This window comes from Haliotis cracherodii, unplaced genomic scaffold, assembly GCF_022045235.1.
Source record: "Haliotis cracherodii isolate W230 unplaced genomic scaffold, xgHalCrac1.p SCAF_16, whole genome shotgun sequence".
NCBI lineage: Eukaryota > Metazoa > Mollusca > Gastropoda > Lepetellida > Haliotidae > Haliotis > Haliotis cracherodii.
In genome coordinates, this window is record NW_027266271.1 from 8,049,367 (window position 1) to 8,155,933 (window position 106,567).

General features: G+C 39.9%; 1 protein-coding gene and 2 pseudogenes across 1 annotated transcript; all 3 read right to left on the reverse strand.

Moving 5' to 3' along the window:
• Positions 1-15,859: 15,859 nt before the first annotated feature.
• LOC139464146 (uncharacterized protein DKFZp434B061-like) lies at positions 15,860-18,171 on the reverse strand (annotated as a pseudogene).
• LOC139463784 (uncharacterized protein DKFZp434B061-like) lies at positions 17,798-19,328 on the reverse strand (annotated as a pseudogene).
• A 3,534-nt stretch (positions 19,329-22,862) lies between these two features.
• LOC139463783 (uncharacterized) lies at positions 22,863-106,334 on the reverse strand. Its single transcript, XM_071245092.1, has 30 exons — positions 106,273-106,334; positions 105,842-105,892; positions 102,254-102,298; positions 93,806-93,935; positions 92,920-93,044; positions 89,929-90,102; positions 80,755-80,940; positions 78,372-78,629; positions 74,719-74,937; positions 71,546-71,737; positions 68,759-69,253; positions 64,419-64,580; positions 63,466-63,627; positions 62,093-62,297; positions 59,707-59,891; positions 53,564-53,731; positions 51,799-52,029; positions 49,505-49,675; positions 47,648-47,827; positions 44,331-44,609; positions 41,556-41,711; positions 39,146-39,337; positions 37,759-37,914; positions 35,759-35,998; positions 33,312-33,471; positions 29,588-29,703; positions 27,537-27,678; positions 25,782-25,885; positions 24,781-24,909; positions 22,863-23,302 (listed from the first exon to the last, which is right to left on the reverse strand). The coding sequence occupies exons 1-30, from the start codon at positions 106,322-106,324 to the stop codon at positions 22,863-22,865; spliced, it is 5,505 nt and encodes a 1,834-aa protein (XP_071101193.1). The 5' UTR covers positions 106,325-106,334.
• Between the last annotated feature and the right edge of the window lie 233 nt (positions 106,335-106,567).

A 106,567-nucleotide genomic window follows, 5' to 3' on the forward strand; every position in this document is an offset into this window, starting at 1 on the left:
GTCACACACATTAGCCAACATAGACATTTGTCTGTGATTTTCTTATTGCTTAATATAGAATATGTGTTGTAACCATGCAGAAAAAAATACACTTTTTAAGAACATATCCATGTAAAGCCTTGCACTGTTACTGGAGGTAACCGACTGCACCTTTCTAGAGGAGCATAAACAAAATGTTTTGCACAGGCTTAAGTTAGTTCCAAGTTAGACTGATTATACCGGTATCTTATAAATGGTTAAGTAACACACGGCACGATTTCTGAAATAATGATGTAAATAATCTGATCTCATGTTGACTGGTGATGTTTCTGCAGTAGCTGATACCACATTACACTTTAAAAAAGGGTGTTGGTTTGGAAAGTTTTTGTGAATTAACTGGTATGAAGGTAAATATTAAAAAGACAAAGTTTCTAGTGTTTCTAACAGTGGACCACTGCAACACAATGAGAATTGGAATCTCCATTGTCAGAAGCTTTAGGTGGTGTCATTTCATAGATATTAAGGTTTAGTATTTACACCCAGACTATTTGGACTAAATCATGATCCTGCCTTGCATCACAAGCACATAGAGCCCTTATGACAGTATACGGATATCAAAAGAGAGCAGGTGATATTAATTGTACTGATCTTTCATAGTTTTTGATGCAGTGGTTACTCCAATATTGTGCTATGGTCAGACATTTGGGGAACAATATATTGTATAACAGCTAAAAATATTCAGATAAAAATGTGCAAATATTTTCTGAATGTTAGTGAAACTACATACAGTATTATGGTACTGGTAGAGCTCCAATTGTCAGAGGGGTACACAAAGTACGTGGTCTAGACTACCAGTTGTCGGATATTCATTTTGTGGAAGCCTCGGTGACTGAGTGGGTTAGAACGCTGATTTTGTGTGCTGGCGATTAGGTGCCTCACTCTGGCAGTGTGGGATGGATATTTTTATCATCATCATCATCATCATCATCATCATCATCATCATGATTTCGGAGCATGTGAACACTCCCAAACATTGCAGCCTTCTGCATTACCCAGGTTGTCAGAAGAGCTGTATTCCTGGTAGCAAACCCGGATACTCTCCCAATGTCAGTCAACAGACTAAGGCACCGAGAACAACAAACCTAAGGCACCGAGAACATTATTATTATTATTATTATTATTATTATTATTATTGTTGTTGTTGTTGTTGTTGTTGTTGTTGTTGTTGTTATTATTATTATTAATATTATTATTATTGTGATGATGATGTACAGACTAAAATAAGAAATGCAGCAAAGAGGGTTTGGGTGATCCTGGCACAGTCAGACTGGTTAGGCTCATCATCAGTTCAGGGCCCTTGCCCCTTCTACACGCAGCCCAGACAATGAATGGGACTTGGGAGGTACCAAACCTAAGGCACCGAGAACAACAAACCTAAGGCACCGAGAACATTATTATTGTTGTTGTTGTTGTTGTTGTTATTATTATTATTTAGCGAAAGCTGCAACTAAAGTATGGGGTATTATTTAACCAAGTCATCGGTAGAAATGGGAGGAAATGTGTGTGCAGCTGATTGCCATCTCCGGCTTTGTTTACAAGACAAATACACACGGTAATATTAATATCTGCACAGAAACCTATGTCCAGGAGAACAGGAAATAGAACTGAAATGGTAAATCATCATATCTAGTGATATTTTTCGCAAATTTCACACCTTTATCCGCCAAGTTTGTTAGCTTCTGTTCGTTGCCCTTAAGCTGAAAGATGTACTTTTGTACCGCGCTTAATACTCACAATATCTGTGTAATCTCAGGATGTGGGGATTAACGAAGGGAATTAACTCTCGACATTCAAGCATCGCGTAAGGTTGTTTACAAGACTAAGCAAGGTTTTAGGTCAGAGTAACTCCGATGTCAGGAGAAAAAAAGAAGTATCAATTACACCTATAGGCACGGTAGTGATAATGACAATCGACTGTTGATGCATGTACCTCTGTATGAGGTTTCTGATTGAACATATTATTAGAGGACGATTATTGTTATTTGATAAGTTCTGACTGACCAATCAGAATCGCGTAATCTCCATATTTCCATATCCATAATTCTAAAACACATTATAAACAGTACCTGTTGCTGCGGCTACCTTGACATGGAACTGAAGGGTCTGCTTCTGTTTAAGCAAGTACATGCAAACACCTTTTTAGTTGTCACAGAGAAGTTCAGCATAAGATGTCGTTAACATTTTACCATGACAATTATCAACTGCACTCTTAAATCATTTGATAATACAATATCATGCATCCATTCTACTCACCACATAACATTACAAGGAGACATTGTAAGTACATTCTGGGGATGTTCTTTTCTGAAATATAAAGGAAGTTTGTAAAGGTAACAGAACATTGACCTGTATCTAAAATCAGTACTACTGGCTAGAGACTAGTTATATCTTCCACACGTCGCAATTGGCTTTTCGTTTGCCCGTCTTCATTCCACTAGTTTGGAAATAGAAGAAATGCACCTGATAAGCACCTTGGTAGAAATACTCACAGAAAAGACACACAGTCATGCACATTTAGACATATCTCTCTCTCTCTCTCTCTCTCTCTCTCTCTCTCTCTCTCTCTCTCTGAATATATATGTATTATTATATATATAATACACACATAAATCTAGTTTTCTACAACATGTCACAATCATTATTAACAACATGGGTTCCTGACAACACTTGCAAATACTGGAACTATAAACTGCTTAAATGCCACCGATGTGTTACACCCGAACCAGAAAAACTCTACACAAGGAGCGTTCACCTGTCCCAGTTGTTGCTGTTCGAGTTGTGTATCTGGAATGGTAGAGGTTCATAATATCATATGGCGACCAGTATCAAATTTCGTTTCCAATAATTGCATGCCGGACAAACTGGCTGTGGTTAGACTGATTAGATGATATGTCCAATTAACACTGATGATAACATGAAGCATTATATTTCACATGCTACAAGAACTTGTTTGAAGTTATGGGTATTAATATCATGTTGTTTGTATTTGATTCTTTTCCTCGGAAATAGTGTGAATGAAAGTTTTAAAAAAAACTTTCTACAATCGTAAGAAACCCCTGCTAACCGCTATTAATAAACCCACACTTGAAACGTGATAAATAGATAATCTGAGGCCATTTAGGGGGAAATGATAATTTGTGTGTCATACATGTACATATCAGCGAATACAAACATCTGTTAATGAATACCTTATTTATTGATCATTATACCCCCGACCTTAAACGGCAGGGGTATATAGTTATACCAAGGAATTCCGTCCGTCCATCCGAGGACATTTTGTGTGTGACCTATAACTTGAAAACTACTTCATAGATTATTTTCACTTTTGATGAAAACTTGATACCTATAGGAGAGGTGCCGTGCAACGTTTGATTACAATATTTGGATTTTCTAAAATAAATACAGCTTTTTTTCATTTTCTTTTAAAATATGACGTTTTTGAAGTTGTGAATATTTTTTTACATCCATATTTGTTCGACGTATAACTTCATGGTTTCTTTTAAATTGTCACCCAAGAAGATCCGGTTTAGAATAGATCTTCAGCAACCCATGCTTGCAGTGAAAGGCGACAATGCTTGTCGTAAGAGGCGACTAACGGGATCGGGCGGTCAGGCTCAGTGCTTGATTAATGCATGTCATCGTATCCCAAATGTGTGGAACGATGCTCACTCACTGGATTGTCTGGTCCAGACACGATTATTTGCAGACCGCCGTCAGATAGCTGAAATATTGCTGAGTGCGGCGTTAAACAACAGGTTTATATACACGCATACATGCATACATGCTTTTCAATTGGGGGTACAGTTTCTACAGCGATAGGAGAGAAGCAGTGCAAAGGTTGATTGCGATAATTGGATTTTGTGAGAAAATATTGCTTTTTCCAGGATTTGAACTTAGAAATATGTTAGGAGTCGAAGTTGGGGGTATGAGTGAACCCTACTCACTTTTTTCTTGTTTAGGATTAGTTTTTGTATCAACGCAGAAAACACACACTGGCTACGTAAAGTGTGATACTGTTAAAAGATACAACCGGCTAAATCCTTCCTTTTTAGAATATGAGAATCACAAACAAAAAAGTTTAGAACATGCTTAATATAGCTCTATGTTAGACTGAGTATGTATACAAAAGAAGTAAGTAGGGGATAGTTTGTTTTGAGGAGAAACTTAAGGAAAATACACTAGCTTGCAATGAAAGCGAGTGATTTATGTGGCAAGAACATTTCCGAAGAAATCACGCTCCCAAACACAACAACGTGAGTGAGTAAGTGTGAGTGAGTTAATATTTAACGTCAGTATTTCAGATTCAAATGACGAAAATACTATGTTTAAAAGTCTGGCATGCATAGAAATACTTTGAATGACGTGGGACTTACATACCCCCTTAGGGGGACAATAATTGTACGCTTCTGCAACCCCCCTCGAGGGTACAGACACTAACAATCTAAGTTATTAATTAGCACTACCAATATATAAAATAACACATCATGTACATCAAAATTTATGAATTAATTTTATTTCCTTTAAAAAGCACAATATTAAATAGAATTTACATGACTAAATAGGTCCTTGACTGTTTTTACACTATAATATTTATCCCTTGTGATGGTAAAATCAATACAGTCAAGCAGAACATGAAATGTAGAGTATATGTTTACAACTATTACGACAGACATGGGTTGCTGTAGGTATCTTTAATGGTGACAAAGTTTTGATAAGTCACTTGCTTGGTATTGTGCGATTTTCGTTTACACTATTTTGAATTGCAACACAAAGTAAATATTTCAACTGAGCATTGCTTTTTTTATTTTGTGTATATTTTATAGTCAAAATGTTTCACATCCCAGTTTCACTAAGGCACTTTATTAAAAGTATTCAGTTGTTTTACAAATTGACTGAAAAATTTGTCCATTTATGTTTTTATGATAACGAATTCCAAACATTTTAATACTTTATTTTCATCATCCAGTGACTGAAAATGATAGGATTAAAAGAAAACGAAATTCTAAGTACATTTTTATAGTTTTGGATTCTAATCCTAGCATAATTAGTCTATTGTGATGTTTTAAGCCCTTTTGAACCTCTTAATAATTGTTAGTCAATCTGTTCAATAAATGGACAGATGTTTCAGTCAATTTGTAAATTACTGAAATATTTAGACATTGTATAAATTCCCTGAGTGAATCACATTTTACACATTGACTGTAACATATACACGCCTATAAACGAAAAGGCTTGTGAAAACAAAGTCTGTCTAGCATCGAAGAACTTCCCAATGAAAACGTAGGGGAACAAGAATTATTCTATTCAAAGCAACAGCAAATGACTGAAAACAATATGCAAATATCAAAATTACAACTACCAAAGTTATATGTATAAATGTAGGCAGCTACCTTGTTCGAGGAATGTATCCTTGAATATCCACATAAATGAACAATATCCCATACGTCTGCAGCTGTACGCTTAAACTTATTCGATGTCAGGTGTCTCTGTAACAATCAAATATTTTAAATTATATACAGCGTTTCTGGATATTATATCCCGTGTTCGTCTCAAAGGTCAGCTGAGAGAGCCCACGTGACAACTATTTGCATAATGTCCATAGTTCTTTAAAAAACATAGAGTTAGATAACAATGACCAATCAATCAACGTATTATCAGCTAATCCTTTGAACAAAGTATGTTGTTTTTACATTGGCACTTCACGCCCAGAAATAGGTGTATTCCGTCTGCTTAAGTAAACATACACATGCAAACACTTCCTTTTGACAAATCCATTGTGCAAGATAACATTGATGTATCAATCAACGTATTTTCTGTTGATCCTTTGATGGTGAGGAATGATCAGTTGAATTACAAAAAAAGTATATCAACTTATCAGTCCTCTTGCTGGGCTGCCAGTGCATATTACATAACATAGAGTTCACTTCAAACCAGGATTAAGATTAAATAATTAGCCCAGACACAAACAATGCCAAATGGGAACCTTTACCAGGTAATCTGAGTGGTGCTACCGCTAATTATACCTGCAATAAATTCGTTATCTGAGCTTCAAGTAAACTTAAAACAGAAAACAAACCCACAAAAGAACCAAACAATAACAATCTAGAAATTAATCAACCCTACACAATGGAGGAGCTTCTCTACGTAATCCAAAACAGGAAAAAGGGCACAGCCCCAGGATTAGACCTAACTTCTTACCAAATAATTAAAAAACTCCCCCTAAAACTACTCCAGGCACTACTCAAACTATACAATCTCATCTACCTAAACGGACAGGTTCCTACTCCCTGGAAACAGGCCCTAGTCATACCAATCCCTAAACCTAATAAACCAGCTAATCAAGCTAACTCATATAGACCAATATCCCTAACTTCAAACTTATGTAAAGTAATGGAATCAATGGCTAAAAATAGATTACAACATTACTTAACCCAAAATAACATCATAAACCCAGATCAAAGCGGTTTCACTCCTGGCCGCTCAACCCTAGATAACCTCGCCCGACTAGAACAGAGATATTAAGACAGGACAACTAAATAAACAATATACCACAGGCATCTTCTTAGATTTCTCTAAAGCTTTCGACATGGTATGCCACGATGGGCTAATACAAAAACTTAAAAAAATAGGACTTAAAGGTCAGATAATAAACTACATCCAGGACTTCCTAAACAATCGTAAAATAACCGTGGGTATAGACCAAACTCTATCGGACCAATGTCCCCTAGAAGATGGTACTCCACAGGGCAGTATCCTCAGCCCCACCCTCTTCAATATAATAATAAACGATCTATTCGAGGGCCTATCCCCTAAAGTAAACACATCAAAATTCGCAGATGATGGAGCCATCTGGATCCGCACTAAAAGCATGACCATGGTCCAAAATGTACTCCAAAAATCTCTTAATAAAATACAACAATGGGCTGACAAATGGGGCTTCTCCCTTAACTCAGAAAAAACAACAGGAATAGTATTCAAACATAAAAAACATGAAACCCGCCTCCCCAATCCTCCAGCTAAACAATCAAACAATCAAATTTCAAAAACAAACCGAATTCTTAGGACATATTTTCGATGAACATCTCACCTGGGATGCTCACATCCAAAACCTAACAACTAAATGCAGTAAAGACCTAAACACGCTAACTGGCTCTAAGTGGGGAGCATCCAAAGATACCCTCCTCTCTCTCTACATATCACTAATTAGATCAAAACTAGACTACGGCTGCGCCATATACAACACCCTAAACAACTCTCTATCTAAAAAACTTAACTCAATACAATATCAGGCTCTCAAACTAATTACACGCACCCAACAAGGCACCTCCTACACCTCACTTCAGGCCTTAACAGGGGAAATGCCACAAAGTCTACGCAGGGAACAGCTAAGCTTAAATTTCTGGGCCGCGTCCCAATCAAACCCTCTCATCCAAAACTTAATAAACCAAAACATCAGCCCCAAAAACCAAGCTCTAGCTCGTAAACACCCCTTACTTACCCCAATATCCCAAAGAATAACAAACTACCTAAATGAACACCAAATTAAAAATCTTAAACAAAACTGCAAACAATCAAATATCTTCACTCCTAAACTTAAAATACCCAAAATAGACACAACACTAGCTAGCCAAATAAATAAACAAACCGACCCAAACATAGCTAAAACTACCACACTAGCATACATACACGAAAATTGGCCAAATTGGTGTCACATTTACACGGACGGATCCTCAGATCCGACCTCCAAACACACAGGTTTCGGAGTCCATACCACACAACCAACTAAAACCACACAATCCTTCCGACTCCCAAACAACCAGTCAATATTCACGGCAGAACTAATGGGCATGGCCTCAGCCCTCCATAATCAAGAATCCAAAAAACACACAAAAAATCCTAATACCTACCGACTCCCTAAGTGGACTGCAAGCCCTCCAAAACAAAAATACCAAAAACCGACCTAAATTAATAAATCAGATACTTAAAATCTCCAACGATCTAACTAAGGCAGGCAAACAAATAACCTTCTTGTGGATACCCGCCCACGTAGGAATATACGGTAATGAAAACGCTGATAAAGCAGCTAAACTATCCCTCAAAATCCCAGAAATAAGCTTAAACTTACCCATCTCAAAATCAGAAATTAAAAGTGTAAACAAGCAAAAAATCACACAAAAATGGCATAACCTATATCTAAACTCAAATAGCCAAATCAAAAAAGTGCTCAGCAAACCACTAACCAAACCAAAAATTCTCCATCCATCCAAAAAAATCGACAGAGTAATCACTAAACTCCAAACAGGACACACCAACCTAAATAACCACCTAAAAAATTTAAAAAAACACACTACCGGTAACTGCCCACACCAGAAACCCCAGAACACGCACTCATCCACTGCACACACTACCTAACACATCGAACCGCATTACAAACCACCCTCAATCTAAACAAGGCTCTAACTCTAGAAGCAATACTTAACCCACAAAATAAACTAGAAAACTTCAAGGCCTTAGGCTTATTCTTAATAAAAACGGAACTAATGAAACGCATCTAAAAACACAATAACCTACCAAATCAAAATCACATAAACAAACAAACATCCACCATACCCAGCTCCCTTAGTTCTCCTCCCCAATCCCATCGGCATCTATTCCAAATCTCAAAATTCCTAAATTCTATATAAGCAACCCCTAAAACCCCCCTCTTGGGTTGCACAGACCACTTTCGCCCCTTTCGGAAACACAGTAAATGGTCTGTCCGGGCCCGTGTGCGAAATACGCATCAGTCGGAAAGCGCACGTTAAATGTCCAAAGTAAGTAAGTAAGTAAGTCAAGTGAATGACAGCAAAAACACAGGTGTAGGCTTTCCAGGAAACATGGATGACAACAAGAGATAGCAATTGTATTATCCGCGCAATCCAAAATCCGAAAATGTTTTCACTACCGGGATACTTTATATTATTATTAGTTTACTATAATCATCCGGGGTATTTCCTAATAACGACATCCGAAGAGCTTCCGCCGTTCTTTTTGTCTCTTTCCTTAAGCTAAAGAAATGAATTAACATACGTCCATATCTTCATAGATCACGGGTAACCAATCAGTGTTCAAAAATGCGTAAAATAGATATTGCCTTAAAATTTATTTAGCTGTCCTTACAGACGGTAGCCCAGTCTCTTGTCACGCTCAGTTGAAAGAACGACCTAGATCCAGTTGACTCCAAATCTGACTATTCTCACGCCAGCCTCTATATTCTTCAACCTGTTATTTCTGGTGTCCCCCGCCGTGGTATTGCTGGAATATTGCTATAAGAGGCGTAAAATCAAACTCACTCACTCACTCTTTGTTCTGTTATATTTCTTAAGCGGCAATATTTTTTCCGAGGTCGGCTGGATCCAAGCTGAAGTCATCGATGAGTGGAATATACAGACTCGATTACTAAATTTTGTATATATTTTGAAAAAAATGTTGGGTGACATGATTAGAATGAATGATAAATTTCGAGTGGCGTCCTTTGACGAAGTAGCGAAGCGCATACACACTCGGGTCTGAAATGTGTTATTCATGAGATAATTTTGATATAACCCGATTTGAATGATAAATACAGCCGGATACGATGAAATGTATCAACCAAGTCAATGAGCCTGACACCCGTTCCCGTTAGTCACCTCTTTGGACAAGCATTACCTCTTACAACAAGCATGGGTTGCTGAAGACATATTCTTACCCGGACCTTCACGGGGCGTCTTCAAAGGACACCTGTAGGACACCTGTCCGTACTTAACAACTATTGTGGCCAGTCGATCCCCATCTTAAAGAATTTTTAACAAGTATATTGAATCAGTGTACTATTTCACTGTAGAATCACTTGGGACACATACAAAACAATCATGGTATAAAGTGTTATACAGTAACTCACCTTACGACGTATATTTACCTATTTACCTATTTACCTTTCACATGCGCATTGCCAAAGTTTAGAGAACGATAAGGTCGAGGGAAATGCTTGCATGGAAATTATAAACACACCTTTGTATGAACGATATATTGATTTGCTATACTTTGTGGCAGTTGTGCACAGAAACTAATCATTCGAAGATGGGTAATTATCGATACACATTGCACGTGTACAGGAAATCATGGAAGCTCAAAGATTACCCATACTGTAAGGATTCAGGTGACCTTACACATGTATATACATATATATTAGACGTCTATTTTCTTTCTACAAGCCTATTTCTCGTACGAAAATGGTCGGTAAAATCCCATGGCTGTTATTCCTCCAGGGTAAGAGACAGTTTCATCATATTTCCCCTTATATGTTTTAAGCATTGCTACTGGGAAATATCAGTTTTGCATTACGCTATTTGGCTTTTTTAAATGTACCATTGCCTTGGCTGTCATATCATCATTGTCGCGTTTAGTTAAATCTGATACTGGCCTCACTGACATCAGTGGTATATTATGGGAAAAGGCTGAACAAAGCAAAAGGTGTTTATGTTTTTAAAGCTCTCTCTCTCTCTCTCTCTCTCTCTCTCTCTCTCTCTCTCTCTCTCTCTCTCTCTCTCTCTCTCTCTCTCTCTCTCTCTCTGTGAACCAAGGCTTATATAGCAAAGGTCACCTGACATTTAGTAAGTCATAAATATAAACAACAGTAATTCATCAGTGACAAACTTGCACATCTCGTTCAGGGTGGTAGACGGTCGATGTACAATATCATGGGGATTAACAACTGGGATTGGCTTTTTATAACTAACGGCAATTAAGTATTTCAAGGCATATAGATGCCATGGCTCCAGGGTAATTAGCCTTATGAACTAAATGTTCATTCAGACAATGGTTGTCGTAAATCAGTAGCTAGGGCACAAGTCCTGTTCGGCTCGGAGTCAGTATACTGTGTCTCAGTTGGGTATTCATGTTAAACTGCGGCATGGTATCTCAGTGAGCTAACACTATAAAATCGGCACTAGTCCGGACTAGTGCAAGCAGTCAAACACACGTGCAGACACGCCGCTATATGAGTGCAATAATCTTGGACGCGACGTTAAACCCCATTTCACCTCACCTAACCTGGTCATTGGTTTTCTTGATCCAGATTTAGCAGGTTATTCGCAGGCTGATGTGATATACTTGGAATAGTGCTGAGTGCAGCATTATTCTATATTCACTCGCTCATTCGCTGAAATGTATGTCCCAGGAAGGGTAGAAGAAAGGACAACTGCAGGTAAATGTGAGAGGATAATAAGTATGATAAATATATGCAAAACATCCAAAATCTGAAGCAGCTCGATCACCATGTTTTCCTGCTCCAAAACTTTCAAACCAGAAATGTATATTATGAATCATTTTGACTTTACCAAATCTGACGACAGTTGACATCACCAATGTCTGTAGTTGTCTTTCTTCACTAAAACATTCACTAAGTTCTGATTGGTTAAGGAGTGGGCAATTATGCTCACAGTCGGGATACAAATTTCATGTAGCCCGTTGACATATCAATTAGAACACATCTTAGGTAACCTGCTTATCTCGCATATGTATCGATGTAATGAACCGATGTTTATCTGATGCATTGGGTAAGGGGAAGTAACTCGGCTAGTTGGAACCCTCATTAACGGCTTTTTATTACAAGTAATACAAGAACACAGTTATATAGAATACACTTTATTATTTAGTATCATTCTTCCGGGCGATCCCTGGCGTTACCCGGACGCTCCTGGACGCTTCCGGAAGTTTCCGCACGCTCCCGGACATTATTTAGGAGGACCGACCACATTCTAATGAATGCATCCCCATTTACAATGGACAGAGTAACAATTTCATCATCTTATATGATAGGCTGCTTACATGTGTGCCACTACTAACTACAGATACAACAAATTTCATTACATTTGGTCAAAAGATGGCCACAGTATGGTCTTTAATTGGGGTTGATATGGCTGCCATGGCATAGTTGGTTTCAGCTTCAATTGTCCATTGGTTTCTGATGAGATGACCCCATGCTGCTGCTGCTGTCGACGGACACTGGACAAGCAAGTCAGGACATCAGCTCACTTGACTTTTAGTGAAGCATGCCAAGCTTCAGTTTCATTAGTGCAGTAGTATTTTAGGTTTTGGCGATGTTTAGAGGGAAAAATTCCATTTCACACAATTGTTGTCAAACCATGGTCAAAACTTAAACTATTGCAAAAAAGAGTAATTTGTTGACTTCTACTGACTACACACATACCAAACGTCATTACATTTTGAGGTAAAATTACTGCATAATCGCCATAAAAGAGTTTGAAAAATGACATGCATGCAGTACAATGTTTTAGTATATTGAGAAGACCATTTTGACAGACAAAGGACAAGCAGGCCACGACATAAGCTCATTTGACCTTTTAGTCAGGTGAGCTCCACATCATGCCATAAAAAAGGAACATATGTTTTGAATCAAACTCAAGAAATACCAATTTTCATAACATTTTGAAATGGTACAGCAATGCCCATAAATATGGTTGCTGTGGTGGTCTTGGACACTTTTTCATTGGTTCACTGGTTTCTAAAGAGATTTGTTTTATGATAGACAATGCATGACAGGCAGGAGACAAACAGGATATGACGTGACTCAACTTTCAGTCAGGGGTGCTAAAACCGGGTATGTGAAGGTCTAAGGTCTTAGCTAATACAAAAATAAAAATTAGCTCACTCATATGAATTTCAGTCAGGTGAGCTAAATATCTATAGATTTTTTTTGGTATTTTGACAGTTACTTAATTTTCTCATTCATCCCTTTGCTATGTGATTATTAAGAAATGGTGAATCATGTTCATGCCATTAGTACTACATTCATTTTTTTATTTTCCCCATCGATATAACATAACATAACACATTGTTGGGTTGGATTGCTGCCTATGACAGACTAATCTTAAACCACAGACACTGCAGACACTGCAGCAACTTGCTTGCACTGAGTGAGTTGACCTTCCTCAGTGTGTAACTTCTCATTTCATTCATATCTATAAACAAAATCACAAAGTAATACAATCTAATTATACTTGTGAAGATCCAAGTTAGATATGGTCTTTAGCATTAATGCTTGTCGTAAAAGGCGACTATGTTGTCGTAAGAGACGGGATCGGATGGTCAGAGGAGGGTGAAATGGGGTTTAACGTCGCGTCCAAGATTATTGCACTTATATAGCGACGTGCATGCACGTGTGTGCGCGTGTGCGGCTGCTTGTACTATTACGGACTGATGCCGATTTATAGTGCTAGCTCACTGAGATACCATGCCGCAGTTTAACATGAATACCCCACACAGACACAGTATACTGACTCTGAGCCGACCAGTCCTTGTTTTAGCCCCTAAATGCCGAGCGCCAGACAGGATAGCAACAAGTACCATCTTTTAACGTGTTTTGATATGACGCGGTCGGGGATCAAACCCCGGACCTCTACCATTAGACCACGGAGGCGGTCTCGGATGGTCAGACTCAGTGACCTCTTTTGTGCATGGCATCGTATCCAAATGACGTAGTTCGATGCTCATGATATGAATCACTGGACTATCTGGTCCAGACTTGATTATCTATTATTTATTTATGACTGCAGTCATATAGATGGACTATTGCTGAGTGCAGTTTTCAACAACAAACAAACATTTGTATCAAGACATGAATTGTGATAATAAAGTACACAAACAGCATAATGGCACCAGAGATGGCTCGTTATATCTTTTCAGTTTAAATTTTTAACGCAGTACCTCTACTGGGTGTACTGGGTTTACCTCTACTGGTTATATAGGGTTTATCTCTACTGGGTGTACCTCTACTGTATGTACTTGGTGTACCTCTACAGGGTGTACTGTGTGTATCTCTACTGGGTGTATCACTGCTGTGTATACCCCCACTGAGTATACTGGGTGTATCTCTACTGGGTGTACTGGGTGTACCTCTGCTGGGTGTACCTCTACTGTGAATACTGCGTGTACCTCTACAGGGTGTACTGGTTGTATCTCTGTTGTGTGTATCTCTATTGGGTGTACGTCTCCTGGGTGTACCTCTACTGTGAGTACTTTTACTGAATGTAACTCTACAGGATGTATCTCTGCTTGGTGTACATGGTGTACCACTGCTGGGTGTACTGGGTGTATCTCTACTTGGTGTACCTCTACTGGATGTAATGAATGTACCCCTATTGGGTGTAATCACTGCTGGGTGTCACTCTAATGTGTCTACCTCTACTGGGTGCATATCTACTGGATGTACCTCTTGGTGTATCTCTACTAGGTTTATCTATACTAGGTGTACGAGGTGTATCTCTACTGTGTTTATCTCTGCTGGGTGTACCTCTTCCTCTACTGGGTGCACTGGGTATATCACTACTGGTTGTACCTCTACTGACTGCACCACTAGTGGGTGTATTGGATGTACCTCTACTGGGTGTATCTCTACTGGGTGCACCGCTACTGGGTGTACCACTAATGGGTGTACTGGGTGTACCGCTAGTAGGTGTACCTCTTCTGGGTGTACCTCTACTGGGTGTATTACTGCTGTGAATACCTCTGATTGGTGTGGGGCAGTCAGATAGCCTAGTGGTAAAGCGTTCGGTCGTCACGCCGAAGACCCGGGTTCGATTCTCGACATGGGTACAATGTGCGAAGCCCATTTCTGGTGTTCCCCGGGGTGATATTGCTGGAATATTGCTAAAAACGGCGGAAATCCATACTCACTCACTCGCTTAACATTACAATCAATCTCATTAAAATCAGATCTTAGTTCTCTCTACCGCTAAACAAAGATCTGAGGACATTCCATTTTGGGTCACGTCAGACCGACCTTTCGCGAACTTTGACCGACCAATGGAATGACTGACAGGAAGTCGACATTAGACAACCAGAAAGCAGCTTTCTCATGCTTTATGGCACTAATGTCTTATTGGCAACTACGCTTCGAAACATATTTTGACAAATTCCCGATTAAAAAAATGAAACCTGAACAAAATAACATTCTGGGATGGCTAATAGAAGGTCTAACTTGTGTGGATTCAGTCGTAAAGCCCGTAACTTTCGTTCGGAATACCCCGTGTTAAAGTTTTCGAGGCTGCATGATTAGGAATCACATTCCGACTTTCATGATCTGGTAAGTGACGCTCTGATTGGTCGGATGAAAGGTCGTTCTGACCCCTGACCCCTGATGGGATGTCATCAGATCTTTGTTAAGCGGAAGCGAGAACTAAGAGCGGATTTTAATGAGATAACAATACATGTGAGGATCAATTGTAATGATCTGAACATCATGTGTCAGTTTCATCATGTCATGTCACCGCATGCAACAGAATTCGCGACTATGTGTAATATGATTCTCTTAAGTTCACAGATATATACTGGCATATGGTCTCTGCTTGAGGTACTTTACCTGCACCCTTCCACCTCTTCTTTGATCACATTCATATACTGGCATATAGTTCCTGCCTTGAAGTAATTTCTCCAGCACCCCTTCCACCTCTCCTTAGACCACAGTCATATACTGGCTTATGGTCTCTCTCTGGATACACTTTCACCTGCACGCTTTCCACCTCTCCTTAGATCACAGTCATATACTGGCATATTGTCTTTGCTGGATGTAATGTCACCTGTACCCTTTCAAACTCTCATATAAGAGAAATATTGCTGAGTGCGGTGTTCAACAAGAAACAAACAAACATAGTACTTAGTATTAAATAAACAGCAATATGGTATCAGGGGCTAGTTTTATCCTTTCTGCTTAAATTTTAATGCAGTATCAGCAATAAACTTATAAACAGTCTGTACTGCAAAAACATGAATGAAGACAACAGAGACCCAAAGAACTTTTATTGTACATGGAGCTAAATTATTAACAAAAACTAGGGATTTCACAGTGCACAGACAAAGAAACAACACATCATGTTTCTTATGTTTCTTATCCAATCAACCTAAATATCAATTTCTATGAAGCCAAATAAGTTTATAATTCTTATATTTGTAAACTTTTCTAATATTGCTAATCCTGTTGGTTTATCACTGGATTGGTTTATCACTGCAGGGTGTACCTCTGCCGTGTGTACCTCTACCGGGTGCACCTCTACTGGGTGCAACTCTACTGGCTGCACCTCTACTGGCTGCACCTCCACTGGGTGTACCTCTACTGGATGCTCCTCTACTGGGTGCTCCTCTACTGGCCGCACCTCTACTGGATGCTCCTCTACTGAGTGTACTGGGTGCACTCCACTGGGTGCACCTCTACTTGGTGCACCTCCACTTGGTGCACTTATACTTGGTGTACTGGGTGCATCTCGACTTGGTGTACCTCTACTAGGTGTACTGCGTGCACCTCTACTGGCTGCACCTCTACTGGCTGCACCTCTACTGGGTGCACCTCCACTGGGTGCACCTCTACTTGGTGCACCTCCACTGTGTGCACCTCTACTGGGTGCATCTCGACTTGGTGTACCTCTACTAGGTGTACTGCGTGCACATCTACTGGATGTAGTGGGTGTATCTCTACTGTGTGTACTGGGTGCACCTCTATTTGGTGCACCTCCACTGGATGCACCTCTACTTGGTGCACTTATACTGGGTGTACTGGGTGCATCTCGACTGGATGTACCTCTACTATGAGTAGTGCGTGCACCTCTACTGGATGTAGTGCGTGTATCTCTACTGTGTGAACAGGGTGAACTGGGTGCTCCTCTACTGGGTGTATATCTGCTGTGTGCTCCTCTACTGGGTGTACTGGCTGCATCTCTACTGGCTGCATCTCTACTGGCTGCACCTCTACTTGGTGCACATCTACTGGCTGCACCTCTACTGGCCGCACATCTACTGGCTGCACCTCTACTGGTAGGACCTCTACTGGGAGCACCTCTACTGGGAGCACCTCTACTGGGGTCACCTCTACTGGCTGCACCTCTACTTGGTGCACTTCCACTGGGTGCAACTCTACTTGGTGCACCTCCACTGGGTGCACCTCTACTTGGTGCAACTCTTCTTGGTGCTCCTCCACTGGGTGCACCTCTACTGGGTGCACCTCTACTTGGTGCACATCCACTCGCTGCACCTCTTCTTGGTGCACCTATACTGGATGTACTGGGTGTATCTCTACTGTGGGTACAGGGTGTACTGGGTGTACTGGGTGCTCCTCTAGTGGTTGTATTTCTACTGGGTGCTCCTCTACTGGGTGCAACTCTACTGGGTGTACTTGGTGTACCACTACTGTGTGTACCTACTCTCTGTTTACCTCTGCTGGCTGTACCTCTACTGCACCTGTACTTGGTGTACCGGATGTACCTCAACAGGAAGTAGCTCCGCCGGGTGTACTGGGTGTACCTCTGCTTGGTGTACTGGGTTTATTTCTGCTGGGTGTATTAGGTGTACCTCTACTGGATGTACCTCTACTGGGTGTATCTCTACTGGGTTTACCTCTCCTCGGTATACTGGGTATACCACTACTGGGTGTACCTCTACTGGGTGCACCTCTACTGGGTGCACCTCTATGGGTGGACTGGGTGCTCCTCTACTAGGTGCAACTCTACTAGGTGTACCTCGACTGGGTGCACCTCTACTCGGTGTACCTCTACTGGGTGCACCTCTACTAGGTGCAACTCTACTAAGTGTACCTCTACTGGGTGCACCTCTACTCGGTGTACCTCTACTGGGTGCACCTCTACTAGGTGCAACTCTACTAGGTGTATCTCTACTGGGTGCACCTCTACTCGGTGTACCTCTACTCGGTGCACCTCTATGAGTGGACTGGGTGCACCTCTATGGGTGGACTGAGTCCACCTCTACTTGGTGGACTGGGTGCACCTCTACTGGCTGCACCCCCACTGGATGTACCTCTACTGGCTGCACCTCTACTGGGTGCACTTTTACTGGGTGTATCTCTACTGGGTGCACCTCTACTGGGTGTACAGGGTGTACCGCTACTGAGTATACCTCTACCTCTACCGTGTTTACCTCTGCTTGGTGTACCTCTCCTGGGTGTAGATGGTGTACCTCTACTGGGTGTACAGGGTGTACCACTACTGGGTATATCTCTACCTCTACTGTGTTACCTCTGCTTGGTTTACCTCTACTTGGTGTACCTCTACTGGGTGTACTGGAGGTACATCTACTGGGTATAGCCATACTAGGTGTACCTCGTCATGTGTAAAACATGTGGTATAGATGTGTAAACATACCATGCATTATTAATAATTAACATTTACAAGTTCAGTCTTGGGGAATTGGCAGGACGCTTCTGGTTGTTTAGATGACATAACAATCCATGTGAGGATCAATTGTTATGGTTTGAACATCATGTGTGTAGTCTACAGATAGGATCAGCATGACCCTCTCATCATGTCATGTCATCGAGAACTTTTATTGTACATGGAGCTAAATTATTAACCATAACAAAGGAGTGCACAGACAAAGAAACAACACATACAGCGCATAACATATATGTTTATAACCTAATACACCTAAATATCAATTTCTATCTTCCCTTGTACTGTGAAGCAAGATTCTCATATACTAGTTTGTTACCTTTTGCAATAATGTCTAATCTTGTTGGTTTATCACTGGGTGTATCACTTACGGTGCACCTCTATTGGGTGTATCACTACTGGTGTACCTCTACTGGATGTACTTGGTACGGGGTGAACCTCTACTGTGTGCACCTCTACTGGGTGTATCTCTACTGGATGTACAGGATGTACTTTGTGCGCCGCTAATGAGTGTACTGGGTGCACCTCTACAGGGTGTACTGGGCGTACCTCTACTGGGTGTACTGGGTGAACCTCTACTGTGTGTACCTCTACTGGGTGTATCTCTACTGGGTGTATCTCTACTGGATGTACAGGATGTACTTTGTGCGCCGCTAATGAGTGTACTGGGTGTACCTCTACAGGGTGTTCTGGGTGTACCTCTACAGGGTGTACTGGGTGTACCTCTACTGGGTGTATCTCTACTGGATGTACTTGGTACTGGGTGAACCTCTACTGTGTGCACCTCTACTGGGTGTACCTTTCCTCGGTATACTGGGTATACCACTACTGGGTGTACTGGGCGCACCACTACTGGGTGTACCTCTAGTGGGTGTACTAGGCGTACCACTACTGGGTATACTGGGCGTACCACTACTGGTTATATCTCTACCTCTACTGTGTTTACCTCTGCTTGGTGTACCTCTACTGGGTGTAACTCCACTGGGAGTACCTCTACTGGGTGTAACTCTACTGGTTGTACCTCTACATGTGTAAACATAACAAGCATTATTAATTATTAACATTTACAAGTTCAGTCTTTGGTACTTTGCAGGATGCTGGTTGTTTAGGTGACATAACAATACAAACAATACATGTGAGGATCAATTGTCATGGTTTGAACATCATGTGTAGTCTACAGATAGGATCAGCATGATCCTCTCATCATGTCATGTCATCGTATGCAACAAAATACCCGACAATGTGTAACATGACTTTTACCCTTCCACCTCTCCTTAGATCACAGACAGATACTGGCATATGGTCTCTGTTGGATATACTGTCACCTGCACCCCCTCCACCTACCCTTTGATCAGAGTCATATACTGGTATAGAGTCTCTGCTGGATGTAACGTCATCTGCACCCTTTCACCTCTCCTTAGATCACAGACATATGTTGCCATATGGTCTCTGTCTTGATGTACTGTCACCTGCACCCCTTCCACCTCTCCTTAGATCACAGACATATACTGGCATATGGTCTCTGTTGGATATACTGTCACCTGCACCCCTTCCACCTCTCCTTAGATCACAGACATATACCGGCATATGGTCTCTGTTAGATATACTGTCACCTGCACCCCTTCCACCTCTCCTCAGATCACAGTCATATACTGGTATATAGTCTCTGCTGAATGTACTTTCACCTGCATCCCTTCCACCTTTCCTAAGATCACAGTCATATACTGGTATATAGTCTCTGCTGAATGTACTTTCACCTGCATCCCTTCCACCTCTCCTTAGATCACAGTCATATACTGGCATATAGTCTCTGCTGAATGTACTTTCACCAGCACCCCTTCCACCTCTCCTCAGATCACAGTCATATACTGGTATATAGTCTCTGCTGAATGTACTTTCACCTGCATCCCTTCCACCTCTCCTTAGATCACAGTCATATACTGGTATATAGTCTCTGCTGAATGTACTTTCACCTGCATCCCTTCCACCTCTCCTTAGATCACAGTCATATACTGGCATAAGGTCTCTGCTGAATGTACTTTCACCTGCATCCCTTCCACCTCTCCTTAGATCACAGTCATATACTGGTATATAGTCTCTGTTAGATATACTGTCACCTGCACCCCTTCCTCCTCTCCTTAGATCACAGTCATATACTGGCATATGGCCTCTGCTGAATGTACTTTCACCTGCATCCCTTCCACCTCTCCTTAGATCACAGTCATATACTGGCATATGGTCTCTGCTGAATGTACTTTCACCTGCATCCCTTCCACCTCTCCTTAGATCACAGTCATATACTGGTATATAGTCCCTGCCCTGAAGTAACTTCACCTGCATCCCTTCCACCTCTCCTTAGATCACAGTCGTATACTGGCATATAGTCTCTGCTGGATGTAACGTCATCTGCACCCTTTCACCTCTCCTTAGATCGCAGACATATACTGGCATATAGTCTCTGTTAGATATACTGTCACCTGCATCCCTTCCACCTCTCCTTAGATCACAGACATATATTGCCATATGGTCTCTGTCTTGATCGATGTACTGTCCCCTGCACCCCTTCCTCTTTTTCTCTTAGATCACAGACTTTAATTGCCAGACAGTCTGTGTCTGAATGTAACGTCATCTACACCTCTTCCACCTCTCCTTTAACCACAGACATATACCGGCATATGGTCTCTGTCTCGATGTACTGCCACCTGCACCCCTCCCATCTCTCCTCAGATCACAGACATATAATCCTGGATATACTGTCACCTGCACCCCCTCCACCTCTCCTTAGATCACAGTCATATACTGGTATATAGTCCCTGCCCTGAAGTAACTTCACCTACACCCCTTCCACCTCTCCCTCTCACGGCTGAATCACCAGCACAAGGCAAAACATTCTCCAAATGAAATGTAAATCAACACACCATGCACTTACAAAGCCATTGTCCTAAATCTGTCAGATGACAGGATTAGAATCAAAAGAAGTTTGCTTGTTGAAGTTTTATGCAACAGCAGGATTCCAGTAATATCTCAGTTGAGTGCTGCATATAGAATATTCTGACATGCAGCAAAAATTGGAAGCATTATGTTTAGAAACAATTAGATTTGTGAAATTGTTGAAATTTGAATGAGAATTAAACATGCCAAGCTCAGAGTGTTCTTTATCTCTTATCAGGGTTTGTCCTTTCTTTTTTTTGTTCTCAATTATCCCTCACAAATTCATTTAAAGGTACAAATAGCATTCAATATAATACAATTTCAATGATGTCTCCATGGGTGTTGATTGATACCCATCAAACATTGATTTTATAGGCTAAATGGAACAAAACTAGAAGACATTGTGGTTTACCCAAGCAAGTCACAAAGTTGACAATGACACAGCAGTAGACATTACAGAGAGCATGTGGAGGCTTTGAAAATATTGATTGTTAAATCCAATACACTGGTATTCCTTGTATACACAAGTATATCCATGTTGGGATGACTATATATAAATATCCATTTAAGGGTTGGTAATAAAAACTTATATATGCTCTTGGTGTAAATGCTTTGTCAGGGAAAATGTAGAAAAACAAACCTGATCTATATTGGACATATTCATTGTAACAAGAAATTCTTCATCAACTTGGATTGAATCGTTTAACCCCATATATATATTATTTATCACCACCTCTCAATTTGTCAACATTCATCTACTGCTCATTAATGTGTACATGCTAGTCAAAATGGACCAGCTCCAAAACAGGTTTTTACATGAACTTCCATTGTTGAAATGAGATGTATGCGGCCCCTTATTAAATGACCTCACAAATAGCCAGCTGTATTCTAAAGTTGTCCAATTCAGTCCTACGCCTCTAGCTACCCTACTAAGAAGTTATAAGCACATTAAGTTTTATGATGTCATTTTGGGATTTGGGAAAAACATAACCAATGCAATGCTTTTCAAAAAGAAGGTTCTTTGCTTCTAGCAACTTTAATAACCAGTAAAGTTTTATGGTGCCAGTTTGCTAACATTCATTTATAATTTGTAATTGAAATGTCGAGTTCTTTCTTGTTACTTTGAGTTTTTTCTTGTTGCTTTGATTATTTACTCGTTATTTCAATTATTTTCTCGAAATTTTTTTTTTTCTCTTTACCGTGAATATATTCTCGTTATTCCAAGTTTATCTAAAAACTCAAAATTTCAAGTTTCTTCTTATAACTTTTATTATTTTCTCATTATTTCAATTATGTCTCGAAATTTCAAGTTTTTAAAAAAAAATAATAATAATAATTGAAATAACAAGAAATTTTGAAAAAAATATATGCTACCAAAATCGCATCACCAGGCTTTTGGAAATAACAAATTGGTTTACGATATTACTTCAAATTCGGGGAGACCTTGTGATGATGTCAGGTTAAAATAGCAACTTATGCTGGTCATAAACATAATCTATATCTCACAAGATCAACAGGACACACAACAGACAACCAATCCATGGTGGGCTACAAACTTATGTTTCACATTTAGTTTCACTGCAAACATGTGGTGCAATTCTACTTACCTCTGGGTCATTTTGATTAGAAAAGTATGGCATTTTGATTGGATTTTCAGTCCATTAAAACATTGCCACAAACCTAGAATTGCCATTCGGCAGTAGAATTGATGCCACTCCGAAACATAACAAAATTCACACTGAATGGCCATGAGTCTTTGGCTACTAGGATCTGCTGCTCTCCAACTTTTGTTCCACTTCCCACCCTCAGGGTCTTGTCAGCCCATTGCAGCCAGACATGTTTAAAAGTAGTACAGTCAAGTATACTGATCTCCCTGTGAGCCAGGGTGACAGGAGGTCTGTTTGTCCAGATTTTCTTGATGGACATTTCTGTGACGTTTCCTCTTTTGAGACCAATGTCAATGCGGTACAATCGTTTGTTTGTCTCAGCCAGTGCCAGGACTGCAGAATGACATGACTTCACCTTCAGCCGCAATGTCATGCTTGGCGGCACAGAGAAGTCTGATGGTGATGGCTTCATCCAAGATTTGGCGTCAGATGTTTCAAGTCTCGTAGAAAAGTCTGAAAAGTGAAAGCATGTACTGACCAAACTCTGAACAGAAAGATGAAGTAGTGAACATTCAATGTAAATTCAGGCAATGGTTAACTGAGTAAATATATTGTCAAAACACTCTTAAATATCTGGAACAATCATTTCCCCAAATAATTACAAGATGGTAATCTAAAGAGAATAAAATCATCAATGGGATTTATTGAGTATTAGTGTTTAGTACAAACATAATGACCTTGAACCAAAAAAATACTGCCATGGCAGTGTAGCTCACCTGCATATATAGTCAACAGTTTCAAAGGTCAGCACAGATAAACACTTGAAAAGGTTTCTGTCTACAATAACTACTGAGGACAAAAGTATCAAAAACTGTTATTGTAGAACGGTGTCATATATAACGGTTAAATTTACTTCACCAAAGACTTCTTGGATTTTTTAAAAGTTGGTTTACAACTTTTTGGCCCTGCTGGATGTAACCTTAAGTTTGTTGAAAAAGAAAAATACTCTCAAATTTATATTTTGTTCATTGTGAAAAGATGTGGTCGATAGGCATAAAAAAAGAAATACGAATTGTCACTTCAGTGGCGATCCCATTGTGCCCCCTTCCGGAATTACCTGGGGACATCCTAGTGGCGGCAGGGTAGACTAGTGGTAAAGTGTTTGCTCGTCATGTGGAATGCCCGGATTTGATTCCACACATGGGTTTCAGCATGCAAGGCGTGTAGGGCATTAAATTTCATGAATATAAGTGGTTCAGATTCGGGAGTGTCAGCCCTGCATGCTGATAAGTGTCTGCGCTGACGACCTGTTGGTTTGTTGAGGACTGTTTGATCTATAGAAAATCCATCACATTGAAGAACTGAGATTAGGGCAGACCTGTATCCTTTGGTGGTACTGCGATGGAACTTGCTATCCAGGGTGCCATGGTACAAATCGATCTTAGTGCTAAGGTGATCGTAACTCCCATACATTAGTGTAGGCTTATGACCGTCATAGCGATAAGATTGTTTTGTACAACGGCACCCAGGTGAAGATAAAGCAGGAAATGCACGAACATGGGAATAGTTATAGGTACCGTCCCAACTCTTAGTCATCTTTGCCATTTACAGAGTAGTTCCAGTAGTTTGTCCATAACTAGCGGAAACAGTCTGGGAAACCATGGCCGAGCTTGCCACACCAGTGCCAAGAGGATGATCACGCAGACTGTGTCCTCTGTCTTCATTACGACTTTGTCTAAGAGAGACCATGGTTGGAAGGCATTTGTAAACATCCCCGTCCAGTCAAAGGATAATGTTCCCACTTGGAGAACAAGTCCAGGTGAGTTGTGTCCCATACCGATGTTGTCCGACTATTTCCAGGCGAAGAAACCATTCCGTAGCCACTATCTTCCCTTTATATGATAAGCTGCCTGCCAAGATTGCCTTTGATGATTATCATGCCAGCAGCAGTTTTCAAACTGCCTGGTTTATGAGATCGTATATTAACTTACCTTGTCTGCAGGTCCTGTTGTCCTTTTGAAGTGTGGAGTCTGATACACAAAAGCAAATTCGTTTTGTTTGATTGAGGGGGTAACACCCTTGACCACAGTCATTTCTCTTCGCGCTGCATATATTAACAACTGTAAAGAAAAAGTATTAAGCATAAAGGTGAGTCAATTGTTAAGGTAAAAAAAACCCTCTGATGTGCTGAGGTTAACTTTCATACTGGTTTGGGCCAGAGCAGCCTGGGGTGTTGGTTTAACTGTGGTATAGGTGAAAGTTCTCAAGGTGACATCTTCAAACATGGCAGTTTAAGAGTTTTCTTTCCAAAGTCCTTGTCCTGGGGGCCAGGGGGTTGACATTTACGTTTACATTTGCTTGGCCACCATAATCAATTGTCAATAAAATGTGGGTGGACATAATAAAAATATTTGCCTGCACAACAGACAAAAGAAAACATTTAGTGTCAATGGGGACTGGTTATGGAAAACCGAACAATTAACAATGTCAGAATATTCATACAATTATTCTTGGCTGGTATGATGCTGTACACCTTTTATGTATGTATCATGATGAAAGCTGTGACGTCATCAAAGCTGGCGATGAGGGAGAGTGCAAACGCTAGTTTTTCCCAGATATATCAAACAACAGTTACCATCGTTAACAATTCCAAGCTGAATCACATGAAGTATTACATACCTGACCTTTTATATTTGCATATTTTTTTTTTAAATGACCCCCATGGAAACAGTATTTATCTGCTGGCTTTATCCTGCTGAGAAACCTACCCTTTTCATGAGTAACCAAATCTCTGCTGGTGTCCTCATGTCGATGACACTCAGTGTGTGCAACACCGAAGAGACAAAACTATCTTGGGAGGAAGAATAATACAAACAGTTTGTTATATCTGAATAGTTCATGCAAACACCAAGCTCCTTTGTTCAAGAAGGTTATCATGCGTACGTTGATGCAATCTATCAAAGTTTATGGTGTCAATACAAACAACACTCACGGCTTGGATCATCCGTTGTGTTGACCAGTCGCACCCTTGTGACAGAGAATGGCAGCACATATACAGCTGCCCTTGCACTCAGGTCAGAATTTACTCGCATCAGCCTGAAAACAATGGAAGTCAGTGTCATATAAATAACTATCCTTATAATGAGGTATTTTACAATTGTATCATTACCCGACCCAACAAATACAAATGTTAGGTTGATAAAAACATATACCAGTAGTTCTAACATGTGTAGTAAGGCCTAACAGGCTTGCCAGTCATTTTGTGACAACAATAGTGGCAAGACAGAGTTATATTGTAACAACAATAGCATTCCGATACAGCATAAAGTAAAAACAATAGCAGCCTGACAGTCATATAGTAACAACAATACTGGCCTGACAGTCATGTATACTCTTTCAAAAAAGTAGAGGATCATAACATATAGATGTTATACCAAGTATTAGAACCAAGATAAGTGTTGACGACAAACTATGCAAGAACGTTTGACTGTAAAACTTACACCAACACACATCCGATAGTGTGCCTGTGCGTAAGGTGTCATTCCTGACTTTGACTCTTTCAAGAAAGATCAAATAATCTCTATTGACCATTATTTCTGTCCATCTTATTGATGCTGCTTATCATACAGTTGTGAATTACTTGGTTTCAGTCATTGTTTGTGTTTGAACCAGCGATGCAGTGTCTATCAGCAGACCATGGAACAGGTACCAAAAAACGCAAAACATGGACCATCGACCCTGTTCAGGACGTTCCAGGTCATTGACAAGAGTACCGGATCTAATGATCCCAAACCAGACTCTATGAAATCGAACTGAAACAGCGAATCATGTTGCTGTAAACTTGGATCAGGCTACTGGAGAATTACAGGTCAGATGATTTGAACTCATCTGCATGCAACACCTCTCCAACTGTTGAGCCGCCCGTTACAAATCGCCACATTGCCAACAGATGTCAATGGTGCACATAATATAAAAACTGGGGTTATCGTCGCTGGTCATGTGTTATGTTTCCAGATGAGTCCTGAATCACGTTGCCCCTCCTTGATACTTGTGGTCGTTTTCTGGTAAAGTCGAAATGAAGGTCAAGCCAATGTCAACCTGAGACCTCATGACACTTTTGGTGTTGGATCGGTTATGATGTTGCAGTTTTACGCACTACTGATCCAAAAACGTCAACTTTGAAATTTCCCATCTTCCCCCTATCGTCCTTCAACGATACTTCCTATCGTGTAATGTGTTCCCACTTCGTTCATTATCATACAGCTATTACTAGAAAATTACTAATATCTCTCACAATACTGGAAATTTTAAGTAAATTTCAAGTATTACCTACTAGTAACAACAATACTGGCCTGACACAGTCATATATTAACATCAATACTGGCCTGACAAGGTCATATATTAACATCAATACTTGCCTGACACAGTCATATACTAAAAACAATACTGGCCAGATACAGTCATATATTAACAACAATACTGACCTGACACGGTCATATATTAACAACAATACTGGCCTGACACTGTCATATATTAACATCAATACTGGCCTGACACAGTCATATATATTAACAACAATACTAGCCTGACACAGTCATATATCAACAACAATACTGGCCTGACACAGTCATATTGTAACAAAGATAGCATCCTGACAAAGGACTGATGAATATGTATCGTCATTCAACAGTACTCATCCACTCAATTACTCACTATGATGCATTATGTCACACACAAATATACATACACTGAATTGCTGTCAACATAGAAATAATATTTGTCTGTGTAGCCAAATCTAGATGTGAAGTTGGTAGCCAAAGTCTGGGAAGTCGAACCATTGATGTATGCTGTCCTCAGTCTATTATAGCTTTGCCACATTATTCTGTTGTCTGAAGAACAAATAAGATCAATGGGAGATACAAAATACTCTCAATGAAACGAAAACAATAGGGGTAGAAATACCGTTTGTTACTACATGTAAAAAGGAAAATCCTTAAAAATGCATTCACAATGTAAAACAGATATCGTCTCAATCTTATCTTACCCTTAGTACCTTATACACTTTTTTTTTACTTCAATTGCTAATTCCAACGAGATATTAGCAGTACATTTACTATCATTAACACATGTTTAAGCAACAGCCTTCGTTTATCAATTAATGGATACCATGATCAATGGGGAGGGGGGGGGGGGGGGGGGGGGGAGTTTTCACCACAAAAGCGAAGTACAGTAGAACATGGATATAACGAACTACAAGGGACCTGAGAAATCAGTTCGTTATATACGTTGTTCGTTATAAACGTTTTCGCTGGGAAATGTCCGCCACCCTGTTTAAAACAAAACACAATACACATGCACGTTTATACACGTTTCCTCCCGCATCTACCGGTGATTCAGTTTAAAAGTACCTAATGATACAACTTCAAAAAAAATAATGCAATGGTCGGAAGAAATTGTATCTGAAATTATTATTTTATCAGAATAATATATTCCAATATCACCGAAATGAATGTAAACATTATTGAATGACATTTGTTTGTTTTACAGAATAGATTAGTCCAATCACATGGACAGGTAAGATCAACTTAATGCAAGTTTAACTAGGTTGACTCGTCACCAGCAATTGTATTGATTCGCCGCGATTGTGTTGATTCGCGTCTGATTGCCTACAGCCAATTGTCAGTGACGCTTGACACAGTGAGATTTCTCAGTTCGCTATACACGTCAAAAATTTGTGGTAGATGGTCTTGTCGGTGATCAAATATCAGTTCGCTATATCTGTTAGTTCAATGAAGAGAGTTCGTTACGTACGTAAACTTTATATGTCAATAAAACAGTTAACAATTAAACAGTTCGTTGTATCCATTTGTTCGCTCTAACCGTGTTCGTTATATCCGTGTTCTGTGGCTACTGTATGTCGCTTCACAGGAAGTTTTCAAATTAGTTTAATTCTAAGGTTTCACGCAAGTAATATTTTCATGCAGTCTGTCACTAATTGGCTAGATTTGTCAATACACATGCCTCTGAAATTTTGCTCAGATGAAAAATTAGTAGCTTTGGGTATTTCATAATTGATACTGAACACGTCTCCATGCCCCGACCTTTGGTGACATTGTAGATTAAACAACTCACATACTCATGTGTTAGAAGGTCTACATTTCCTGATATAATGCAAAATGACATTAAACAAAGGAAGTTATATGATAATATGTTTTCTTTAACTGATATTCCGTACATATGGTATCATGCATATCAACTTTCGAGAGATATGACAATCAGTATTTGGGAGAAAAGGTATAGATAATCGATGTGAAAAAATGTGAGAATATCCGGGAAATACCAAACTTAACCTCCTGTTCGTGACATGGACTTGTTCAACATTATACAACAAATGTTATATTTTGGATAACACTTTCTCATTAAAGTACAGATTCTCGTACTTTTGGGGTTGAGTTCCGTCAAGGATTCGAATCCACATTGGCATTGTGTGTCAATTGTTCAACATTGCCTAGGTCAATCTGTATTCTTGGAGTCATCATTATTTAAATACTGGTGAATATTTTTAAAGCTTGTACATTTTATTAATATCCTTAAAGAGGCTGCAGATAATATTGATATCTCATATAAGAAATACACTACTCTTGGTTGTTGTTTATCATACAAAAAAAACCTGCAGGGAGAATAAACCATCTACGGACCCACATGATTTATTCTCTCTGCAGTGTTGTTTGATAAACAATGAACACAGGTCATTTATTTCTTCAATATGCATGATGCAGATCCTTTATAGAAATATACCTTGCTTGTGAAGGGTAGGGTTCCATACAGCATGAGTGTCGTTCACAACAGCGGAGGCCATTTCACTTCCATACTGCAGGGACATTATCCTGTCATTCTCCACCCAGTACAGACCACTAGAAAATAACAAATGCCAGTTAGTTCTAAAACTGCATAAACTATGTCACAGTCATAAATACATAGGAATACATCAACTTGTGATCACGTGAGATTGCACCAGTTTGCAGGGATTGCAACTTTTGCTTTTGATATATCAGTTCATAGTGAAATCACATGGAAACGTTACTATGCTGTACTAGGGCTGGCAAAAAGTTCTAAGACTAACAAACAAAACCAACGATTGTGAAAGTGTTTTTAATCTTATTTTTCAACATAATCTCCCTGTTTTTCAATACACTTCTCATATTGATAGTGAAGCTTTCAAATTCCAGTCAGGACGCAGTTTTCTGAAGCCACCCTGAAATACCCATACACGGCAGCTTGCTTTGAGGTCATCGTTGTCATCATAGCGCTTTCTACAAGGCGTTCTTTCCGTTTAGGAAACAGATGGAAATCAATTCGTGTAAGGTTTGGCGAGTAGGGGAGGGAGGGAGCATTGCGCATTGTCGCACAGCAGCCTTTGCACGTCGAGAGAGGTGAGAAGAGGCATTGTCATGAAGTGGTAGAACTCCAACAGTCAGCATTCCTCAACGCTTTGCTTTGATAGCATTTCTCAGGCGATCGCAGAATACAGTGGCCATAACATTCTTCACTGATCTTGAAGACTTGAATTGCTTTGGAGCCAGAGAAGTGGAATGGAGCCGTTCTATGTATTGATGTTTTAACTGGGGATCATAGTGGTAGACCCATGTTTCATCACCCGTTACTTATCTCTTCTTGGAATTTGACGAAATCCTCATCAAGTAGCTCTTAAATTTATTTATTTCTTTTTTTCCTTAAGATCAGAATTTAGAAACTTTGGCACCCAACGAGCAGATATCTTATTCATCTGTAAATGTTCATGAATAATAGTTTCAATGGACCCATGGCTTAGACCTGTGTCTTTCTCAAGTTCAGCAATGGTAACACGTCTATAGGACAGTATAAGTTTTTTCTATCTCCTTGACTGAATCTTCATTGATGGAAGTTGAGGGGCGTCCAGATCTAGGGTCATCACCAATGCTTGTTCTCCCAGCCTTAAACATAGCTGCACAATGTGTAATAATGGAATAGCTATGGCACTTATCCCCATACACTTGTGGTCATGTCTTGGGGACAACATTTCTCTAATTAAAGTGAAAAACTTGATGACTGCTCGGTACATTTTCTTTTCCATTTCTGTGTCCATTTGGATCCCTATCATGTTTAACTGGCTGTTACTAATGTACAAACGTTGACAACAGACTAAATACACTTGCATGAACTACTCAAACAATGTACTACATTGACTAGTTCACTTTGTTATGGCCCATATTTGAACGTTAGTAAGGCTTAGAATTAGCCCTCGTATGCTGTCACAGATGTGGAATGTTTTATCTGAATTTCTGCACAATCATTTCCTGACACTAGCCAAAAGGCTACTTCACCACATGGTCGGAATATAACTAGAAAAAATAATGCAAAAGCAGAACAAACCCTTCACTGCCATTTCCTCAAGGCCTTAGAAATTAGAACAAACCATCATGCAGTTCCAGTTTGACCTTTGGTTTTGTTCTGAGTAAACACATAACTTGAAATCTGAAAGTCCCATGCCAATCGCTATTGATGTGGACACTGTTTTTCAGGACTAGTTCGCATTAAGTGACCTCAACCTTTTGTGTCAACTAATTAGCTGTCAGGGAAATTGGGGGTCAGAACGGAGGTATATGTTGGAGGTATACAGAGGTACCTGATCTGTATGTAGTAGAACAGTGGTATCCCTAGCAGAATAAGGTGAAGGACACCCAACCACAAACCAATCTATATAAGCCATGATATTCATTGCATGCTTGTTAAAGCCATCTATCCTTCTGATCTTCATCATTAGAATAGACACATAGAGGTCTGGAGCTCGTAACAACTTGTAAAATTCCTCATCGATGGTACGTGGTTAAGTTGTCCACTTCAGCGGAGGTACATGTGGAGGCAACTTCTCGTCACAACGCAACTTGGCCAATCCCCCCTTATCCTGCGCCATAAGTGCTGAACCATAGCTGAGCCAAGGATGTGAAAGATGTTTATGAAAGGAAGATGCCAGCCCATGGTAACCAGCGTTCTAACAATGGAAATGCAACCTTATCTTGCACGGTAGGCTGCAGGCGTGGTATTAGATGATAGAGCTTCTCGATTAGATCTTTAAATGAGTGACCTGGCTCGTAATCCACCACTGGAGGTGAAGGCCATGAGTCAACCACCGCCAATTCAGAAGTATTGTCACTATCTGGTCGATCTGGATTGGAGACAATGAAGTTGCTTGCCATTTCCGCATCCTAGTTGTGAAACGGTAGACTGATCTGATCTGACCGCTACCATCTGTTGTCTGTTAGATAATGAATGCTCTGTACAGTATGTGCAATTAACAGGGCATAGCCGTCTGGTATCCTCGCCATTCTGGGTCACGGGGTGAATGGAAGATGGATCCGAATCCGACATTAACTCCACGTCGGCCACTTTGACTTCCTCCGTGCGGCTGGGTGAACTGTTCCATCGGACGTTATATTGCCCATGGTGGTGGAGGGAGGGTAGGCTCGATCCGTTTGTCTGTCTGACATGGTCTGCATTGATATTTCGTGGTTCTTTTGTCGATCATCGCCTGAATAGTGTGTTGTTGTTGGTTGATAGGCTGTGTCAACAGGCTCATGGCCCCCATCTGGGATGGACTCTACAGGAGTCTTGGGAGTGTAGACGGACAAGGGAGGGGTCTCACTCACTGGCCTCTTAGCAACCTTCCCCCGTTTGGACCTCTTCAAGGATTCCATGAGTTTAAGGAAGACCTCTGACGGAAGAGGGAAACACTGCTGACAACAATCTTCATCCATACAGACTGTAGTATGACATGTCCAGCAAGATGAGTTGGGTCACCCAACGTCATCAATTGACCACATACCCATGTATGGGTAGAGGACACCATCTTGTCTCTCAAACACGATCACTACCACAACCATTTCTGAGAAACAGATGTACTACAACTATACTGATATAATAAAAGGTTAGCTTATAACTACTACATAATGTGAAATTAATTTAGATTTGGGGCATACTAAGCGTACATAATATGTGTTGTCTTTAGCACACATGAAAAAGAAGTGAGATTTCTGCCTTGAGCATGTGATGTAGAAGGGTCCAGCGCCTTCTCTATGTACAATAGCCAAGTGGATGAAGATGGTACAGATGATTTAGATCATTTCTGGAGTCATTTTCATAGCCAGTTTTGTGACCTGAGGGTGTGGGTAAGCCATGGACTTAAATGCTGGCAACATAGACATCTAATGCTGTGACATTTACTCTAGGGTCTGACATAGTAAGATAGAAGACTCAAGGAACAAACACCACTTCACAAGACAAGTAACTGTAAACACAGGAGTTACCAAGGAAACGTGTGTATAACAAGGTTGGTAACATTCTTGTGCAAACTGACATGTGGCAGTGCTACACAACACAATATTATCTGGTCTTTGATCAAGACATACTTACCGGAATTTTCCATAGGGAAATGATGCAACATAAGTTATGAGGAGTTTGAAGTTGATAAAGAAATGAAACTCACAAGTCTTGGTTCACTTGAAGTCCTCGTGGTTTGGTCAGGTTAGATAGCAGGACCAGTTCAGCACCAGATATGGTGTGAAGGGTAGATAGTATACCCGACGAAGTTGTGTAGAACAAGAGGTCAGATGCAATGTCTATGTCTAGGCCTGTCAGCACGATCCCTGGTGGACATACATGTAGAACAGGGTTATTGACATTGATGCTTTACTTGGACACAACATCGTACACAGCTTCCAGAACGGGCTCCAAATAACAACACCTTTCAACTACAAGTACTATTTTCAAAGATGCGACCAATTAGGCATAACATGAATAAATGTACCAATATGTTCCTGTTCCTGTTCATGTTCATGTTATAGATAGAGCCAGTGCCAGTACCTTATTGAAAGAACTTTGCCTCACGACAGTATGTTTTATCTCCCCAAAAAGTACTGGCACAAGTTCTCTGTCATAGAGCAAAGGCAAATACCCGAGCTCCATGAGTGAGTGAGTTTTTAACATTATTCCAGTTATATCACGGCGTGTCAGGTTAATGTGGGGGGTAAGCACGAAGTGATGCAGGTCTCAGACGTTTACCACTTCGGTGAAACCCACGAGCACAGGTATGGTGCTGACAAACCTACAAACATAATCGGGGCGAACCGGGATTCGAACCTACAATCATAGGTTTCCTGTGTGCCCAAGGGACGCAACTCTGCACAGGCAATCGCGGCCACTTAGACGCCTGGGCCACAATTCATAATTCCTATAAACCGCACTGTTTGTGCACTTAAGTGTTTGTTTTTTAAGGTCTGTCATGCTGAAATGTACAAATTCCTCGCCTCTGTGAACTGTATACTTTACAGTTCTTTGTCAGCATATAAAGGTAGTCCACCTGACCAAAAGAACCCATTGAACAAAAGTGTTCACCTGTGAATAGTGAATAGTTCTGGTATCTGACCACTTTTGCTCGTCGGATACGTGAACTATTCACTTGTTTCCTAAAATTGGTATTACACAGGAGCTCATTTAATATTTCATTCCTTTATGCAAACTCAGAACTCGCCATCAATTTATTCTCTTTTATGAAGGTTTAAATGATGTGACAGCTAAATACTTGTTCTAACTTAGTCACTTGGCTCTTTACAACCATTTAGTTTAAGAAACAATGACATTGCCTGTTGACTTAATCTTAACATTTCTTCCCATAATTGAACAAATAAACGTGCTCCTCTTTGAAAAAGCAACTATTACATGATGATGTAAGACCCACACCACTGTTATAAAACTTCCAAAATAATCAACCTTTGCCTCTGACTTAACAGACCTCAACTCAAAGACATCTCACGTCTGACCCATTTTGCTGTTTTGGTCATATAAACTTATAAAGATGAATATCGCTTTATTCTTAATGTCCACAGTACATTGTATGTCAATATTTGTATGTCCTCAAATATCCATATATCTTGCCACAAATTAAACAGTATTTTGTAAATATCAACCCTGTTACGCACGAAGCAACACCATTATTTAATAACTTCTCTTTAAGAGAACAAAACCTTTAAATATATATATTACTGTCAAATTGTGTAATTTCTTACGATGAGACACATGCCTATAGGCATTAATTTGGTTTATTCACCATCCATTATCTCATATATTAGGCTGTACTTGGTTATTTTTAATACCATATTATGCATAATTGAGTGAGTTGTGTTTAACGCCGCTTTTAACATTAGTCCAGTTATATCACGGCTTGTCAGCTTCATGTGGGAGGACATACATTTCACTGATTATTACGTCCTTAGAAACCACAAAAACAACATTTAGGCACAATTATTTTGATTTAGGACTTAACATCGCTCCTTGAAATCCTTCCATGTCATATTTTGTGCATGATTTAATGTGATAGTGTGATCAAATCTGAGCATGGTTTAATCCTTCATTGTCATTTGATTAGGATGTTTCAAGGATAACAAGCACCTTTCTCCATGCAAGTTTTTTCATATTGCTTAAAAATGCAACATGGCTCTCTTGAATTATTTATTTGTAAACATATAAGTAGAATATTTTGACAGTGTGTAAACAATTTCACAATTAACGTTTTAGGGTGGGTGCGGGTGTGTCTCTAAACTTGTGGAATTAAGTTATTCATCCTACATTGAGCTTTTGAGATACTCCCTATTGTTACATTCCAGAATGGGGGGACCATATAAGACGATAAGAACAAAAGGTTACTGGCAACAAGAAAGCAAGGCTGTTACTCTTGTTTTACAGTTGTCTTCTTGTGCAAAGAAGCTTGAAAACTATACCGGTAACTAGACAACAGTAAGCTACCAGAGAACTAGTGACCCCTCATTAAAGAACCATTTAAAAAGACAACTAGAAACAAGGTATATAACAACTTTTGAAAAGACAACAAGAAAACAACTAGAAATTGATTTTTCTCAGAAACCATTGTTAATATACCTTCGGGGAATTTGAAGAGCAATTCCTGTCCAACGCCATCCATCTTGACTCTCCCGATTGTGGTTGGGGTCTGTGTGGCGAAGTAAACGAAATGATCCCTCTGATTGTACACGAGAAGATCAACAGTTCCAAAGTACCTCTCCACACTTACTGTACCTATTGTCATGCTGTGAAGGTTAAGGATTCCAAACTCGGAGTCACCCACACCAAATAGCAGTTTTAACTCAGAAGTGTTTGTGTCTGAAATGGAGATAAATATAAATATGACATGCTTGATTTAGGTAGGTCATTCAGTGGCAATAAACAGCTTATTGAGAATTGGAATTGAAATAAAATTATCAAGTGTCAAAAAAGATGTTCTATGAAGTTGCAGGGAGATTTGTGTAAGTATTACTAAAACCTCTTCTTTACTTATGTTGCCGACCCGCGAAGATCCAGGTTAGAATAGGTCTTCAGCAACCCATGCTTGTCGTAAGAGACGACCAATGGGATCGGGTGGTCAGACTAGCTGACTTGTTCATGCATGTCATCGTATCCCAATAGCGTGGGTCGATGCTTATGATATCACTCACTGGATTGTCTGGTCCAGATTTGATTACTTACAGATCGCTGTCATATAGCTGGAATATTGCTGAGTGCAGCATGAACAAACATACTTATGCTGCCTTACTGCGCTGTTGAAAAAAATCCAGTAAGAAAGAATTAACCAGCCAGATTACACTTCAGTGAATAAAAGTGGCCAAACCTTTTCCATAATCATAAGGAAACTCTGTTAAAAGCCGAGTCCATTGTACGATTCCGACCATAGGGTAAGCATGTGCTTATGAATCACTTTCAAACTGTGATTATACCAGGTGTTCATGAAAAGGTGAGTGTATCCTGCCCCTCCGGTGACATCCATCAAAAACACATGCAAAAGCAAGTCAATTATGGTAGTACATTGCATCGGACATCTTTGGCATTGAGGCGTCAAAATTGGAAATGTCCTCAACATGTTTCCATAAAACTGTTTGAAAGTTCTACTGAGGCCTTGAATCTTGTAACCCTGATCAAGCAAGTTTTCTAGCAAGAGTCATATGATACTCTTTTTACATCTTCGAAGAAAGAACATGCTCAGTTGTACCTAAAATGTGAGTAGTGAGCTACTGAGTACATTTCTACGCTGCTTTAACAAATAGTTTTGTAATATCACGGCGGAGGACACCAGAAATAGGCTTCACACATTGTACCCATGTCATGAATGAAACACGGGGCTTCGGCATGACAAGCGATGGTTCTAACCACTAGGCTACCACACCTTCTCTAAAATGTTAGTAAAGAAAGGGGGTTAATCATAGATCTTTCAAAAACATTCAATTCTGTCAATAGAGAATAGCTCTGGTATTTATTTCAAATAGCGATATCACAACTAAGATGAATGAAGGATTGAAATCTGTATATCAAAATGTCAACGCTTGTTGTGCATATCCAAAATGGTAAATAATGATGACTTTGAATGTCCCCTAGCTTGTTTTCTTCGTCGTTGTTTCTACCTTTCATTAATTAATTCGTCAATGAAATTACTTAAACATGTTCTCAAATGGCAGATCAGATTCATGCACGTGAATCACTTGCATACATGTCATACTATCAAACATTCCCCCATTCGCTACTGCACCCTGAATGTTGTAATTAAAACAAACGCGAAATCATAATGATAGCTACATGTACATCGGTAACACTTTTCACAAGTGTTGAATTGTTAAAAATTGGTTTCTTTTGGTACAGGCAGACATTTGATCTGTGTAAAAATGATTACATAATTTTGAAGTAATTTAAAGACAATTGAGAAAAAAGTGTCCCAAAAGTAAGGTTGATCGACTGTATGTCAGGTTGATCTGGGCAAAGTCAACAAAGCGATCTAAATATAATGACTCCGATACCCTTGCATAAACTTATGATGGTCATGGCGCTAAGACGCTTTGTGGAAGGAGGCCCTGTACCATAATGCTATGTTTCACCTGTGCACTGCTTGACATCAGGACTTCCCTTGAGCTCCGTAGTCTTGAATCCAGGACATGAGTGGCAAAATGACATTCCTGGTTTGTCCTGGTAGAACCCATGTTCACACGCCTTGCATTGTTGAGTGTCAAACATCTTTCCAGGAGGGCACTTGACTAAATACAAATATGGGTATGAAGTAGTTTGTTGTACATTAAAATTGATATATTTGAACCATCATTTAAACAACGATGATAACATGTGCAACAAAACAAAATTCTACCATGAATTTTGAAAACACTCAAAGTTAATTGACCAAACAGATGTTTCAAATCAAAATATCCCTCCATACAGCTGAATTGATGGTTGCATCATGACAGAATCTAATGTTTATACATACAGTCAAGTCATGTTAATCTGACATGGTTGGTTGCATATGATTATGTTGGATTATTAAGTATAAGAAATTAAGAAGTATCAACCTTTGTGATCGAAAATCGGACAACTACATGTTCCTGTTAGTTATTTCATTGGTCGGTCAAACTTTGAGAAAGGTCGTTTTGACGTAATCTGTAATGGGATGTTCATAGCAGTAGCGAGAACTTGTATCTGATTTCAATTGTAATATGCAGCTACCAGCTGACTCATCTCGTATCACAACACGGGCTGTGTACTCGCGGGCAGATGACCACGGAGTATGCTGATCACTGTTGAATTAACGAGACTGATTACTGAGTGATTTTGGTAATTCCTTGCAAATTAGGTGTGTTGAAGTTGGAGTGCAAGACTGAGGGGTTAACAAGTCCAAATAGCACTGAGTTAATCAGTTCCCGATATTAGTGTCGGATAAAGCCGATTGTCGGATTAACGTGTGTCTGATTAACAAGACGTGACTGATTTACTTCTTTCTCAATCAGTGTTGGTAGGCTAAATAATGACATGTACTCTAACAACTAAGTCACACAAAAAACTGATGTAGATACTAAAATATTCAAAGAGTGTGTGGCAATACATTAGGGGCAGAAACCATGATAGGAATTGACTGAGAGAGAGTAATATCATTTCCTTGGAGGGGGGAAGCTTGAAAACTATTGCTTTTTCTATGTTGATCTGACTATAATGGATATAGTGATGACATAACAGCTTTGTTCAACTTAAAACTAAACCTTGCAAGATCCTCTCCTTTTCTTCAGGGGAGTCCACTTGTTTACAAAGTAGCTGTGCTTAATCCTTTCAATGCCTGTCATATATGCGAATAAAAATCACTAAAGCAAAACACAATGTTTGAGAACAAACAGTAACACACCAGGTTTTTTTTAAAAAAGGCAAGATCATTATTTCCTTATTTTGCAACCTACATGAAACATTGGACGCAAACCATGCCACTTCAGTCCTGGCACTACTTACTACAGAACACGCCGCCTTGGACGGCACCAGTGGGGCATGTCATGATCTGTACAGCTGACATGAAGGTGGGTTGTAAGGGGTTTTGCTGGTCCAGTTTCATGTTGAAGTCTGTGTAGTTCTCACTCCTCACCTCCCAGTTCGTGTCATCCAGGAAGTGCCAAGTTCTCAGGATGTTGCCAAACTGACCTGGAACTGAAATATTTATTAAATAGAATTAAATTTTTCAGTTATCCTCTTAATTTTATAAACTAAATACACCCGTATGATAACAAATGCCCCGGCAATGGGACTCCAACAACTTGCCATCAACACCTAACTACATAACAGTGCATCTCTTGTTGCGATGAAATTTATCTCCTTCGATCCTATGATCTATATAGCTCTAAATCTGTATAAATGAACCACATGTGACAGTTTGTGAAACGGAGCAGCAAATATTTCGGAATTCATGACCTCTTCATGCTCTCATGTTGAGAAGGAAATATCATATTAAAACTTGTGGTCTGATGATATAACTCCAAATTGCGAACAGTTCATATTAATCTTTATCAAAACGTAATTAAATGGCAAATTTTAATCACTGAACAGATCAGACCGTTTCTCCCAATGCGTGACTCAATGTCAGCAGCATTCCTGAGTGAACCGGGAAACCTGATGCTACTCGGGTGCATCCAAACACAGGTCTTCGAACAGATGGAATTGAAAGCTTTGCCGAGATGAATAGATGGTAGACAGATTGGATGCTAATAGATTGATTGATTGATGGACGATAGACAGGCATGATAGATGGATGGATGATAGTCATATTGGATGATTACAGATTGATGGATGGATGATAGTCAGATTGAATAATTACAGATTGATGGATGGATGATAGTCAGATGCGACAATTACAGATTGATGGATGGATGGATGATAGTCAGAATGGATGATTACAGATTGATGGATGGATGGATGGATGGATGGATGATAGTCAGATTGGGTCATAGCAGATTGGTGGATGGATAGATGATAGTCAGATTGGATAATTACAGATTGATGGATGGATGTATGATAGTCAGATTCAACAATTACAGATTGATGGATGGATGGATGATAGTCAGATTGAATAATTACAGATTGATGGATGGATGGATGGATGATAGTCAGATTGGATGATTACAGATTGATGGATGGATGGATGATAGTCATATTGGATGATTACAGATTGATGGATGGATGGATGATAGTCATATTGGATGATTACAGATGGATGGATGGATGATAGTCAGATTGGATGATTACAGATTGATGGATGGATGGATGATAGTCAGATTGGATGATTACAGATTGATGGATGGATGGATGATAGTCAGATTGGATGATTACAGATTGATGGATGGATGGATGATAGTCATATTGGATGATTACAGATTGATGGATGGATGATAGTCAGATTGAATAATTACAGTTTGATGGATGGATGATAGTCAGATGCGACAATTACAGATTGATGGATGGATCGATGATAGTCAGATTGGATGATTACAGATTGATGGATGGATGGATGATAGTCAGAATGGATGATTACAGATTGATGGATGGATGGATGGATGATAGTCAGATTGGGTTATAGCAGATTGGTGGATGGATAGATGATAGTCAGAATGGATGATTACAGATTGATGGATGGATGGATGGATGGATGGATGATAGTCAGATTGGGTCATAGCAGATTGGTGGATGGATAGATGATAGTCAGATTGGATAATTACAGATTGATGGATGGATGTATGATAGTCAGATTCAACAATTACAGATTGATGGAAGGATGGATTATAGTCAGATTGAATAATTACAGATTGATTGATGGATGGATGATAGTCAGATTGGATAATTACAGATTGATGAATGGATAGATGACAGTCAGATTGAATGATTACAGATTGATGGATAGATGGATGATAGTCAGATTGAATAATTACATATTGATGGATGGATGGATGATTGTCAGATTGGATAATTACAGATAGATGGATGGATGATAGTCAGATTGATGGAGGATAGATGGTTGGATGATAGACGGGCTGGATGCCAAGAGATGGACGGATGATATCTACAAAGAAGACTGCATGAAACACACAGCATCATAGGTTTAATGGTTCCTGAAAGTAGATCCCAGATGACCATGTAGCATGAGAACAGACTACAAGGCAACGCCATAAGCTCACTTGATTGTTAGTCAGGTGAGCTAAGATAATGATGAAGACTTACCCTAAAATGACACATATCAATATAATATGATGTATCTTGTCTGTAAAATGAAAACAAGATCCACTTGTAAATTTAGTTCTCTCGCTTGCACAATTCATACTATTTACTGTGTGGTGTTTTTTGTGTGATATTACTGAGCATGTCTAGAATAACGCACCTTCAAATGCCAAAGATGGATGATCATATGGATTCACTATTAGTGAGTCGTTGACAACAGACAATTCCAGTGCTCTATGTTCAATCATTGTTGGTTCATCACTTGTGTGGGTGAAAACGTTCCATGTTGCAAACAGCGGTTCCAAGTAAGTCATCACTGCAAAGGAAAACAAAATATACAAGATGGTACAGAGAGTACAGTTTCTGGTTATTCCTTATTGATATCCATATATTCTTTGCAGAGACAATAGGGACTAACTGATAATAATACTGACAACTTTGAAAATGCGAACAGTTTTTTCAGGATGTTTTTTTTTACATATGTAACAAATATTAATAAACAAGTGGACATTGTAAATGCAACAGAAGGACATGTGTTGGGCCATGTTGTCTGAGGTCTGTTCCCGTTTGGTGTTTCTAAAAGTGGGCAAGATCACGAAAACACATCTTCACTCAATACAATTGCCAGAGTCAACTGTTCTTCAAAGTAAAAATGCACGTGCAATCCCTGAAGTCGGAAGAATAAAAGGCATGGGCATCAAGAGGACAGCAGCGATTTGGAACGATGTCACGACTGAGTTTACAAAAAGAGAGTGTCCTCTTGTGCTGCTCACGGCAGGATCTTCACAGACAGCAGATGCTGATGAGGAAGTAAATACAATATCCAGAATGTGAAACGTGGCCTCTATTCATTGTTGCCTAGTCAAGGGAGGAAAAACAATTGAAGGCATTGATGTAAATGTTAAATAGTTCCTCAAGTTAGATCTTTTGCAATTCTGATATAATGTTTAAGGAGAAAGCTGGAAGCTAATCTCATGGAAGGGAATTGTCTTGCAAATATTCTACTCAATATACTGGTGAATCCGTCGAATTCGGTGTCACTATCGTCGCCGGCCTGAATGGCCCATGCAGCTTTGTCAGCTGTATCGTAATAATAATTTGTGAGATAGTCTCAAGCCAGGACGTCGTCCTGATCCTCTTTTGCATCGCCATGGATACAAACTCCTCGTACAGCACTTCATCCTCTGAACCGTCCATTGCGTTTGAGATTCCACATTTTAAGAATGACCTACTTTCGTTCACCCTCTTTGCAACTTCTGTGAGTGGAGCTCTTCACATGGCAGCTGTCTTGGTGAACGTATGTTCTCTGTAAAGTTTCCACTCTGACCACTGCTCTCGGACGTTGGTATTGAAAGGCTTGTTTAAACGCACATCAAGTGGCTGAAGCAAATAGGTACAGCCGCCTGGGATCACTGCCTGTGGATCTTCTTCCCTGTTAGTGAATTCTTGACAGTCAGGCATAAGTCAGGCATAAGTGCGCACAACCGCTACGCACAACTTGAAAAGTGTTTGTGTAAACAACATGACAATACCAATCAGCCCCATAATTATCAGTGCTCGTTTCCTTGTGTACCGCTTGTGTTACTTTCTTAACAAGAGGAAGCAATCACAGTCTTCACCATTTGTGACGTCACAGGAAACAGCTGCTCTCAATAACTAATGTCTTTTTGCAAATGGTGAACGGAATAACTCGCCATTTTAGTTGCATATTTGCCACGTTAATAAGGTAGATACTTGTTAACATTCAATTGATAAACTTCGCAAAAAGTTTGTAATAGCTATTTGCGATTTCATGTGTGGATGTTGTTACATGCAAAGGTCGTTGCGTTTACAAAGAAAACTTATTTGAAAACTTAGTTCGGCTATTTAGTAACATAAATAAAATTATTGGTGTATAATATGTATTTTCCCTTACATAAGCCAAACCCTTTGTATAGAATTATTTCTGGTCCTCATTATACAGCTTATCTATGGTCATATACAGAAAAAAACTTTTTGAAAGTTGGCAATTGTTCCCAATCCTTGAATGTGCTTTAACTTGGCCCTGGGCAAGGAACATCCACTGGCATGTCTCGAAGGAACATAACTCCAGGTCCCGACTGTTGACTGGTGGTACCCTTCACTTCTGACTTGCTCGTGAAAATGATCCCACAAATGATGGATGGGGCCAGGAGAACATGCAGGCCATGACAAACAATAATGTTCATGTTGTTGAGGAAGTCCCGTGTCAGGCTTGCAGTATGGGATCTAGCTTGATGATGCTGGAATGCTTCACCCCCAAACCTGTGTGCAGTAATGTTGCCTTGAATGATAAATAACCTTGTCTTCAAGTCTCCATAGATTCCTCCCCAGACCATGACACCACTACCTACAAATGGTGGAACTTCCTGGATACAGTTTGAGGCTAGGCATTCACTTGATGTCTGTAAACACGCTGTTGACCATCAGCTTGAACAAAGCAAACCCTGCTCTCAGAAGAAAACAGGAGTCTTGAGCCTCCAAACGCTAAACATGCCTGGCCCAAACACGAATATAATGTTCTATTTATTACCGAAGAAGATGTCTACATACATAGACGTATTTTAGTGTTTACCTATAAGGACAGCAGGTGGCAACAGCAGCGGAACCACAATTTATCGAATGACGTCAACAATCTTCAACAGTGACGCCATTTCTAGTGTGACGTCATTCCGACCTTACGTCGCAATAAGAATGGAATGAGGTCAACAATGACGTCTGGATGACGGAAACAATACACTGTTGTCTCGAGACATGATATGACCCTAGGACACATATGATTTTTATGAACCCCGATATGTTTGCCCTCGTAGGTAATATATATATTATCCTTGTTTCTAACTCATTTTAGCCAAATGCACAAAATCCTTAAAGAAATGCATGCAATGATGATAATGTTGACAATATAATGTCCTACCTTTCTTGTTCTTCTGAATCTTTGATACATTTATTTGTCCTTGTGGTACATCTCTTCTGACAATGAGAGAACCGTAGTGTTGACCGTCAACTTTATTGCAGTTTGTAATACTCTCATGGCATACAGAAGACCCAATTTGAATGGAACAATGATTACTTCTGACACAATTGAAACTGCTTCCCACAGAGCGCAACTTGGAGCTGATGAGGCCAGGTGTTATGACAGAGTTGCCAAATACCACTGTGTAGTTGATGCCAGCTGAGAGTGGAGTCACCGGGTCTGTGAAGTAAAACATAAAATTAGTGCACAGTACTTTAGCTCACCTGGTTATATATGACAGTTTTAAATAGCCACTTAAAAGTTCAATATTTTCGATATAAAGTGAAAACATTACGCAAGTTGTTAAATTTAAAAGGAACGAATGAGTACAATGCATGAATATATGGCTGGAATAATATGGATTGAATTTTGCTCAACGTACTTTCCAGAAAAGCACTACCTTCTCCACAATTACCAGAAGTGTCAGATACCATTGTGTAACACCAAATATATCAACTAGAATGGTGTCTACATGCAAAAACAGAAGCAACCTCATCCCCCATCACCCCCTAAATGCCCCCAAACTTTCCAACCAGAAACATATATCATGTACCATCAATCAGTGTTTACAATGAAATGGTGCTGTTACAGATTATTAATATCAATCTCCTGCATAACATTCATCATGAGAAGACTTTTGCAAAATATGAATACAATTCTGAACATATTTTTCAAATCATCGAACCCTGAAATTGTCACATGTATTGGCTCATTACAATATTTCTAATAATTACTTATTCAAAGATATTGCAAATGATTTTAGGGTAACTTTTACTATTAATATATTCTACTCTTGCCAATGGCAATTAGAAGCTACTGCTGGGAGACTGAATAGCACAATAACTAAAAGCCGGGAATAGCCTATTAAATGTCAATATGTTACACGGCAATGAATACGTTGTACCCAAAAAGATCTTCTGTTTGTTATTTCTATTCCCATCATTGGAAAAAAGTTCTTTAAGAAACTATCATGTTGTTATGTGTACAGGATCACATCTTGAATGGAGGGGGCACAACGTTAGGATGAACTGCGCACACATGTTCTGCACGTGCATAGAGACTACTACACACATTCTCGTTAGATACCATTTTTATGAAACGAGTGGACTTTATTGGGGATCTGTCCGAACGAAAGCGAGGTCAAATACCATAGAAAGTTTGCGAGTTTCTTAAAAATGGAATCTAACGAGAATGAGTGTGGTATTTTTATTATTACCCACGTTAGATATATTTAATATACATAACAATTTTCGTTCGCTGACAGACCAAACTGAAACCGGTTGCAAAATCTGGTTGCGCATGAATATCGATATATGCCTAAATATGGGCATTGTTGACATTGTTGTGTTTTCAAACATAACAGCACCGACGCTCAATATCCTTTTTGAAAAATTTCTTCAATTTATGGTAATTCAAGCGCATTGTTGTTAGTACATAGGACACTTATAAGAAAATGTTAAAAATGACACATTCGCGCGCGCTTTGAATATCGGACCAACGGTCGCTCGCTCGCTAAATATATATCCTGTCCGTATTCCTTGAGTGTTCACCAAAGACATTCATGTTAATTGTACTACCCTATACTGAAGATGTGAAAATCAACAAACGCAAGTCTGCTAGCATGTCAGTGACAGCTTCGAACGAAGGGCGTCACGCCGAAGACCCGGGTTCGAATCCCGACATGGGTGTCCCCCGTCGTGATATTGCTGGAATATTGCTAAAAGCGGCGTAAAACCATACTCACTCACTCACTCGAACGAAGGGCAGGGTCACCACCGTAATAAGAAAAAACAACCCAGATCTACTCACAGCTTTTTAAGCTGGACATAGGTAATGTTATTGAACACATTTGGAATGTTTTGTGTCATATAATCAGAAGTCAGGCAGACTTCTACGGAGTTTTCGAACGATTTGTAACGGACATTATCACTCATGAACAAACACCTTCGGAAGCAATAGACATCGAATGGCGGCACTGATGGCACAACCGGGGCATCGAACGTAAGTCCAGATATGTGTCCAGATAGTTTAAACTGACTTAATTTCACCACGCTTAACCTTTTACGATTGAAATTAAAAGTCGCGAAAGTGGTCGGGTGCCTCAAGCTCATTGGGACCCTTGATCCATTGGTAGACATTGCATATTGGTATGGCTCGATTATATAATGTATGCAGTTGCTCTATGCATAACTAATATAGAATGCAAATCGAATTTAATGCGTGTGACGATATTGTTTGGTTTAATAAAGTGTGTGTAATTGTCTCTCGCTTTCGTGAGACTCCTTTAGTTCTGCCTTGTAGTTGAGGAAGCGAATGACATCTCGCGATTTTTTTATGAATGAAAAAAATAGTTCCGGTTTGACAGAGGTCATGGTTATCCAATCAAGACGAATAAAACGAGGTCAACACTGTACGACACACGTGTGACGAACGGATTTAGTACCACCTGTATCTTCACCACGTGGATAATAATATATAGTATACAACATTCTATCTACAAAATGTTTTCCTGGTATCTAAAATGGACCATCACTGAAATTATGTACAGGTATATAGAATCTAATGGTTGGATGTGATTTGCATTCGGATGTGATTCGGTTGTGGCATAGGTAACACGTGTTGATCCAAACCCACAGGCTTCCAGCCCTCGGTCACGATCCTTTGTTGACATATGTCGAATGTTTGGCATACCTTGAATGTCTTGTCCTCCACTTGACTGGATGCCCGGGTGACTGGACAGTGGGTCAGGATACGAACTAACCTGATCGACTGGGTTTGGTTTGGGGTGGAGAAATCATCATGGGTGGGAGAGGGGCACACTGGGTGGACCTGGAATCCTTTATCTATTATTTGGTATCGATAATCCTGAAATCGCCTCACTAGTGCCAAGGATGTATTCAAATATGAGTTAAAGTTCTATTGAAACTGCGTCCAATTCTCTATTTTTTACAAGTTTGAACAGAATCCACACTTCCAAAAGGGTGGGCCTTGAAATGCCATACATGTGTAGAAGACGCCACCTCGGAACATATTTTGGAATATTTGTTATTTATTACTTTTTGTGTTGAAAATAGGAAACACAGGAAGGAGTGAAGACTTGGGAAGGGAGATACATGTACTATCAGAAGACAGGGAAGAAGACTTCATATTATAGGAATATACCTCAATACCATATTATGCAACGTAAACAACACTTGAACAAAGCAAAACAAACCTACCCGTGCATGAGACAGTTTGCCTTGTTGGTGTCCATATACCGTGGCCACATGTGTAGACAAAAGGCTTCTCGGGAAACACCAAGCCGTGCTTGCATTTGACTTGACATGTTATCGACGTCTTCTGTATTTCACAAGTTTTAATTATACCTTTCCCAACTACTAGATCATCCGTGTTGCAATCTGGAAAAAGAATTCAAGTTATATCCATATACCACATATAATTATCTCAGTTTACAGAGTGTATAGCATGTCACAATTAGTTGCATTAGATATACAATCGGACCCTAGTATCCCGAACCAAGCAGGACCGTGTTGTAACAGAGATATGAGGACATTCAACATAGCGAGGCATGGACAGTTAATAGATTCATAACTATTTGAACAGTGTGATTTTGGGTAGAGGGCTCAGCTTACAATCTCAAGGGCAGCCACCATAATACACGAAGATACATGTAGAAATTGCTCAGTGATAAGCAATAAAAGTGTTTTAATATGCCTGGCAAGATGGCAACATGTAAAATTGGAATACCAGGCGAATGTTTTAAGACCATTCATGCAAGCCTCTAAGCTTCATGGGCCTTGTGCAGATGTTGAAAATTGAAAATTACAACCACTAAGCATAACGGATTCGTTGGCAGATCAACATTCCTACTTAAACTTCCAGGTATGCTTCGTGTAAGTTGTAGCAAACAATCTTGTGCTAGAGTTGTTCAATGAGATGTTCAAAGCCATCTTCTATGTCATTTCGTGACTTTGAGCATGCTGAGGCCGGGGGTAATTTTGTTACTGTAATCTTGTAACAGGTGTAGTTCTCGTGGATTGGGAATGCTGATTCATACAATGTATTCATTTGCGATACATGCTACAGGCATGAACGAATTTGCACTCCCTGCAGCAGTTACCATTGTTGAATCTCCTACAGATGCCGTCTGCCGTAAAGGCTTCCTTGGACGCTGAACATATGTATTAGCATGGTAGTTTAGAGTGGTATTGTCCATATGGCAGAGCATTTTTGCAGTGGATGAATTAGATTTAGGAACCTGGAATCAACAAATGTCTTATAGGGGAGTTTTCTAAAAAACTTTTCTAGTATTGTCATTCTATTTTTTTCTAAAGATTCCTAATTTTTGCAATCGGTAGCATATATAACAGAAAAGAATATTGTTGAAATAACTCAAATTATTGAACTTTTCATTGTCAACACACCCCATCTCAAACACGTGTTGCTTGTGTGCCATGTACAGCCCTCAATAATGATCATCCTCAGAAAGTATATTGAGCTGACTGACTAATAATGTCTGATCATGTTTACAAAATGATAAATAAAGCATGAATGTTAGGTAGCACCGCATTTATGGTGAATTTCTTTAAAGTACAGCAAGACAACACACCTAGGCCATTTCACTGTATGAACTCTTCAGCAGAACTTTCAAAGTAGGTGGAAGTTTTAGTTGAACATTCATAATCTTTAACCATGAGCACATGAAGACAAAGGCGAACTTGAAGGCATTTGATGTCTATCACATTTAATTCATACTTTTCTTAGTGTTCGATAATATTTCCATTGTTGCTATTTTGCTCTTCATCACAAAAATAGTTAAAGACTAACACAGTGTCAATGCTGTCGTTGTGTATCACAATAAGTATCCATTCCCAAATCAATTCCTTGATATATCTGGTATTACTGGCACACAGGTTGTTTACATAGATATGTTATTAGTTCAGGTCAGCACAGAAAAAATACACATCATTCTCAATCATTTTTTCAACTTTCTATATAAGGTTGGCAGATCAGTAAATAAAGAAATATAATAAAGTCTGTCCTTTTGTGTATAGTCAGAAGAATAACCACTTTACCTGGGCATGTCTGTCTCTGACAAACTATTGTCTGTTGTTTGTCACCAGGACACTTCTTGCCATTTCTATCTGGGGGTGGATTAGTGCAGAAACGATGTCTTCTCCTTGTTCCATTTCCACAGCTTACCGAGCAAGCACTCCATTCCATCCACTTACTCCACCCTCCATCAGCTATAACATTGTACAAAAGTGGACATCTTCATTGTTAGCTGCTGTTTATAGTTTACATAAGATGTGCATGTATTGTATAAAAGAACTGAACGTCTACAGTCATTGTCTTCATATATCATCACTCCTAGTGCATGTAAATGCAACACCAAATACTGAAAATCTGGAAAGTTTTGCAAGCAGGAAGGTACTGTTTCACGACACAGCATGTAGTTAAAGGGAATTACCACTCCAACTTTGCAAGTACTGAAATATGGATCAGCATTTTCATTGCAGATTCAAATTTTGCTTAATATGGACTATAATATCGACTAGTTCAACTTGTGTTCAGCACTGTTCTCGTTGCTCTCCGTGAAGTGACATCTAGCAGAGGATCAAAGAATGAGAAGCTGTATATATAGTAACAAAGGATATACAGATACAGCCAAACTGACATGTGTTTTTGTTGATGATGAACGTATAGGACTTGAAAGGGTGACGCTATTGGATAACGTCATAGTATGCACAATAAAAAACTACAAAGTATCCCTTTGATACCAAGCTTGGTCAATAAAAAATTGAAATTTGAGATACATTATCACTACACAACATGACGAATTCCCATTTATTTCCCAGAAATATAGATTACCAAGTGTATTTTCTCACAAACTATGTCAGAAATAACAATCAGCCGTTTCCAAAAAAAATGTTTTCCAATTTAACGGTGATACGGTTAAAAAATAAATAATGATACAAGTTCAAAGAATTTTGAAGCGATGAATAGATGAATTGTATCTTAACTATTATTTTATCAGAAATTATATATTCCAATATTACGTTATTTTAGTTGCACCTTTTACTTTATATAATAATAACCAAAAGCGTAGCATTTAGGAACAACTGAGTGCTATTGCCGGACATATATAATTGGACAATTTGATGAGTCACCGTTGAGGCCTCCCATGTTCTTGCTACAGCATATGAATGAAAGCAAAATGCAAACATCATAATTACAACTGACAAAAGTTACAACTATAATTTCAAATGGTTACCTTGGTCAAGTAATATATCTGTCAATATCCACATAAAGAAGCAATATCCTATACATCTAACAAAAACACGATACAAAAAACTTGTTTGATGTCACGTGTCCTTTTAACACTCTAATATTTTAAAATATTTAGTGTTTCAGGATATTATTACCCGTTTCCGCCTCACAACTGATGATATAAGTTTGTTTCAGGTGTTTCACAGAGATGTTACGTCTTATTGGTCACCAGAGAGCACACGTAACAATGAGCAATCACTTACACTTACTTTTGACAAATCCACTATGCAAGATTAAAGTAATTAATCAATCGACGTATTATCGGTTAATCCTTTGATCAATGTTTTCTGCAACTCATCTAACAACTCTCTTATTGCGCTGTCATGTGCATATTACATAACATGTGACCTGGGTTAATCACCCAATCTAAGATTAAATAATAACCCCAGATAGGAGAAATGCCATATGCGAACCACTGATTGATATATGTCCTTGATACCCTCAGAAGCAGGGGTTAACCTTATTGAGTTATTTTTTAGTCTTTGTCAGGTAATCTGTGAAGTTCGAGCACTAATTATACTTGTGATAAAGCATCAAGTGAATGATGACAAATACAGTGGTGTGAGGTTTATGCAATGAAACATAAGACGGGGGTAGTAATTGTATTATATGCAATTTCCATGAAAAATGAGGGTCGTTGCTGTTTTGTGTAGATAAACTGAACTTCATTGCAGCAAAAAAAATGTGTACATGTATTTGCCGTATACCAAACTACATAGTTGTGCATACACATGTACTCGCGCAGACGAATTTGCATGGTCAAAGGTTGTATAAAGCATAATTCAATCAAATGTGAGGATTCAAGGGGATTCCCCTCTCTGTCAAGGGGGGTCCTCCCTCGCTGGTCCAAAGCCCATTTGGTTGGAACACTGGTGCTAATTGGCATCTGGTGATTACACAGGATAATTGAAACTGTGCAGGCTAGAAAACTGAGGGTTTGAATGTTGTTTCTCTTCCAGGTCACTGTCATCCGCACACAATAATTTCATGGTGCAAAACTTTCCACATTCACAGTATATTCTCATCACGGATCACGTACCTATTTCCATCTCGCAGAGTTCTCCTCTATAGCCTGGACCACAGTCACATTGATATCCCCGTCCTGATATCAGGCATGTGGCATTATTTCTACAAATATTGTCTTTACACAAATCTGGGGGCACGTCACATTTTTCCCCAGTGTAACCTCCTCTGCAAACACATTTGAAACTTTTGCGGGTTGGAATGCAGATATTGTCTCCACATGGATCAGAAGCACAAACATCAGGCTCTGTTGAAAAAGAATATTTGTTCAGTTAATGTAAAACAGAGTTTCAGAGGTACAGAGGCTCACCTTTATTTGGAAAGATATAACTGAGAGGTTAGAATATGCTTTTGTTTGTTTGTTGTTAGCTGTAAAAATAGAACAGAAACATACACCTTGTTGTGTTGAAAATAACCAATTTTGTCTAGGGTTATTTTACATTTTTTTAAGTTATCTGAAATTATGGGGGTATAAAGACAATGTAGAAGCATATGAAAACAATTATTACTCACAGCAATGAATTGAGGCATAACAAGTATCCCATGTACACACAGAATATCACAAAAAAATGTCTCCAAATTGTATTTCTAAATTCTATTCTTAAAGTATTTTGCTCTTGTCGAGTCAATTGGTTAAGGAAACAACCTACATGGATACTGTCTTGTAGTCTAACATGAACATCTATAATATTTTTCATCAATGCCATAGCCTGTCCATGTGACCTAGTGTCTCTTACTGTGTATTTTAGTTGTTTGAATTTTCGGAATTAATTATGATACAAAATAATACTGAACCAAACTTGCTGTCATCAATGATATTCAAATATTTCTCATATACTGATACATTCTCATATATCTATAACATTTCAATATGCAAAAAAGGAATCCTTGTGGTGGATTGAGACAGGTCACTCCCATTGAAAATATTTTTTCCAAATGTTTTTTTTTTTTATAAAATGTGTATAAAAAATGACTGCTCAAAATGCAACTTTCTATTAAGGGCTCCTAAATTATATACTGATTCATTTTAATATCAAGATTTAGTCAAAACAGTGATTTGGTTCCAATGTTTCTACACTTAGACACAAAATGCAAAACAATTGGACTGTATACCATCTGGATACAAGTATATATACTGATAGTAAAAATGAGGGAACAATGAAAAATATAGGTGTCTTCGTGTGCATTGTTTCCAACTCATATTTGGTAGACGAGGGTGGGAACCCATGATAGCTTTTCATTTTACTGTGCCTAAAACTAAGTGTTCCCTTAATCATTACCATCAGTATATATAGTAAACTGTGTGAAATGTCAACAAAGGCTGCCACATAACTTCACTTCATTTTGTTCAACTGTTTCCAAAAGATAAACTTTCACTTTTACCTCAAAGTGATGGCAAACATCCAAAATTTACATTTATAAAACTTATAACAGTTTGTACAAATATATCATAAGAAGGAAATTGCAGTTCATCAGTTTCCGAGAAGATGTTTACACAGCGCAAAATGCATTCTGGAATAATTTGAAGGCTATGCAAATCAATATTTAAACTGTCACAAACATACCACAAACTATAAATGAGTTGGTTTTGAACCTCTCGAAAAAGATTTGTGGGAGAAACATGGCAAGTTTGAGCTTAATTGTGACGTTGAGACCAGATGACAGACAACAAGCAGGCCTGGGCGTAGGACCTTCTGTCATCTGTGCTTAAATGGCTCAAATAGTTCAATTGGACAATTCTAGCAGTTGAACTAAAGACAACTGTATATGTGGATACTCACTGAGACAGGTGCTTGGAACAACTTTATACACTCTGTTAAGAGCATGCATGTTGATCTGTTCAGAAGAAAAGATGGTGTCATTGCGACGAGAGTCGCAGGAAGTAGTGAGACTCCTGATGACATCAGCCTTATCCCGAGGCCAGAAATTGAGATCTCGCACATACATGTCTAAAAAGGAAGCATCGATAAATAATATACTGCTAATTGTTGTCCATTATACTTGATAGTTAATCCCACTTTTTCTATGAGGATAACAAAATCCAGCAACATAAGGCAATGTCTTTTTTAAATATTGATCTGCTCACCCTTATAATGAATAGTATCCAATCCCACCCCTAAAAAATACATTCTGTCAAAAGCAAATTAAAGTACTCACCTATAATTTTTTAGCAGATGAGTCAATATTCATCACGTGACTGATCAATACTGATCATTGTGATAAGTCCATATTCGAGGTCAGTGTCAGTCACGTGATTTCGTGGTCTACAGTGAAATGTATTGTTATACCTCTGTTAAGAATTTTGCAGTTCCTTTGGTTAATCCATACCACCTGACGAAACAATACATTTCAATAAAGACCCTAAAATGTAACTGACACTGGCCTCGAATATTGACTCGCGGGCTGAATTCCACGGCTCCTTGTTTTCGCATATTGGCCTCATCAAGAGTAATTATTTGTATATTGTTTCGTCATGTGGATTAACCAATGGAATTGCAAGATTCTGAATAGAGGTATAACAATCTTACATGTTTACCTGGCTTAGAGGGCCAGAATTTTATTCTTATCATGACTGCTATGACAAACTTTGTAACTACAGAAGTATATGTGCATCAATGTCAAAGGTTGAACAAAAACAACAAAACCATTTTAAATTTACTAGAAATCTCTGCTAAAAGCAGATTTCATTATTTGATTCCAACATGTTTATAAATCACTATCAAATTGTGATGGTACCAGTTGTTCGTGAAAACGTGCCCAAACCCGTGCCTTCCACCACAAACACATGCACAAGCAAGTCAATTGTTTATCTTTAAAGCGGGAACTTATGCTACAAGTCTAAACAGCGAATTGCATCTGACATCATTTTTGTCACTGATGTATAAAATTTGGAAATGTCAAGATTTTGAAAGCTGTTGTAACCTTTATCAAACAACTTCTGAGCAAGAGTTGAATGATATTACTTTTTGAAATCTTGGTAGAAAGGGCATGCTTGAGCTGTAGAATGCACACACCTGAGGCTGGAACTGATGGATTATTGCTCTATATAAAGGGAAAACAATCTGATTCTTTACACATTGATCCATCAGTGGAAGGGAATAGCCTGTTTGACCTTTTATTAAATATATATCTGATCATTGATATACCTGAAGCTTAGCTTAAACTTCTTGGCCGAATGGCCTTGGTCTCAGCAGATTCAAATGGATTAAGAAACAGATCAGCAAGAAGATGTCAGTGAGGATGCCTACTTTATGCCTAAGTGTCTTACCCAAAATTTGACATACATTTAGATGTAATCGCATGAGGAAGTCCAGCATTTCACATATTGTATTCTCAGTAAACTTCAGATGACATTTGCTTTTATGACTAACAAAATTGCCCTGAACCTCCGAAGATAGCTGTGTCACTATATCTGTGGTCACCTGGCGCAGCAACAACTGCACAATGGATCAAAGATGAAGTTTGTCATTTGGGATAGTGTTATACAAAGTTAAAAAATCAAATGTTTTGACAGAATTGAACTTGGTTCTTGTCTGAGACTGCAAAATTTCAAGCAAATCCTTTGCGTTTTGGATAATTGACATGGTTTAATTTAACTTGTCTCAAATACTGTTTGTGAACATAAAGAAAACCCCTCCTTTATGTTATGGTCATGGTTAGTCATGTCAAATATCACAAGATAATTAAATTATAAATTTGACATCTGTTGTGGGACACACCACATACTTTATGCACAGTTTTCATTATGATAGAAATTTAATAACATCATAGATGTAAACACAACGCAACAAACGCAAGTCGAGTTTGCAGTATACATAGAGAATCGCACCCTCGTGTCTTTTGAAATCAAATATACTCTTCAAAAACAGAAATTTGACACTGACTTTCAAAATGTAATATAATGCGATTGTTTCAAAATAGGACACAGGAACCATAATTGAAACACTGCTTGGAGATCAATGTACACAATGTTCAAAACATTAATCGTGTCACCTTGACAGACACACGTACACGATACAGTTAATGTCACAGGGGTACAGAAAATGTCAGTATCGGTTGTGCCCACCACGTGCATCAATCACCACTTGACACCGACGACCCATAGATGCAAACAAGTTGTCAATAACACGCTGTTGGATGTGCTGCCATTCATGCTGAAGTGCATCAAGAAGCGCCGGAAGTGTTTGGGGTGGTGGATTTCTTCTGCGAACGCGTCGATCCAACTCGTCCCACAGATGCTCAATCGGGGACAAATCTGGTGACCGGACTGGCCGAGGTAATGTCTGGATGTTGTTGTGCTGTAAGAAGTCCTGACAAACACGTGCAATATGCGATCGAGCGTTGTCCTGCTGGAACTGTCCGCCATGAACGTTGCCGTGAGGAAGAACGCAAGGCTGTAGGATCAAGTCTCTGTAACGCACACCTGTCAATGCACCTGCCACATGCACAAGAGGCGTCCTACCACCGGCCCATACCATGACACTCCAGCCGCCAAATCTGACAACCTGCTGCACACAGTTGGGGGCGTAATATTCACCCCGACGTCTGTAGACACGTGCGCGCCCATTAGCACGTGTGAGTAGGAAACGGGACTCGTCAGTAAACAGTACATTTCTCCACCTTGCACGTGCCCATCTAACCCTATGTTGGCACCAAAGCAGACGATCCGCCAGATGACGTGGGGGCAATACATAAGGTCGAACAGGTCTTCATGCAAAAAGTCCAGCCTCCCTCAGTCTGTTGCATACCGTTTGATCTGATATTCTGCTTACCCTAGGGATCTGTATGGTTGTAGACGTGGCTGTGGTAGTGCGGTCTCGGAGGTGTCACAGCCGGATGTATCGATCTTGTGCTTGGGTTGTCACCCTTGGTCTTTTTGGTGTTGTTGTATCGGGTCCACCGTGCGGAGATTGTCTGTCTGGATACGCCAAAGTGCCTGGCCACTTTTCTTGCTGAGTTGCTCCAGCTTGTAATCTCCCAATGGCGTTGTTTCCGTTGAGCTGCATTCAGTCTTGGCATTCTGTCACCGCCTCTATGGCCGTTATAAGGACTGTATGAAAAGCCGTTGATATGGATTTTTATACCCATTCAGCACGTTTCTGCACGTTTTTTACAGGCGGTTGCGTTTGGATGACGCTGTAAAATTGATCCCCAAACGCTACGTTTATGTGCTTCCATGTGTTTTCGCGAATTATAGACACATCATCTTTCTGTTTGACTTATTTGGTTCTCATTTAATGTAATTATTTAAGATATTTGGCAGAAAGTGGTTTTACATCTATGTCAAGTTTCTTTTTTGAAGAGTATATATCAACACGAGTTGATAAAAGTGGAAAAATTCCGAGGCTTGCCGAGGATTTTTGCCACTTTTACCAACGACTGTTGATATATTTGATATCAAAAGACACGAGGGTGAGATTTTATTTATCATCCAACATCATTCTTTCAACTTTTTCAATTAGTAGACAATAATTAGCAGTGTACTTCAGTGTAAAAAGTACTGCTAACAGCTTCAATAGCAAAGCATTGTGATGTAATTTCATTGCAGCGATATCTACAGTGTAGATTTCGCTTGATCTAATCCTAGCGATATCTCCTGTGGGAGCCAGTTTTGGATGATAAATGTTATTTGTTTTCAACAGTAAAGACAAGAAATACTAATAGGTTTTGACAAACATTTGACTGAAGACAGTTTAATGGATTAAAAGGCAGATGACATAATTGTTGTTTTTTTCAAATGTTAAGGGCTTACACAGTTTCGGGTCAATACCCAAAATGTCAGTCAATACCTGGTGTGACCACCATTAGCATTGATCACTGCCACACATCTCCTGTACATTGAGTGGATCAGACGATTTGTGAAGGCCCTAGGGATCCTCCTGCACACATCCAGAGCAGCTGTGCGTAGTTCATCGGCAGCTGTAGGGACTGGGCGCACATTGTGCAGACGCCTTTGAACCTCGTCCCACACGTGTTCGATGGGGATTCAGATCAGGGCTGAGGGCTGGCCACGGTAAAACACGGATGTTTTGTTGTTGCAGAAAGGCCATGGTAGCTCTGGCAACATGGGGACGAGCGTTGTCCTGCTGGAAAATGTGTTGTTGATGTTGTGCAAAAAAATGGAACAACGTGGGGTCTGATCACTTGGTCGATATACCGCTGAGCAGTGACGCCGCGTCCCCGACCTTGACAAACATTCAGAAAGCACATGGGTCCAAGTCTCGCATTAAGTCCAATCCCTGCCCATATAATGACGCTAGGTCCACCCCATGGATCCCTTTCCACAACGTTTCTGTCAGCTAAACGATCACCTCGACGCCGCCAAATTCTGACTCTTCCGTCTGCATGGAAGACACAAAAGCGACTTTCATCAGAGAAGATGACACGCCTCCACTCAAGATGACGCCAATTGTGATGACGATGTGCCCACTGAAGTCGTGCTTGTCGATGCCGTAGTTGGAGAACAGGGCGACGTGCTGGTCGGCGACATCTGAGGTTGTTGGAATGGAGACAGTGTCCCGGCTAATGTGTCGATTATGTGTTCCTATGGTCTGTCGCTTGCAGTTAGGAACGGATGTCTCTGGTGTTGACGGGTAATCTGCCGATCTTGTCGAGGTTTGGTGACCCTAGGACGACCGCTGCGAGGAAGGTCATCTGTGGTCTGTGTAGCATTGTATCGATGCAGGAGACGGTAAATTGTGGTTATGTTAACGTTGAAATGACGGGCATCATCTTGGACAAACTCTACAGCTTCCAAACGTCCAATAGCCAATAGTTTCTCTGAATTTGAATTAAGCGTGGCATTGCTGACCAAGGAGTGGTAGGCCCAAGAATCGGCCACAGTTTTATACCCCATTCGTGACCAACTCATGTAGCGACTCGTGCCCCTCTCATGGCCATTTTTGCGACCGGGTTCCGTCTTAGCGCAAACGGGCATACCTAAAACTCGTTGCCTAATGGTTAACATATATTTCCCCATATATTATATATTATTTCAGATGCAATTTAAAGCACATCGGGACATGCGGAATTATACAGTATTGGTGAACACATGTAACTGTGTCTTGGGTATATTTTTAGATATAAGACATGTAAAATAAAAACCTATTTCTGGGGGATTCTTTGACGAAGAACTTGAAATCATGCCTGCATTCTGATTGGTTTGTCGTATTTTCGCACATAACATTCATCGATAAAGGGACGAGTCTTCTTGCAGGTTACGGAAAGGGGCGAGTGGTGACGAATGTTTTATATCCGTGTTTGTTACCTATTTGCTTAAAACCACTTGCGTTTCTTTTGCGTGTGAGTATATCTGCTAATATTACTGAATGTGATATCATTCAGTGATATATAATGATTAATTTAATAATAATCTTACATTACAATATGTTACAAAATAGCAACGTGAATCTACTTGTCTACTTTGTTTCCTGCTCTGTCATTTTGACTTTTTCAATTGCGACTGCTATTCAATAGTCTACCATCTATTCTAAAAAAAAATATATGTTAAAGTCAATAGTAACAGACTCGTGTTTTCAGAGGAAACATGGAAAAAGTAACACTAACGAAGGACAGACAATGCTCACCATGACATATGCTAACTTGAACTTTAAGGTACTACAGATACAAAAGCTTACTTGTATTCAGTGATATCAAACAATAGTTATTATTGTTAATAATTCAAAGAATACTATCTCTGTTACATCAACGTCATAAATCCTGTATTTTGGCTTTCATCCCACAATATAAATCTTCTTCACTGTCAACTATCCATAATTAATTGTGCTACTAATACTATCTCCCCTTTGTAGAAATGCCATATTCAAATACCTTATATTAACAAAACTAAATCATTTCTTTTTTTCAATACCTGACATCCTATACCACTGGACCCTATGTACAAGTCAAATGGAAAGCGACTCACATGCATGATCCCTGATAGCTATTGACATAACTGATGTTGTTGGCGAAGGACACCTGGGTGCACTTTTATGATGGCTTTCTGCCACAGCCTTCCCTCTGACATACACAGTGAGTCTCTGTCTGGACCATACCACAGCAACATGAGTCCAGGTGTCGTCCATGATGTCCTCCACAATTAGTTCATATCTGAGGGTGACAATAACATAGAACATAAGAAAAGTACAAGTCATATAAGGAGAGTGAAGTCAAGTCTTTGGGGGTTTTGAATTTCATTTACTGATCAACTAGTACCCTGGGCTCTGAAAGAGTATCTTTCAGGCCATGTAATAATGGCTCATGATGTCACAAAAGTACCAAGAATAATCCTGTAAATGTTGGTGCTTTCTCCTTTTGAATTTAAGGAAGGCGAATATAATTTATATCTTTCTTCCGTTTTCAACATTTATTTATGAAAATTTATTAATGATGAAAATCATACTAGTTGAATCTATGAACAATGGCAAATTCATCAGCATGCTCTGTTCCATCTGAAATTCAGACCACAAAACAATACATGTAGTGGGATAAAGTGCAGAAGTCCCAAGATGTATGGATTAAACTAGCAGTACAGACGAAGGGCCTGAAAGATTTGAGAAGAAAAGTCTGACTGGCTAACTATTTTGCGGATAATGAAGATCGTGATGACTGTAAAAGAACCAAGGAACACTGTTCAGGGAGCTTGGTGAGCCACAAATTTAGAGTTACCACTAAAACTGGAAGACAAAAATATTTAGTTGTCTCTGTTGAAGCTATGCTATGATTCGACAGAATGTATCTAAATAGGTAAAACATTATATTGATAAAAAAATATTGATTACTCTGATATTATCATAAAAGAAGGGACAAACAGGGCTTCATAAGGACAAAATAATTTTCATGCTAGAAGATAACGAATCACTTCCCGTCTTGTGAAAATAAAGAAAAACGGGTAAAACGTAAAATGAAAGTGCCGTTGGATAAAGATGATCTTGAAATCAGTGAAGCTGAAAGTGACTATCTAAGACTCTAAAACTGAATACAGTTATTTTATGGCCTCCCCAAGATATATAAGAGCAGGACTATTCGTGCAGATATTAAAGGAAGATGTCGTTTCTATTAACAACCTTCTTGATCTTAAAGTCTGACCCATAGTTGCCAGTCAAACTCCTCCAAGAGAGCAGAAGGTAGGTGGTTCGATCCCCGGACATTTCATACCAAAGGACATTAAAAGATTGTACTTGTACTTACCCTTCCTGGTGCCTGGCATTAAGGGTCTAAAACAAGGACTAGTCTGTTCAGAGTAAGTATACTGTGTCTGAGTGGGGTATTTATGTTAAACTGCGGCATGGTATATCTGTGGGCTAGCACTATAAAATCGGCATCAGTCCGACTTGTACTAGCAGCCAGACACACAAACACACGTCGCTGTATAAGTGCAACAATCTTGGACGCAATGTTAAACCCATTTTCAACCTCACCTCACCTCACCTCACCTCACCTCACCTCACCTCACCTCACCTCACCTCACCTTACCTTTATTGCATTGGAAAATTATCAGCCGATGGATTAGTACTCCACTCAACCATGACCTATGGGATTATAAGCTGTATGACAAGTGGTGGGTCTGACAAAAGGGGAGATACCATTAATGTCACATCTCCCATCTTTCTTCAGTTTTGTCAGTAAACTGTAATAGTACTTTGCCTTATTATGACTTCTTCTTTTGCAATGCACAGAAAAGCTTTTTGCGGAATTAAACAGTGTCATTCCAATCTTATTACAACCAGATCTTCGTTCTCGTTACCGCTAAAAAAGTCTGAGGACATCCCATTACGGGTCCCATCAAATCGATCTTACGCAAACTTTGACCAACCAATGGAATGACTGACAACAAATCAACATTTGCCAATCAGAAAGCAGCTTTCTCGTGTTTTACGGCACTAGTTTCAAACTGCTGACTACGCCCTGAAACATATTTCAACAAATTCTCATTTAAACATTTGAAACTGAACAAAAGAACATTCAGGAAGGGCGAAAAGATGTCCTAGATTGTGTGGATTTAGTCATAAAGCCCGTTACTGTTGTTCGGAAACCCTGTGTTAAAGTTTTCGAAGTTACATGATTAAAAAACAAATTCCAACTGTCACTTTTACAATCTAGTAAGCGACGCTCTGATAAGTCGGATGAAAGGTAATTCTGACATGACCCGTAATGCAATGTTCCCAGATCTTTGTTCAGTGGTAGCAAGAACTAAGATATGATTTTAATTAGTTTGGTGTCCTACACACTGGTATTTTCATGCTGAGTAGGTGAATAAGAAAGTTGTTTGATGAAATTGGATACAAACCATAGACACTAAAAGAATGTACCTGTTTCTCAGGATCACTTTGATGTCTGAAGAGATGGACACTTCAATCCCAGTTTTTGTTATAGGACTGTAGATCTGGAATTTTATACCACCATAGTCTGGGTCTTCAACTTTAATCCACAGAGCAATTGTAAAGTCACAAATGGAGGATGGAACGCTGCCTTCTACTGGAATTGTAACAGGTCCTTGAAACAGGATATCATAGGCTGAAAAGATATATTTTATACATAAGTGGAGTAACAATTAAGACAATATTTAAATGAGAAGTTTCATATTTCACAATGGTGTCAATATATAGGTGATATCTTCACTGCATTGACTTACCAATTTAAAAACTTAAATCCACAAGGTCATGTAGCTCCCTTGAAGTTTTATCAACAGAAAAGTCATACAAGGTCGAAGATGGCAAAGCAAAAGAAATAACAGATGTTTCTTTTAAAGAGCCATCCTCACAGCATGTTCATTAAATTATACGTAACTATGCAGAAGGCCGAATTACATGTATGAAGCATGTATGAGGAATTCTGTGAACCGATTTTACAGAAATAATTCCTAGGATCAGAAACATTATATCTCGGCACCATCAGAGGTTTCAGAGGAATTTCTTTTAACAATCAGTTATTTGGTGATATTTCGCATGTAGCATACTTACTGCATAAGAAATTTCATAATGATCCAGGCCAAAAAGGCTGAGTAATGGGCAAACTAACATTTTTCATAAAGCTGAAATTTTGTGAGCACATATTCCAGACACCAAAACTGGTACCAACATTCACATTGTTAGGTAAAAGTATCTTGCCTCCAGATGACATGATGAAGAGCCTTAAAGCATTTCTGCTCTAATCACTTTTCATTCCAGTCTAATGATATCATTTCTGGTTGGGAAAAGACATACCCTATGCAGTACAATTCTAAAACAGAAAGTCAACCTCGAGAAATACATTATACTCGCTTGGTTTGAATGATATCTCTTCCCGTTAAGCTAAATGTCATTTTCTTACATGTTGATTCCCAATTGAAACACAGGATAACCCAGAAATCGGTACCTACAGATTTTTGCCTATTTCATAGTAGGCGGTGTTACACTTACGCTTAATAATGTTTGTAACGTCCACTCAATGCTCCCACTCCCTAGACCTTAAACCCACTATAATCTTTGTTCTTATATGCGTCTCCCTGAGGGAAATGACCCTGCAGCAATACTAAAGTGACAATTTACATGAAAAAAAGGCTTCAGACAGTGTTTTAGGAAAACTAATTCAGAAACCAGCCTAAAAGACAAAAACATTGCAATGACAGAGATTTGTACAAAGCAGTATGTCTCAAATAATAATACAATGATTGCATATATTGATCCTGTTAAGTATGTCTCACCAATGCAGAGTGATGATGAAGAAGCACCTTCATTCAATGTTGTTTTGCCAGGGGGACATATAAAACACTCCAACATATTATGGCGATCTTGATAGGTACCACGTGGGCACTGAGTACAAGGAACTACACCATCCTTAGAGTACGTGCCAGCCACGCACATATCTGAAACGATAGTACAAGAAAGGTAAAACATTCATACACATAGTAGGTGGACCAAATTTTGCAATCTTTAATCCTGTTTCATCTCCTCGAGTTAAGTGACTCTTAATTTCCAGTTTGTGGTTCGTGTACGCATTTCTTTTGGACACACGTGTAATTGTTGACTTTGATTATCTGTTTGACCCCACTTTCTAGGAGATAAACCCACGATTATGATGTTTTGTCAAATCCGTCATTGTTTTGATCCACTCATTACCAACATGTAAAACATAAGACCTACATATTCATCCGATTTATTCAACCTTGGATGCTCCCTTCCTTTTATATAAATTGCAAAGAACAATGAACAATAAAGCATGGTATATTTCACAATGAAACATTGTCCTGTCATGATGTCATTTCTGGAAATTTGAACATGTGCTCGCAACTTAATGCCCTTTGTAAACTGGATGACGCTAATTTTGATAGGGAAGGGTCCAGTGAATTGCTCCCCATAGATGAAGTTCTGCACATAATTGACGTGAAAATTGTGATAATACCAAACTAATCCTCCCCCACCTCCCCCCGTACATAAATTTGACCTGTCCCACATTGCCGAGATTGTATTGTATTCAGGAAGTCATCGTGGTGAGTAAATGTTTTTGAAGCTTACACATTTTATTGACATCCTTAAAAACAATTTTCAAAATGTTGATATCTTATGCAAGAAATTAAGGACAAGTGGGAGTTGTTCTTTTCTTATATAAACAATATTTTGGGAATCAGAACATCTGTGTGTGTCTTATCACACCTACCTTTGCAAGATGATTTGTCTTGATTAGCGAGAGTTAATGTGGTCTGTCCTTCTGGACACATTGAACATGTGACTTGACCCTGAAGTTCCTGATATTGTCCATAGGTGCATGCCATGCACTCGTCTCTGGTAGAATTGTAGTAGGATCCCTTTGGACAAGGTACTGAATGAGAGAGTGGTTGTATTAATCTAAATGATAATGACTTACCACTGAATAGACTCAGTCATCAGAAAAGAAAGCTATATACTGTTAATCTTGAAATTAACACAAGCATGAATTAAATGTTAAAAATGTGGTCTTTGTTCGCATTGATAAAAACTTCGCATTTATGTCTCCTATATGACTTTTGATATTGAGTAGCATTTTTGGCTAGGGATCAGCAGTTGTGTTAATTTGGCGACGCATTAGGTCAAAGATTTACAGTATCTATTACAAACAGGAGACCACATTTTTTTCCAGTTGTGTCACAGGTCCCGGTTTGCTCACCAGCTTAAACTGCACGGTCAAAAGTCAAAGTCAAGGACGTTTATTGTATCAAAGGCCATCGGCCCATATACAAGTTCAGATAAATACAGTGTGTGAGAATTTACACCCAGGCCCCTCTGACTGACAAATATGAACTTGGAAATGGAGATGGCGAACATATATCCACAAATTAAATTGCTGAGAGTCCGCCGAACTCTCAAGAGAACCAGCCCAGTTCTCTAAAGGGTCAGCCCAATCCAAATGAAGGGAATCCCTTCACTCTGGTCACCAGAAAAACTGCCAAAACAAATGCCAACATGACTTATAGTCAAGCCGCACTAAATGTCCCTGGCTGTTTTCAGGACAGATTCACGTTCTCAGGAACTAAAAAAGAAAGTCCAGGACAAACACAGTCAAGAATATTCTATACGAATATACAAAACTGTCGGACCACGGGGAACAGGTGGACCTGTGTTGGATCCCTCTCACATATATATTTATGGAAATGAAAAAGCAGACTCACTGGCGAAGCTAGCTCTAGACAAAGCGGATATACAGCCTATTCCCTTTAGTAAACTAGAGATAAAAAGCAAAATCAAAGCCTCTATAGCAGAAAGATGGCAAGTTCATGAGACTCAAGTAAGATCGGCAGATGGCTATACAAAATTCAACCCAAGATCCGACAAAAGCCAAAAGGAAAATTGAAATTGCCATCTCATGCCTCAGACTCGGTCACAAAAAAGCACTAAGACAAGGTTTGTTCATCTTGTAATCAGGCTGAATCCATTGCTCACGTGTTACTAGAATGTCAAGATCATGCCCCTGCCCGGCTCAGTTAAAACAAGAATTGCAGTTAGATCCGCTATCTGCCATATATCTCCTGAAGCCAAGAGATGCATTAGCGAAGGCCAAACTAACTCTATTTCTAAGGGATGGACAGCTACCCGAACGTATATAAACAGAGCACCAGGGATAAAAATGAAATTATATTAATATAAGAAAATATGAATCATTTCAATGCAAAAACCGAAATTATGCAAATACCAAACTCACAAAATATATGTGTAGCCAACAAACACACGGGAATCCAAAAGAGGGACAGGTCAGCCGAAATTGCTTCGGCAGAAGGCGACCTCTTAAACACTTGCAAAAACAATAACACATATTTTTACTATCTCCAGTGATGACCCATCATGACACATTGAACAAATCTGAAACTCTGCCATTTGGAACATTGATGGATTTAACTCTAACTTGAAGAGGCGCATTGCATAAGACCTTTTAGGTATGAAAATCTCAAAATATTTTGGAAAAATACTGAGTAAGAGTGTTGGGCATTGTTTCCGACAATCAAAGTCACTCTGCTATGGCAATGTAGCTCACCTTGATACGAAACTAACCTTTAAAATGTCAACAAATAGAGCCAAAATGCAAAACAAGGTCAAAATTTAAAATATTGCATAAATAGAATGTGTTGAACCTCACTCACAAGAAGGATGACTGACAATGTGCCATGACATGAGCTCACTTGAACTTGACATAATTGTCCTTATGGCCCCAATAGATGCCTGTCAAAGTCCAGTAATGCAAATTTGATTGAATCAAAAGTTTTCTCAGTCATGACTAGAACCTAGTTGGGAAAAGCAAGATAAAACTTTCATCATGTGGGTGGTCAGTTAGGCTCGGTTAGTTCAAATTCATGTAGTTTTGGCCAGAGTCGTCAATACCCATTGACTAGTGATAGGACAATGTTAGGAGATAGTGTGATGTTACCAGATACCTTTAGTGGTAACAGAGTGGAGGAAAGGTGAAAAGTGAAAAGAAGGAGTTGAGGTTCAAGTTAAGGCATCAGAAATTTGAAAGCCTGGAAGATGTTTCCTGTTGGGAGTGGAAGGCCATTGAACTATTCAATGGAAAATAAAGGAAGTTGATATATGGGTCTGTTGGTTTCCAAGTCATAGTGCTCAGGGGTCAGATGTATAGGCAGACAAGGAGAAGAAAGCATCTTTACATTCGGAGATCAACCGCCTTAAAACCAAGTTGTCAGAACTCAGGACTTTGCAGGTTAAGCCTGCACAATCAGAAAGTACTACTCAGTAGAGGTGCGGATATTGTAAACAAAGTGGACATGGAGCAAACAAAAGAAGGAGGGTTGCTGGGTTTGTGGATGAATGGAACATATTTCTCTGGTATGTAAACAGAAAAGTCGGTCTCAATCACAGTCAACAGGATATTCCCAGATGTTTAGGAGCTTACAATAGGCTAAGTTTTCAGCTCAGGACCATGGATCATACAACAGCAGGCTGCGTCTCCGATCAGTCGACTTACCAATCTGTCTGATCATGATCCATACTCTCGCTCAAAATGCTGTGGATTCCAGGGGTCAGGAAAATTTATAAATACAGAGTCAGTTATCCCAGACACGTCAGAAACATGAGGATTGTCTGTTGAGGAGCAGCATGATCCATGTCTATCCATCGGCTCCCAAATCTTCGGCTAACTGTTGAGCAAACCTCGACTACCCTACACCCAAGCCTATGCAGTGGCTGCTTTGTATTTGTCATGCAAATAACAATCTCCAATGCACTAAACGGATGATAAAGTGATCTATTAAGCGGTCAACTTATATGACACATGGCTCTCTGCTTTCGCAACTACCCTCAATTGACGACAACTTTTATATTCTAGTCAGGTTGTCTATGAATAGAATCAGTGTCTCTATGACAAAGTTCCAGGACTTTGAATCAGTAAATCTTCTGACCATAAAAAGTCTTATTTTTCTGTTTGATCCTAAAGAGCTCACTGAACATGAAAGAAATCCTGCTATTGGAATCAAAAGTTGACCTTTTATATTGGGTTTTACGAAAGTAACGACAGATTAGACAACGTTAACACTGTATGTAACGTCAAAGCAACCGGAAGTGATGTCAATCGAACTGGAGGGAAATCACTTATAGAAATGGAAGTGACATCACAACCGGAAGTGATGTCTTGGACCGGAAGTGACATCATGAAGATACCAAACATTACGGTATTTTCAGTGAAAGTATCAAGGAATATATATCCATAAATATAGACATGGGTTGCCAAAATGAAAGCTGCCTTAATTGAGTAAAATAGGGGTATTCGAACCCCTAAGAAGTATTACTTGTCCTAAAATAATCCCAAAAGTCCCAATAAATTAAGTCTTATCTTTGAGAATATTTATTTCTGTTAAGATTTGGACGTTTAAATGACCATGTCTTGTCAATTTTAAAGTGATAATGCCTTGCTGAACTGTAATAAAATGATTGTCAATGTGATTGACAACTACAGTTAGCTCCTATTAAAATGTGTGAATATTGGTTCATTATTGTATATGTATGGCCGGAGCAGTAGAGAAGCCACAATATTGTAACAACCCCCAGCTGTTAATGAAAAAAGGTGGTATATTGAAGGGTGCCCATTTTACCCAGGAATAAAAACTACGTTCTGTGACCTGATTGGTGTGGAGGGAGCATGGACTGCACAGCGACAGTATATTGTATGTCTCACTACAAATAAAAAATGTGAGAACTTGACCATGGTGTTTTCCTTTGTTTTGAACACATATAGACACAGATTCAGACGGCTCTTATATTTAAATATATGACCCTACGGAACCAGCGTTACACAATCATATATCAGACATATTCCCCAGGGATATGTAGGAAGTAGAGCAGGTATGATGTCGCTAATATCTGTAAAAAGCGCATTGTTTTCCAACTGTGGTAGCAGCAATGGCAGTCAAATATGAGCTTACTCATTTTGAAGACTTCTGTGACTCTCTAGGAGGGTTGATTAACAATTGCTACATGTACCATGATCTAACACATTTTGTAAGTACCGATACTCACCACATGAATCTTTGTAGAAGAATCCAATTTTATGTCCTGGTTTACAAACAGGAATTACATCTCTCACTCGAACTTTTGAGGCCTTGATAAGCCGCCCACCAGCATGAAAACTTGATTTTGCTATTGCTACTGCAATGGACTTCAATTTTGAAGAATAGAGTCTCTTGTTTTCAGAAAAAGATTTTGACAACACTTGAGATCGGAGGACAATTTTAAAAGAAATGTAATTAGTTTTTCCTCTAGGTGTTTTTTTTCTCTGACTAAGACGTCTACCACTGCGTGTTGCACGTTTTCGGCGAAAGTCCAAAATGTCATCATCAACTTCATCCCCACATTTGACCTTGACATTGTCAATATGACAATATTTCTCTAAGCAAGCATTTATTGTTTTCATAGCATTCAGGTAGTTGTTCCGGATTTCCTCCTTCATGACATCACATCTTCCAGTGAAGTAGTATATTTCTTCCATACGATACCCTTCACTTTCTTCACGGTCTGAAATATAACAATTTTACAGATGATTAAGTACAAAGCAAATAAATGACATTTAAATTATATTCAACTTATAACAAATTTAAACACACTAGTCTGCTGTTTTGTTGACTTTAGGGCCAAGGTAAATCCTGCCATTTCTATGCACAGACCTGATGAGTGAAATCCATGCAGGAAAACTGAAGCAAATCAGATATAGAGGCATGTGCTAGAGTGTAACAGAGTGGGTGTTTGTAGTATTCAAGAAATAAGCGAGTGGGAGTTGTTTATCTCCCTGCAGTGTCTTATTGCACAATAAACAACGACAACAAGTCATTTATTTCTTATATGAGATATCATCATTTTGTACAGTCTTTTTAAGGTTGTCAATAAATTGTACAAGCTTTAAAACATTTTTTCCGTTTTTTAAATAATGATGACTCCCTTGAAACATTTCAATTTCGGCAATGTTGGACAACTCCATTTAATTTACAAAGGGTATAGGTTCGGTATTCTCACAATTTTCACATCGATTATCTACATCTTTTATCACTTTTTGGTGCGATCGTTCGGTCATTGCGTTCATCAACACTGCCCAGCTACATCTACAGAAAACAACTCACCAGACATTGCCCTCTAAAAAATAATGTCGTCCAATTTACAACGTCATCAAGTTGCGAGCACAAGTTCGATCCTCCAGCAATGATGTCATAATAGAGAAATGTTTTATCCTGAAATATACGCTTCGTTGCGATTTATTGCGTAGCTATCATATATACAACAGTAATGTGGCAAATTCAATGTTCAAAGTAAAACAATATATAAGCCTATTGTATCTAAGTAGATCAATTAATTTATCCATTAACATCAAATGTAATTTATTTATTTGATCTTGATTATACAGAAGATTAAGTCTATAAGGTTTGGTCCATTACCACAACATAAATCTTGTATGTGTTGACTAGCCATTTCCACTCCAGATGCGATGTCATTCAAAGGACAGGCAGTTTTGCAACATAACAAATAATAGTTTAAACAAGATATTTGTTAGCATGTTATCTATTTTTTTTTGTATAATAACATCACAAGAGTTACTTAATTAAGTGGAAAATAGCAAGACAAAATTCGGAATTTTGGGATGTTTACGATTATATAATGGGATACAAATATTTCTCTGTTCTTTAAAAAACAGGAATGTAATGAAAATCATCACCGATGTTTCTTGTATCCCATAATGGACGTAGTTTATTTGTTAATGGTATTTTGTTCCATCTGCCTTATTCAATTGAAAGTTGATGATTTGAAGTTAAAAAATGAGATATTGGTATTCTATGTGTAATCCAAAAATTTAGGATATGGTTTAAAATATAAATTTGAATAGCTTATATGAAGTAAATTTTGAAGAATTTTCTATTTTGTTTCTCCATACTTGTAGATAATGATCATATAATCTCGTGGAAATAACATTATTTGCCGAGACGGTAGTAAAACCATCAACAGCTGGGGTATCTGACAAATGGGGTATGACCACATATAATTATGTTGAGTTCCACTTCTGACAAGAGACAAACACACGAACAACCCCTCTAAACGAAAACAAAACTCTTCCCACTCAAAATATCCTCTCTTCAGTGCGTTCCAACAATGAAGATTTTACTGACGCTTGAGGCAATATTCGATTTTCTTCATGACGTATTAGTGCAATATAGAACAGTTTATATTGTATTTACTCGCATGAAGCTGATTAAGACAGTTATACCCACATTTCCTCACTGCATCGGAGGTTCTACGGAGAAAACTGTAGGAATATTGACTGACACACCTCAGAAAACGTGGGTATAACTTTACGAGGACCTTCTGTCCTGATGAGCTTTAACGAAGCATGAATGCTTGGATGAACACATACGTTATGTATATCAAGTTAAGAAACAAGGCTATCTATTTACTTTGTTGATTTTTTATAGTAATCAAGTAATACATTTTCCAGAACTGACAAACTATCAATATGATATGAATTAAGATCCACTATTCCATGACATATGTGGCATAAAAAAGAGTATATATGTGTGATATATGTTGCTGTTGCCTACTGGTTTTTACACGGTGGATACCTCGCCTCTGGAATTACTTGACAACCGAGATGGAGATGCTGGTAATTGGCCACACTTTTGACAAATGAACAAACGGAGCCCATGAAACTGTACACCTGATACTAACTTATTTGAAAATGGTTTCAGAAATGTAAGACCTTGTGTCACTTGACTACATGGCACCTAACACAATAATAGAAACTAAGGATGAGTAACTAACACTTACATGTACAGTTGGGTACAATACTATTACTCCATATGCCTGTATCAAGTGTACACAGATACAGCTTCTGTAGGGAGACAGAGTCCGGAATGTCATATTCGTCATTACACTGTAGCTGACATTGGCTACCCAGTGTCCAAGTGTCACAGGCCATGGCCCCATTGTTTGGAGCAGGTAGTTCTGGGCAGCTGTGAACTGAAAAAATAAACAGGTTGTAATGCAGGACCAATAATTGAAAATGTTTTTCAGACCATGCAGTCCAAGGAAATAATTACATCCACCTGTGTCAATATGGATTTGATAAAAAAAACAATACTCTTACTATTTCACACAAAATAAGATTGAATGCAGTTACTTTTATTGGAACATGTTGTTAAAATATAGTACGGTAAACCACGTTTATAACGAACACGCTTATAACAAACTTGCGGATATAACTAAATGTTTTTTGTCACAGACATTTGCTGTGTATATGTTGTATATATCCTTACAACGAACAACGGTTATAAGGAATTAGATTAGTGGTCCCTTTGAGTTTGTTATAACCGTAGTTTACTATATATAATTTGATTTTTCCACCAATCATGCAAGATATTACGTAACCCAAGTGATTTTAATTTATTCTTAGTATTTGAGTCATATCTCAGTTGGCCGAAGGACCAGCTCAGTAATTGTAAATATATCTTCTGTGTCTGTGTTCTTCCTCCCATTGTTGTCTAGTCTACTGAATAACATGTTCCCGAGGCAAGGGACTACATAGGCCAATTTCCACCCTTGCCGAACTAGGCTGGAATTTCTTGGCTCGATCGTAGCGTCACCAGTTGATATTACTATGTCCCTTCTATGTGCTCCTACTGACCAATCAGATTCCACCTCTCACTTGCACATCCTTCAAACAAAATGGCAGCTCCCAGTTAAGATTATCTTATCGATAATCAAAATCTATATTGTGGTAAAATTGGTCTTATCCCCGAAGTGCATCAAATCACGTGAGCACCTTGATTAAAACATGAAAAGATTTGTAAAATATCTGTTGACGCAGAGTTGGCAGTACACATCCTTTGAACATCCTGCAATCGACAATCTACATGGTAGTTTACAAACCAGATATTGATTTCTCGATTGGACGATGCATAGACACGTTAGTCCAGCCAAAATATAACCCTTTATAGTCTGTTAACTCCCTTGCCTCAGGAAGATGACAGAATCATTTCTGACTAGAAAAGCAAGTGTTTCCTACTTTCAAGACACAAACCTTAAAACCTCGAAAACACGTAACAAATATAGCAATTACCGAGTATGACCTCTGACATTGTCGATAGCAGATTATAGCATTACAATCATTCTATACAAAATGGTCTGCAAAACGACATACCATTGTCATATAGTTCAGTTGAAACACTGGCAGTGTGTCTGCATGGTGTCACTTTTACTGGGAAGGGTATTTAATCAAAACTAAACTGAGGGGCAAAAGAAAGTATACTGAGTTTTTTTATGCTATTGAAACCTGAAAGAACTGTTGTTAAATAGTATCATGTCCTTAATCACTCATTCCTGTAACAGTTTGTAAAAAGAAATCTGTGGCTGTGTAAATTTGTGTAAAAATAAATTCGTTTAATGAAAACTGGGGTAAGAGATGAATTTGCCAGTATACCCCTAAAATGTTTGAAACGTTATAAATTTAAAGTTTATTGATTTCAACTATAAGATGCCCAATATACCCATCAACAGTTGAGTAATAATAATTAATTTTTAAAATTAAAAAAAAATAATTTTAACCACGTGGATTTCTGACGCACATTTTCATAATATCTGAAAAGTGAACGCGCGGCACCGGATCTACCTTCGATTATAAAATAATGCAGAGATGTATAATATTACATTTCCTATCTGATGGTGTAGATGTAACTGCATAATTAAACAAGTTTGAGAAAAGACACAAAGTGATGTCTTACATCAAACTGTCTCCACTTTCTATCGTACGCTGATAGAAGTACTGTATGCGTAGGTTGTTTTGTTTTTGTATTTTACAGCTTTATGGACACTGTTTGTAAACAAAATACTGCCCAACATCCGAATGACATCAACATATATCAAATGGATTTTTATTCTTATAATTATATAACGTTATACATTCTAGGATGCCTCGCTAAAAGATTAAAGGCGCCGACTGTGTTCTCCCACGTTGGTGCCCACGTTTGTCTCTCTGGACAAAGCAATGAGCATTCCTTGAAAAGTTTCATAACCACATGCACGCCTGCTACTCGGCGTACGGCATTTACCAATATAAAACAGTTAAAACAAAACGTTGCTCTTCCAACGCCATGTTCGTCCCATGGCAACACAATATCTCCCCCAGGCCGTTGATTCACGTCACTGACGATATCATGCAGCGCAACCAGCTCCGTAAGCCCACTATTTCATGGCTTGCAGTTGCTACAGTCTGCAAACATTAGTGGGGGCAGCCAAGCTGCAACTTGTACAACAGATATACCTCAACTCACAATTACCAACTACACTAAGTTGACATGTGTTAGCCCAGACCCATAATGCGCTTGTGGAAAGTTTCGAGCTTGAAGCAAATTAATATAAAATATATAACTCCTACATATTGCTGCATGGGATTATGGAAAATCACACATTGAACAGATAATGAAATAAGATGTATTTAAATAATAAACAACACTTTTTGGTGTTTATGTATTATGTTTAAAATTTAAATATGTTTTTAACATACAGGTAAGGCAACCAAGTGGAACAGCCCTTCAATAACCCCTATTTGGATTTTTAAATACTACGTCACAGGTCATAAAATATTTGAATTTAAACCCAGCTCCAATAAAACATAAGGTTAATCTTAAATTCAGCATCTTAGAAAGCCAATTAAAAGGGAAATTGAAGGGGTTTTTTAAATTTACATTTCAAATGTGCATTTTGCTGTGCACAGCGTTCATTGTAAGATCTAATTTATTTCATTTGATGTCTTCTTGACACTTTCTTTTGTCATTAGATTCTGACATGTATGGGGAATTCAAGGATGTATGAATTGCAGCTGAGTTTGAAATATACATGAGTAAAAGGTAAATTGTATTCTATTCAATTTTAAATATCATCATGCCTCGCGCAAACCAAAGAGTCCAAAGAGTGAATACACTTTTATGGCAAATGCCTCTTACCTTTGCAAGAAGACTTTTCGCTACTTGGGTTATCGTATGTGCCATACACCCATTGACCTCTGATTCCGTTTGCCTCCTTCTTGCAAGTGATGTATTTCTCTCCTACCAATTTTATAGCCATGTCACATTCCAGTTTGCATGAGGCCCCCTCACGAAAGTTAAGGCAGCCTGGCGTATCCATGTACTCATCATCAAACCTTGGAGGATCACACGTGACAGCTATAAATGAAAGATTAATCAAACAGTATTACACATCAATGAACCTGAAGATTTGACACTACTGATATTTAGACAAAATGTTTACTAGCATGTTAATTCAGCATCACGTCATGCCAAATGAAATCGATTCAAATGATAAAATTCAAAGCAGTGGTTTCTAGTTGTCAAATTTCTTTCCTAATGGTCCTATATAGAACAAGAAGGCAATTAGAAGATAATTCTAACTGGAAGGGTGTTTGAACTGTAGGACCTTTCCCAACTTTCCCCCGAATGCCTGGTAACTTTCCCATTAAAAACATCGTGAACCATTTTGACTTTACAACATCACAGTTCATTTGGCTCTAAATGAGAACGATGAAGTGCAAAATAACTCAAAATCGGTACTAGTGTATTAAATGTCAATACGGTAAGTAACAGTCACACCTATAGTTGCGACCATCAGCAGTGACACAAGCAGTTCCGACGACGGGGGTTGTGACATGAGCGAGTCAGATTGAGATGAAAAGTATCAGGAGATGATCCCTCTTATGCTGTTATGCCCTGTACTGTTGTGTAGGACATGCAGTGCGTGTTTGCACTGTTCCTCCTACTGTTGTACCCCTTCCATTCAAGATGTCAACTTGTATACATAAAACATGATAGTTTCCTAAACAACTAATTCATGTGATGGGAATAAAAATAAAAATTAGCAGATATTGTTTGGTACAGTATATTAGTTACTGTGAGGGGGCACGGGTGGCCCAGTCGTCTAAGGCGCCGCGATTTTCTGTGCAGAGTTGCGTCCCTTGGGCACGCCAGAAACCTATGATTGTGGGTTCGAATCCCGGTTCGCCCCGATTATGTTTCTAGGTTTGTCAGCACCATACCCGTGCTCGTGGGTTTCACCGAAGTGGTAAACGTCTGAGACCTGCATCACTTCGGGCTTTCCTCCCACATTAAGCTGACACGCCGTGATATAACTGGAATACTGTTAAAAGCGGCGTAAAACCCAACTCACTCACTCACTCAAGATGTCAACTTGTATACATAAAACATGATAGTTTCCTAAACAACTAATTCATGTGATGGGAATAAAAATAAAAATTAGCAGATATTGTTTGGTACAGTATATTAGTTACTGTGTGGGGGCACGGGTGGCCCAGTCGTCTAAGGCGCCGCGATTCGCTGTGCAGAGTTGAGTCCCAGAAACCTATGATTGTGGGTTCGAATCCCGCTTCGCTCTGATTATGTTTCTAGGTTTGTCAGCACCATATCCGTGCTCGTGGGTTTCACCAAAGTGGTAAACGTCTAAGGCCTGCATTACTTTGGGCTTTCCTCCAACATTAAGCTGACACATATATAACTGGAATACTGTTTAAAGCGGCGTTAAAGCCAACTCACTCACTCACTCACCCTGTACTGTGTACCGTATTGACATTTAATAGACAATTCCCGATTTTGAGTTATTTGGCAATTCATCATTCTCATTTGGAGCCAAACGGACTGTAACCATTCTATGACTTATGTTTTTCTTAATGTATAGACTCGTCAAAAATGAAACAGATGAAAACTATATGTCATATCTTGAATGGACTATGTAAGATGTGACGAATCGTCACATGGCACTGGCTTATGGCAGAGGTACTATTCTGACTGCATGGAACTCTGGGTAGGAGAGTATCTTTCCAACATGCCGCCATTTTGTGCATGTGTGATGTCGACTATTTGTGTCCAGACGGTTTCAGGGAAGAGATTTGTTTGTTTGTTGTTTAACGCCGCACTCAGATATATTCCAGCTATATATCTGAAGATAATCAACTCTTGACCAGACAATCCAGTGATTGATATTATATAAGCATCGATCCACGCAATTGGGATAAGATGTCATGATCAATGAAGTCATAAAGCCTGACCACCCAATACCATAAGTTGCCTCTTACGACAAGCAAGGGTTCATGAAAACCCATTCTAACTCAGATCTTAACAGGTCTCCATCAAGGAGAAATGGTACAGTGTCTTGATGCATTTTGACTCAGATGATGATGAAAGTAAAGGAAAAAATATTGAATTTGCTGCATATTACTATCAAAATCCTGTATTCAAGTCGGGTCAGATTTGATAAACAGGTGTTTGAGTCAATTCTATTCTACAAATCAGAGCCCTATGATGGACCATCGAACATGATCTTAATTTAAACAGACATCAGGTCATACTTTAAACAGCACACCCGGAGTTGTTGCTGCAAATCTTGTTCTTGTGGTTAATGAGTGAGTGAATAATGTTTTACACCGCTTTTAGCAATATTCCAGCAATATCACGGTGGGAGACACCACAAAGGGTACCCAATGTACCCATGTGAAGAATCAAACATGGGTCTTCTGCGTGAAGAGCGAACGCTTTAACCAATAGGCTGCCTCACCGCCCCTCTTGTGGTTAATTAGGAATTGACCTTCACTTTGTGTGAGTTCATTGGAGTATGAACCTTCATAGAGTGAGGGCCAAACTGTATGAACGTCGGAGCTTGCGAAAATTTGTATCACAATTTCTTACCTCAAAGGATGTAGGCCAAGATCTAAACACAATTTTATTTTGTACGTGTGACTTCATGTTTACACTGACAGCCATACAACAACCAGCTATATCGCGGAGTAAAATAGTTCCTCAAAAAGAGAGGTGACATCATGACATGGGCGTATGGATGCACAACTTGCTCTTCAGAAACATCTTACGCAGTACGTGTGTTCAAATCATATCCACATTAGATAAGACAGGTCTGGTAAGAACTACCTCAGTAAGTCAGTCACAGCGCGTCGTAATACATTTGCATCAAGTACAAGACGTCAAAATGGCCGACACGATAAACGTGACGGGAGAGATTTCCGAAGTTGTTAATGAACGTGTGGCGGTTACATGTGTTAGTCATCATTGATCAACTGGCCGATCATTGAAGGGTGAATAAAGATGCGTCAAACAGACACCAAGGTAAATTCATAGATTGCTGGAGACGGTCAATGTCAGCATGGGCACGGATCGAGTCGTCACTACGATAGTTTAGTTGTGCATTTCATCGTTTGTTCATTGGGATAGGCCACAGCGAAGATATTCGTGAACAATAAATGCAGTCACGCTCTCTGACATTTCTCAATGTATACTGAAACGCTGAGACCAAGAATAAGGGTTCTAAATGATCAGAAAGAACACTTATGTGTGCTTTCGTGCTAGGGAATTCCCAGGGGTTTCCCCAGGAATGTGGAAGTAGTCCGTCAGTGTTTACGTCATTTCAAGAACACGGTCTCGTGAAAAACGTATGAACGTCAAATGGTGTCGTTCATACACTTATGAACGTCAATTTCGCGGTCATGTGACCGCTCTCTCGTCCAATGGAAAAGCCGTATATCGTGTAAACTTCAAATTAAAAAATTATTGACAAGTATTGTTTGCTGACAGTTACTTACACTGTACTTTGACGAGGAAGAAACATGGATCGGCTTTGTTGTTAGACGAGTCTGTTGCTGTGAAACTAACTATGTGTGTTCCCACAGAAAATGATCCACCATTTTTTATTGCAGATGAACTTCTTAAAGGGATGGTTTCCTTCGAGTTGTCAGACACAGTAATGTCTGGCCAAATAACATGAGTAGTTGGAGCATTTGGGTCAGCTGTCTTCAGGATTGTTGTCGCAGGACAATTGTTGATTTGTGGCGGTTGAGTATCTGCATGAAAACAATTGTATCAGTTTGCAAGAAAACACATTAATCTAAGTTGGTACATATTATCTTTAAGGCAGAATATCTAGAAGTTATCATGTTATCCATGATCACAAGGGATATTATTTATGAAAGCATCATGGAAACTGAAGTAACACTTTTCAACTGGCAAATGTGACATAATGATGAAAGATTATACATTTAGTCATTCACAAACACTTGCTAAACTGGAATTCTCTCTGACAGTTTGCATACACAATGATATAGTTCTCAATAGGCGCAAAATGAATGACACACAAGTGGTCCGAGTCTTCCAGATCAGAGGGTAACTAACCAACCAAGGTAGAACAAAATACAGTTTTATTCAATGTATGCTCATGACCATGATGGAAATAAGCACTGAAGAAATATATTCAGCAATGATCAACATATCTAGGACTTCCCAAGGCTGAGCATGTTACTTTGAAGGTGTGAACAGTCTTTTCCCTCTTCTTCTGGGCCGATATTTAAATCAACTTACATTTGATGTATGCCATTTGTGTTGGCAAGGTGACCAATTCTTGAAGGTAAGAAGAAGTCTTTTCACTCTTCTTCTTGACTGATATTTAAACCAAGATCAAACGGTGCCAACTTTTCCACTTACATCATGATGGACCGAGTTCATGTCGCTGTTGAAATTTCCCGCCCCCCCCCTCCCCCCCCCCCCCCCCCCCCCCCACACACACACACACACAAACCCCCCCCCCCACACACACCTTGACCTAAAGTATCCTTGGTAACTTCGTTTTGTCATTAGTGTCAATCATGATAGCGCGTCCGTATTAATTATCGATAGTTTCTTAGCAGGAAACACGAATATCCCAATGAATTATATCGGTCTCTAGCTACTGGAATGATAAATCCTTGGAACGTTTCATATCCACAGTCAAACAAAATGAACCCTGTTGCTCTTCTCCACCTTCTTCCTTCCACAGTGATACCATTTAACATGTCTACAGTTTCCACAGGCCAAGAGTCATGGCTCAAGCATATTATAAACTGATAACAAACAATCAGTGTAGTTTCTTGATGCATTTAATGTGAATTTGAATTTGAAGGTGGCTGGTGTCCGACAAGGCCTGTGTCATTCCCAAATCATAACTGTACTATAGCTGTCTTTCTTTTTAAACCATCAATATTATAATACAAAGGGATATCAGAAAAAATTGAGCCTGGTATATGTTAGTGGCTTGTTGGTATCTCTACATGGGACATTTATTAGTATTGATCTGTGTAAGTTGAGTCAGCTTTCATGTGTGCTTTTGGTGTGCTTCAGTCCAGACTTCGACTCTGAGATACCATACTCTACGTCGGCCACTATCTCTTATGGCTTGTTAACTAAATATAATCACAAACAGGAGAATTTCTTTCTAGTCTCGACGCAGGAGATCAGACCAGGATCCCTAACTTTTATCCAGAGAGCTAACAAGAATCCAAGTAAACCAAGAAGTCTCGAAGCAACACCTTCTTTTTGGACAGCAAAGGCATAACACATATCAAACTATTTATCATGGGGAACAACTATGGAAGGTGGAGTTGAAACTAACTGGAAAGATTGTGTTTGTCTTTCAAAGAGAAGCGATGCAGATGACCTGCTCCATCATGTTGCCATTGCTTCTATACTGGGGATGTAGATATGAGCTTCTGCCCTATAAAACTCATTCATCAGATCTGGCCCACAGTCACAACCACCTGTTTTCATATTGGAAAAATCACTTGCGTGGTCAGAGATTTCACGTATAGATGTGTTGTGTGTTCTATGGTTATGTACGAGTGTATCAAGGCATGATGTCAAACTTCTGTGTGGTCCTGATTGATGTCTCAACACACTCAAATAGTGGAAATGCCATCTTCCCAAGGCAAGACTGTTCACTAGCCTGTATCAAAGACAAGTTTCCACTAGACTTTGAAATGTAGGCTGGTGGACGCTCTTGCCTCTGGAAGATGGGAAAGTCAAACCTCTGCTCACACGTAAACACTATTATAGATGCTAGACATATGGTAGACCTGATTGGCGAGTGGGTACAATAGTCGAAGTCGAAACTAGTTATGGGAATCAAAAATCTGTATTTTAATGTAATGAATGTCTCACCTTCACACATCATGTCATGTGTTGTCCATGTTTTGTCTTTGGTACACATTGTCCATTGTCCCCTGACCGGTGCATAGCCATTCTCCTCATCACAAGTCAACCAACAAATGCTCTTAAAAGTCTTTCCATTGGTACAGCGGAAGCTCTTGCCATTCTTTGGTACTGTTAGTTCTGAACATTCAGTTGCTAAAAATACAACAGAGTAGGTCAGATATAAAACACCATTTGGCAATGACAGAGCTTTTCTTTTTGATCTCTTGATAATAGAACAATTTCATGAAAAATATGTTGCCAGCGGGATTCGAACCCACAAAGTCTGCACCGAAATAGTCTTCTGCCACGGCGACATGGAAGAAACATTATGAAATTAACTAAATATTTACTTACTAATAGTTTCTCAGTCTGTGAAATATGTGTTTTATGTTATCCTGTGCATTGTACGTTTGTGTGTTTTGGTAACTCTTTGTTCAAGAAACGAACAGATAGAAAAGACATAACTCTTATCTTGATAAGGTCTATGTCTGTTCATATGGTGGCATCAACACGGGCTTGTAATATCTAGGTGATTGACGGATGTGATCGAGTTGGTCCTATATGAATTATATACTTGCCCCGGACATGCATTTCTCTACCCGAGTCGTCAAAGAGCAAGGTGCATGTTCAAAGGGCTCAGGGAACACATTTCAGGACTCACACAGTGTTCTCATAGTTGAGCATAAATTATATTAAAATATGGTTAGCAAAACAATATTTAAACAGTTTAGGAGCTAGGGTTCTCTGAATGTTGGCCATGTTTTCAGTAGGTTAGTCCAAACAGACCATGGAGTCTAATCGACAACATCTGCATGTCAGAACTTCTACACCTAACAGCCCAGAAGACTGGACTTGAGGAGAAGTGGGTGAAACTCACATAGGAATCAACAGTCACACGTGATCAAATAGGTTTTCGTTTCATCTTTGAGAGTCATTTAGAAGTTCTAGCAGTGATGTGTATCTACTATCTTTTGAAACAAAACATGATTTAATGATATGTAGGGATTAATAAAAATACAATAAGAAATTACATACATTTGTAGAAGCAAGGGATTAGGTATGCACTGGACCCTTTTGTTGTTTTAAGCTGCAGAAGTATTGGCAGATAGTCACAAAAGACAAATAGTTTTAGGTCTAACCTTAGGTAAAGCGCTGTCATCACACTATAAAATCATATATTTTTTCAACAGATGTCCTATTCACTGTCAGCTATTCCCAATTGGCCTTTAGGAAAACCTAATCCCACTACCAGTGCCACTAGCGTGCCTTGGGCGGGACAATGACATTTCTTTCTTTCCAATAAAGAACATCACGTAGATGCAGATAAATTGGGGAAAAGGGTGGGAAGACCACTGATGCAATTGAGGTTGTATTCTTAGAATTATAGTGATAAGTATTGCTTGATGATTCCTTGGAATACCCTTCTCTTATTTCATCATAGCCAGAATTAACCAAAGGGAAATGTGGGATGTAGCTTCTGATAGCCCTGAACACCTGACAGCAATGAAATATACATACAGACACAATAACAGAAATGCACAATACTTGATTCTTCCTCTGAAAGTACCGTTACATTGGCATTTTTATGACGTCACTTCTGGTATTATGCCGTCACATCTTGGTCATGTGACATCACTTCCTCTCTCATGACGTTACAACTATTAATGTGGGTGGTCTCTTCCAGTTACAATTATGCCACTTCCGGTTTTACTGAGGTCACTTCCTTTGATGACGTCACTTCCAGTTATCTGACATCATATCCAGCTTTGAGGAGACTCCAATATGGTGTCATTCCCTTGAACCATACAGCCCCTCAAGATGTTATAATATGAGTCCAGCCATTAACCTAAGATCTGTCACACCCTGGCCACAAATAATCAAAAGGCTAACTTACCTTCTAAGGTTGTAGTTGTTGGAATCTTCATACACAAATGACCTGAGAAACAAAAACCTGTGCTTCTACTGACGGTCCCAGTGAATATACCCCTCAAGATCAGGCTGGATATCATGCAAGTAGAGGTATTGTGGGATTTCCACTGACAGCTTGATACGACTTGTCTGACAGAGACAGAGTTTCATGATGCTTAGCTGGTATTTCATGGGTTGTGCAGTTCTCAAACATTGGGCATGGCAGTAGTTGTCGGCTATAGTTGCCTTTAGCCATCCTGCAATATTAATATCCTGTGAATAGGAGTCTGTCGGGATGATCCACAATGCTCAAATGGAATGGCGTCTATGTCCTAGCAGTAGTCATGGCCGCAGTAACTACGGCTAGAAGGAAAGCTGTCTTCCTCGAAAAGTGTATATTTAGGTGCTTCCATTCAGGCCGACAGGATGTTGGATAAATCCCATTTTGAGAAAGTGTGTGGGGTTTTGATTTCCTCTAGTAGTAGAGACTTCGATTGTGTAGTGTGAAGTTCAAAGCGTGCAGGTGAAGATTGTGGATGCGGCTGTAAAGTATGTGCGATCTGGGCTGGCACAGAAGGTGATCTGGTAGTTCTGGTTCTTCCAAGTGTATAGGAAAAAGTCTGGGAAAACACTTTGGTCAAGTTGGGATTTGACGCCTTCTGTGTCCTCAACCTTCCCCAGACCTCTGTCTTGGAGAGACGAAGGTGGATATGCATAGGCTAACAGTCCATCCCAACTCATGCATTGTCCATCTTCCTGTAGCGCTAGTGGGTCCGGTACTGGAGTGACGTATTATGGGAGCATGTTGTTGAGATGGCAAAGAGACTGACATGTGGAGTGTCCACCTTGGCTGTTATCTACTGAAACACTTCAGGAGGTTGAGACAATTATGTCGTTAATATCTGTACTTCCAGGAAAGACAATCTGTCAGTATGTGGAACTTCCCTGGTATGTGACAAGCTGCCAGTCTGCAGCTGATCGTGTCTGCGAAACCGAATAAACGTTTAGTCTCCCTCAACAAATTCCCTGATCTTGTTCCCCTTTGTCTCTGAATATAGGCTACCATTGAGGTGTTGTCTCCTGCAACCAGAACTACTGAATGGCCCAAATGGCGTCTCCAAGCCTTGATTGCTGTGTATATCGCTTTCATTTCCAGACAACTGATGTATATTTCCATGTCTGATTCTGGCAATCCGTCTCGGACTGTAGCACTGTTTATATAAACACGCCAACCTACGCCCAAAGTTCTGGAGAGGGGAGTATTAACATGATCAAGGAAATCCCTGTCATGACGATGCGATGATTTAGCCACCAAGTCAGATCCAACAACCAAGTTGTGGGAGGTTGTATCTGTGTCACTAGATAGAGAGATCTCGTCCAGTTCATCTATGTTTGTATGGAATGTAACTGAAGCATTCCTCTCTATGTAACGTCACTTGGAGAGATGTGAGTGTCCCTAGACATGACATCCACCAACGGCCAATCCTGTGCGCCTAGAGTCATGTCCATTGCCCTTTAAGTACCTGTCCTCTGGAGGACCTAGGATACCTATATGAAGTAGACATCTATCCCCGATGTAGACGTTGTCTTGTTATGGCTTTGACTCGGTGGGATGAACCAGGAATCCCAGTTAAGATAGCAACTGTATCAGAAAACTGTTATTTTTATAAAATTTGAGCCGGATTCTGAACTGCAGAGAGAAAGTCGTCGATGTTCGATGAAAGCCTGACTAGATGTAGATGTGCAAATCGAGGTGGTTATCAAAGGGAATAGGCGGAAATACTGGGACAACTTGGATGGACTTGGATGGGACATGAAGAAATTGAAGCTGATTAACCCATGAGTTCTGCGATTTTTGATCGATTCCAACTGAAACTTGGGCGGACCTACAAGATAATATTTGATGAGGAACTTCAAATCGATTATCATGCACATGTCTGACATAATATTTTTCAGCACTAGGGAGACTGGTAAATAACATTCCATGGAGGTGTCTGAACGTCCCAGTGCATGAATCACCCCTTTGACTAGTAGATTCCGTATGCCAGATATAATTAACTGACTACAGTGCTTTGCAAGTGTTGATGTTGGTTGAAATACCCTGTCCTCATAACTTTGATAAACCAGCGGTTGGTCGTAATGAGGTCGTTGTTGGCATAAAGTAAAGTAGGGTAGAGACGTGCTTCTCCTGCCAAACCGGGGCACCAAACGAATCTCGTCCAGATGTGACATGTCTCCTTGAAGGTGAATCGTGAGGCGCTGTTAAAGACTCGGTGAGTCACTTATGAGTCTTTACCACCATGTTTACAGTGGAAACCTGAAAGCTTCCTTTGGTTTCCCAACGAGCCTCGTCCAAAACTAAGTGAAGTTCCTTGTTAAAGAATTCAAGTTATGTGATTGGCTGAGAGATATTGGCTTTCTGAACGGGCTCAGATATTCGAGAGTAAACCAATTTCATCTCGAATGGTGTATCTCCTGGCAAGTCAAAAAACATGTGATGTACAACCTGGCGCAAACCAAACGATGTATTCTCCGAAATTCACCATTTGTCTGTTGACAGTATGTATCCTTGAACTTAGTCATCATCAGTGGAGGGCTGTTGAGAAAATGGCGACCCATGAGTCTCATACAATATTTTACAAATTTGTGGCATCCAACTTAATTTATTCATAATACCATAGCATGATACCTTCACCTTCAAGTCTGGGTTTAATATGGTGGCGGCAGGCTTTCTAAACCCAGAGCAAGACGCCTTCACCTTCAAGTCTGAGTTAGACACGATGGCGGCAAGCTTTCAAAACCCAGAGCAAGACACCTTTACCTTCAAGTCTGGGTTAGACACGGCGGCGGCAGGCTTTCCCACCCCAGAGTAAGACACCTTCACCTTCAAGTCTGGGTTAGACATGGTGGCGGCAGGCTTTCCTACTCCACAGCTTGACACTTGGATTTGAGAAGGTGGCGGCAGGCTTTCCAACCCCAGAGCAAGACACCTTCACCTTCAAGTCTGGGTTAGACACAGTGGCGGCAGGCTTTCCTACTCCAGACCTTGACACTTGGATTTGACGCGGTGGCGGCAGGCTTTCCAACCCCAGAGCAAGACACCTTCACCTTCAAGTCTGGGTTAGAAACAGTGGCGGCAGGCTTTCCTACTCCAGACCTTGACACTTGGATTTGACGCGGTGGCGGCAGGCTTTCCAACCCCAGAGCAAGACACCTTCACCTTCAAGTCTGGGTTAGACACAGTGGCGGCAGGCTTTCCTACTCCATAGCTTGACAGTTGGATTTGACAAGGTGGCGGCAGGCTTTCCAACCCGAAAGCAAGACACCTTCACCTTCAAGTCTGGGTTAGACATGGTGGCGGCAGGCTTTCAAAGCCCAGAGGATGACGCCTTCCCCTTCAAGTCTGGGTTAGACTTGGAGGCGGCAGGTTTCCCACCCCAGAGCATGACACCTTCACCTTCAAGTCTGGGTTAGACACGGTGGCGGCAGGCTTTCCTACTCCATACCTTGACACTTGGATTTGACACGGTGGCGGCAGGCTTTCCAACCCCAGAGCAAGACACCTTCACCTTCAAGTCTGGGTTAGACACAGTGGCGGCAGGCTTTCCCATCCCAGAGCATGACACCTTCACCTTCAAGTCTGGGTTAGACACAGTGGCGGCAGGCTTTCCAACCCCAGAGCAAGACACCTTCACCTTCAAGTCTGGGTACGACACGGTGGCGGCAGGCTTTCCTACTCCAGAGCTCGACACCTGCATTTGAACGGTGACGACAAGCTTTCAAACCCCAGAGCATGACACCTTCACCTTCAAGTCTGGGTTAGACATGGTGGCGGTAGGCTTTCCCACCCCAGAGCATGACACCTTCACCTTCAAGTCTGGGTTAGACACAGTGGCGGCAGGCTTTCCAACCCCAGAGCAAGACCCCTTCACCTTCAAGTCTGGGTACGACACGGTGGCGGCAGGCTTTCCTACTCCAGAGCTCGACACCTGCATTTGAACGGTGGCGACAAGCTTTCAAACCCCAGAGCATGACACCTTCAAGTCTGGGTTAGACACGGTGGCGGTAGGCTTTCCCAAACCCAGAGCATGACACCTTCACCTTCAAGTCTGGGTTAGACATGGTGGCGGCAGGCTTTCCTACTCCAGAGCATGACACCTTCACCTTCAAGTCTGGGTTAGACACGGTGGCGGTAGGCTTTCCTACTCCAGAGCATGACACCTTCACCTTCAAGTCTGGGTTAGACATGGTGGCGGCAGGCTTTCCTACTCCAGAGCATGACACCTTCACCTTCAAGTCTGGGTTAGACACGGTGGCGGTAGGCTTTCCCAAACCCAGAGCATGACACCTTCACCTTCAAGTCTGGGTTAGACACGGTGGCGGCATGCTTCAAACCCCAGAGGATGACGCCTTCCCCTTCAAGTCTGGGTTAGACACGGTGGCGACAGGCTTTCAAGACCCAGAGCAAAACACCTTCACTTCAAGTCTGGGTTAGACACGGTGGCGGCAGGCTTTCAAACCCCAGAGCAAGACACATTTACCTTCCAGTCTGGGTTAGACTTGGAGGCGGCAGGTTTCCCACCCCAGAGCTTGACACTTGAATGTGACACGGCGGCGGCAGGCTTTCCAACCCCAGAGCAAGACACCTTCACCTTCAAGTCTGGGTTAGACACAGTGGCGGCAGGCTTTCCAACCCCAGAGCAAGACACCTTCACCTTCAAGTCTGGTTTAGACACGGTGCCGGCAGGCTTTCCTACTCCAGACCTTGACCTTTCAAAACCCAGAGCAAGACACCTTTACCTTCCAGTCTGGGTTAGACTTGGAGGCGGCAGGTTTCCCACCCCAGAGTAAGACACCTTCACCTTCAAGTCTGAGTTAGACATGGTGGCGGCAGGCTTTCCTACTCCAGAGCTTGAGACCAGGATTTGACACGGTTGCGACAGGCTTTCAAAATCCAGAGCATGACACCTACACCTTCAAGTCTGGGTTAGACATGGTGGCGGCAGGCTTTCAAACCCCAGAGGATGACACCTTCACCTTCAAGTCTGGTTTAGACACGGTGGCGGTAGGCTTTTAAACCCCAGAGCATGACACCTTCACCTTCAAGTCTGGGTTAGACATGGTGGCGGCAGGCTTTCCTACTCCAGAGCATGACACCTTCACCTTCAAGTCTGGGTTAGACACGGTGGCGGTAGGCTTTCCCAAACCCAGAGCATGACACCTTCACCTTCAAGTCTGGGTTAGACACGGTGGCGGCATGCTTCAAACCCCAGAGGATGACGCCTTCCCCTTCAAGTCTGGGTTAGACACGGTGGCGACAGGCTTTCAAGACCCAGAGCAAAACACCTTCACTTCAAGTCTGGGTTAGACACGGTGGCGGCAGGCTTTCAAACCCCAGAGCAAGACACATTTACCTTCCAGTCTGGGTTAGACTTGGAGGCGGCAGGTTTCCCACCCCAGAGCTTGACACTTGAATGTGACACGGCGGCGGCAGGCTTTCCAACCCCAGAGCAAGACACCTTCACCTTCAAGTCTGGGTTAGACACAGTGGCGGCAGGCTTTCCAACCCCAGAGCAAGACACCTTCACCTTCAAGTCTGGTTTAGACACGGTGGCGGCAGGCTTTCCTACTCCAGACCTTGACCTTTCAAAACCCAGAGCAAGACACCTTTACCTTCCAGTCTGGGTTAGACTTGGAGGCGGCAGGTTTCCCACCCCAGAGTAAGACACCTTCACCTTCAAGTCTGAGTTAGACATGGTGGCGGCAGGCTTTCCTACTCCAGAGCTTGAGACCAGGATTTGACACGGTTGCGACAGGCTTTCAAAATCCAGAGCATGACACCTACACCTTCAAGTCTGGGTTAGACATGGTGGCGGCAGGCTTTCAAACCCCAGAGGATGACACCTTCACCTTCAAGTCTGGTTTAGACACGGTGGCGGTAGGCTTTTAAACCCCAGAGCATGACACCTTCACCTTCAAGTCTGGGTTAGACATGGTGGCGGCATGCTTTCAAACCCCAGAGCATGACACCTTCAAATTCAAGTCTGGTTTAGACACAGTGGCGGCAGGCTTTTAAACCCCAGAGCATGACACCTTCACCTTCAAGTCTAGGTTAGACATGGTGGCGGCATGCTTTCAAACCCCAGAGGATGACACCTTCACCTTCAAGTCTGGGTTAGACACGGTGGCGGCAGGCTTTCCAACCTAAGAGCAAGACACCTTCACCTTCAAGTCTGAGTTAGATATGGTGGCGGCAGGCTTTCCAACCCCAGAGCATGACACATTCACCTTCCAGTCTGGGTTAGACACGATGGCGGCAGGCTTTCAAACCCCAGAGCAAGACACATTCACCTTCAAGTCTGGGTTAGACTTGGAGGCGGCAGGTTTCCCATCCCAGAGTAAGACACCTTCACCTTCAAGTCTGGGTTAGACATGGTGGCGGCAGGCTTTCCCACCACAGAGCATGACACCTTCACCTTCAAGTCTGGGTTAGACACGGTGGCGGCAGGCTTTCCAACCCAAGAGCATGACACCTTCACCTTCAAGTCTGGGTTAGACTTGGAGGCGGCAGGTTTCCCATCCCAGAGTAAGACACCTTCACCTTCAAGCCCGGGTTAGATATGGTGGCGACAGGCTTTCCAACCCCGGAGCAATGACACCTGCACCTTTAAATCTTCCTTGTCGATGTTGATCATGTGGCAGACTTCCAGGCATTCATTAATCTTGAAATAATGTAGGGGTGCAGAGGGCACAGCTTGAACTTAGTGTGCATAATAAATCCCTGCACCTGTAACACGTTGGCCGAGTGAGTATCCCCGATGACTTGGGCAAGCCTGCATCAAAGAGACGTAGAGTCCATCTCCACAATATGCTCAAATAACAATCTACTTACGTGATTATCTTCTCTGAAGAAAAACCACATAAGTACTTCATATGTACCATAAAGTGTCAGTTTAAATGGAAAACCTTACAAATTACAGTGTGGGCTAAACTCTCTGAAGATATATTCAGTGTCACAGGAACGAAATGACATAGGGTTATGCTAAAGACTAAATGGGAATAGCTCACATTGAAAAGGACGTCATATGAAAATCATAAGGATTACATGTGATGACAGCCAAAATATGGAAAAGTTATGGCTATGATCTAATAGAGGTATGGTGTTCAAAGGAATTCTGGGGTGCACAGCTGTAGCTATTTTAGTCCTCTAAATTGTTCTTTCGGTGTACCTACCTTGACACTTAGGTATGTCAGAGCTCCATTTCTCGCTTACCAAGCAGTCGATTTGAGATGCCCCAATCAATTTGTAACCCTCTTCACATCTGAATGAACATCTCCCACCATAGATGTAAAGATCACACGTAACATCCCCATTCCGTATATAATGAGGTGGACGGCATTCCTTCACTGAAAATATTCAATTCAATGAGCATTTTAATTACACTGATTTAAATTCAAGGTATGCAACAACAAAAAGTACTATAAATTTGGAGATTCTTATTTCCTATATCTCAAATTTGCTTAGAAATTCAACAACACTAGAAAGGTCAAATCATTCTATCACTTGTAGGTATTCTTTGGCATAAAAATTGCAGGAAAGAAAGAATCCTGACAATAACATGGCAAGGACCGTTGCTCATGCCATACACTGTTTTTGTTGTTTTCCGAATGAAGTTTTTTCTTCTGAAGTATTCAACTAGATATGTATTAAATACAGTCTATGATGGCCACCATTGAGTTTTACAGTCAAACACTATTGTTTTGAAGTTGAACGGACGGACCTATGAAAATACTTTGACTTATGCAAGGTTAGAAAATAATCACTTAAGAAGAAATACGCAGGGACCAAGCTTTTACTTTGCGACAACCGTAAGTTCGACACATCAAAGTTCGACTCAACGTTGTTTGACTGTATTTCCAAAACATATTGTTTAACTTGTACAACATTGAAAACTTTAAGACAGAATTGAAAAATGTGTGATATCCTGGTCCATTGAGTTACCATATCATTGCTTTTTACATTTAATTTAATGTAAACCTTTGGTATGATATAAAACCTAATGATAGTCTGCAATCCAACTATCCAGCTCATGTTGCCTTACATACGCCAAGAACTGATGACATCAGGGAGGACCAACTGGAAGTAGGTGTTTGTTTCGTCATCTGTACAACCATCTGTACAACCATCTGTACAACCATCTGTGCAACCATCTGTACATCTGTACAACCATCTAAACAACCACCTTTACAACAATCTGTACAACCATCTGTACAACCATCTGTACAACCATCTTTACAACCATCTGTACAGTCATCTTTACAACCATCTGTACAACCATCTATACATCAATACAACCATCTTGTATAACCATCTGTAAAACCATCTGTACAACCATCTGTACAAAAATCTGAACAACCATCTTTACAACCATCTGTACAACCATCTGTACAACCATCTGAACAACCATCTGAATAACCATCTGTACAACCATCTGAACAACCATCTAAATAACCATCTGGACAACCACCTTTACAACCATCTGTACAACCATCTGTATAAACATCTCTACAACCATCTGTACAACCATCTTTACATCCATCTGTACAACCATCTGTACAACCATATGTACAACCATCTGAACAACCATCTGAACAACCATGTGTACAACCATCTTTACAACCATCTGAACAACCATCTGTACAACCATCTTTACAACCATCTGTACAACCATCTGTACAACCATCTGTACAACCATCTGTACAGCCATCTTTACAACCATCTGTACAACCATCTATACATCAATACAACCATCTTGTATAACCATCTGTACAACCATCTGTACAACCATCTTTACAACCATCTTTACAACCATCTGTACAACCATCTGTACAACCATCTTTACAACCATCTGTACAACCATCTGTACAACCATTTGAACAACCATCTTAAGAACCATATGTACAACCATCTGAACAACCATCTGAACAACCATCTGTACAACCATCTGAACAACCATCTGAATAACCATCTGGACAACCATCTGAACAACCATCTGAATAACCATCTGGACAACCATCTGAATAACCATCTGAATATCCATCTGAACAACCATCTGAACAACCATGTGTACAACCATCTTTACAACCATCTGAACAACCATCTGTACAACCATCTTTACAACCATCTGTACAACATCTGTACAACCATCTGTGCAACATCTGTACAACCATCTGTACAACATCTGTACAACCATCTGTACAACCATCTGAAAACCATATGTACACCATCTGTACAACCATCAGTGCAACCATCTGTACAACCATCTGAACAACCATCTGTACAACCATCTGAAGAACCATCTCTACAACCATCTGAACAACCATCTGTACAATCATTTGTACAACAATCTGTACAAACATCTGTACAACATCAGTACAACATCTGTACAACATCTGTACAACCATATGTACAACAATCTGTACAACATCTGTACAACCATCTGTACAACCATCTTTGTAAAGCGTGTCACATGTGATATTCACCTGCTTTATGTTGATCCACTAAAAGAATCCATCACATTTTACCAAATATGCACTTGTGTTTTCATTTGTGTGTGTGTGTGTGGAGGGGGGGGGGGGGGGGGGCAGTAGGGGGAGGATACAGCTTTACTGCCTTGGGAATTAAGTTTAGAATGTGTCATTTGATAAACCATGACTGAGGTAGGTAGTGTTCACTTTACTTCATAAATATGTTTGGAGGTATATAGCTCATTTCTAAAAAAAATAGATTTTACCATCTTTATCATGGAGCTAGCAAATGTTCTTTGTCAATTTTGTTTATATGTTGGAAATTGTAGAGAGTGAGTTGAGTTGTTTTGTATTTCAGTCATAAAATGGTGGGTCATCTTAAGCAATTTGTAGTGCATCAGGCAACTGCGACACCTGTATGGCTTAAAAGTGTAAATACAGAGATACATGGCTGGCTTTGAACATAACCTATGCCTTTTTCATACATATGTTCTCAATTTTACACTCAAATTATTTCCTGAATAAAGTTGATTTCATCAAGTAATTTTCCCTATCCTAAATAACTAGCCTATTCTTCCCTGACTACACTATAATTTAAGACTCTCCGTACCCTTCACATAAAACGTCATCATACAGTTAGGAGATAGGTCTCCACTGTCCTCCCTTGATTACACTATAAGTGAAGACTCTCCGTACCCTCGACATAAAAATTAATCATGCAGTAAGCAGATAGGCCTCCACTGTCCGTCACTGTGTATGCTACAGCATGGCTTCCACGTCCAAACTTGGATCCTGACCCCTTGCCACTCTTCAGCACAGCTCTGCAAGGTCAAGTGAACAATCAGAAATATTCAAGTAATATATCATCGGCCTGTAATGATTAAAATTGAGTCTGGCCCTGACATACCAAATGTTGATCGCATGAGCACAAATCCACTCTTTCTTGTCTACAATATTGGTCAGTGATTTAAATTTAAAGCTGCTTTAATTACACCTCACAAGAAAATATCAATGTTAATTTCCTTAAGTAAGAAATGTGTTCTGAAACTATTTCATGTTACTATATAATAATTAATTGTAACCACTCGTTCCCCCACTGTCACAAATATTTGAATACACAATGCCATTTAGAAAGTGGTCAAATGTAACAAATGTTATATCTGGGATAACGCTTTCTTAGAAAAGTACAATTTGTAGTACTTTGCGGTTGAGTATCACTTGGGATTCGAATCCACACCCTCAGAGTGAGCTACCAATTCGCCACCACACACAGTCAGCGATCACCGAACCTTCCACAAAATGACAACTGGTAGTCCAGATCACGTACATTGTGCATCCTTCTGATAAGTGTAGATGGCCATATAGAAAGTTTTCAAATGTAACAAATGTTACAAATGTTACAAATGTTACAGATGTAACAATAGTCAAATGTGCTAACACAGATTGTATTGGGTGTTTTTTTTAAGCGAACCATTGGTAGATTGGGAGAAAACGTGTGTACAGCTGGTTGCTGTTTCCGGCTTTTACAGACTGGTCGCCTTATAGGTGGATCGCGTTGTGAACATCGATATACGGTACTCACGTCGAGCTTGAATCTTCGGGGTCACTGGCTGTAGGTGTAGACCAGTGTACTGAAGTTGTCGTCTTTCTTTTGTCAGCAACCCAATTGCCTTTAATAGTTGGGCATGTTATGGAAGGTGGTTCATTTGCGGCTGAAAAAGATTATATTGTTGGTGTAATTGTGTAGACAGATGCCATTTTCACCAACATATTTTACATCTTCTCTCAAAATGCTGTTATGTACCAATGAACTAAGAAAGAACTTGATCTAACATTACAACGGGGTACAAAATTTTATAGGACTAGAATATCCATTTACACATCAATAATTCGCATTTCAAATACGATAATGGTAATGATCTGGGTTTAACAAGTGCATTTATATACTTATATTACATTTACCACTGCATCAGGTACTTCGTCATGTATCTTTATGGGAATTAACAAGTTTCTGTTGCATATTCCCGAACAGTATTTTCACATATTTTCACAAGTTTTAAACCTACGTTCTTCCCTCTTCCAAGTAAATTATTCCATTATCAGTGCATAGTTTAATGTGTGCTGTAAGGGTATCTATTATGCAGGAGCTGGTTACTAATTTCAACATTGTTTTTTTACCAATTGAAATCTAAAACAATTCAGGAATGCTACAGAGCCTTGTGGCTCCATTATTTTATTTGCACAATCATGCAGCATTCTTGTTAAACCTAAAGATGTTATAATAAGGTCAAGATCACAATACAGTCAAACAACACTGTGTTGAACTTTGATGTGTCAAACGAACGGTTGTCTCAAAATGAAAGCTTGGTCCCTGTGTACTCCTTCTTTAATTATTATTTTCGGATAACTTGAAGTTTTTAAGTAGGTCCCTATAACTTTGACAAAACAGTGTTTGACGTCAATAAGTGTTTTGCAAGGCACAAGTAACATCCTTTAAATATATTTCCTTGGTGGCAACTAACGACCATTCTCATGACATCAGTATAGGGCTACTCAAGGAGGCACACATGGAATTGCAGATGTACTCCCAAACTGGGTTTGACATCATCAGACCAGAAGTCCTTATACCTTTCTTCATCCATTATGCACTATTGGCACATGAGGTTAAATACCCATTTTAATAATTTCAAACATTGGGAAATATAACTTAAAATGTATCTATTATCTATGCACCATGACACAGAAATTGAAAATCCAGGAGGGCGTGGACGGTAGCCTGTAGTGCCGAAGGGCATGGACCATAATCTGTAGTGCAGAACGACATGGACCATAATCTGTAGTGCAGAATGGCATGGACGGTAGTATGTAGTGCAAAAGGACATGGACCATAATCTGTAGTGCAGAACGACATGGACCATAATCTGTAGTGCAGAATGGCATGGACGTTAGTATGAAGTGCAGAAGGGTATGGACGGTAATATGTAGTGCAGAACGACATGGACCATAATCTGTAGTGCAGAATGGCATGGACGGTAGTATGTAGTGCAGAAGGACATGGACCATAATCTGTAGAGCAAAACGACATGTACCGTAATCTGTAGTGCAGAACGACGTGGACCATACACTGTAGTTGAGAATAGCATGGACTGTAATATGTAGTGCAGTAGGGTATGGACCATAATCGGTAGTGCAGAAGGGTTTTGACCATAATCTGTAGTGCAGAATGGCATGGACAATAATTTGTAGTGCAGAAGGACATGGACCATAATCTGTAGTGCAGAAGGATATGGACCATAATCTGCAGCGCAGAAGGGTATGGACCATAAGCTGTAGTGCAAAACGACATGTACCGTAACGTGTAGTGCAGAACGACATGGACCATAATCTGAAGTGCAGAATGGCATGGACGGTAGTATGTAGTGCAGAAGGGTATGGACCAAAATATGTTGTGCAAAACGGCATGTACCGTAATCTGTAGTGCAAAACGGCATGTACCATAATCTGTAGTGCAGAATGGCACGGACGGCAATATGTAGTGGAGAAGGACATGGTCCATAATCTGTACTGCAGAACGACATGGACCATAATCTGTAGTGCAGAATGGCATGGACGGTAGTTTGTAGTGCAGAAGGGTATGGACCAAAATCTGTAGTGCAGGACGGCATGTACCGTAATCTGTAGTGCAGAACGGCATGTACCGTAATCTGAAGTGCAGAATGGCATGGGCGGTAATATGTAGTGCAGAAGGACATGGACCATAATCTGTAGTGCAGTTCGACATAGACCATAATCGGTAGTGCAGAATGGTATGGGCGGTAATATGTAGTGCAGAACGACATGGACCATAATCGGTAGAGCAGAAGGGTATGGACCATAATCTGTAGTGCAAAACGGCATGTACCGTAACCTGTAGTGCAGAACGACATGGACCATACTCTGTAGTTGAGAATGGCATGGACTGTAATATGTAGTGCAGTAGGGTATGGACCATAATCGGTAGTGCAGAAGGGTTTTGATCATAATCTGTAGTGCAGAAGGGCATGGACAATAATCTGTAGTGCAGAAGGACATGGACCATAATCTGTAGTGCACAACGAAGTGGACCATAATCTGTAGTGCAGAATGACATGGACGGTCATACGTAGTGCAGAACGACATGGACCATAATCTGTAGTGCAGAAGGACATGGACCATTATCTGTAGTGTAGAACGACATGGACCATAAACTGTAGTGCAGAATAGCATGGACGGTAATATGTAGTGCAGACGGGTATGGAACATAATAGGTAGTGCAGAAGGGTGTTGACAATAATCTGTAGTGCAGAACGACATGGACCATAATCTGTGGTGCAGAACGACATGGACCATAATCTGTAGTGCAGAACGGCATGGGCGGTAATATGTAGTGCAGAAGGGTATGGAACATAATAGGTAGTGCAGAAGGGTGTTGACAATAATCTGTAGTGCAGACCGACATGGACCATAATCTGTAGTGCAGAACGACATGGACCATAATCTGTAGTGCAGAACGGCATGGACGGTAAAATGTAGTGCAGAAGGGTATGGACCATAATAGGTAGTGCAGAAGGGTGTTGACCATAATCTGTAGTGCAGAAGGACATGGACCATAATCTGTAATGCAGAAGGGTGTTGACCATAATCTGTAGTGCAGAAGGGTGTGGGTCATAATCTGTAGTACAGAAGAGTATGAGCCACCATTTATAGTGCAGAACGACATGGGCCATAATCTGTAGTGCAGAAGGGAGTGGACCATAATCTGTAGTGCAGAACGACATGGACCATAATCTGTAGTGCAGAACGGCATGGACGGTAAAATGTAATGAAGAAGGGTATAGACCATAATAGGTAGTGCAGGAGGGTGTTGACCATAATCTGTAGTGCAGAAGGACATGGACCATAATCTGTAGTGCAGAAGGGTGTGGGTCATAATCTGTAGTACAGAAGAGTATGAGCCACCATTTATAGTGCAGAAGGACATGGGCCATAATCTGTAGTGCAGAAGGGAGTGGACCATAATCTGTAGTGCAGAACGACATGGACCATAATCTGTAGTGCAGAACGGCATGGACGGTAAAATGTAATGAAGAAGGGTATAGACCATAATAGGTAGTGCAGGAGGGTGTTGACCATAATCTGTAGTGCAGAAGGACATGGACCATAATCTGTAGTGCAGAAGGGTGTGGGTCATAATCTGTAGTACAGAAGGGCATGGACAATAATCTATTGTCCAGAAGGGAATGGATCATAATCTGAAGTGCAGAAGTAAGTGGACCATAGTCTGTAGTGCAGGATGACATGGGCCATAATCTGTAATGCAGAAGTTAGTGGATCATAATCTGTAGTGCAGAAGGGCATGGACCATAATCAGTAGTGCAGAATGGCATGGACCATAATCTGTATGCAGAATGGTATGGAACATAATCTGTAGTGCAGAAGGGTGTGGGTCATAATCTGTAGTACAGAAGGGCATGGACAATAATCTATTGTCCAGAAGGGAATGGATCATAATCTGAAGTGCAGAAGTAAGTGGACCATAGTCTGTAGTGCAGGATGACATGGGCCATAATCTGTAATGCAGAAGTTAGTGGATCATAATCTGTAGTGCAGAAGGGCATGGACCATAATCAGTAGTGCAGAATGGCATGGACCATAATCTGTATGCAGAATGGTATGGAACATAATCTGTAGTGCAAAAGGGCCTGGACCGTAATCTGTAGTGCAGAAGGGCATGGGCCATAATCTATAGTGCAGAACGGCATGGACTATAATCTGTAGTGCAGAAGGATGTGGATCATAATCTGTAGTACAGAAGAGTATGAGCCATCATTTATAGTGCAGAAGGACATGGGCCATAATCTGCAGTGCAGAAGGGAGTGGACCATAATCTGTAGTGCAGAACGGCATGGACGGTAATATGTAGTGCAGAAGGGTGTTGACCATAATCTGTAGTGTGGAAGGGCATGGACCATAATCTGAAGCGCAGGAGGGCATGGACCATAAACTGTAGTGCAGAAGGGTGTGGATCATAATCTGTAGTACAGAAGGGCATAGACTATAATCTGTAGTGCAAAACGGCATGTACCGTAATATGTAGTGCAGAAGGGCATGGACCATATTCTGAAGTGCAGGAGGGCATGGACCATAATCTGTAGTGCAGAATGGCATGGGCCATAATCTGTAGTGCAGAATGGTATGAAACATAATCTGTAGTGCAAAAGGGCATGGACCGTAATCTGTAGTGCAGAAGGGCATGGGCCATAATCTATAGTGCAGAACGGCATGGACCAGAATCTATAGTGCAGAAGGATGTGGATCATAATCTGTAGTACAGAAGAGTATGGACCATTATCTATAGTGCAGAAGGACATGGACCATAATCTGTAGTGCAGAAGGGAGTGGACTATAATCTGTAGTGCAGAAAGACCAGAATCCTGGACCAACATGTTCACTTTAGTGAGTGAGTGAGTATGGTTTTACGCCGCTTTTAGCAATATTCCAGCAATATCACGGCGGGGGACACCAGAAATGGGCTTCACACATTGTACCCATGTCGGGAATCGAACCCGGGTCTTCGGTGTGACAAGCGAACGCTTTAACCACTAGGCTACCCGACCGCCCCTGTTCACTTTAGAATTACTCAAACCTTATCTTCTAAATAAAACCACACACTTCCATGTAAGCTGCCATCCTAAATTGTGCTCATTCTTTACATTCACAAGCAAATAAAGACAGTCAAAATATACATATTCGTTACACATCTGAAATTAAAACCTAAATCCGTTAAACATGCAAAACAAAATTCATTTATTTTTAAAAAGGAAAAAAAGCTGCAATTAACTTTACAAAGGGCTTGAGGTGATACTTCTCTGAATTGAATTATTCAGTTTGACATACAAGGAGGTCCATTTAGATGGGCTTTTTATTGGCTACACCAAGAATGAAATATATAACCTAAAGCACTGAACCAAAATTCTTCATGGCTTTTGCTTACTTAGCATTCAGACATTTATTAAATGGTCGTATTAAATCATTTCCTATTTTTGAAAACATACTTTCTTATGTTATGTTAAATCAGAAAGTGTAATGGTTGAAGCACTTTTTTTTAGAAAACATATAAGTATTTCCAGTTTGTATAATCTCACTAGAATGTTTGGAAAAGACATTCATGCTGCATAAGAATTTTAAACCAGAGGTCCCAAGGATTCTAGCTCAGATTATAACAAAGGTGTCAGCACTGCCAGTTTGTAACATGTCGCCTCTGGGTTTGGAAAACACTTCTTTCTGCATTTGAAACTTTCAGAAAAATTGAACCATATTTGGGTTATGCTCTGGAAACAAACCCTAACCTGATTGATTTAAATTGTTGTCATGGAAACTGAACAAATTTGTTTCCATTATTCCTAAATAGAAAGGGTACAATTTCATGCCAAGAACGATGCAATGTTTGGTCCAGATATATTGAACGGTCTTTGAGTAATACTCCCGAAGCAAAACATGACGGCAGGACAGCACCTATTCCACCCTCATTACATTTGATAATTTCCATTTTGTTTCAAAAAAAACATTTACCAACTTCAGAAGAATTGCTTGAAAAATTGCACATGGATCTTGAATTGATGTAGAGACCATGAATGGACGTTATTGTCATATTATACTAACCCTCTTAATATATCTTTATGATTCATCTTCCATGCGAATTTTGACCTACCTTTAGTGCCAGAGACTTTTTCAAACACGTCACAATTTCCTCTGACATAATATGTGAGTCATCGAGTGTTCTTAAGCTCCTAGCTTTGGGCGACCTGTCATCTCTACACTCAATGTCATTGAATAAGCCAAGCGATGTTGTGAGTTTTTAATATCGTGTTTATTGAATAAAGTCAAGCGGCAGCACATTTTATAACAGGCGACAGCTTATGAAAGCAGTTTATTTTCAGTATTCTATTTCAGTTTCGAGTTATTTCATGTGGGTAAATAGATTATAAATATGAAAAATTGGGTTGTTTTCGTTATTATGCACAAGACTGCATCCTCTTTATCACCAGGGGTAGCATTTCCCACCGTCTAACGCATTTTCAAGCATTCGAGTCGAAAACACGAAGCGTGCGAATAAATTCACTCGTCAGGGTATCTTCTTTATTATTGTTTTGACATTTTCATGTCAAATGTTTTGGCTACAGGAAACTGTCATGGATTTTCAACCCAAACTACTTTCACATATTACACTGCGTCAGTAATGATTCAAAAGTCAGCGCAGTAAAATATGAAAACCAATAACAAAATGCAGATTGTCGAATTGTTTCTCATGACGTACATGACACCTTTGTATATATTCTCTCCAAAACAAAATAGGGGGAAAGGACTATAGCTGTAAGCTGGCAATGAACAGAACACGTTGGCGGTGTATTGTAAGCGTGAAAAAAGACGATATATAGGGGTGTCTGAGATGAACCATGCCTTGGTGGTCAAACATTCGTATGTCTACGGCGAGACATGGTCCGAATCAATGACCAGAGACCACAAATAATGGTCGTGACTCATAGCTGACCATTGCATTCTGGTGACCTTTTGCTTCTGGAGTAACGATACGTACACGGTGGGCACTTGCGTTATTGTCTTTTAATTCCGGGGTTACGTTTTGGCTGGACTAATGAGTCTATGCATAGTCCAATCAAAATCGAGGGAAAGAAATAGACACCTGGTTCGAAAACAACATGGAATCTATGTGCAGATTTCAATTGATTGCAGGATTTGCAAAACATGTGTACCGTCAACAGGCGTCGACACATATTTTCCAAATCTTTTCATATTTTTATCAAATGATTTGATGCATTTCGCGAGGTAAGACCCGTTTTGTTACAATATAGATCTTGATTATCGATCAGATCGTATTGGCTGGGTGCTGCCATTTTGTTTGAAGCAATTGCAATTAATACGAGAGGTGGAATCTGATTGGTCAAACGGAGGGGCATAGAAAGGACGCCACGAAATATCAGGTAGTTTGGCAAGGGTAAAATATTGACTTTTCTTGTCAGTTAACAACCTTGCCTCAGGATTACCGTCGGTGATGAACCAGTGGCGTCTAGTAAGAATGTGTCGATTAGTTAACGATGCTACAACACGTGGACGCTGAGCACGCAGACGATTTCTAAACGTTTGGCCTCTCACTTGAACTCTGACGGTCGATTTCTAAACTGGTGTTTCTGATTAATCGTTTCTGCACTTGTTGACCTCGGAAGTCATGTGCGGGGCCGATCGTTAACATGTTGTGTCTTCAGAAACATGTTCCAAAATCTGCAAATCACAGTCACATTGAACATATTGGGTACTTCTCGCTTAGTTCTACCAGTTTGAACTGTGTCAATAGCCCTGTAGACAAAGCATTCCCAATCTGATCACAATACACTGCATGAAAGAACGAGTAGAGAGCTTACGTGTTATTGTGGATAATGAAAATCAACAATACAAATGGATCAGAGTGATTTGACGACGTTCCAAAATCAAGACAGGTCCCCTCGCTCTGGTGGAATTGCACGGTCATAGTGTAATGTTTCGGGTGAATGGGTGAGTTCGGTTTTTGTTCCGAAACCCTACTATCTCTGGCAGTCATTTTTCAAAGCAATTTTTTTTCTTCTTCAGATTGATCTTAACAATCATTGTTAATGATTCCATTTTGGAGGGTATAATTGTGATAAACTGAAAAGTTAAAAAAGATAGAAATATATACTAAATACTGCTTCACCACTCGTATGTCTAGTATTAATAATGCTACGATTAAAGTACCGGTACATCATTATTTATTATTATGGGTTTTGATATGGCAATATGATGTCGAATAATATCCGATCTTGTGAACTTTAGATACATTACAGCTGTCACACATACAACAGTTGCTTGTCAAAATTGTGTTATGGGTCAGTGACCGCCATGAACTGAAAATATAGATTGATGTAAGCCGGTGGATACATGGTGCATACAGTTTTGTGCCAAGATGAGAAACTAATTTTACCTGCTCCTCCGTCTCCACCGCCGCAGCTGGTGCATATATCTATTCCTGAAATAAGACGTCATTCAAATGTTATTCACTGTATTCAATGACTACGTCAACATTACACAAAAATGTGACTGATAAACAATGTGATCCCTATGTTGAAGGTAGTTCTACTGTTCGTATAACATGTATAACATACATCACCATGTTTCCACATAGCAATAATCAAGCATGCTGAAATTGAAGGTGAAGTGTGATGAACAAGCACTTATAGATAAACAACATCTTCAGCTGTTCAGCGCTTTGTAAACGTTGAGTTATGTTAGTTTGGGTTTTTTTATTACAGGACATTTATCACAAATAAATATATGTGTACATGAACATTGTGTGTAAATAAACGAAAGGAAGCGTACCATATCCCATTGTCCTATTGTGCACAGTACCTAAAGAAAATGGCGGCATAATTTATTTCGTTATTTAGTTAGGTGTAGCATTTACCAAAGTATTGCTGAATGAACAAAATATAAACTGTTTGAGCCGAGATAGTGAAACACTCAACTCGAGTCAGCCTGCATAGATCGGGCATCAACAGAAATGTTTCCAATTGTATCAACCAACATTTCAATTCTGAAAATCACTCCGTCATTTGCATGAAAGTTGGGATATAAGAGAAAATATACCATCCATCTAATCGCCTTAAATAAAGTCGATCTTATAGATTGTCCAGAGAAAAACATTGGATTCGACTGCTGTGCAAAGCAATGTTAGGTTGATGTTATGACGAAATAAATGACGTTGACAGTCTGTCTAGCCAACGAACTGCCAACTTCAATCTATTGACGAAGGCCAAATGATATCATTCAGTTGGACGATTTGTTGCCTCTCCTTTATGAACCATTAGGACGGCACAAAGTAAAGTGCATGACTATACTCTGTTTCAGACTCCAGCAACTGATGGGTGTGTCTACAAACAGTAAGAGCCCACAATATCGACTAGAGGGTTTAGTTCTTGATATCGCTTTGAAACGTTTGGCCAAACCAGAAACAGAAACCTCTAAATCAGACAAAGACTGCATGTTTTTAATTTTGAAATTTGCAAACAAGGGAATTGATGCCTTCAAATTAATTCAATTTCTCAGACAACAATTAATTTCCCAGGACGTCCTACAATATTTCAAGTTTCAGTAACCACTAACAATTTTATTTTCCTATACGAACACCATTTCATCAAGGTTGTTCAATTATAGGATTTGTTTGTTTGTTGTTTTACGCCGCATTAAGCAATATTCCAGCCATTGGCGGTCTGTAAATAGTCGAGTCTGGACCAGACAATTCAGTGATTAATATCATGAGCATCGATCCACGCAATTAGGATACGATGACATGCATCAACCAAGTCAGCGAACCTGACAACCCGATCCCTTTAGTCGCCTCTTACGACAAGCATAGTCGCCTTTTACGGAAAGCATGGGTTGCTGACGACCAAATCTAACCCGGATCTTCACGGGTGTATCAACATATTAGTATGGTGACAAGAATATGGTCGACATGGTCTGATGATGTTTCTGTAGTTGCTGATACCACATTATAGTTAGAAAACAGAGTGTTGGTTTGGAAAGTATTTTGTGAATTAACTGGCATGAAGGTAAATGTTAAGACAAAGTTTAACAGTGGACCACTGCGACTGGTATCTCCATGATCAGAAGCTTTAGGTGGTGTCATTTTATAGATATTAAGGTTTAGTATTTACACCCAGACTATTTGGACCGAAGCACGATCCTGTCTTGCATCACAAGCACATAGAGCCCTTATGGCAGTAGACGGATATCAAAAGTGAGCAAGTAATATTGACTGTACTGATCTTTTCACGATTTTTGATGCAGTGGTTACACCAATATTGTGCTATGGTCAGACATCTGGGGAACAGTGTATTGTAAAACAGCTAAAAATGTTCAGATACAAATGAGCAAATATTTTTAGAACGTTAGTAAAACTACACACAGTATTATGGTACTGGTAGAGCTTCAGTTGTCAGAGGGGTTCACAAAGTACGTTATCTAGGCTACCAGTTGTCGGACATTCATTTTGGGGAAGCCTCGGTGACTAAGTGGGTTAGAACACTGATTTTGCGTGCTGGCGATTCGGTGCCACACTCTGGCAGTGTGGGTTCGAATCCTGGATGGAACTGAACACCCAAACATACGAGAATTTGTACTTTCCTGAGAAAGTGTTATCTTTATAAGATTTGTTTCATCATTATTATTATGTACAGATTAAAATATAAACTGCAGCAAAGAGGGTTTGGATGATCCTGGCACAGTCAGGCCGGTTAGGCTCATCATCAGCTCAGGGCCATTACCCCGTCTACAAGCAGCCCAGACAGCGAATGGGACTTCTCCCAGGAAGCGGTGTCTATTCAAACCCACCCAGAACTTTTTGGAGAATGTGGAGACTCTCCAACACTGCAGCCTTCTGCATTACCCAGATTGTCAGAAAGGCTGTATTGCTGGTAGCAAAACAGGGTACTCTCCCAATGTCAGTCAACAGATTGGGAGGTACAAAACCTAAGGCACAGAGAACAATGGGGAATCGGACAACTTGGTACTTGGGATGCAAGCGTGACATTTCGAAAGCGAGGTCTGCATATTTATACCATGGTTTTCCTAAATCTTGTCAATCACACTAGTGTCAAAAGGGACAGACAATTCAATAATATAAATGATTTATAACCAAGTCACCGGTAAATATGGGAGGAAATGTGCGTACAGCTAATTGCTATCTCCGGCTTAGTTTACAAGACAAGACAAATACAGACGGTAATATTAATATCTGCATAGAAAACAGCAAAACAGGAAATACAACTGAAATGGTAAATCATCATGTCTAGTGATGTTTTGTCGCAAATTACACACCTTCATTGACCAAGTTTCTAAGATTCTGTTCGTTGCCCTTTACCTGAAAGATGTACTTTTTTACCGCACTTAATACTCACAATATCTGTGTAATCTCAGCATGTGGGGATTAACGAAGGGAATTAACTCTCGACATTCAAACATTGGGTAAGGTTGTTTACAAGACTAAGCAAGGTTTCAGGTCAGAGCATCTGCGCATGTGTCGTGCATCTTAACCGCTGTCAGGAGAAAAAAAGAAGGCCTCCCCATGTATGAATTACGCTCAAGGGCACGACAATGATAGTCGACTGCTGAGGCCTGTCCCTCAGTATGAGGTCTCTGATTGTACATATTATTATTTTAAAATGCCTGAAAAAGACTATATTAAAAATATTATGGTGCAGCCGTCAAAACGAGGACGTTTATTGTTATTTGATAAGCTCTGATTGACCAATCAGAATCGCGTAATGTTCAAATTTCCATATCCATATAACACATTATACACACTGGAAATATATGATGGCAGTAACTGTTGCTGGGGCTATCTGGACATGGAGTGAAGTGTCTGCTTCTGTTTAAGCAAGTGCATGCAAACACCTTTTTAATTCTCACAGAGAAGTTCAGCATAAGATGTCATTTACATTTTACCATGACAATTATCGACTGCACTCTTTAATAATTTGATAATACAATATCATGTATCCATTCTACTCACCACATAACACTACAAGGAGACATTGTAAGTACATCCTGGGGATGTTCTTTTCTGAAACATAAAGGAAGTTTGTAAAGGTAACAGAACATTGACCTGTATCTAAAATCAGTACTACTGGCTAGAGGCTAGATATATCTTCCACACGTCGCAATTGGCTTTTCGTTTGCCCGTCTTCATTCCACTAGTTTGGAAATAGAAGAAATACACCTGATAAGCACCTTGGTAGAAAATACTCACAGAAAAGACACACAGTCGTGCACATTTAGACATTTAGCTCACCCGAAGTATGCCTAGTTTTCTACAACATGCCACGACCATTATTAACAACATGGGTTCCTGACAACACTTGCAAATACTGAAACTATAAACTGTTTAAATGTCACCGATGTAATACACCCAAACCAGAAAAATTCTACACAAGGAAATCTCACCTGCCCCAATGGTTGCTGTTCGAGTTGTGTATCTGGAATGGTAGAGGTTCATTATATCATATGGCGACCAGTATCAAATTTTGTTTCCAAGAATTGCATGCCGGACAAACAACATCTGGCAGTGGTTAGACTGATATGTCCATTTAACACTGATGATAACATGAAGCATCATATTTCACATGCCGCAAGAAAACAGGATGCACTTTTTGTGAAGTTATGGGTATTAATTTCATGTTGTTTGTATTTGATTCCTTTCCTCGGAAATGATGTAAATAAAAGGGAGTCCCCCGTTCCT

What these genes read in the sequence shown, in the direction of transcription:
- LOC139463783 (XM_071245092.1), bottom strand. Translation starts at nt 106,324, where the DNA reads ATGAACCTCTACCATTCCAGATACACAACTCGAACAGCAACCATTGGG. An exon ending in CCCTACCCTTCACAAGCAAG is followed by an intron (nt 27,679 to 29,587) that starts GTATATTTCTAT and finishes TTTGTTCTTCAG; the next exon opens with ACAACAGAATAATGTGGCAA. An exon ending in CACAACGGATGATCCAAGCC is followed by an intron (nt 24,910 to 25,781) that starts GTGAGTGTTGTT and finishes TTTTCTTTACAG; the next exon opens with TTGTTAATATATGCAGCGCG.